General features: G+C 45.2%; 1 protein-coding gene across 5 annotated transcripts; it reads left to right on the top strand.

Moving 5' to 3' along the window:
- The first annotated feature begins 2597 nt into the window (after positions 1–2597).
- Positions 2598–112385, top strand: podxl2 (podocalyxin-like 2). Of its 5 annotated transcripts, XM_068052148.1 has the most exons (9): positions 2598–2785; positions 2923–3098; positions 57126–57407; positions 77916–78565; positions 84940–85017; positions 99114–99270; positions 102404–102465; positions 107106–107285; positions 108668–112385. In XM_068052148.1, the coding sequence occupies exons 2-9, from the start codon at positions 3065–3067 to the stop codon at positions 108872–108874; spliced, it is 1650 nt and encodes a 549-aa protein (XP_067908249.1). In that variant the 5' UTR covers positions 2598–2785; positions 2923–3064; the 3' UTR covers positions 108875–112385. The 5 variants fall into 5 exon arrangements, with proteins under 5 accessions (XP_067908249.1, XP_067908248.1, XP_067908251.1 ...); XM_068052147.1 differs by having other exon boundaries at positions 2598–3098; XM_068052150.1 differs by having other exon boundaries at positions 2598–3098; positions 84943–85017.
- The last annotated feature ends 4627 nt before the right edge of the window (positions 112386–117012 follow it).

Genomic DNA, 117012 nt, shown 5'->3' on the forward strand with positions numbered 1-117012 from the left:
TTTTTCACCCAGAGGGTGGTCGGAATCTGGAACAGTACATAAAGAGTTGGTAGAGGCAGGAACCCTCACAACATTTAAGAAGTATTTAGATGAGCACTTGAAACGCCATAGCATACAAGGCTACGGACCAAGTGCTGGAAAATGGGATTAGAGTAGCTAGGTGCTTGATGGCTGGCACAGGCACGATGGGCCGAAGGACTTGTGCTGTTTCTGTGATTCTAAATGTTACACCCTTGTTCAATAAAGGGTGTAAAGATAAGCCCAGCAACTACAGGTCAGTCAGTTTAACATCGGTGGTGAAGAATCTTCTGGAAACGATAATTCGGGACAAAATTAATCACTTGGGCAAATGTGGGTTAATTAGGGAAAGCCAGCATGGATTTGTGAAGGGCAGATTGTGTTTAACTTGCTGGAGTATTTTGATGAGGCAACAGAGAAGGTTGATCAGGGCCATGCTGTTGATGTGGTGTACATGGACTTCCTAAAGGCAAATGATTAAAGTGCCACACGATGGACTTGTGAACAGTTATAGCTCATGGAATAAAAGGGATAGTAGCAACAAGGATATGAAATTGACTTGACAGGAAACAGAGAGTAGTGGTTTATGGATGTTTTTCGGACTGGAGGAACATGGTACTAGAGTTCCCCAGGGGTCAGTGTTAGGTCCCTTGCTGTTCCTGATATATATTAATGACCTAGACCTTGGTGTACGGGCCACAATTTCAAAATTTGTGGATGCTACAAACATGGAAACATTGTGAACTGTGAGGAGGTTAGTGTAGAACTTCTAAAGGACATAGGTTGCTGGAATGGGTGGACAGGCAGATGAAATTTAATGCAGAGAAGTGTGAAGTGATACATTTTGGTAGGAAGAATGTCAAGAAATAAAGTGTGCAATTCTAAAGGGGGATGCAGGAGCAGAGGGACCTGGGTGTCTATGTGCCTAAATCATTGAAGGTGATAGGGCAGATTGAAAGGGTCGTTAATAAAGCATATCGCATCCTGGGCTTCATTAATAGGGGCATAGGGTACAAAAGCAAGGAAGTTATGTTAAACTTGTATAGAACACTGGTGTGGCCTCAACTGGAATATTGTGTCTAGTTCTGGGTGCCACACTTTAGGAAAGATGTGAAGGCATTAGAGAGAGTGCAGACAAGGTTCATGAGAATGGTTCCACAGATGAGGAACTTCAGTTATGTGGATAGATTGACGAAGGTGGGACTGTTTTCTTTTGGAGAAGAGAAGGTTGAGAGGAGATTTGATAGAGGTGTTCAAAATCATAAGAAGTCTGGACAGGGTAGATGGGGATAAAAAGCTTCCCATTGCTGGAGGGTTCAAGAACAAGAGGTCACGGAGTTAAGGTCATTGGCAAAAGAAGCAACAGTGATATGAGGAAAACCCTTTTCATGCAACAAGGGGTTAGGATCTGGAATGCACTGCCTGAGAGTGTGGTGGAGGCAGGTTCAATCAAGGCTTTCAAGAGAGAATTGGATTACTATCTGAAAAGGAAGAACGTGCAGGACTATAGGGAAGAGCACTAGGTAAATTGCTCTTTCGGAGAGCTGGCACAGCCATAATGGGCCAAAGGGCCTCCTTCTGTGCTGTAACAATTCTGTGTCACATCTGAAAGATGGAATCTCTGAGAGTGCAGCACTCCCTCAGTATTGCATTGGAATGTGAGCGTAGATTATGTGCTCAAGTCTCTGGAATGGGACTATGAATCCAAACCCTCCTGAATCAGAAGTGAGAGTGCTACCCACTGAGCCACAGGTGACACTGGAAGATGCACACGACATCAGTCCAAATGGTTGATTCCTATCAGTGGCTAATTGACACCAACTTCAGTTTGGACTTGATGCTTCAGGGTCGCACAGAGGAGAAGTGAATCACCATCAAAACAGGCTAAGACGAGATTTAATAGAAATGTTGAAAGTTATGAATGGTTTTGATAGAGGAGATAGGGAGAAACTGTTCTCCCGGCAGTAAACCAGAATCCACAGATCCAAAATAATTGCCAAAAAAACCAGTGGGAGGGGAGGTGAAGAACATTTTTTTTGCACAGAGTTGTTGTGATCTGGAATGCACTCAGTGAAAGGGTGTGGAGGCAGATTCAGTAGTAACTTTCAAAAGGGAATTAGATAAATATGTGAAAGGGAAAATTTTTCAGGGCTTTTGGGAGAAAGGCAGAGGAGTGGGACGAATTGGATAGTTCTTTCAAATAGGCAGCACAGGCAGGAGGGGCCGACTGACCTCGTTCTGTGCCTGTCCAAGTTGTGTGAGTGTTGTAGCCAAGGTTACTGATTTAGAATCTCTGAATTAAGTCAAATACTGTGTCTATTACATGGGGAGGATTTTGACTTTGGGACGTTCTATTAAATGCTGTTAAAGCTCCCCTATGTACGAATGAAACTTTTGTTTATGTCGGGGGTGGCGGGCGGGGAGGTGAAACGAGGCACAAATGAGACAACTTTGTAAAATTATTGCTTGGCACGAAGGCAGTCCTATCCCACATTTTGTTTATCACGGCCGTGGAAGGCGGAGCTTAGGACCCAGAAGCGAATAGAATTTGACCGTGGAGGACAGACACTGCGCAATCATCAGTGGAATTATTCCGCTTTTCTGTCTCCAAATCCCAGGGATCAGCAATTCTACAGAAGCCTGCAAACTCACCGTGGACGGGGGCAGAACAGGACAACTTATTTGCAATAGTTTTTTTTTTCAGTAGCAAACAGGGAGAGGAGAAGGGCAGGGAAGGGTGGAAGAGAAAAAAGATGCATTTGTGAATGTAATTACATCTAAGTTTCATTCATCTTGTCTGCAAGGGCTGCAGTTGCCCTGGAGATACCTGAAGGACTGCGTTTGTAATTGATTGAAATATATTTTCATGACCAGTAATTTTATGCATTTGATCTCCCGGGCAAGGGCGAGGGTACCAGACTGTCGGTGGCTGCTGTTTAACCCGTTGCCTAAATAGATCTTGGCATCAGGAAGCTTCCCAGAGAAATCCATTAAGCTGCAGGAAGGGAAAGCCAGAGGAAAAATTCATCCTCTCTCCATTACTACCATGAAGCTCACACAGTATCTCCTTTGTGCATTGGGTAAGTGAGTTTCTTTCTGGAAGGGAGGGAGATTGGAGTTTTATTTTTAAACAACAAAAAGTTCACAGGTCTGGTGGAAGAAAATTATTAGGGGTCTGTAAAATATTGCTAAGAATTATTTAATTAAAGATAATTTACCTGTTCCATGGTTAAAACCTCAGGAGATGGTGTATGGGATTAATTCGCTGATTTATGAATGAAAGGACTTGCATTTATATAGTGCCTTTTAACAACTTCAGGATGTCCCAAAGTGCTTCACAGCCAATGAAGTACTTTTTGAGGTGTAGCCACTTTTCTAATGTAAGAAATGCAGCAGTCTATTTGCACACAGCAAGCTCCCACAGACAGCAATGTGATAACTGTTTTAGTGATGTTGGTTGAGGGATAAATATTGGCCCAGGACACTAGAGAGTGGGAAGGACACCCCTGCTGTTCTTGAAAATAATGCTATGCGATCTTTTATGTCCATCTGAGAGAGCCGGGAGGGCCTCAGTTTAATGCTTAATCCACAAGACAGCACAGTTCTCCCTCAGTGCTGCACTAGTGTCAACTGAGATAATGCACGCAAGTATGATGGAGTGGGACTTAAACCCACAACCTTCTTACTCAAAGGCAAGAGTGCTACCTACTGAGCCACAGCTAACGGCTAAAAGGTGTTTCATTTTACAGAAAATTTTGAATTTATATGGTGAAATAAAGTTGTGGAGATAATCAGTAAGACATGTGAAATACTTTTTTTTTGTTATTTAATTTATTTGTGGAGCCCGGCCACTTTAATTGTGACAGGTTCAGTACGAACAGCTTTACTTGCTAAGTCTTGTCACGGGGTGCAGGTTGTTACCGCGATTTCCTAGATGGTGAACTGCCCATTTCAGTTGTGCTGCCGTGAGCCACAGCCACAGGCACAGGCAGGGTTAGAAATAAACCCACAGGGGATGTTAAACCTGTACGTCTTGTAGTCAAATAGAGAGCTGTCGCTGACATAGGGAATTGAGATAGAGTGAACCTTCCAAACACATTCTCTCACTGGAGAGCACGAGGAGAGGGAACAGCATTGAATGTCCAGCTGTCTCAATATCCTATACAGCCAGGCTGACCTTGGAGAAAAAGGAAGACTTGCATTTATAGAATGCCTTTCATGACCATTGGGCATCCAAAAGCGCTTTACTGCTACTAAAATACTTTTTGAAGTGTAGTCACTGTTGTAATGGAGACAGTGTGGCAGCCATTTTGCACATAGCAAGATCCCGCAAGCAGCAATTTAACCAGGTAGTCTATTTTTCAGTGATGGAGGGATAAATATTGGCCAGGACACCAGGGATAACTGCTCTTCCTCAAAATAGTGCCATGGGATCTTTCATGTCCATCTGAGAGATCAGTTTAACATTGCATTCAAAAGACAGCACCTCCTGCAGTGCAGCAGTCCCTCAGTACTGCAGTAGCATGTCAGCCTGGATTTTTGGTTATGTTCTGGAGTGAACCTGCAACCTTCTGATTCAGAGGCAAGAGTGCTACCCACTGAGCCATGGCTGACACAGCTAGGGATACTTGTAGGGAAGACTGAAGGTGAATGGTGTGGGCAGTCTGTCAAGGACGATGTTATACATAATAAATATTTTTTTATTTGCCATGTTATACATAGCAGTCTGTCAAATTATTGTGGGGTACCAGTTAACACTCTCACTAGTGAGTCAGAAGTCTACGGGTTCAAGTCCTACCCCAGAGACTTGAATATATAATCCAGCCTAACACTCCCAGTGTAACACTGAGTGAGTGCGCGCTATCTGGTACTGTCTTTGGATGAGACATTAAACTCTGCCCCATCTCCCGCTTTAGATGGATGCAAAAGATTCAGTTATTTGAAGAAGAGCATGGGATATTAATTGCATAACCTTGCCAGTTGAAATTTAATGCAGAGAAATGTCAAGTGATACATTTTCGTCGGAAGAATGAGGACGCAATATGAACTAAATGGTACAGTTTTAAAGGGGGTGCAGGGACAGAGAGTGTACATAGACAAATCTTTCAAGGTGGCGGGACAAGTTGAGAAGGCTGTTAAAAGGCATATGGGATCCTTGGATTTATTAATAGAGGAATAGAGTATAAAAGTAAGGAAGTTATGCTAAACCTTTTATAAAATACAGGTTAGGCCTCAGCTGGAGTAATGTGTCCAATTCTGGGCACCACACTTAAGGCCTTGAAGAGGGTATAGAAGAGATTTACCGGGATGATACCAGGGACGAGGGACTTCAGTTATGTGGAGAGATTGGAGAAGCTGGGGTTGTTCTCCTTACAGCAGGGAAGGTTAAGAGGAGATTTGATAGAGGTGTTCAAAATCGTGAATGGAGTAAATAAGGACAAACTGTTTCCAGTGGCAGAAGCATCAGTAATCAAAGGATACAGATTTAAGGTGATTGGCAAAAGTACCAGAGGTGACATGAGGAAACATACTTTTCCATAGTGAGTTGCGTTGGAATGTGCTACCTGAAAGGGCGGTAGAAGCAGATTCGATAGTAACTTGCGAACAAGAATTGGATAAATACTTTGTTACGACCGGGTGAGAAAGGTGTCTAGGGGTCTTTTACTGGTCTTATTGTAGCAGGGTTTAATTTTAAACATGCTGTGTTTTGAGTTCCCCCTTTGGTGAATCCTCTTTTTTTATCCGTTTGTGGGATGTGAGTGTTGCTGGTTAGGCCAGCATTTATTGCCCTTTTGTGGCTTGCTAGGCCATTTCAGATGGCATTTAAGAGTCAGCAACCACATGTAGGCGAGACCAGGTAAGGACAGCAAATTTCCTTCCCTAAAGGACATTAGTGAACCAGATGGGTTTTTACAACAATTGACTGGTTTCATGGTCACCATTAGATTAGCTTTTACTTCCAGATTTATTAATTGAATTCAAATTTCACCATCTGCCGTGGTGGGACTTGAATCCATGTCCCCAGTGCATTAGCCTGGGCTCTGGATTACCACTATGACCACTATGCCACCGCCTCCCCGATTTCCAGTTATAAGGTAAAGAACTGAGCATAAAACAGGCTTTCTTAGGTTTAAAGAAGAAAAGTGAAATTTATTAAATCTTAAACTTAAACTCTAATACGATGCGCCCACGTTAGCATGCACACATGATACACACATGCAGATAGGGACAGAAAAGAGCAAAGGAAAAATAAAATGGAGAGGTTTGAGGCAGTCTCTGAAGAGGGTTTTTTACTGTGCTCCGAGCTCGCTGTAGGGCCCTTGATTGTAGGTAGTCTTGCTTTTCTTTGGGGCTCAGTATTCTTCTTAAACCTTGTTCACTGTAAGAGACTTTTCTCTCTTGGGATTCATGTGTCTTCAGTGGTTTCCAAAGCTGGTGAGAGCGAGATGAGAGCAGACAGGAGAGAGGTGTTCAGTCCAGGAGAAAACAGTTTTCTGATTTCAAGTTCCTTGTTGGAAGTTCAAATTCAAAAAAAAACAGCCAACTAGTCATGTGACAAAACTGGTCTGACCACTTCTTCTGTGTATTGGGGAAGCAAGGACTGGGTCTCTTGTTCCAACACTCTATTACTATGCAAATGTCTTTCCAGTCAGGGGCTTGCAATTTTAAGTTTTAATGTTCATGTGGTGAAATAATGTGTGCCTCAGTCTTGGCAGGTGGGGGCCTGACACCTCCTCACCCAGGGGAATGAAATGCGATTTTAAAAAAAAATGGTGCATTTCATTACAGGGTTTGAGAGAAATATAAGATACAGAAAGAAAATCCATGCATTTCTCTCATTCATTTCCATTCATTCACCAATCTTAAAGCTATTTAAAATGGTCTTTTCTGGACGCCAGGGCTCTTTAATTTCCCCTTTTTTTCTCAGGAAAGTTAGTAATGGGCAGGTCTATCCTGAACACTCTGAGTCATGCAAAGACTTTTGATTTCAGGGGATGGGTGGTTCCCTTTTCCTCTAACTGTGGGGGAGGATTCTTTGTTAATCTCCCTTTGTTCTCTGGGACACTCCTACCTGCAGGTATTCATGCAGACTTGACTGCACACTCCTGTGACACTTCAACTAGGTGAGGCATCACCCTCACAGTTTCTGTGCCCCCTTGAGGTCTCTCTTTGTCTCTGCAGTTTCCTTTAAATGTTGTTAGCAACTCTGTTGGGGTGCTTCTCTGGTCTGCATTTACATAGGAAGATGTGGGGTCTATCTTTTCACATTTTTTGGGGTTGGTTGACTGGACAGTAGGGGTCTTCATCCAGGATTCTTCCCAGACTTCCTTTAACCTGCCCTCTTGGTCACTTTTTTCCCATCTCTTTCTAGACTTTTGTCAGCTGTGTGCCTGCTTGTTCCCTTTTGTTCTCGGCGGGGGTCCCTTACAGTTCACCAGCCGTCTGCTGCAGGGTCCTCCTAATAGGGGTGCAGGTTTCACTGTAGGTTAGGGTTTCCCCTCAACCTGGTCCATGTGGCAACTCCTGCAGTACTCCGCCACATCTTTCTGGAGTTTTGGCCAGTCAAACTGCTGTCTTATGTGGACTTTGGTCTTTCGTATGCCGGCATGTACAGCCACTGTAGTCTCGTGGGCCCTTCTGAATATTTCTCTCCGGTACCTCTGTGGCACCACTACTGTCCACTCCTTGCTCTCAGGTCTGTGAAGAGAACTGCATTTCCTCATCACTACCTCATTCTTTAAATAATAACAATCAGGGACTCCCTGTGCTTCACTTTCAGACTGGGCAGCCTGTGCTAACTCTGTCAATACTGGGTTGGCTCACTAAGCTTCACCTGGGGAAAATCCATTTAATTAATTCCCTGGGTCTCCTAACTTTCCAAAGAGAATCTCGGACAGGCAGACCTCATGGTCATTTGCCTGCAGTGCCAATGCAGTCTCCTCTGCGGGAGCTGGTTTGGTCATGGCCTGATCCACTACACATTCAGGGACTCTGCAGGGGACCGTCTCCTGCCACTGCCCTGTCACTCTGACCTCCTGCGGTCTTTCTTTCACTACTGAGGGGGGGCTGCCACCTTCACCCCGCCAGATCATTACCTAGGAGCAGGTCAACCCCGTCCAAAGGCAAACTAGGGACAATCCGTACAGTCGCCAGTCCCAAAACTAGGTCATACTCCAGGTACAGGTACAGGCATACGCTGCCCTCCAATACCATTCACCACCATTCTGGTGTTCACTGCACTCTCTGGGGGAAAGATCAGGCCTTTCCCAGTAAAAGGGATCTGGTGGCCCCTATGTCCCAGAGAATTACTATGGGCTTGCTTGCCCCACTCGAGGGGTATGGGGTTACTTTCCCTTCAGACACAAAGCCCTGATAACCTTCAGGAATCCTATTAATATTTCCTGCACTAGCCGTAGTAAGCTTCCTGGGTTGCACTCTTCCTGCAGTTAAAGCCACAGCTTGTTCTGTGCTTTCCATCAGGGTCCCATCTTCACTGAGAGGGTGTGTCCTGATTAACCCTACCAGTTTTCCCTTTAGTTTCCAGCAGTCAGCTTTTAAATGCCCTGCTTTATTACAATGGAAGCACACAGGTCTCTGGGTCTCACTCTTGCTCACAGCACCTTGCTTTTTGGCTGGAGGAGGGCCCCCTGTATCGCTTGCTTTCCTTTCTCTTCCAGGACTGCCTGGGCGGAGATCACCTCCCACCCTTTGTCCTTTTCGGATTTGTGGGGGTGATTAGGAAAGGTTCTTCCCTGGGAAACCAACATAAATTAAAGCAAACTCATCGGTCAAGCTCTCTGAACCTGCTGCTCCTCTACATGGGTCTTTATTGAGAATGGGAGAGAGTTTTTAAATTCCTTTAACAGGATTACTTCTCTGAGAGTCTTCTAGCTGAGCTTTATTTTAAGAGCCCTCAGCCACTGGTCAAAAGCTAGCTGTTTACTTCTTTCAAACTCCAGATAAGTTTGATTGGCTTGCTTTTTGAGGGTTCTAAACTTTTGGCAATAGGCTTCAGGTACTAATTCATATGCCCCGAGGATAGCATTTTTGGTCAGTTCATAATTTGGTGAACTCTCATCTGGCAACAAGGAATAAACCTCATGGGCTTTTCCGATTAGTTTGCTTTGCAATTAGAGAGACCAAGTCTCAGCTGACCATTTTAGCTGTCTTGCCAGTTTCTCAAAAGACACAAAAAATGCTTCCACATCTTCCTCATTGAATTTTGGAATTAATTCAGTGAGTTTTAGCAATCTTGTACCCAGCCCTGAATTATGCTCCTCCATATTAACCATGCCTTCACTGGGGTTACTCTGTCGCCCCCCAGTTAACTCAAGCCGCTTCAACTCTCTTTCTTCGCATTCTTTCCGGAATATTCTTTTTCTCTCTCTCTCTCTCTCCTCTCACTCGTTCCTTCTCCTGTCTTGCTTTCTCTGTCTCCTGCTTTTCATTTTCTTCACATACCTTTTAGAAGGCTCTCTCTTTCTCTTTCCTCAAATGCAAGTTTCCTTTGTTCCAGTTGTATCTTTGCTAACACTACCCTGTCGGATTTTGCTTCTAGCCCCGTTTCTGTTTCTTCAGATTCAAGGGAAAAATGGTTGGTCACTAGCCTTAGGAGTTCAGACATCCTCGCCTTGCCATGTACAGTGATCCCACACTACTCAACCATTTTCCTCAACTCCTCCATAGACACTGCTTTTAAACTTATCCCAAGTTACTTCACCCTGGCTTGCTGTGTGCAAAAGTGGCTTCCATGTTTCTTATATTACAACAGTGACTACACTTCCAAAGGTACTTCATTGGAAGTGCTTGAGGGTCTGACATCCCTGAAAGTGGATAAATCGCCAGGACTGAATGGATTGCATCCCAGGTTGTTAAAGGAAGCCAGGGAGGAAAAAGCGGATGCGCTGAGGATCATCTTCAAATCCTCACTAGTTACAGATGAGGTACCAGATAATTGGAGGTCTGCAAATGCTGTACCATTGTTTAAAAAGGGTGCGAGGGATAAGCCAGGTAATTATAGGCCAGTCAATCTGATCTTGGTGGTGGGTAAATTGTTAGAATCTATTCTGTGGGACAGGATAAATTGCCACTTAGAAAGGCATGAATTAATCAGGGATAGTCAGCATGGATTTGTTAGGGGAAGGTCATGTCTTACTAACTTGATTGAGTTTTTTGAGGAAGTGACAAGGAGGATTGATGAGGGTAGTGCAGTGGATGTGGTTTACATGGATTTTAATAAGGCATTTGACAAGGTCCCACATGGCAGACTGGTCAGTAAAATGAAAGCCCAAGGGATACAGGGGAATGTGGCAGGTTGGATCCAAAATTGGCTCAGTGACAGGAAACAAAAGGTAGTAGTTGATGGATGTTTTTGTGAATGGAAAGCTGTTTCCAGTGGTGTTCCACAGGGCTCAGTGTTGGGTCCCTTGCTGTTTGTGGTACATGTTAATGATTTGGACTTAAATGTGGGAGGCATGATTGGGAAATTTGCTGATGACACCAAAATTGGCCGTGTAGTTGATAGTGAAGAAGAAAACTGTAGACTCCAGAATGATATCAATGGTTTGGTTGAGTGGGCGGAAAAGTGGCAAATGGAATTCAATCCAGAGAAGTGTGAGGTATTGCATTTGGGGAAGGCAAATAAAGTGAGGGAATACACAATAAACGGGAGGATATTGAGAGGGGTAGAAGAAGTGAGAGACCTTGGAGTACATGTCCACAGGACCCTGAAAGTGGCAGGACAGGTGGATAGAATGGTGAAGAAGGCATATGGAATGTTTTCCTTTAATGGCCGAGGTTTAGTTTTAGTTTAGTTTAGAGATATAGCACTGAAACAGGCCCTTTGGCCCACCGAGTCTGTGCCGACCATCAACCACCCATTTATACTAGTCCTACACTAATTCCATACCCCTGCCACATCCCCACCTGTCCCTATACTTCCCTACCACCTACCTATACTAGGGGCAATTGCTAATGGCCAATTTACCTATCAACCTGCAAGTCTTTGGCATGTGGGAGGAAACCGGAGCACCCGGAGGAAACCCACACAGACACAGGGAGAACTTGCAAACTCCACACAGGCAGGACCCAGGATTGAACCCGGGTCGCTGGAGCTGTGAGGCTGCGGTGCTAACCACTGCGCCACAAAAGCAGGGATGTGGTGCTGGAACTGTATAAAACGCTGGTTAAGCCACAGCTGGAGTATTGCGTGCAGTTCTGGTCACCACATTACAGAAAGGACATAATTGCTCTGGAGAGAGTACAGAGGAGATTTACAAGAATGTTGCCAGGGCTTGAAGGTTGCAGCTATGAGAAAAGATTGGCTAGGATGGGTTGTTTTCCCTGGAACTGAGGAGGCTGAGGGGTGACTTGATTGAGGTGTACAAAATTATGAGGGGCCTTGATAGAGTGGACATGAAGGACCTGTTTCCCCGGCGGGGAGGTCAGCTACCGGGGACACAGATTTAAGGTGATTGGTAGAAGGATTAGAGGGGACATGAGGGGAAACATTTTCACCCAGAGGGTTGTGGGTTTCTAGAATTCACCGCCAGGAATGGTGGTGGAGGCAGAAACCCTCAATTCTTTTAAACGGTACCTGGACATGTACCTGAAGTGCTGTAACCTATGGGGCTATGGACCAGGTGCTGGAAGGTGGAATTAGTTTGGGTGGATAGTTTATTTGGCCAGCGCAGACATGATGGGCAGAATGGCCTCCTTTTGTGCTGTATTTTTTCTATGGTTCAATATGGGTTATCTGGGCAATTATCACATTGATGTGTTTGGAAGCTTGCTGTACGCAAAATTGGCTGCCATGTTTCTTATATTACAACAGTGACTACACTTGAGGGTCTGACATCCCTGAAAGTGGACAAATCGCCAGGAGCGGATGAATTGCTTCATTGGCTATAAGAAGCTTTGGGACCTACTGAGGTTGTGAAAGGGGCTACACAAATGCAAGCTCTTACTTTCCCTAGTTTCTCTGGATTTGAGAATAAGTACAGATAGAGGTGGTTAAATATTGTTGTGGAACTTGTTAAGCTTCTGGCAAATGTCATGTGGGAGGTGGCAAGTGGAATGTAAGATTGGAATGGTGTACTTGAGATTGGCTTTCAATTCCTAATTTTTTTTTAGTTACTTAATTGAATTTAAATTCCACTAGCTGGGATGGTAGGATTTGAACTTGTGTCCCTAGGACAATTAGCCCGGGCCTCTGGATTACTAGTGCAGTGACATTACCACTACATCACCATCTCCCCTTCTCTTGTCCAACATGCAGACTGAGTTTCAAATCTGGGACTTGTTAACATTTTATATACAATGCAAACAAAATATCATAGCAGAATCAAAATAATTGAAGACAATTATATCAGTTTAATGAACTTCACTTATTGTAGATAAATGTTAAACATGGATTCTTACAGTGAGTATAGGTAATAACTGGGTTTAGCAATTCCTGTTAAGCAAAATATCAAAGATAATTATAATCAAAGATAAAAATTATATGGATTGTGCTTGATACATCTAAATTAATATTAATTGGAGCCTTGCATCACCACAGCCCTTTATAATTCTGAGTACTGTCAACTTCATTTAAACTTGACTTAAGGTCTGAGGCTGCACTTGTACTGCAGGAGGTGCAGGTTTTCGGGTGGGGTGTTGAAATCCTGGAACTTATTTTACATCTCTTGCCTAAGTGCACCCGAATTTCACAGTACTGTTTACATAAGTGTCAAGGAGAATCTGTGTTTAATGCAGTGCAGTGTAATTGCAACAGAACTAACCATGGGGTCTAACTAACCATGAGGTGTAACTAATTGTGCAGTATAATGAACAGTGCAATAAGTTTACCATTCAGTTTAACAAGGTTTTTGCTATGACAGCAAAGCCATGCAGCGTAAATAAGCGTAAGATAAAACAAAACTTGTAGTATATCTGAAATATAAAAGGGAAATTGTGGAAATACTCAGCAGGTCTGGCAGCATCTATGGAGAGAGAAGGAGAGTTAATGTTTCAGGTCTGTGACCTTTCTTCAGAACTGGAAAAAGTTAGAGATATACCAGGTTTTAAGTAAGAAGCAGGGAAAGTGGGGAGGGGAAAAAAAACAAAAGAGAAAGTCTGTGATAGCATAGAAGGCAGGAGAGATTAAATAACAAAAGGGATGATGGTGCAAGGCGAAAGGAGATAGTAATTTAGATTTAGAGATACAACACTGAAACAGGCCCTTCGGCCCACCGAGTCTGTGCCGACCATCAACCACCCATTTATACTAATCCTACACTAATCCCATATTCCTACCCCATCTTCACCTGTCCCTATACTCCCCTACCACCTACCTATACTAGGGGCAATTTATAATGGCCAATTTACCTATCATCCTGCAAGTCTTTTGGCATGTGGGAGGAAACCGGAGGAAACCCACACAGACACAGGGAGAACGTGCAAACTCCACACAGGCAGTACCCAGAATTGAACCCGGGTCACTGGAGCTGTGAGGCTGCGGTGCTAACCACTGCGCCACTGTGCCACCCATACGCCACTGTGCCGCCCAAGTACAAGTAACAAAACAGAAGGTGGGTGCAGGGAGGTGTAAATGGCATGTTTAGTTATACGGTGCCATTAGTTATATCAAAACATTAGCAGAGAGGTCAATGACGAGGAGGCATAGATTTAAAGTGATTGGTAGAAAAATTAGAGGGGAAATGAGAAAAAATGTTTTCACCCAGAGGGTGGTGGGGCTCTGGAACTCACTACCTGAAAGGGTAGTTGAGGCAGAAGCCCTCAACTCATTCAACAGGAGTCTGGATATGCACCTCAAGTGCCGTAATCTGCAGGGCTACGGACCAAATGCTGGAAGGTGGGATTAGAATGGGTGGATTGTTTATCAGCCGACACAGACTCGATGAGCCAAGTGGAATCTTTCTGTAGTGGAATCTTTCTGTGCCTTAAACATTCTATGATTCTATGAAAAGCTCGCTATACCAAATACTATATGTTCAGTTATACTGCACAATATAATGGCATTAGCAGAACCATGTGTGGTGTAACAACAGAGCAATATAACTAAAAACAAGCAAAAAGAAAGAACTTGCATTTATATGGGAAGGGGGAAGAGGAGCAGAGCATTAGTCATTGGGGACTCCATAGTTAGGGGAACAGATAGGAGGTTCTGTGGGAACGAGAGAGACTCACGGTTGGTGTGTTGCCTCCCAGGTGCCAGGGTTCGTGATGTCTCGGATCGTGTTTTTGGGATCCTTAAGGGGGAGGGGGAGCAGCCCCAAGTCGAGGTCCACATAGGCACCAACGACATAGGTAGGAAGAGAGATGGGGATTTAAGACAGAAATTCAGGGAGCTAGGGTGGAAACTTAGCGCGAGAACAAACAGAGTTGTTATCTCTGGGTTGTTGCCCGTGCCACGTGATAGCGAAGCGAGGAATAGGGAGAGAGAGGAGTTGAACACGTGGCTGCAGGGATGGTGTAGGAGGGAGGGTTTTGGTTTCCTGGATAATTGGGGATCTTTCTGGGGTAGATGGGACCTCTACAAACAGGATGGTCTTCACCTGAACCGGAGGGGTACCAATATCCTGGGGGGGAGATTTGCTAGTACTCTTCGGGGGGGTTTAAACTAATTCAGCAGGGGAATGGGAACCTAAGTTGTAGTGCCAGTGTACAGGATGTTGAGAGTAGTGAGGTCAGGGATAAAGTTACAAGGACGCAAGAGGGCACTGGCAAGCAAGAACCTGGTTTAAAGTGTGTCTACTTCAACGCCAGGAGCATCCGGAATAAGGTGGGTGAGCTTGCAGCATGGGTTGGTACCTGGGATCTCGATGTAGTGGCCATTTCGGAGACATGGGTAGAGCAGGGGCAGGAATGGATGTTGCAGGTTCCGGGATTTAGATGTTTCAGTAAGAACAGAGAAGATGGTAAAAGAGGGGGGGGTGTGGCATTGTTAATCAAGGAGAGTATTACAGCGACAGAAAGGACATTTGAGGACTCGTCTACTGAGGTAGTATGGGCCGAGGTTAGAAACAGGAGAGGAGAGGTCACCCTGTTGGGAGTCTTTTATAGACCTCCGAATAGTTCCAGAGATGTAGAGGAAAGGATAGCGAAGATGATTCTCGACAGGGGCGAGAGTAACAGGGTAGTTGTTATGGGGGACTTTAACTTTCCAAATATTGACTGGAAATACTATAGTTCGAGTACTTTAGGTGGGTCAGTTTTTGTCCAGTGTGTGCAGGAGGGTTTTCTGACACAGTATGTAGACAGGCCAACCAGGGGCGATGCCACATTGGATTTGGTACTGGGTAATGAACCCGGCCAGGTGTTAGATTTAGATGTAGGTGAGCACTTTGGTGATAGTGATCACAATTCGATTAGGTTTACCTTAGCGATGGGCAGGGACAGGTATATACCGCAGGGCAAGAATTATAGCTGGGGGAAAGGTGATTTAGAGCTTTGGATCAGAAATTGGCTAGCTGAAAGAAGACAGAGGGTGGTGATTGATGGCAAATGTTCATCCTGGAGTTTAGTTACTAGTGGTGTGCCGCAAGGATCTGTTTTGGGGCCACTGCTGTTTGTCATTTTTATAAATGACCTGGAAGAGGGTGTAGAAGGGTGAGTTAGTAAATTTGCGGATGACACGAAGGTCGGTGGAGTTGTGGATAGTGCCGAAGGATGTTGTAGGGTACAGAGGGACATAGATAGGCTGCAGAGCTGGGCTGAGAGATGGCAAATGGAGTTTAATGCGGAAAAGTGTGAGGTGATTCACTTTGGAAGGAGTAACAGAAATGCAGAGTACTGGGCTAATGGGAAGATTCTTGGTAGTGTAGATGATCAGAGAGATCTTGGTGTCCAGGTACATAACCTGGGTAGCAACCTTCAGGGATTTAATAGGGCTGTTAAGAAGGCATATGATGTGTTAGCTTTTATTAGTAGGGGGATCGAGTTTCGGAGCCACGAGGTCATGCTGCAGCTGTACAAAACTCTGGTGAGACCGCACCTGGAGTATTGCGTGCAGTTCTGGTCACCGCATTATAGGAAGGATGTGGAAGCTTTGGAAAGGGTGCAGAGGAGATTTACTAGGATGTTGCCTGGTATGGAGGGAAGGTCTTACGAGGAAAGGCTGAGGGACTTGAGGTTGTTTTCGTTGGAGAGAAGGAGGAGGAGAGGTGACTTAATAGAGACATATAAGATAATCAGAGGGTTAGATAGGGTGGATAGTGAGAGTCTTTTTCTTCGGATGGTGATGGCAAACACAAGGGGACATAGCTTTAAGTTGAGGGGTGGTAGATATAGGACAGATGTTAGAGGTAGTTTCTTTACTCAGAGAGTAGTAGGGACGTGGAACGCCCTTCCTGCAGCAGTAGTAGACTCGCCAACTTTAAGGGCATTTAAGTGGTCATTGGATAGACAAATGGATGAAAATGGAATAGTGTAGGTCAGATGGTTTCACAGGTCGGCGCAACATCGAGGGCCGAAGGGCCTGTACTGCGCTGTAATATTCTAATTCTAAAATATAGCACCTTTCCCGACTTCAGCATATCCCAAAGAACTTTACAGCCAATTAAGTACTTTTTGAAGTTTAGTCGCTGTTGTAATGTAGGAAACACAGCAGCCAATTTTCACACAGCAAGATCCTTCAAGCAACAATGTGATAATGACCAGATCATCTGTTTTAGTGACATTGGTTGAGGGATAAATGCTGGCCTGGTCACCTGAGGGAACTCTCCTGCTCTTCTTGTAATTTACTTGATCGGCTACAACAACAACAAGTTATATTTATGTAATGCCTTTAATGTCATAAAACATCCCAAGGCGCTTAAATGTGATTTACTGATTGCTCCTTTCTGGACTGAGTGCTGTAGTAATGTTTTTTCACTGCCGGATTTCTTTCCTTTTCTCCCCTCCTGAAGGGCACAGTTTGCAGTCATTGATTTCTGTCTCTCTCTCTTTCTCTCTTTCTTTCTTACTCTTTCTCTTTGTCTCTCTCTCTCACTCACTCACTCACTCACACACACACACACTTCTATAGCCTTCTCTGTCATAACCCTTCTCTCATGGGATTTTTGGAGTTTCCTTTCATATTCCAACCAATCTCCTACATGCTTATCACCAACAGCTTACATGTAACTGTGCCTTTAACATAGAAAAACATTCCGAGTTGCTTCACAAAGGCTTAAGGAAAATGGACACCTGGTCAAGGAAAGAAAGTTTAGGAGGAGGGACCAAAAGTTTTCTCCAATCGGTGGATTTTATTGAGGGTGTAAAGGAGAGGCAGTAGGTGGAGGGGTAGAGAGGAAATTTAAAGAGTGGATCCTAATTGGCTAATGGTGGTGTGAGAATAGTGGGGGGATGCACAAGAGGCTGGAATCAGAGGAATAGAGAGTTTGGGTATGGGGACAGTGCTTGTAGGACTGGAGGTGGTTACAGAGGTAGGGAAGGAGGGATTTGAAGAGGTGGGAATTGGGAGCCATTGTAAGTCAATGTGATCTGGAGCGGTCGGCAAATGTGACTTGGTGTGGCAAAGCATGTGGGCAGTGGAGTTTTGGCTGAGCTGAAGTTTATGGAGGGAAGAGGATGGTCAAAAGAGCATTGGAGTAATTGAATCCAGATTGAGGAAGGCTTCAGCAGCAGGTGCGCTGTGGCGGGACGGACACTGATGATGTTGTAGGTGGTCTTTGTACTGGAGAGGTCAGAAGGTCAACCTGGCACCAAATAAGATGCCAAAGTTCAGAACAGTCTAGCTCAGCCTGAGAGAAAGTGAATGGAGTTGGTGGCAAGGCTATGGAATTTGTGTTGGGAGTTGAAGTTGATGTCTTTGGTCTTCCTAATGTTTAATTGGAGGAAGCCGAGGATTATCCAAGACTGGTTGTTCGACAAGAAGGCTGATATCTGCACTATGTTGAAATTGAGACCAGTCACAGAGTCATTCTTTCCCAAGGACCTTCAAACTATAAATATGCTTCACCCCCTTGGTTGTCCCATTCTCCTACAATCTACAGAATTTTAAAATCCAAGCTTTGTGTCACCTAATCCCCTTTACTCTTTACAAACTTGGTGGCATTCTGCGCCATGGGCCTTAGCCCTTCACCCAGATTTGTCAAAAATTAAGTTAATAGAAGCAAGAGCATTCAAATACTCACAGGGCACAGTGTGCAGCGCATTCCATTGCTCCTTCTACATGGAAGTAATGACCATTCTCAATACTAACTAGCAAATCTGTGCTAATAAGCTTGATATGGGATTGGCAGGATATTCCATAGCTGGAGGGAACTGGAAGGCAAAGGAACAGCGGGATCTGTCTCTGGAACTTACATCAAAGCCTGGCAAATGGGGATATCCATGCAACAGTGTAAATGTTTTGTCCCTATTTGAATTTTGATATTCCTTCACAAGACATTAGGACTTTGTGTCGACATTTTAAGCAGGCAGCAGCACTGAAAGTAAGAAGTAGACCTGTGCTGTCATCACATCTACTTTAGGCTCTGCATTATATTTTCTTCTGACCTCAACGCCTCTCCATTATATATCATTGCCATATTACCAGCATGGTACCAGGGATGAGGGACTTTTGTTATGCGGAGAGACTAGAGAAACTTGGACTGTTCTTGCAACAACAATTCCCCTTATAGAGTGCCATTAATGTAGTAAAACATCCCAAGGAGCTTCACAGAAGCATTACCAGACACCGAGCATTGGTCAAAGGGATAGGCAGAAATGTGTAGGGATGGAATTCCAGAGTTTAGGGCCTAGGCAGCTGAAGGTGTGACCACCAATGGTGAAACAATTAAAATTGGGGATGCTCAAGAGGTCAGAATTAGAGGAGCGCAGATATCTCGGCTGATTGTGGGGTTGGAGAAGATTACGGAGATAGAGAGGAGTGAGGCAATGGAAGGATTTAAAAACAAGGATAAGAATTTTAAACTCAAGGTGTCGCTTGACTGAGAGCCAATGCAGGTCAGCAAGCACAGGGGTGATAGGGGAACGGGACTTGGTGTGAGTAAGGACATGGGCAGAAGAGTTTTGGATGACCTCAATTTTACCAAGGGTGGAAGATGGGAGGCTGGTCAGGAGAGTGTTGGAATAGTCAAGTCTCGAGGTAACAAAGGAATAGTTGAGGGCTTCAGCAGCAGACAAGCTGAGGTAGTGCTGAAGATGGATGATGTTACGGAGGTGGAAGTAGATGGTCTTGGTGATGGTGCAGATATATGGTCAGAAGCTCATCTTGGGGTCACTAAGGTTGTCGGTGGCTAGAGGGCGGAGTTTGTGGCGCAGATCCAAGACAATGGCTTCGATCTCGCCAACCTTTAGTTGGAGGACATGTTGTTCTGCTCGCCCAGTACATAGATTTCGGACAAGCAGTCTGATAAATCAAAGATAATGGAAGGGTCGAGGGAGGTGATGGTGAGGTAGAGCTGGGTGTCATCATTCCACCCGCATCATCAGGATTGTGCTTTGAGGAGCAGCAGATAGATGAGAAATAGGAAGTTGAGGAGGCAGGGGTAGAAATACGTGAAAAGGAAACATTCGCCAATATTTATCTCTCAACCAGCACCAATTTAAAAAAAGATTATCTATTGCTTGTGGGAGCTTGCTGTGCGCAAATTGGCTGACGTGTTTCTTACATTACAACTGTAACTGCACGTCAGTGACTGTAAAGTTTTTTGAGATGCCTGTAGCTGTACAAGGCATTATATAAATTCAAATCTTTCTCTGTGGGTTTGAGGATAAGCACAGATAGGGCTGTTCAAATACAGTTGTGGAACATAAAGTTTGTTAAGGTCCTGGGATGCAGGGAATGTTTTGTGAAAGAAAGGTTAGAAGTGTATGGTGTAGAATGCAAAGTTGGATCGTAGTTCTTGATTTTTGAACAACATATTCCTACACTAGAACAGTGACCAGGGAGCATATTCTAAACATTAGAGTCAGGCCTTTCAAGTGAAAGGTGGTAGAAGTTTGGAACTCTCTCTTCTGCAAATGACAATTGATGCTAGATCAATTGTTAAATTTAAATCTGAGATTGATAGATTTTTGTTACCAAAGATATTAAGGGATATGGGGCAAAGGCAGGCATGTGGAGTTAGGTCGCTGATCAGCCATGATCTCATTGAATAGGGAACAGGCTTGAAAGGCTACTCCTGTTCTTGTATTCCTATGTTCCTACTGTAATTCAAAAAACTCCAACAGACTTTGGGACATTCCTAGTGCCATGAAAGGGGTTCAATAAATACAAGTCTTTTTTTAATAACTAAGAATCATAGAATCATGGATTGGTGCCGCACAGACAGAGGCCTTTCGGCCCATCACATCTGTACCAGCTCTTTCAAAAAGCAATCCAGTTTGTCCCACCCGCCCCTGCTCTTTCCTCTGCAATCTTTTCTCCTTCAAGTATTTATCCAATTCCCTTTTGAATCTGTACTCGCCACTCAGATCAGGCAGTGCTTTCAGATCTTAACCACTCATTGTTTTTGCCAATCGCCTTAAACCTGTGCCCTCTGGTTATCAGCCCTTCAGCTATTGGAAACAGTTTCTCTTTATTCACTCTGTCTAAACCCTTCATGATTTGAAACACAAATTTAAACACACTGGGCAGTGTGTTGTCTGGGAAGGTAGGGGAGTGTGGCGATGCCTACAGCTTCAGCAGTGTATTAACCAAAGAGGCTGGGTTTTACTGTAATGAAAACAGAAAGTGCTGGAAATACTCAGCAGGTTTTGCAGCATCTATGGAGAGAGAGGCAGAGTTTAACATTTCAGGTCAGTGACCCTTCTTCAGAACTGGCAGATATAAGAAATGTAAAAGATTTTAAGTAAATAAAGCGGGGGTGGGGCAAGAGATAACAAAAGAGAAGGTATTGATAGGACAAGGTCACAGAATAGCTGACCAGAATGTCATGGAGCAAGGGCAAACAGGGTTTTACTGTAATTGCTTCAGTAAAATTATCAGGACTCTGGTTATTAATTTAGTTCCTGTAGCAGTCAGGGTCGAGGCTAATTTGGAGACTCTTGTGTTGCAGCCAGATCCTCTGATGCTCTGCAGTGGAATCATTGATGAATTTTAAGTTGCATTACCTAGGAAACGGAATTTTTTGACAGTTTGATGTTTTGTCAACTGGTCAAAAGTGTTATCAGTAAAAGTGACCATGAAGCTGTCGGATTGTCATTAAAAACCCAGCTGGGTTCACTGCTTTCGTTACCCACTCTGGGCCTATATGTGACTCCAGCGACACACCGCAGTCATTGACTCTTAACTGCCCTTTGAAGTGGCCTAGTAAGCCCCTCAGTCGTACCAAGACCGCCACAAAGAATAACAAGAATATAACTGAATGGGTCACTTGGCTGCAACCTAGGCATCGAATTAGGACATAATGTTATCTGGCCATTATCTCATTGCTGTTGTGGGATGTTGCTGTGCGTGAACCATCTGCCACATTTCCTGACTTTGCAACAGTACTTCAAAAAGTACTTCGTTGGTGGTAAAGCATTTTGGGACGTCCTGAGGTTGTGAAAGGGATGATAAAAAATGCAAGTCTTTTTAGTCAGCATCAAGTGGTGCATTTACCCACTGAGTCATCGGGGAAGCAAAATATTATTATCTTCGCCCTCCTGAAAAATTAATTCAAATAGTAGATCATTTGTTTCTAATTTGAGTAATTTAACAGAAGTCCACTTTGCTGTGTAGCGTCTTGCTGCTTTCACCAAGAACCTTCCAGAAGAGCAGAGGAGAGGGGGTAGTGATGAGTGCCATCAATCCATTATGCACAGGCTGCAGGCTCAAATACTGCAGTCATTGATGTTTGTCATGCACTTAGCTGCCACTGGTTGTCAAGAAAACGTGTGACGGGTCAGATCGGAGCAGGAGAGCATTATTGGAAGCTGGAATGACTCCATTGACCGGCGCTTAATGACTGGTTTGCTGACAGGAGCAATATTGTGCCAAGGAGGTGGAATGTGATTACTCCGATCCAAAGTTACAATCGTCTGAGCAAAATAATAGGTCAAAAATTGAGTAGCTGCTTTTATCCTCTCCTCTCACCAGCTTTCTCTCCCCTTTCCTCCTGTTACTTCATAGGCTGTAAAGCACTTTGAGGCACACTGTGATTGTGAAAGATGCTATATAAATGCAAATTCTTTCTCTCTCTCACACTCCCTCTCCTTTTCTTTCTTTCCGTCTTTTCCTTTCTCTTTCTCTCCTGCTCACTTTCTTTTTCTCTCTCTCTCTCCTGCTCTTTCTTTCTCACTCTTTCTCTCTCTCTCACTCTCACTGTCACTTTTCCTTTCTCTTTCCCTTCTGCCCTCTCTTCTTACTTTCTCTTTCTGTCCCTCTCTCTCCGTCTCTCTTTGGACTCACTTTTTCTCTACGAAAGTCACTGATTCTAGCTGGGGTCTGGGTCCACGGGAACCCTGGTCAAGGGGCACTGAGGCTACCTGACCCCTCATTGAGCTCCGCTAGCTCTGCACGGAACGAAGAGCGAATCTGGGATGTTGCTGGTCCGTGTGCCTGAATTCTGCCCCGTTTGATGTAATTTCTTGAGACATCTGGGGAATGTGATAGCTTTTTAAAAATTTTAAAACCAGAATAAGTGACTAACGTCCAACAGATAGAAATGCAGTTTCCAGAAAAGCCGATTAAAAGCCGCCTGTTCTGCTGTTGAACACCGGAGTGCTTCGTAACTTTGAGCTTGCACTGATTCTGAGACACTTTCCCCAACAGGACAGGGAGACAGTGAGAAGTATAGACTGCATTGGGAACTTGTCACGGAGAAGAATGTGATGGTGCGTGAGAATATTTCAGTTCTTCTCCACCCCTTGTCAGAGAGGTTAGTGGGTGATCTCAAACTCACCCTTTGTGGCATTATCTCACCTCTCAACATAACCAGGAAACAGGGAAGAAGCAATGGATTGTGTCCCCCTTTGATGGGATAGAGAAAGATGAGGGTCCATCTGCCAGTGAACAATACACAGTCCTATCACATCAATGGGTTCCATTCAGAGAGTGAGTTGTGGCGAAGCTGAGAGATGGCAAAAGTGTTGCTCTCCACTGCTGCCATAGATGTGATGTTTCTAACACAATCTGGAACAAAAGAGGAAAACCCAAACTGGGATTCGGGAACTGTTTCTTTGGATTGGAAAATTGCACACATCACTCTGCTATTTAAAAAAGTTGAGAAAGGGAAACCAGGGAGTTATTGACCAGTCGGCCTAACATCTATTGTCGGGAAATTGCTAGTCCATAATTAAGGATCGGGTGGTCAAACATCTTGAACATTTTCAGCTGATCAGAGAGAGCCACTTGGATCTGTAAAAGGTAGGTCATAGCTGGTGAATCTACGAACAGCTTATCAGAAAAGCATAGCAATAATTATGGGGGATTTTAACCTACATTTAAACTGCAAAAATCAGAGGGACAGAGGTAACCTAGATGAGGAGTATATAGAAGGGTCCGAAGAAGGGTCACTGACCCGAAACGTTAACTCTGCTTCTCTTTCCACAGATGCTGCCAGACCTGCTGAGTGATTCCAGCATTTCTTGTTTTTGTTTCAGATTTCCAGCATCCGCAGTATTTTGCTTTTATTATATGAGGAGTACATAGAATGTTTTCGGGATCATTTCTTGGATCAAATATGTTTTGGAGCCAATCAGAGAGCAGGCTATACTAGACCTGGTATTGTGCAACGAGATAGGAATAATTAATGACCTCATAGTTAAGGCGCCCCTTGGTAGCAGCGATCATAATATGATTGAATTTTACATTCTGTTTGAGGAAGAGAAGAGTGGGTTCAAGACTAGTATTTTAAACTTAAATAAGTGCAATTATGAGGGCATGAAAGCAGAGCTAGCTAAAGTGAACTGGCGAATCAGGTTAAGGGATAGGTCAATAGAGATGCAGAAGCAGACATTTAAGGGGATATTTCAGAATACACAGAATAGATACATTTCAACGAGAAAGAAAAATTCCAAGGGTGGGACCCACCATCCGGGGTTAACTAAAACAGTTAAAAATAGTACCAAAAAACGATAATTGTGCAAAGATGGGAGGTAGGTCAGAAGATTGGACAGAATATAAAAAAACAGCAAAGAAGGACTAAAAAATTGTTAAGGAAGGTAAAATTAGAGTACGAGAGAAAGCTAGCTAGAAATATAAAGACAGATAGTAAGAGTTTCTATAGATATTTTAAAAAGAAGAGTTAACAAAGAGAGCGTTGGTCCTATAAAAAGTGAGTCTTGGGAATTAATAATGGACAATAAGGAGATGGCAAATGAATTGAACAGATATTTTGCATCAGTCTTCACTATTGAGGATACAAGTAACATCTCAGTATCAGCTGTAAGTCAGTGAATGGAAGGGAGAAAATTACAATCACCAGGGAAGTGGTACTGAACAAATTGTTGGAGCTGCGGCTGACAAGTCCCCGGGTCCTGATGGACTTCATCCTAGAGTGTTAAAAGAAGTGGCTAATGAGATAGTTGATGCGTTAGTTTTAATTTTCCAAAATTCACTAGATTCGAGGAAGGTTCCTTTAGATTGGAAAATAGTGAATGTAACTTCTTTATTCAAAAAGGGATGGAGACAGAAAGCAGGAAACTACAGGCCAGTTAGCTTAACATCTGTCTGAGGGAAAATGTGAGAAGCATTTAGAAAAATTCAAGGTAATCAGGCAGAGTCAACATGGTTTTGTGAAAAAGAAATCATGTTTATCCAATTTATTGGAGATCTTTGAGGGAGTTACACGTGCTTTGGATAAAGGGGAACCGGTGGATGTATTGTACTTAGATTTCCAGAAGGCATTTGATAAGGTGCCACATCAAAGGTTATTGCAGAAAATAAAAGCTCATGGTGTAGGGGGTAACATATTGGCATGGTTAGAAGATTGATTAGCTAACAGGAAACAGAGTAGTCATAAATGGGTCATTTTCTGGTTGGCAAGATGTAACGAGTGGTGTTCCAGAGGGATCTGTGCTGGGGCCTCAGCTTTTTACAATTTATATAAATGACTTAGATGAAGGGACCGAAGGTATGGTTGCTAAATTTGCTGATGACACAAAGATAGGTAGGAAAGTAACTTGTGAAGAGGACATAAGGAGGCTACAAAGCGATATAGATAGGTTAAGTGAGTGGGCAAAGATCTGGCAAATGGAGTATAATGTGGAAAAGCGTGAAATTGTCCACTTTGTCAGGTAGATTAAAAAAGAAGCACATTATCTAAATGGTGAGAGATTGCAGAGCTCTGAGATGCAGAGGGATCTGGTTGTCCTAGTGCATGAATCACAAAAGGTTAGTATGCAGGTACAGCACGTAATTAGAGAAGCTAATAGAATGTTATCGTTTATCGCGAGGGGAATTGAATATAAAAGTAGGGAGGTTATGCTTCAGCTATACAGGGCATTGGTGAGACCACATCTGGAGTACTGTGTACAGTAATGGTCTCCTTATTTAAAAAAGCATTTAAATGCTTTGGAGGCAGTACAGCGAAGTTTTATTAGACTACAACTGGAATGGGTGGGCTGTCTTACAAGGAAAGATTGGACAGTCTAGGCTTGTATCCACTGGAATTTAAAAGAGTAAGAGGTGACTTGATTGAAACATATAAGATCCTGAGAGGTCTTGACAGGGTGGATGTGGAAAGGATGTTTCCCCTTGTGGGAGAATCTAGAACTAGGGGTCACTGTTTAAAAATAAGGGGTTGCCCATTTAAGTCAGAGATGAGGAGAAATTTTTTCTCTCAGAGGGTCATGAGTCTTTAGAATTCTCTTCCTCAAAAGGCAGTGGAAGCAGAGTCTTTGAATATTTTTAAGGCAGAGGTAGATAGATTCTTGATAAACAGGGGGGTGGAAGGTTATCACAGTTAGGTGGAAATGTGGTTCAGTTCAGCCATGAACTTATTGAATGGCGGAGCAGGCTCGAGGGGTGGAGTGGCCTTCTCCTGCTCCTAATTCATATGTTCATATATTCATACGAACTGGAGCAGGCGTAGGCTATTTGGCCCCTCGAACCTGTTCTGCCATTCTACAAGATCATAGCTGATCTGTTTGTGGACCCCCAAAACCCTTTGACTGCCTTGTACATCAAGAATCTGTCTACCTCTGCCTTAAAAACATACAGTAACCCTGCCTCCTCTGCTCTCCAGGGAAGAGAGTTCCACAGACGCAGACCCACTGAGAGGAAAAACTTCTCCTCATCTCTGTCTTAAATGGGAGACGCCTTATTTTTAAACTGTGCCCCCTAGTTTTAGTCTCTCCCACAAGGGAAAACATCCTTTCCACATCCACCCTGTCAAGTCCCCTTAGGATCTTATTATGTTTCAATAAGATCATCCTTCCAAACTCCAATGAATACAGACCCAACCTATCCAACCTTTCCTCAGAAGATAACCAATCTGACTGAGCTTTTTGAAGCGGTCACTAAAGTAGTGTAGAGGGGAATGTCTGTGGATGTTATTTGTCTGGACCTGCAGAATGCATTTGATAAAGTCCCTCATAAAAGACTGTTAGCTAAAGTTGAAGCTCATGAAATTGAAGGTAAATTATTGACCTGGTTAGGAAATTGGCTGAGCAGAAGGAGACAGGAAGTGGAGATAATGGGCAGGTACTCTAATTGGCAGGATGTTACTGCCGAATTGTGTCCCACAAGGATCTGTGTTGGGGCCTTATTGTATTCATTAATGACTTAGATGATGGGATAGAAAGCCATATATCCAAATTTTCCACTGCCACAAAGATAGGCGGTATTGTAAGCATATATGAAGAGATTTTGATAAATTAAATGAATGGTCAAACTGTAGCAAATGGATTTCAATATAGGCAAATGTGAGGTCATGCACTTTGAACCTGAAAAGGATAAAACAGGTACTTTCAAAGTGGGGAAAAGCTAAAAATGCTGGAGGTCCAAAGAGACTTAGGAATCCAGGTACACAGATCATTAAAATTCCATGAACAGGTATAGAAAATAATCAAAGAGGCCAAACGAATGCTGGACTTTATATCTCAAGGACTAGAATACAAAGGGGTAGAAGCCATGCTTCAGCTACACAAAGCCCTGGTTGGACCACATCTGTAGTACTTTGAGAGGTTCTGGGCACCACACCTTAGGAAGGATATATTTGCCTTGGAGGGAGTGTAGCGTAGATATACTGGAATGATAAATGGACTCCAAGGGTTAAGTTACGAGGAGAGATTACACAAACTAGGGCTGTATTCCTTAGAATTTAGAAGGTTAGGTGGTAATTGGATCAAAATGTTCAAACTATTAAGGGGAACAGATGGAGATAATCTATTTCCACTAGTTGGGGAATCTACACAAATGACTACTGGCAACACCTGTGCAGTCATATTCAGCTGGCCTCCGACACCGGAAACATCAGAGGAATGTATAATGGCATTAAGAGAGCTTTTGGGTCAACCATCAAGAAGATCGCCCCCCTCAAATCTAAATCAGGGGACACAATCACTGACCAACACAAGCAAATGGACCGCTGGGTTGAGCACTACCTAGAACTGTACTCCAGGAAAAATGTTGTCACTGAGACTGCCCTCAATGCAGCCCAGTCTCTGCCAGTCATGGATGAGCTGGACGTACAGCCAACAAAATTGGAACTCAGTGATGCTATTGATTCTCTAGCCAGCGGAAAAGCCCCTGGGAAGGACAGCATTACCCCTGAAATAATCAAGAGTGCCAAGCCTGCTATACTTTCAGCACTCTACAAACTGCTTTGCCTGTGCTGGGGCGAGGGAGCAGTACCACAGGACATGCGCGATGTCAATATCATCACCCTCTATAAGAACAAGGGTGACCGCGGTGACTGCAACAACTACCGTGGAATCTCCCTGCTCAGCATAGAGGGGAAAGTCTTCGCTCGAGTCGCTTTAAACAGGCTCCAGAAGCTGGCTGAGCGTGTCTACCCTGAGGCACAGTGTGGCTTTCGAGCAGAGAGATCCACCATTGATATGCTGTTCTCCCTTCGCCAGCTACAGGAGAAATGCCGCAAACAACAGATGCCCCTCTACGTTGCTTTCATAGATCTCACCAAAGCTTTTGACCTCGTCAGCAGACGTGGTCTCTTCAGACTACTAGAAAAGATCGGATATCCACCAAAGCAACTAAGTATCATCACCTCATTCCATGACAATATGAAAGGCACAATTCAGCATAGCGGTGCCTCATCAGACCCCTTTCCTATCCTGAGTGGCGTGAAACAGGACTGTGTTCTCGCACCTACACTGTTTGGGATCATCTTCCTGCTGCTCTCACATGCATTCAGGTCTTCAGAAGAAGGAATTTTCCTCCACACAAGATCAGATGGCAGGTTGTTCAACCTTGCCCGTCTAAGAGCGAAGATCAAAGTACGGAAAGTCCTCATCAGGGAACTCCTCTTTGCTGACGATGCTGCATTAACATCTCACACAGAAGAGTGTCTGCAGAGACTTATTGACAGGATTGCGGCTGCCTGCAACGAATTTGGCCTAACCATCAGCCTCAAGAAAACGAACATCATGGGACAGGACGTCAGAAATGCGCCATCCATCAATATCGGCGACCACGCTCTGCAAGTGGTTCAAGAGTTCACCTACCTAGGCTCAACTATCACCAGTAACCTGTCTCTCAATGCAGAAATCAACAAGTGAATGGGAAAGGCTTCCACAGCTATGTCCAGACTGGCCAAGAGAGTGTGGGAAAATGGCGCACTGACACGAAACACAAAAGTCCGAGTGTATCAAGCCTGTGTCCTCAGGAACCTTGCTCTACGGCAGCGAGGCCTGGACAACGTATGTCAGCCAAGAGCGATGTCTCAATTCATTCCATCTTCGCTGCCTTGGCATCAGGTGGCAGGACCGTATCTCCAACACACATGTCCTCGAGGCGGCCAACATCCCCAGCATATACACCCTACTAAGCCAGCGGCACTTGAGATGGCTTGGCCATGTGAGCCGCATGGATGATGGCAGGATCCCCAAGGACACACTGTACAGCGAGCTCGTCACTGGTATCAGACCCACCGGCCGTCCATGTCTCCACTTTAAAGACGTCTACAAACGCGACATGAAGTCCTGTGACATTGATCACAAGTCGTGGGAGTCAGTTGCCAGTGATCACCAGAGCTGGCGGGCAGCCATAAAGGCGGGGCTAAAGTGTGGCGAGTCGCCGAGACTTAGCAGTTGGCAGGAAAAAAGACAGAAGCGCAAGGGGAGAGCCAACTGTGTAACAGCCCCGACAACCAATTTTATCTGCAGCACCTGTGGAAGAGTCTGTCACTCTGGAATTGGCCTTTAAAGCCACTCCAGGTGCTGCTTCACAAACCACTGACCACCTCCAGACGCTTACCCATTGTCTCTCGAGACAAGGAGGCCAAAGAAGTGGAGAAGAGTTGCGGTGTCTAGGACTAGGGGGCATAGACAAAAAATTAGAACCAGATTTTTTGGGAGTGCAATTAAGAAACACTTCTACACAAAAAAGGTGGTGGAAGTTTGGAACTCTTTCGCAAATGGCAATTGTTGATAGGTCAATAGTTAACTTTAAAACTGAGGTTGATAAATTTTTGTTAAGCAAATATATTCAGGTCTATGTGGAAATGTGGGTGTATGGAGCTAGGTCACAAACTAGAGGAGGGAAGGTGAGAGAAACACAAACTTTGGGGGCTGGGGGGGGAAAGAGTACATGTCAGCCTCTGATGTGCTCTGTTGTACAATGTGTTTTATTACAGGAGTCAGGCAGCTTTGATGCTTCTCCCTGAAGACTGAGTTTCACCTCCCTGAGGCTGGGCTTCAGCAGTGAGATGTGGGTGTCAAAGGATTGAATGAAGTTTGTTTTGGTTTTATTTATTGTCTGTTGCAAAAAGTCATAAAATTGTACATTGTGGTAATGCAGGAAAAGTGGCAACCAATTTGTGCACAGCAAGCTCCCACAAACAGCAATGATGTTGATTGAAGAGTAAATATTGGCCTTAGGACACCAGGAGAGAATTCTCCTGCTCTTCTTCAGAATAGTGGTCATGGATCCTTTTACATCCATCTGAGAGGGCAGACAGGGCCTCGGATTATTGCCTCATCTCAAAGACTGCACAGCTTGTATATTAGTTTGGTTTGGGAGCACCCAGCTACCCAAAAATGATATGTGAGGTAGGTAGACCCAAGTAAGGGAACAGGAAATAGTCCGTGAAATAAAAAAAATTAATGTGGTAGATCTGTTATTGCCTCTCCGCTTGGGAAAGTCACTGAGTGGTGACTAGTCACCCTTGTCCGAGGGAGGACATAAAAACATAAGAAATAGGAGTAGGCCATTCAGCCCCTCAAGCCTGCTCCACCATTCAATAAGATCATGGCTGATGAGCCCCAGAAGTCAACTCCTCTTTCGTGCCAGCTCTTCATAGCCCACAACTCCCAGATATTTCAAAAATCTATCTACCTCCTCTTTAAATACTTTCAGTGATCTAGCCTCCACAATTCTCTGGGGTAGAGAATTCCAGACATTCACTACCCTCTGAGAGAAGAAATTCCTTTGCATCTCAGTTTTAAATGAGTGTCCCCTTATTCTGTAACTATGTCCCCTAGTTCGAGATTCCCCCACTAGTGCAAACATCTTCTCAACATCTACCCTGTCAAGCCCCCTCAGAATCTTGTACATTTCAATAAGATCACCCCTCGTTCTTCCAAACTCTAATGAATAAAGGCCTAATCTGTTTAGCCATTCTTGATAGGTCAACCCCTTCATCCCAGGAATCAGCCTAGTGAATCTCTTTTGAACTGCCTCCAATGCCAGTATATTCTTTCTTAAATATGGGGACCAAAACTGTCACAGTACTCCAGGTGTGGCCTTACCAACACCCTGTACAGCTGTAACAAGACTTCCCTATTTTTAAACTCCAACCCCCTAGCAATAAAGGCCAAAATTCCATTTGCCGTCTTAATTTCTTGCTGCACCTGCATGCTAACTTTTTGTGTTTCATGCACAAGAACACCCAGATCCCTCTGTGCTGCACTTTTTGAAGTCTCTCTCCATTTAAATAATAGTCCGCCTTTTGATTCTTCCTACCAAAGTGCATGACCTCACACTTTCATACATTAAACTCCATCTGCCAAGTTTTTGCCCACTCACTCAACCTATCTATATCCCTTTGCAGATTCCTTATGTCCTCATCGCAACATCCCCTCCCACCTATTTTAGTATCGTCAGCAAATTTGGATATATTACACTTTGCCCCCTCCTGCAAATCATTAATATAGATAGTAAATAATTGAGGCCCTTGGACGGATCCTTGCGGCACTCCACTAGTTCCGTCTTTTCAACCTGAAAAAGACCCATTAATCCCGACTCTCAGTCTCCTGTGTGTTAACCGATCCTCAATCCATGCTAATACATTACCCCCAATACCGTGCAATAATCTTTTATGTGGCACCTTATTGAATGCCTTCTGGAAATCTAAATACACTACATCTACCGGTTCCCCTTTATCAACTCTGCTTGTTGTATCCTCAAAGAACTCTAGCAAATTTGTCAAACATAATTTCCCTTTCACAAACCATGTTGACTCTGTGTGATTGTGTTAAGCTTTTCTAAATGTCCTGCTATTTCTTCCTTAATAATGGACTCTAGCATTTTCCCAACCACTGATGTTAGGCTGACTGGCCTACAGTTTCTTGCTTTTTATCTCCCTCCCTTCTTGAACAGGGGCGTCACATTTGCAGCTTTCCAATCTGCTGGGACCCTCCCGGAATCCAGTAAGTTCTGGAATATTTTGACCAATGCCTCCACTATCTCTGCAGCCACTTCCTTTAAAACCCTTGGATGCAGGCCATCAGGTCCTGGCGACTTGCCTGATTTTAGTCCCATTAGTTTGTCAAATACTTTGTCTTTCATGATAGAGACTGTTAAAAGATCTTTCCTCCCATTATCTCCTTGCTTATCTGATATCTGTGGGATGTTTATAGTGTTCTCTACTGTGAAGACCGGTGCAAAATATTGGTTTAAATTATCTGCCATTTCCCTGTTCCCTGTTATCAATTCTCCAGTCGCATCCTCCAAGGGTCCTACTCTCACTTTAGCCACTCTCTTTTTTATATACCGTAGAAGCTCTTGCTGTTTGTTTTTATATTTCTTGCCAATTTAATTTCATAATCAGTTTTCTCCCTCTTTATTAGCTTTTTAGTCATCCGCTGCTGGTTTTAAAAAAAATTCGCAATCCTCTGGCCTGCCACTATTTTTCGCCACTTTGTATGCCTTAGTTTTTGATTGGATACTCTCCTTGACCGTCTTTGTTAACCACAGGTGGTTCATCCTTCTCATCGAGTCCTTCTTTTTGACTGGGATAAATTTTTGCTGAACTTTATGAAATATTTGCTTAACTGTTTGCCACTGCTCATCCACTGACCTTCCCCTTAGTCTATTTTCCCAGCCCACTTTAGACAACTCTTTCTTCGTACCTCTGTAATTGCCCTTGTTTAAATTGAGGACACTGGTTTGAGACCCGAGTTGCTCGCCCTCAAACTGAATTTGAAATTCTACCAAGTGATCGCCACCCCCTAGAGGATCCTTCACGACGATATCTCTTATTAATCCTACTTCATCATACATTACTAGATCTAAACTAGCCTGTTCCCGGTAGGTTCTGCAACATATTGCTCTAAGTAACAATCCCTGATGCACTCTACAAATTCGTCTTCTATGTTACCTCTGCCAATCTGATTTGTTCAGTCAGTATGCAGATTAAAATCACCCACGACAATTGTAGCGCCCTTCTTACATGCCTCAGTTATTTCCTGATTTATACTTTGTCCTACAGTGAGAATATTGCGTGCAATTCTGGTCGCCACACTACCAGAAGGACGTGGAGGCTTTGGGGAGGGTACAAAAGAGGTTTACCAGGATGTTGCCTGGTCTGGAGGGCATTAGCTATGAGGAGAGGTTGGATAAACTCGGATTGTTTTCACTGGAACGACGGAGGTGGAGGGGTGACATGATAGAGGTTTACAAAATTATGAGCGGCATGGATAGAGTGGATAGTCAGAAGCTTTTTCCCAGGGTGGAAGAGTCAGTTACTAGGGGACATAGGTTTAAGGTGAGAGGGGCAAAGTTTAGAGGGGATGTGCGAGGCAAGTTCTTTACACAGAGGGTGGTGAGTGCCTGGAACTTGCTGCCAGGGGAGGTGGTGGAAGCAGGTACGATAGCAACGTTTAAGAGGCATCTTGACAAATACGTGACTAGGATGGGAATAGAGGGATACGGTCCCCGGAAGTGCAGAAGGTGTTAGTTTAGGCAGGCATCAAGATCGGCGCAGGCTTGGAGGGCCGAATGGCCTGTTCCTGTGCTGTACTGTTCTTTGTTTGTTCTTTGTGAGGCAACTCTTCGGGGGCCGAGAGACGACTCTCACCCGTGACTTCTTCCCCTTGCTATTCCTTATTTCCACCCAAACTTATTCCACATCACGATCTATTGCATCTATATCACTACTCACCACTGCGCTGATACCTTTCTTTATTAACAAAGCTACCCCACCTCCTTTTCCTTTTGGCCTATTTTTCCAGAACGTCGAATACCTTTGAATATTGAGTTCCCAATCTTGGTCACCCTGCAACCACGTCTCTGTAATAGCTATCAAGTCATACTCGTTAATTTTTATTTGTGCTGTCAACTCATCTATCTTGTTACACATGCTGCGTGCATTCAGATAAAGAGCCTTAAGCTTTGACTTTTTACCATTATTACTCATTCTGGTTCTAATTTCTGCTGCACTCTTCTGCTTATATTTTCTGCCCCTTCCGAACTTTGATTAACGTTAGCCTCTTCACTACCCTGCACCTCTGCTCTCTCGTTTCTTTTTGATTTTTTAAACTTCCCTTCAATTGAACCCTCCCCCCCCCCACAATCACCACTAATTAGTGTAAAGTCCTATCTACAACCCTAGTTATACGATTCGCCAGGACACTGGTCCCAACACGGTTCAAAGGGAAGAGGAATTTGGCTCGCAAGTTCAGAGGAGTTAGCTCATGCAGTGGCTTGCTACCTGGCCACACCTCCCCTCACCTGTCTACTTGGTCTAAAAGTAAAGAATAAAAAATAAGCAGCCAAAATAAATATAAATCATAAAAAAAGATTGAACAGCCTGGGACTCCTTTCTCTTGACAAGAGAAGACTGAGGGGTGACCTGATAGTGGTCTTGAAGGGGTTTGATATGGTAGATGTAGTGAAAATGTTTCCACATGTGTGGGTGAAGCTAGATTCCATAAGTATAAGATAGTCACTAATAAATCCAATAGGGAATTCAGGAGAAACTTTACCAAGAGAGCGGTGAGAATGTGGAACTCGCTACTACAGGGAATAGTTGAGACATATAGCATAGATACATAAAAGGGGAAGATAGATAAGCAATGAGGGAGAAAGGAATAGAAAAATATATTAGTGGGGGTGAAATGAAGAAGGTGGGAGGAGGTTCCTGTGGAGCATAAACATCAGCATAGACGTTTTAGGCCAAATGGCCTATTTCTATGCTGTAAATACTAAGTCACTGAAAGCTAACATGCAGGTGCAGCAAGCAATTAAGAAGGCTAATGGTATGTTAGCCTTTATCGCAAGAGGATTTTAATACAGGAGTAGTGAAGTCTTGCTTCAATTGTGTACAACCTTGGTGAGATCGTACCTGGAGTACTGTGTGCAGTTTTGGCCCCCTTACCTTAGGAAGGATATTATTGCCATAGAGGAAGTGCAACGAAGGTTCACCAGACTTGATGGCAGGACTGTCCTATGAAGGGAGATTGAGGAAACTGGGCCTGTATTCTCTAGAGTTTTGAAGAATGAGAGGTGATCTCATTGAAACCTACAAAATACTTATAGGGATAGACAGGTAAGATGTTTTTTTTTTAGAACATTACAGCGCAGTGCAGGCCCTTCGGCCCTCGATGTTGCGCCGATCTGTGAAACCATCTGACCTACACTATTCCATTTTCATCCATATGTCTATCCAATGACCACTTAAATGCCCTTAAAGTTGGCGAGTCTACTACTGTTGCAGGCAGGGCGTTCCACGCCCCTACTACTCTCTGAGTAAAGAAACTACCTCTGACATCTGTCCTATATCTATCACCCCTCAACTTAAAGCTATGTCCCCTCGTGTTTGCCATCACCATCCGAGGAAAAAGACTCTCACTATCCACCCTATCTAACCCTCTGATTATCTTATATGTCTCTATTAAGTCACCTCTCCTCCTCCTTCTCTCCAACGAAAACAACCTCAAGTCCCTCAGCCTTTCCTCGTAAGACCTTCTCTCCATACCAGGCAACATCCTAGTAAATCTCCTCTGCACCCTTTCCAAACCTTCCACATCCTTCCTATAATGCGGACCAGAACTGCACGCAATACTCCAGGTGCGGTCTCACCAGAGTTTTGTACAGCTGCAGCATGACCTCGTGGCTCCGAAACCCGATCCCCCTACTAATAAAAGCTAACACACCATATGCCTTCTTAACAGCCCTATTAACCTGGGTAGCAACCTTCAGGGATTTATGCACCTGGACACCAAGATCTCTCTGTTCATCTACACTACCAAGAATCTTCCCATTAGCCCAGTATTCTGCATTCCTGTTACTCCTTCCAAAGTGAATCACCTCGCACTTTTCCGCATTAAATTCCATTTGCCATCTCTCAGCCCAGCTCTGCAGCCTATCTATGTCCCTCTGTACCCTACAACATCCTTCGGCACTATCCACAACTCCACCGACCTTAGTGTCATCCGCAAATTTACAAACCCACCCTTCTACACCCTCTTCCAGGTCATTTATAAAAATGACAAACAACAGTGGCCCCAAAACAGATCCTTGCGGTACACCACTAGTAACTAAACTCCAGGATGAACATTTGCCATCAACCACCACCCTCTGTCTTCTTTCAGCTAGCCAATTTCTGATCCAAAGCTCTAAATCACCTTCAACCCCATACTTCCGTATTTTCTGCAATAGCCTACCGTGGGGATCCTTATCAAACGCCTTACTGAAATCCATATACACCACATCCACTGCTTTACCCTCATCCACCTGTTTGGTCACCTTCTCGAAAAACTCAATAAGGTTTGTGAGGCACGACCTACCCGTCACAAAACCGTGCTGACTATCGCTAATGTTTCCCCTAGTTGGGGAGTCTGGAACCAGGGGGCACAATTTCAAAATAAGGGGGAAGCTACTTAGGACAGAGATGAGGAGAAATTTCTTTACTCAGACGGTTGTGAACCTTAGGAATTCTCTACCCCAGAGGGCTGTGGAAGCTCAGTTATTAAGTATGTTTAAAGTGGAGATTGACAGATTTCTAAATGCCAATGAAATAAAGCGGTATGGGAATAGTGTGGGAAAAAGGCATTGAAGTGAATGATCATCCATGATCATATTGAATGGCAGAGCAGCCTCGATGGGCTGAATGGCCTACTCCTGTTCCTATGTTCCAATGTAATACCTTGTAAAGCTAGAGATGGAAACTGAATTACACATTTCTCCTTCACATCCATAGTTTGGATTCAAATCCAACCCAGATTGATAGAATGAAAATCTCTCTTTGCTGGCGCTGAGGATCCTGAGGAGACAGTTGTGTAGTGGTAATGTCACTGAACTAGTAATCCAGGGGTCCAGGCTAATGATCTGGGGACATGGGTTCAAATCTCACCACAAAGGCTGGCGGAGTTTAAATTCAATTATTTAATAAATTAAAAATGTGGAATTGAAAGCTAGTCTCAGTAAAGGTGTCAAGAAACTATCAATTGTTGTAAAAACTAATGTCCTTTATCGAAGGAAATCTGCCAACCTTACCTGGTCTGGCCTACATGTGACTGCAGATCCACAGCAATGCGATTGACTCTTAACTGCCCCCCTCAAATGGCTTCACAAGCCAATCAGTTGTCAAGGGCAATTAGGAATGGACACTAAATGCTGGCCTTGCCAGTGATGTCCACATCCCATGAAAGAATTGAAAAAATGAAATGCAGATTAGTCAGTCTTAACCCGGTTCCAGGTGAGCATGGACTAATGAATAAAACTGACCTCCCTGCCCTTCCCTATCCAGCACTGAGTTCAACACTCAGTAGCACTTGGATAAGTCACAGGATGATGGTGTGGGAAGTGGATCAATGTCGTTCTGGTGTAATATTCTAGTGGTTGGAGCTGAGGCACTTTGTGCATGGTGGCAGGACAGTAGAATGGAGGGAGCCTTGCTCTGCATCTAACCTGGGAGTTGGTAATTGTTCAGCCCCATTCATCACTCCGATGAGTACAAAAGTGCATGGACCAAATTGTCCATTCTCCTGGCTGGCCTTACAAACTTCCACTCTCCATAAAATTGAGCTCATCCAAAACTCAACCCACATCCAAATTTGCACCAAGTTCTGTTCACCCATCACCTCTGTGCTCACTGACATACATTGGCTTCCTGTCCAGCAATGCCTCAATTTTAAAATTCTCATCCTGGTCTTCAAATCCCTCCATGGCCTCATCCCTCCTATCTTTGTAATGTTCTCCACTCTTACAATCCTCCAAGATCCATGTTCTCCTCCAATGCTGTCCTTTTGCGCATTCCTCATTTTAATCACTCTACCAGTGGCAGCCTTGTTTTCAACTCTGGGCCCTGAGCTCGAGAATTCTCTTCTTAAACCTCTGTCTCTCTACCTCTCTCTTCTCCTTTAAGACCCTCCTTAAAACCTCCCTCTTTGACCAAGCTTTTGATCATCTGCCCTCATACCCCCTACATGGCTCAGTGTCAAATTCTGTTTGATAACACTCCTGTGAAGCACCTTGAGATGTTTTACTATATTAAAGGTGTTGTCTAAATGCTGTTGTTAAAGGGTTAAACCTGCGACACTGAAGGAGGATGACAGGACATTCATGAGAGAGACAACGGAATAATTTCGGTAGATCCACTAAAGGAAAATGTTGAGTATGGTGTGATTCTGCTTTTTTTTCGATCCTTCTCAAATGCTAAGTGACTTAGGGGAGAGGAAAAAAAAGCCTGTATCAACCACAAAGAGGCCAGTCTTTCACTGTTTGGCCCAACAAAACAGCACTTCAGTGCTGCCAGATCCAGGGAACTGTGATGCCAGGGATTACGATGAGATTCTCAGCCTGGTTTAAGAAAAGATTTAATCCACAGGCCACGATTGCTGCTGTGGTAAACTATTGACAGCCCATCACTCGTGAACTCCAGTAACCTTTCATTTGAGTGGCAGCTGGGGATTTTTCATGGAAACATAGAAAACATTGCAATGGGAGGAGGCCATTCAGCCCCACGAGCTTGTTCTGCCATTACCCTTTCTGTGTTAGAAGTATTTTCTAATTTCACTCCTGAAAGGTCTGGCTCTTATTTTTAGACTATGTTCCCACGTCTTAGACTCCCCAACCAGCGGAAATAGTTTCTCTCGATCCACTCTATTTGTTCCCGTTGATATCTTGAAAACTTCGATCAAATCACCCCTTCACCTTCTAAATTCCATGGAATACCACCCTAGTTTGTGTAAAGTCTTCTCAAAATTTAACCTTTGGAGTCCAGATATCATTCTGGTAAATCTACACTGCATTCCATCGAAGGCCAATATATCCTTCCTAAGGTGTGGTGCCCCAGAACTGCTCATAGTAACTCCAGGTGTGGTCTAACCAGGGCTTTGTACAGCTGAAGCCTGACTTCTACCCCCTTGTATCCTATTCTTCCAGATATAAAGACCACCCGGCATCAACCTAGGCACCGGAAGCGACAATGGCAAACCTGCCCTGTCAACCCTGCAGAGTCCTCCTTACTAACATCTGGGGGCTTGTGCCAAAGTTGGGAGAGCTGTCCCACAGACTAGTCAAGCAATAGCCTGACATGGTCATACTTACCGAATCATACCTTACAGACAATGCCCCAGACACTGTCTTCACTATCCCTGGGTATGTCCTGTCCCACCAGCAGGACAGACCCAGCAGAGGTGGTGGCACAGTGGTATACAGTTGGGAGGGAATTGCCCTGGGAGTCCTCAACATTGACTCTGGACCCCATGAAGTCTCATGGCATCAGGTCAAACATGGGCAAGGAAACTTCCTGCCAATTGCCACCTACTGCCCTCCCTCAGCTAATGAATCAGTACTCCTCCATGTTGAACACCACTTGGAGGAAGCACTGAGGGTGACAAGGGTGCAGAATGTACTCTGGGTGGAGGACTTCAATGTCCATCACCAAGAGTAGTTCAGTAGCACCACTCCTGACCGAGCTGGCCGAGTCCTAAAGGACATAGTTGCTTGACTGGGTATGCGGCAGGTGGTGAGGGAGAAACAAACTTGACCTCATCCTCACCAATCTGCCTGCCGCAGATGCATCTGTCCATGACAATATTGGTAGGAGTGACTGCACAGTCCTTGTGGAGCCGAAGTCCTGCCTTCACATTGAAGATACCCTCCATCATGTTGTGTGGCGCTACGACTGTGCTAAATGGGATAGATTTCGAACAGATCTAGCAATGCAAAACTGGGCTTCCATGAGACGCTGTGGGCCCACCAGCAGCAGCAGAATTGCACTCAACCACAATCTGTAACCTCATGGCCTGGCATATCCCCCACGCTACCATTACCATCAAACCAGGAGACCAACCCTGGTTCAAGGAAGAGTGCAGGAGGGCATGCCAGGAGCAGCACCAGGCATGCCTCAAAATGAGGTGTCAATCTGGTGAATCTACAACACAGGACTACTTGCATGCCAAACATTGTAAGCAGCATGCGATAGACAGAACTCAGTGATCCCAGAACCAATGGATCAGATCTAAGCTCTGCAGTCCTGCCACATCCAGCCGTGAATGGTGGTGGACAATTAAACAACTAACTGGAGGAGGTGGCTCCACAAATATCCCCATCCTCAATGATGGGGGAACCCAGCACAGCAGTGCAAAGGATAAGGCTGAAGCATTTGCTACAATCTTCAGCCAGAAGTGCCGAGTGGATGATCCATCTCGGCCTCCTCCTGAAGTCCCCAGCATCGCAGATGCTAGACTTAAGCCAATTTGATTCACTCAGCGTGATATCAAGAAACGACTGAAGGTACTGGACACCGCAAAGGCTACGGGTCATGACAATATTCCGGCAATAGTACTGAAGACCTGTGCTCCAGAACTTGCTGCACCCTTAGCCAAGCTGTTCCAGTACAGCTACAACACTGGCATCTAGCCAGCAATGTGGAAAATTGCCCAGGTATGTCCTGTACACAAAAAGCAGGACAAGTCCAACCCGGCCAATTACCACCCCATCAGTCTACTCTCAATCATCGAAGGCATCATCGACAGTGCTATCAAACGGCACTTGCTGAGCAATAACCTGCTCAGTGACACTCAGTTTAGGTTCCGCCAGGGCCACTCGGCTCCTGACCTCATTACAGCCTTGGTTCAAACATGGACAAAAGAACTGAACTCAAGAGGTGAGGTGAGAGTGACTGCCCTGGACATCAAGGCAGCATTTAACCGTGTATGGCATCAAGGAGCCCTAGCAAAACTGGAGTCAATGGGAATTGGGGGAAAACTCTCCACTGGTTGTAGTCATACCTAGCGCAAAGGAAGATGGTTGTAGTTGTTGGAGGTCAATCACCTCAGCTCCAGGATGTCACTGCACGAGTTCCTCAGGGTAGTGTCCTAGGCCCAACCATCTGCAGCTGCTTCATCAATGACCTCCTTTCAACCATAAATTCAGAAGTGGGGATGTTTGCTAATGATTGCACAATGTTCAGCACCACTCGCGACTCCTCAGATACTGAAGCAGTCTGTGTAGAAATGCAGCAAGACCTAGACAATATCCAGGCTTGGGCTGATAAGTGGCAAGTAATATTCACCACACAAGGTACTGACAACTCCAAAAAGAGAGGATCTGACCATCTGCCCTTGATATTCGATGGCATTACGATCGCTGAATTCTCCCACTATCAACATCCTAGGGGTTACCATTGACCAGAAACTGAACTGGAGTAGTCCTATAAATACAGTGGCTACAAGAGCAGGTCAGAGGCTAGGAATCCTGCGGTGAGTAACTCACTTCCTGACTCCCCAAAGCCTGTCCACCATCTACAAGGCACAAGTCAGGAGTGTGATGGAATACACTCCACTTACCTGGATGGTCGCAGCTCCAACAACGCTCAAGAAGCTCGACACCACTTGGCTGGGTGTGTGCTACAGGCACCCAAACAGTGAGGGAGAGATAGAGGTGCAGATATGTAGGCAAATCTCAGAGAGGTGTAAAAATAATAGGGTAATAATAGTAGGGGATTTCAACTAACCCTAACCCTAACCCAGTATTAACTTGTATTGTCTGAGTGCAAAAAGCTTAAAGGGGACAGAATTCTTAAGTGCTTACAGGAGAGCTTTTTGAGCCAGCACGTAGAAAGTCCTACAAGAGAAGGGGTGGTACTGGACCTAATCCTAGGGAATGAAGCCGGACAAATGTTAGAAGTGTCAGTGGGGGTGCATTTCAGGGATAGTGACCATAACTCTGTAAGATTTAAGGTAGTTATGGAAAAGGACAAAGATAGACCTGAAATAAAGGTACTGAATTGGGGGAAGGCCGATTTCAATGTGATAAAACAGGATCCGGCCAAAGTGGACTGGGAGCAGCTACTTGTAGGAAATGCTACATCAGACCAGTGGGACTCATTCAAAGAGGAAATAGTGAGAGTTCGGAGCCAACATGTTCCTGTAAAAGTGAAGGGTAGGGCCAATACGTTCAGGGAACCCTGGATGTCAAGGGATATGAAGGATTGGATCAGGAAAAAAAAAAAGGCTTATGGCAGATTCAGAGCGCTGAAAACAGTGGAGGCACCAGAGGAGTATAGAAAGTGTAGGGGGGTACTTAAAAAAAGTAATTATTAGAGCGAAGAGGGGGCATGAAAAAACACTGGCGAGCAAGAGAAAGGAAAATCTCAAGGCATTTTAAATGTATATTAAGGGCAAGAGGATACCAGGGAAAGGGTAGGGCCCAGTAGGGACCAAAGTGACAATCTGTGTGTGGAGCCGGAGGATGTAGGTGAGGTTTTGAATGATTACATTTCATCTGTGTTCATTATGGAGAAGGATGATGTGGGTGCAGAGATCAGGGAGGGGCATTGTGATATACTTGAACAAATTAGCATTGAAAGGGAGGAGGTATTAGCAGTTTTAGCGGGCTTAAAAGTGGATAAGTCCCCAGGCCCAGATGAGATGTATCCCAGGCTGTTATGTGAGGCAAGGGAGGAGATAGCAGGGGCTCTGACACAAATTTTCAAATCCTCTCTGGCCACATGAGAGGTGCCAGAGGACTGGAGGACAGCAAATGTGGTACCATTATTCAAGAAGGGTATCCGGGATAAAAACAAGGAAATTACAGGCCAGTGAGTCTAACATCAGTGGTAGGGAAACTATTGGAAAAAAGTCTGAGGGACAGGATTAATCTCCACTTGGAGAGGCAGGGATTAATCAAGGATAGTCATCATGGCTTTGTCAGGGGGAGATCATGTCTAACAAACTTGATTGAATTTTTCGAGGAGGTGACTAGATGTGTAGATGAGGGTAAAGCAGTTGATGTAGTCTACATGGACTTCAGTAAGGCTTTTGATAAGGTCCCACATGGGAGATTGGTTAAGAAGGTATGAGCCCATGGGATCCAGGGCAATTTGGCAAATTGGATCCAAAATTGGCTTAGTGGCAGGAAGCAGAAGATGATGGTCGAGGGTTGTTTTTGCGTTTGGAAACCTGTGACCAGTGGTGTACCACAGGGATCGGTGCTGGGACCCTTGCTGTTTGTAGTGTACATTAATGATTTAGACGTGAATATAGGAGGTATGATCAGTAAGTTTGCAGATGACACGAAAATTGGTGGTGTCGTAAATAGTGAGGAGGAAAGCCTTAGATTACAGGATGTTATAGATGGACTGGTAAGATGGGCAGAGCAGCGGCAATGGAATTTAATCCTGAAAAGTGTGAGGTGATGCATTTTGGGAGGACTAACAAGGCAAGGGAGTATGCAATGGATGGTAGGACCCTAGGAAGTACAGAGGGTCAGAGGGACCTTGGTGTACTTGTCCATAGATCACTGAAGGCAGCAGCACAGGTAGATAAGGTGGTTCGGAAGGCATATGGGATACTTGCCTTTCTTAGCCAAGGCATAGAATATAAGAGCAGGGAGGTTATGATGGAGCTGTATGAAACGCTAGTTAGGCCACAGCTAGAATACTGTGTACAGTTCTGGTCGCCACACTGTAGGAAGGATGTGATTGCACTGGAGAGGGTGCAGAGGAGATTCACCAGGATGTTGCCTGGGCTGGAGCATTTCAGCCTTGAAGAGAGACTGGATAGGCTAGGCTTGTTTTCCTTAGAGCAGAGAAGGCTGAGGGGGACCTGATTGAGTTATACAAAATTATGAGGGGCATTGATAGGATAGATAGGAAGAAACATTTTCCCTTAACGGAGGGATCAATAACCAGGGGGCATAGATTTAAGGTACGGGGCAGGAGGTTTAGAGGGGATTTGAGGAAAATCTGCCTGAAGGGGTGGTAGAAGCAGGAACCCTCGCAACATTTAAGAAGTATTTAGATGAGCCATAGCATACAAGGCTACGGGCCAAGTGCTGGAAAATGGGATTAGAATAGATAGGTGCTTGATGGCCAGTACGGACACGATGGGCCAAAGGAACTGTTTCTGTGCTGTATAACTCTGACTCTATGACCATCCAGGACAAAACAGCCTGCTTGATTGGCACTCCATTCACAAATATTCACTCCCTTCACCACCGACGCACAGTGGCAGCAGTGTGCACCATCTACAAGATGCACTGCAGCAATGCACCAAGGTTCCCTAGACAGCACCTTCCAAACCCGCGACCTCTACCAACTAGAAGGACAAGGGCAGCAAATACTTGGGAACACCACCACCTGCAAGTTCCCCTCCAACTGACACACCATCCTGACTTGGAACTATATCGCCGTTCCTTCACTGTCACTGGGTCAAAATCCTGGAACTTTCTTCCTAACAGCACTGTGGGTGTACCTACCTCACATAATCTGCAGTGGTTCAAGAAGGCAGCTCACCACCACCTTCTGATGGGCAATTAGGGATGGGCAATAAATGCCAGCGATGGCCACATCCCATGAATAAATTTAAAAAAGATTCCATTAGCCTTTCTGATTATTTTCTGTACCTGTTCATGATATTTTAATGATCTGTGTACCTGGACCCCCAAATCTCTTTGAACTTCTGCTGTTTCTAGCTGTTCACTGTTTAGAATTTTCCTTGTTCTATCATTTTTAGGTCTAAAATGGATGACCTCACGTTTGTCTAATTTGAAATCCATTTGTCACAGTTTTGCCCATTCACTTAATCCATTAATATCTTTGTAATTTTATGCTTCAATCTACACTGCTTACAATACCGCCTATCTTTGTGTCATCGGCAAATTTGGAAATGTGGCTTTCTATCCCATCATCTAATTTGTTATTAAATATCGTGAATAGTTGAGGCCCCAACACAGATCCTAGCAGGACACAGGAAATCTCGGTAAAAGACAATATTTTGTGAACATCACTGAAGGTGAAAAGATTATGAGGGTAGAACAGCTAACCCGGGGGTATAATCACATGATGCTATCCTCCATGTTCTTCTGCCAGCTCCCTGTATTCTCAATGCATCAAAATCAAGACCCAGTGAAGATTATGGTAATTTTGACTTTGAAGTCAATGGAAATTTGGATTTTGATGTCAATGAATGTGAAAACGGAAACGATATATAACAGGGAGCTGAATCAATATCACCCAAAGGCAATGTTATCCCCAATACATCCTAGATTGCCCTGTCACAATGAAATGTTCCACCTCAGATTTGGATTACACATGAAAAATACTTACACTGCTTGGTTTAACGCCATTGGAAATGTAACCCTGCTACCCTCAACTCAACTGATTTAACTTAAGGGTTGTGAACCTTTGGAATTCTCTACCTCGGAGATGTGGATGCTCAGTTGTTGTGTATATTCAAGACAGAAGTTGGTAGATCTTTGGGTACAAAGGGAATTGGGAATATGGGAACAGTGCGAGAGAGGTGAAGTTGAGGTAGAAGATCAGCCATGATCTTGTTGGTTGGCAGAGCAGGCTAGAAGGGCCAAATGGTCTACTACAGTTCCTATTTCTTATAATCTTATGTTCTTAATGACGCTGTGCTGTTTACCCATGAGATTGTGAGACACTAGCTTTGCTGGCAGTTAGTCTGTGGCTGAGCACACCTATACTCTTGAGGGCGGCACAGTGGTGCAGTGGTTAGCACCGCAGCCTCACAGCTCCAGGGACCCGGGTTCGATTCTGGGTACTGCCTGTGTGGAGTTTGCAAGTTCTCCCTGTGACCGCGTGGGTTTTCGCCGGGTACTCCGGTTTCCTCCCACAGCCAAAGACTTGCAGGTGATAGGTAAATTGGCTGTTGTAAATTGCCCCTAGTGTAGGTAGGTGGTAGGGAATATGGGATTACAGTAGGGTTGGTATAAATGGGTGGTTGTTGGTCGGCACATACTCGGTGGGCCGAAGGGCCTGTTTCAGTGCTGTATCTCTAAATAAAAAAATATATATACTGTTTACCTGCAACAATGGCCTATTCCATTGAGGACACTGTTTAGCTACTCCCTATCAGGTCAATTAGAGGCTATTTGTTGTAAATTTCTCTCGATAGGAACATAGGACTTTGGAGCAGCAGTAGACCATTCAGCCCTTCGAGCCTGCTTCGCCATTCGATAAGATTATGGCTGATCTGGTTGTGGTCTCAACTCCACTTTCCTGTCTGCCGCCCCCTGTCTATCAAAAGTCTGTCTCACTCAGTCTTGAATACATTCGATGACCCAGCCTCCACTGCTTTCTGGGGAAGAGAATTCCACAGACTAATGACCATCTGAGAGAAAAAATTTCTCTGCATCCCCTTCTTAAAAGGGAGACCTCTTATTCTTAAACTATGTCACTTAGTTCTAGTCTCCCCCAGAAGAGGAAACATCCATTCAGAGCCCCACTGGCTCTAGTTAATGGCATTTGGGCAATTAAGTCCCTTTAAAGACAGAGATCCCGCCTCCAAAAGCTGCTGGCCACTGAGAGGGCCGGCAGCTCAGTAGTATCAGCAGCGCCACTGGGAGTGGTGGCCATGTGCCGATACTACAGGAGGCTTTGGAACCAGACCCTGCGCTGGAGCCCTGGAATGAAATGTAAGTGAAGCAGGGTCACCGCGGCCAGTCCGGCAGGCCCCGGTGATGGGGGGAGCAGGCATGGATGTTGAGTGCAGGGGGATGGTAGTTTGGGGAGGTGGGTTGTTTTCTGGTGGGGCCTTCTGTGGGCCACAGATTGCCCACAGAGGAGGGGCCCCAACCCCCCCCCCCCCCCCCCACCCAAGCCCACAGGAGGTCACCTTGCTTCACTGGGCAATCGCCTAGTGTCATGGAGGACCCCCCACCCCCCCCACCCACCCCAACTGGCTTAATGCCAGCGGTGGTGGGAAGAGGCCTCTTAAGGGCCTCAATTGGCCTCTGGGTGGGTAGGCCATCGTCAGCCTATCCCGCCCCCAAGTTAATTGCGGTGCGGCGGGAAGACAATGAGCCCTCCGACCCCCTCACCTCCTGTCACAATTCTATGGGGCCCTCCTGCCCCCTAACCCGTCTCCGGGGGTCCCCATTAAATCCCGCCTTTACTGTACCATGTGACTCAGGGCAGTAACACTTTACCATGTGACTAACTGTAGAACTGTACCAAGTGTCTCACACTGTACTCTGTGGTATCTCTGTGTGTCTCCTGCCCTTGCTATGCCAAGATATTCTCCAGGTTGTCGGAAGTTCAGAAAAAAAAATTGGCGGAGATAACTAGTTTATTTCCCTTTCTTGTATTTGTTGTGGCCTAGTTGATGTTTTGTACAAATTGTAACGTGCCAACTCTGACACCAGCAATGTGATGGATACATGCAAGATATTCACTTAAGTGTTACAATATTTTAGAGGGGGTGGGCGGGCAGAGTATATTTTAAAGTAACTGAGCTTCGAAAACACATCACATACCTCTCACTATAACGCACTTCAGTTCATCCCAATTAAAGAAAGAGAACTAGCCCCCACAAGCACCATATCCCCACTGTATACTGCCACCTTACAGCTCACTCTGTTTTCCTGTTCCTCGCAGTTCCCTGTGTCCCCCAAATTTGGTATTATCCGCCAAGTCTGATTTCATTTTCCTACATCCAAATTGCTTATATAAAAGGAATCTTGTCGACTGCACAGACCTGGGATCGAGGCTCTAAATGTCTCATCTGTAAGGCTGTACCACTTGGAAACCTAATCAAGTCATAACTCGGGTGACAAGAAATTGTGAGCTCGCCATCAGAAAATCTATACGTGTCAGACGCAAAAATCTATTTTCAGACTCATTGTGCTGCAAATCCATTCAGCTATTCAATCCACACGCAAAAAAAAACATATTTGACACACAAGTAATTAGATCTGTGAAACATTCAGTGATCTCGAGGAAGAGGTTGTCAATCGATCAGCTGTTATATTCTGTACTGAATATTAAAAGGGATGTTGTTGCCGTGGTAATGTGTCTCACAAATTTAGCATTACGGAGTCATCGAGCAAAGACGGAGGCCATTTGACCCAATGTGCCCGTGCTAGCTCTTTGAAAGAACTGTCCAATGAATCCTATGGCCCTGTTCTTAGAACATATAAATAAGAGCAGGAGCAGGCCATGCAACACCTTGAGCCTGCTCCACCATTCAATAAGATCATGACTCATCGTAGAGTCATTGGCTGGAATCTTATGTTGGGGAGAAGGCCCCGCCCACCGGCCAAAATGTTGGGGGTATGCCCGCCTCTTCTGGGTCTGGAAGCCACTCCGTAATTTTATGTGGCCTCAATGGCTTTGATGGGGCCATTAATTGGCCCTGGGCGGGACTTCTGCCCCTCTGAGGCAGGAAGTCCCCCCTCTTAGAGCAGCTGGCCAATCAGTGGGCCGGCAGCTCCTCAGTCCCAGCGGCACCATCGGGAGTGTGACCACTGCTGAGACTGCACCCAGCTGGAAGAGGACTGCGGACATCGGCCTCCATAAAGGTGAGTGCGGCTTCGGGCCACGCCAGGAACAATCGGCTGGGCCCTGGCGAGGGGGTGGGGGTCATTCAGGAGGGCAGGGGATGTGTCCCAGCAGGGGTGGCTTGTGCTGCTGGGGGACCCTCTGTGGGACACAGGGTGCCCGATCAGGAGGGCCCCCCTCCTCACCCCCGGCCCCAGAAGGGGGCCGACAGGTTTTACCGGGCAGCCTCCACAGGTGATGACATTAATTGGCCACTTAAGGGCCTCAATTGGCCTGGGGTGGGTGGGCCGTTTGTCACCTCCCCCACCGCTCATAAGGTTGCAGCCTGGGCGGAAAGGCGACGGGAATGGCACCCCCTGCCTCCCGCATGATTTTACACGCACCCCTGCCCCCACCTCCAGCCCGCTTCTGCGGGTACGTAAAATTCCGGCCATTGAGTCATTTAGGGCACAGAAGGAGACCATTCAGCCCATTGAGAACACGTCAACTCCACTTTCCAGCCCTATCCTCATACCCCTCTATTCCCTCACTGTCTGAACATCCACAGTCCCTGGGGTAGACAATTCCAAATTTCTCCTCATCACAGTCCTAAATGGTCAACCCCTTATCCTGAGACTATGACCTCTAGTTATAGACACTCCAGCCGGGGAAATAGCCTCTCACCATCTCCCCTGTCCAGCGTTCTATGAATTTTATACATTTCAATGAGATCACCTCTCATTCCTCTCAACTCCAGAGACTACAGATCCATAGCCAAACAATTTCTTTCTTTTTCAAGTATTTATCCCATTCCCTTTAGAAAGTTGCAACTGAGTTTGCTTCCACTGCCCTGTCAGTGCATTCCAGATCACAACAATTCGCTATATAAAAAACACATGCTCCTCATCTCCCATCTAGCTCTATAGCCAGTTATCCTAAATCTGTGTCCTCTGGTTATCGAACAATAATTAGCCCCAAGAAAAGTTGCACTGCCCCTTTAATTAACCCTGATAAATTCAAAATGTACATTTTAATATCTATATATTTAAAATGCTTGCATTTTGAAACACAGCAGAGGGATCTTGAGCCCATAGCTCAATCTGTTGCTCAATGCCTGACTTGGCAAGAGTGCTTAGCTGTTTCTGATTCTGACAATCCAAGAAAGGAGCCCAACGACCATGTGAAGTGTGGCACTGCCCCTTTAATTACCTGTGAGAAGTTATTTTTTATTCTTTCAGGGATGTGTGGGTCTCTGGTAAGGCCAGCATTTATTGCCCATTCTTCATTGCTTTTCAGAGGTGTTGCCTTCTTGAATTGTGCTGTTAGGATGGGAGTTCCAGGATTTTGACCCAGCGACAGTGAAGGAATGGTGATATAGCTCCAAGTTTTTTTTAAATTCATTCATGGGATGTGGGAGTCGCTGGCCAAGCCAGCATTTATTGCCCATCCTTAATTACCCTTGAGAAGGTGGTGGTGAGCTGCCTTTTTAAACTGCTGCAGTCCATTTGGGGTAGGTATACCCACAGTGCTGATAGGAAGGGAGTTCCAGGATTTTGACCCAGAGACAGTGAAGGAATGGCGATATAGTTCCAAGTCAGGATGGTGTGTGACTTGGAGGGGAACTTGCAGGTGGTGGTGTTCCCATGCATTTGCTGCTCTTGTTCTTCTAGTTGGTAGAGGTCGCGGGTTTGGAAGGTGCTGTCGAAGGAGCCTTGGTGCTTTGCTGCAGTGCGTCTTGTAGATGGTACACACTGCTGCCACTGTGCGTCGGTGGTGGAGGGAGTGAATGTTTGTAGATGGGGTGCCAATCAAGCGGGCTGCTTTGTCCTGGATGGTATCGAGCTTCTTGAGTGTTGTTGGATCTGCACCCATCCAGGCAAGTGGAGAGTATTCCATCACACTCCTGACTTGTGCCTTGTAGATGGTGGACAGGCTTTGGGGAGTCAGGAGGTGATGATCAGGGTGGTGTGTGGCTTGGAGGGGAACTTGCAGATGGTGGTGTTCCCATGCGTCCGCTGCCCTTGATATTCTAGTTGGTGGAGGTCGTGGGTTTGGAAGGTGCTATCTAAGGAGTCTTGATGAGTTGCTGCAGTGCATCATGTAGATGGTACACACTGCTACCACTGTGTGTCGATGGTGGAGGGAGTAAATGTTGAAGATGGTGGAAGGGGTGACAATCAAGCGGGCTGCTTTGTCCTGGATGGTGTTGAGCTTCTTGAGTGTGTTGGAGCTGCACTCATCCAGGCAAGTGGAGAGTATTCCATCACACTCCTGACTTGTGCCTTGTCAATGGTGGACAGGCACTGGGGAGACAGAAGGTGAGTTACTCACTGCAGGATTCCCAGCCTCTCATCTGCTCTTGTAGCCACAGTATTTATATGGCCTGTCTAGTTACGTTTCTGGTCAATGCTAAGCCCCAGGATGTTGCCCCTTTAATTACTCCTGAGAAGTTTTGCACTGCCCCTTTAATTACTTCAAGCACGGAGGCAAATCAGGGTGTGACTGAAAAGACTCTTTTACAGTCTTTTTGTTTGATGCTTTGAATCTTCAAGTTTGTCACATTTTTATTCAAGCTATGCTTTTGTTGATTAAAGTTGGCTGTTTGAGGATTGATTTAAGGAAGCAATCACGTTGAAGGCTCCTCCCAAGAGCTGCTTTATTGTGGAGATGCTCAGTGGCATTACACCCTGTGCCCTCTCTGTGTGATTCTCAAACACCCACAGTGTTACTCATGTGCAGGCAAACAAAACAGGCTTTAATATTGAGTTGACCTTTCAGCTTGCTCACATCATAGGATTCTACCCACACAGTGCAGTTCCACAACCTATCAATGCATCTTAGAAAAGATGATGTTTTTCTTTAGATTTTTCTGTTGACAGTTTGATATCAGATCAATGGGTAGCACTCTCACCTCTGAGTCAGAGGATTGTGGGTTCACATCCCACTCCAAAGGGTTGAGCACAAAAATCTAGTCCGATGCTCCCAGCATAGTACTGAGGGAGTGCTGTGCTGTCAGAGGTGCCATTAAAGGCCTGCTACCCAACCCGAACCCGACGGGACCCGACGACATGTGTCGGATTCGGGCTTGGATCCGGCTTTCGGGCTCGGGTCGGTTCGGGCCGGACACACACGGTAAGTGCTCTGCCAGTAAGTATTGAAAGTAAAAAAACTTAAATAAAAACAAGAAATGCTGGAAATACTCAACAGGTCTGGCAGCATCTGTGGAGAGAGAAGCAGAGTTAACGTTTCAGGTCAGTGACCCTTCATCAGAACTTAGCAGATATTAGAAATGTAAAAGATTATAAGCAAGTAAAGTGGGGGTGAAGTAAAAAAACTTACCTGAGCTGGGAGTCTGGGATGTCAACCAGGGAGACTGAGTCTGCGCAGTAAGCGAGTGATGTCTCTATTACGTCATCACGCACACACTGCAGCTTCCTGGAGGTTCCGAGTCGGAAGGTAAGTAAAGGGGGGGTCGGGTCGGGCGCGGGGCAAAATTGGAGGGACTCGGGCTGGTTCGTGTTGTGGTTCAGACGGGTTCGGTTCGGGTTCATTTTCCAGACCTGAGCAGGCCTTTAGGTGCCATCTTTCAAATAAATGGTTTTGCTATGGGTACCCGCATGTCTTTTTGTGGGGTATGTCAAACATTCATTGTTCCAGTCCTACTCAGGCCCCGTTCCCCAACTCTTTTTCCGGTACATTGATGACTGTATCGGTGCCGTTTCACCCTGAACTGGAAAACTTTATATCAACTTTGCTTCCAATTTCCACCCTTCTTACCTTTACATGGTCCATCTCTGACACTTCCCTTCCCTTCCTCGACTTCTCTGTCTCCATCTCTGGGGATAGGCTGTCTACTAATATTCATTAGAAGTCTATTGACTCCCATGGCTATCTTGACTACACTTCTTCACACCCTACTTCCTGGAAGGACTCCATTCCATTCTCCCAGTTTCTGCATCTCCGACGCATCTTTTCTGATGATGCTACCTTTCACAACAGCGCCTCTGATATGTCTTCATTTTTCCTCAACTGAGGATTCCCCCCCACTGTTGTTGACAGGGCCCTCAACCGTGTCCGGCCCATTTCCCTCACCTCTACCCTCACCCCTTCCCCTCCCTCCCAGAACCTCATCAGGGTTCCCCTTTGTCCTCACTTTCCATCCAACCAGCCTCCACATCCAAAGAATCATCTTCTGCCATTTCCGCCACCTCCAGAGCGATGCCACTACCAAACGCATCTTCCCCTGTCAGCATTCCGAAGACATTGTTCCCTCCGCGACACCCTGGTCCACTCCTTCATTACCTCCGACACCTTGTCCCCTTCCCACGGCACCTTCCCCTGCAATCGCAGGAGGTGTAATACCTGCCCATTTACCTCCTCCCTCCTCACCATCCAAGGCCCCAAACATTCCTTCCAGGTGAAGCAGTGATTTACTTGTACTTCTTTAAATTTAGTATACTGTATTCGCTGCTCACAGTGTGGTCTCCTCTAAATTGGGGAGACCAAACGCAGATTACATGACAGCTTAGTGGAACACCTCCGCTCAGTCCGAAAGCATGACCCCGAGCTTCCAGTTGCTTGCCATTTCAACACTCCCCCCTGCTCTCATGCCCACACCTCTGTCCTGGGCTTGCTGCAGTGTTCCAGTGAACATCAATGCAAGCTCAAGGAACAGCATCTCATTTACCGATTAGGCGTACAACAGCCTGCCGGACTGAACATTGAGTTCAATAATTTCAGAGCATGGCTTGCCTTTTTTATTATTATTGCATTTTATTTTTTAACCATGTGCCTGCCTTAAACTTGGCTTTTCATGTTTGTGCTTTTGGGCATTATTCTGTCATTATCATTCTCACTGGACTAATGCTTTGTCTTTCACCACACCATTAGCACTCCCTTTGCCTTTGTCCGTGACATCTTCGTCATTTAATCTCTCCTGCCCTCTGCCCTATCACACACCTTCCCTTTTGTTCTCTTCGCCCCTCCATCCCCCGACCCCGCCACTACCCCCTCTTCACTTGCTTAAAACCTATTACATTTCTAACCTTTGCCAGTTTTGGTGAAAGGGCACAGGCCAGAAACGTTAACTCTGCTTCTCTCTCCACAGATGCTGCCAGACCTGCTGAGTATCTGTTATAGTCATGTTGGTTGCGGGATAAATATTGGCCAAGTCACCAGGCAGAACTCCTGTGCTCTTCTTCGTAATAGTGTCCAAAATGTAATCTTCAATCAATATGACCAAGAGCAGATTAATTGTTCATTCATCTCATTGGTGTGAGATCTCAATGTGCAAAAGTTTGATGCTGTCATTGCCAACAATGACTGTTCATTGGCTGAGAAGCACTAAGTGCTTGAATGTTTTTCAAAATGAATGGGGAAAGAGCAAGGATAATTGGAAAGCTCTTCCAGGGAGCTAGCACAGGCATGAAGGGGTGAATGGTCTCCATCTGTGCTGTAAAATGGCCCCAATAAACTCACGGGTATCACAGTTTGGCATAAGTGCCTAGATTCATCTACCCTGTACCTCCACCGCTGACCTCAAACCAAAGTTCATGGGGCAGCTTCAGTAGGCTGCTGGGGGAGGGGGCGGGGGAAGGGGAAGTATTTATCTATGGGATAGAATCTCAGGTCAAAGAGAGTGTGAGGTCCCCTGGGAAGAATAACCTGTTACCCCCCCCCACAGTCACTATACAAAGATGTAGACATTAAAACATTACTTTCCTAATCTTTCTTGGGGAGGTGTGGATGGTCCAGGTCATAGAGTCATAGAGTTTTACAGCACAGAAACGGGCCCTTCGGCCCAATGTGCCTGCACTGACCATCAAGCACCCATCCTAACTAATCCCAATTCCCCGCACTTGGCCCATAGCCTTGTATGCTTTATGACAATAGACTTAAATGAGAAGGGATGGGAGGAGGCGCGAGTGGAGCATAAACGTTGGGCCAAATGGCTTGCTTCTGTGCCATATTTCCACTGTAATCCTATGTAAGTGGAAACATTTTTTGATCCCAGCAACACCCTGTGATGCCCAGGAATTACATCTGTTGCTCCCCTCTTCTATCTGGTGGGATCTGACAAAATGACCTGAAGGTGATAATCGGTAAACAAAGAACATGGTAGAAGTGGGTCACAGACCTGAAATGTTAACTCTGTTTCTCTCTCCACAGATGCTGCCAGACCTGCTGAGTATTTCCAGCATTTTTTGTTTTTATTTCAGATTTCCAGCATTTGCAGTGTTTTGCTTTTATTATGGTAGAAATGGGTTCCGGTTCGTGGGGCACTGGCACCAGTATTGGTGAAAGTGGGGGCTGTACTATTGGAACGGTCTACCCCTGAACCACGCTGGGACCAGTGCTCCAGCAAGCTGCATAACTAGGGAAGTAGAGAGGGTTTTAAACTAAATAGTGGGGGTAAGGAATCAAATTTGGGTAGACGTGGTAAATCAAAGAATAGAGACGAGGCAAGAGAGAAAGGTATTAATATGAGAAATGATAAACAGACTGCGACAGGAAGGGACAGAGAGTACGAATCTAAGAGTAAATAAGCAGATAAGGCCAGAGGGTATAAAAATAATAAAAGGACAAAACTAAAGGCTGCGTATCTGAATGCACGTAGCATTCGAATGATGAACTAATAATGCAAATTGAAATAAATAAGGATGATCTGATAGCCATTACAGAGACAAAGCTGCAGGATGACATAGATTGGGACCTGAATATTGAAGGATACATGACATTTAGGAAGGACAGGAATCTAGGAAAAGATGGTGGGTGGCTCTGTTAATTAATGATGGTATCAGCACAATTCAAAGGGATGACCTAAGTTCAGAAAACCAGGATGTAGAAGCGGTTTGGGTCGAGATGAGAAATGATCAAGGCAAGAAGTCACTTGTGGGAGTGGTGTACGGGCCCCCTAACAGTAACCACATAGTAGGCTAGGGTATAAAGGAAGAAATAATGGGAGCTTGTCAGAAAGGTACTGTGACAATCATGGGGGATTTTATATAGACTGGAAAAATCATAGAGTCAAAGAGTCATAGAGTTATACTGCACAGAAAAAGGCCCTTAGGCCCATCGTTTCTGTGCCAGCCATCAAGCACCTAACTATTCTAATCCCATTTTCCAGCACTTGGCCCATAGCCTTGTATGCTATGGCGTTTCAAGTGCTCATCTAAATACTTCTTAAATGTTGTGAGGGTTCCTGCTTCTACCACCTCTTCCGGCAGTACGTTCCAGATTCCAACCACCCTCCGGGTGAAAAAATTCTTCCTCAACTCCCCTCTTAACCTCCTGCCCATTACCTTAAATCTATGCCCCCTGGTTATTGTCCCCTCCGCTAAGGAAAAATGTTTCTTCCTATCTATCCTATCAATGCCCCTCATAATTTTGTATATCTCAAACAGGTTCCCCCTCAGCTTTCTCCGCTCCAAGGAAAACAACCCTAGCCTAGCCAGTCTGTCTTCATAACTGAAATGCTCCAGCCGTGGGGATCACTAATGTCACTTGGTCAGCCTGGGTGTACCACATGCTGGGTACCTTTAGTAGGCATGGGGCACAAGAGCACTGGCATTTGGAATCCCCCTCTCCCCATCCTCCACTCCCCATGGTGTTGTAAAGGATGGTCAGAGGTTCTGTCCTTTGCAAGGCTGAGCAGGAATTTCCTGTGCATGTCTAGGACCCATTTTAACAGGACGGATTATCCTACTAGTCCACCAGAACGACTGTAGATTTTCAGCCCCTGACATTGTAAACATTTTCAGCAATCTTGTCCAAGAGTGAGAAATGGGAGCTTGAAGAGACTTTCTCGGTCTAAAGTGACTTAGCTCAGATCGCTTCAACTTGCTTTTCATTTTACTAACATAAATTTGACCTATTTTTGTTGGCCTGGCTTGCCTTAAAATGGTATTCTGGGTTTACCTTAGCTACGCCATTCAATATTTAATGTACTTCAGTACAGTGCCATACCTTTTTAACACTCTTGGGCTTGTCTTGGCTGCTATGTAACCTTACTGATATATATTTATGTTAAGGTAAAGAAGATGTTTCCACCTCTTGGGGGGAGTAAAAAACTGAGGACCATAATTATAAGACAGTCACTAATAAATCCAATAGGAAATTCAGGAGAAACTTCTTTACCCAGAGAGTGGTGAGAATGTGGATCTCGCTACCACAGGAGGTGTTTGAGGTGATTAGTATGGACACATTTAAGGGAAAACTAGATAAGCATATGAGAGAGAAAGGAATAGCAGGATATGTTGATGGGGTTGGATGAAGTCGGGTGGGAGGAGGCTCATCTGCAGTATAAACACCAGTTGGGCCGAATGGCCCGTTTCTGAGTAAATTTTATGTAAGTCTTTGTAAAGTGGATTGAGTGTTGGTGTAGTCAATTCTTTCTGCCTATAGAAGTCTTCTGTGTGCTTTGTAAATGCAGCATTTATTGTATACCTGTTAGGGACATCTACTGGTAGAGCAGTAAATCATACTGTATCAGCCTTCAACAATTAACAAACTAACCCATTTGGACTCTTCTAACTTTGGGAGAACATTTGAATTGTGAAGCGAGATCTGCAGAACTGAACTTGTTTACATTTGAAGAAAGAAGATAGGGTGAGAGATTTGGGAGTTAAATGGGTTTAGCTTAAACTGATTAAAATGCCTTGCAGAGGGGTTTGAAACTAATGGGTACGATGGGATAGTTTCCAGATAGTAATATAACCTCCGTCCAGCTCTCAGTCCTGCTTTGGTCTCACCTGTGCACTTTATCTCCTGAAGCCCTTGGACAGTTTTTCTTTGAATGTTGCATAGAATGTGATAATCTCTGGGTTACTGAGACTGAGCAAGTATTATGCCCAGGAAGGGAAGTGATACAGGGTGTAATGTAAGGTTGGAGCGCCATTCTGGAGATTTGCCTGATTAATGTTAGTAGAAGATGGTGGACAGGTAAGATCTTTGCAGAACCATTCCACATATGACTCAATGGATTAGATAGAGTCCATTCTTCATAGATTGTACATTGGTCTGTAGAAGGAGGTCATAGGTTGCATATGGTCGGTTGTTATTCTCAAACCACTGCTGATTTTTTTCAATTTTTCCCAGTTTTTTGTTTAGGTTCATTACGCTTTTCTCTTGCCATGGCTGAAGAGACAGACGCAAGTGTTTTCATGGCTGCTCCAGGGAAGGATCTCACCACAGTGTCTTATTTGGACCTCACATCAGCAGATGCATTAGGGACAGATGAAGAAATTGCGGGTAGATCAGCGGTTGAACTGTCACTGGTGGCTGAAGGTTTCCGGGAAGAATTGAACAACTCACAATCACAGCCATCCTGGAATGCTGGAGTTCGTGAAGAGCCAGGACTTACCTCAGGTTTGTCTGCCAGTAAGCATCAGTATTACAGAGGGTGGTCTGCCTTCACATTCACCATGAGAATGGGTAGGTGGCTGACTGACTGTCTTACAGGGCATTGGCCAATGCTACTCCTTCACCCATCACATGGAAGCCTCAGCAAGGAGTCTTGGAAGCTTTCTGGTCTTATTATGTTGTATTGGTCATGCAACTTGCATTGATGTAGTAATTTTAATATAGAAAATGCCCCCAAGGCACTTTACAAAGGTTGATGGAAAGTGGAAGTACATAATTAGAAAGAAAGAGTGTGCAGTCATGGGAAAGAGATTAAGGAGGGGTGACTGAAAGTTTGGTGAAAGACATGGACTTTCAGAAAGCTTATAAAGTTGAAGAGAAGTGGAGAGGGGAAGGGGTTTAGTAACGGAGGTCCAGAGAGTGAGGCCAAAGTGTCTGGAAGCTCTGCCACCACTGGTGGGGCAATGGGATATTTGGGGAGGGTTGCGGGTCAACAAAAGACAGAAGATCAAATAGTGCTGAAAAGATCATGAGGTGGCTTGAGATGAGGAAGGTTCTTTCTCACCTAATCTCATCCTTCCAGATTACTAGCCCTACTGTTTCCCCGTTACAGCACCTGTTTCTGAAATAGGGGAAAAAAGGCTGTTCAATTGGCAAACAAAAGTCATCCAATCTGGTAAAGAATAATCTGTTCACTTTTCAAACAGACTTTTTAAAATTCATTCATGGGATGTAGGCCAAATTGCCCTTGAGAAAGTGGTGGTGAGCTGCCTTCTTGAACCGCTGCAGTCCATGTGGTGTAGGTATACCCACAGTGCTGTTAGGGAGGGAGTTCCAGGATTTTGACCCAGCGACAGTGAAGGAACAGCGATAACGGCGATATAGTTCCAAGTCAGGATGATGTATGACTTGGATGTGCAGGGGGTGGTGTTCCCATGCGTTCTGCTGCCCTTGTTCATCTAGGCAATAGAGGTCGTGGGTTTGGAAGGTGCTGTTAAAGGAGCCTTGGCGAGTTGCTGCACCTTGTGTATGCTACACACTGCTACCACTGTGTGCCAGTGGTGGAGGGAGTGAATGTTTAAATGGTGAATGGGGTGCCAATCAAGAAAGTCCTGGATGGTGTCAAGCTTCTTGAGTGTTGTTGGAGCTACACTCATCCAGGCAAATGGAGAGTATTCCATCACACTCCTGACTTGCGCCTTATAAATGTTGGACAGGCTTTGTGGAGTCAGGAGATGAGTCACTCACTGCAGAATTCACAGCCTCTGAGTTGCTGTTGTAGCCACAGTTTTTATGTGGCTGCTGCAGTTATGCTTTCGGTCATTGGTGACTCCCAGGATATTGATCATGGGTGATTTGATGATCATAATGCCATTTAATGTCAAGGGGAGATAGTTAGACACTTCCTTGTTGGAGATCATCATTGCCTGACTCTTTGTGTGGTGCAAACTTCAGTTGCCACTTATCAGCCCACGCCTGAATGTTGTCCAGGTCCAGCTTCATTGCTGCTTCATCATTGGAGGAGTTGCAAATGGAACCAAACACCATGCAATCATCAGTGACCATATGATGGAGGGAAGGTCATTGGTGAAGCAGCTGAAGATGGTTGGATCTAAGACACTCCCTGGGGAACTCCTGCAGTGATGTCCTAGGGCTGAGATGATTGGTCTCCAACAATCACAGCCATCGTCCTTTGAACTAGGTTTGACTCCAGCCAGTGCAGACTTTTTCTCCTGATTCCCAGTGACCAATTTTACTAAGGCTCCTCGATATCACACTTGGTCAAATGCTGCATTAATGTCAAGGGCAGTCACTCTCGCCTCACCTCTGCAATTTAGCTCTTTTGTCCATGTTCGGACCAAGACTGTAACGAGGTCTGGAACTGAGTGGTGGAACCCAAACTGAGCATCAGTGAGCAGGATGTTGGTGAGTCGGTGCTGCTTGATAGCACGGTCAATGATACCTTCCAATACTTTGCTGATGAATGAGAGTAGACTGATGGGGCGGTAATTAGCCAAATTGACATGAAATACCTGGGAAATTTTCCATTTTGTCGAATAGGTGCCAGTGTTGTAACTCTGCTGGAACAGCTTGGCTAGAGGCATAGCTAGTTCTGGAGCATAATACTTTAGTGCTACAGCCAGGATGTTGTTGGGGCCCATGGCTGCTGCTGTATGTAGTACATTTCACCATTTCTTGGTATCATGTGTTGTGAATCAAATTGTGAGAAGACTGACATCTGTGATGCTAGGGAGCTCAGGAGAAGGCCGAGATGGATCATTCACTCGCCACATCTGGCTGAAGATGGTAGCAAATGCTTTAGCCTTGTATTTTGCACTGACGTGCTGTGTCCCCCATCATTGAGGATGGGGATGTTTTTGGAGTCTCCTCCTCCTGTTAGTTGTTTAATTGTCCACCACCATTCACGACTGGATGTGGCAGGACTGCAGAGCCATGATCTGATTCGTTGGCTGTGGGATTGCTTAGCTCTGTCTATTGCATGCTGCTTCTACTGTTTAGCATGCCTGTAGTTCTGTGCTACAGCTTCACCAGGTTGGCACTTCATTTTTAGGCCTGCCTGGTGCTGCTGCTGGCATTCTGTGCTCCACTCCTCATTGAACCAGAGTTGGTCCTGTGATTTGATGGTAGAGTGAGGGATATGCTGGGCCATGAGGTTACAGATTGTGGTGGAATACAATTTTGCTGCTGCTGATGGCCCACAGAAAGGGAATGGAATGGGAAGGCTGTGAGGATTGGACGACCAATTGCAGAAGAGTTGGGAGACGGAACGGTGAGAGGTGAGAGGTCAAGTTATGAAACCTCCAGGCATGTGTCCAACCAGAGTTGGCAACCATACTGCAGCCTCCAGAAAGGGGGAAAGTGAGAGGCTGTGTGGCGAGGTGTCGGAAATACCGAGTTTGTGTCTTAAATGAGTCCAGTGTCCTGGCTTCAACCAATATCCTTGCTAACTCACTCTAAGTGTTAAACAACCTCCCACCTCCTGTGCAAAGTAGTATTTCCTGGTTCTTGTCCTAAACTTGTCATTCAGGATCCTGTACCTTGTGTCTGCCTTGAATGATGTGAAAGTATTGTTTCAGCTTTACTTTCTCTGGGCCCTCTTGAGATATATGTCTTTGAGGCTGAAGATCCCTTAGCTTATCAAATTGTTCCTTTTTTTTATTTGTTCATGGGATGTGGGTGTCACTGGCCAGGCCAGCATTTATTGCCCATCCCTAATTGCCCTTGAGAAGGTGGTGGTGAGCTGCCTTTTTGAACCGCTGCAGTCCATGTGGGGTAGGTACACCCACAGTGCTGTTAGGAAGGAAATTCCAGTATTTTGACCCAGCGGCAGTGAAGGAACGGTGATATAGTTCCAAGTCAGGATGGTGTGTGGCTTGGAGGGGAACTTGCAGGTGGTGGTGTTCCCAAGCATGTTCCTGGGAGCTTATTATGCTAACAATTGAGGACAGCCTCTTAGCTTTACTCTGGCTTCTCGTTTCTGTGCAACGCTCAGATAAGCTACTTAAAAAAAAATCACAGCCGGCATCTAATCTTTACCTGAGCTTTGTGTTTAGTGCAATAAATAGATGCAGTAATCAAAGGAAAGCATTGAATTGCCCAGTCACAACTCATAACAACTGACCTACATTTATATACTGGGACCTCTGTGTGACCACTTGCAGCTTGAGAACTTGATTTTCATGATCTTAAGAGAGCACCTCTTAATTAAATGTTTTTTGTAGATAGGTCAAGAGGTGAAGATCTTATCTGAATGAAACCAGAAAATCATAGTTAATTTAAACAAATGATATAACAGTTCCAACCAAGGGTTGCCAACTCTCCAGGATTGTCCGGAGTCTCCAGGAATTAAAGACTAACCTCCTCAACACTGCTGCGAGCAAAAAGCCCAGGAGGAAAATCATAAGGTGTTAAAAAAAATAGCATTGTGTGTTATTTTCATTTTCTTTGACCGCTTTCATTTATTAGTTATAAAAAATTTGGAGATGGCGCGGGGAACGACTGCTTGATTGGATGACTCTTGACTGTCAATTAGGTAACCAACTGTCTGTTCACTTTCCAATTAGCTTAGGAAGGCAGTGTGGCATGAAGATTGACATGTCAGGTGACCAATGATGGCAGTGTAGTTTGTGGGGAGGCGGGTGGGGGGGTCATGACAGTGGGTTAGAGGCAAGAGGTCATGTCATTGAAACCTCCAGGAATGTGTCCAACCAGAATTGGCAATGCTGTTCCAGCCTCTGGGAAGGGGGTGGGGGCTGGTGTTCAGGCAGCGGTTGTGGTGGGCGGTGTCGGAGTTTGATGGGTTGAGCATGGAACCAACTGGGTCTCCGCCTCAGCTAAGTTACCCACAAATTACAACACAGAATTGGGGGTTGCCATCTTCTGCCTTCCTCACTTTACATAAAATTACAGCACAGAAACAGGCCACTCGGTCCAACTAGTCTGTGCTGGTGTTTATATGGCACACAAGTCTTCTCCCATTCCATCTACCTCATCTCACCCTTGAATATTTTTCTGTTCCTTTTTTCTATCACGCACTTGTTTTGTTTCCTTTTGAAAGTATCTAATCTATTTGCCTCATCCACATCCTGTGGTGGCAGGTTCTCACACAAAGATTCAATATAAACAGTACTGGCAATGCACAACAACAGAATATATACAATTCCGTAACAGCCCTGGGATTGTGCCAAATATAGCCTCTAAATGTCTACTCACTGGTCACCCGAGGACTCACCCTTTGACATCACATGACAGATAACCTTCATTCGCTGATGCCACTTGTCATGGAACGCATGTCATACAACTGAGCAAGTTGTGATTCTTTCCATTAACTGAGGTGTGACACCAACTATAACACACAATGAAACACACCAAGTGAGGTCAGGGCAGAGACGAATTCCACATCCTAACCACTCTCTGAGTACAGAACCTTTTCCTTATTTCTCTCTTGGATTTATTAATAACTGTCTTGTACCTATGGCTTTGGATTCTCCAGCAAGTGTTGATGACACCGATATGAAGGGGATAGTCAATACTGAGGAGGGCACTAATGGACTTGCAAAATGGGCAAATAATTGGCAAATGAAGTTCAACACATAAAGTGAGGAGGTACATTTTTGTAGGAAGAATAGGGAAGTTGCCTATTACATAGAGGGGCGAGTCTAAGTGGGGTAGAGGAACAAAGGGATCTCGGAGTACAAATACACCAATCAGTAAAAGTTACACCACCGTTAACAAGGCCATAAAATAGCAAACTAGGGTTTATTTCTAGAGGGATAGAATTGAAAAGTACAGAAGATATTCTAAATCTGTATCGAGCTTTGGTTAGACAACATTTAGAGTATTGGGTGCAGTTCTGGTCGCCACATTATAAAAGGGATTATAGAGGCAGGGTATAGAGAAGATTTACAAGGATGATGCCAGAATTGCCTGAGTATACATATCAGGAGAGGATGAACAGGCTGGGTCTCTTTTGAAAAAAGAAGGCTGAGGGGTGACCTAGTAGAGGTCTTTAAAATTATGAAAGTTTTTGATAGAGTGGATACAGTGAGAATGTTTCTACTTGTGGGGAGGAGCAAAACTGGAGGCCATTAATATAAGATCGTCACCAAGAAATCCAATAGGGAATTCAGAAGAAACTTCTTTACCCAGGGAGTGGTGAGAATGTGGAACTCACTACCACAGGGAGTGGTTGAAGTGAATAGTATAGATGCATTTAAGGGGAAGCTAGACAAGCATATAAGGGGACAGGAATAGAGAGTTACGATGATAGACTTAAATGAGAAGGGATGGGAGGAGGCTCGAGTGGAGCATAAACGTTGGGCCAAATGGCTTGCTTCTGTGCCATATTTCCACTGTAATCCTATGTAAGTGGAAACATTTTTTGATCCCAGCAACACCTTGTGATGCCCAGGAATTACATCTGTTGCTCCCCTCTTCTATCTGGTGGGATCTGACAAAATGACCTGAAGGTGATAATCTGTAAACAAAGAACATGGTAGAAGTGGGTCACAGATCTGAAATGTTAACTCTGTTACTCTCTCCACAGATGCTGCCAGACCTGCTGAGTATTTCCAGCATTTTTTGTTTTTATTTCAGATTTCCAGCATTTGCAGTGTTTTGCTTTTATTATGGTAGAAATGGGTTCCGGTTCGTGGGGCACTGGCACCAGTATTGGTGAAAGTGGGGGCTGTACTATTGGAACGGTCTACCCCTGAACCACGCTGGGACCAGTGCTCCAGCAAGCTGCATAACTAGGGAAGTAGAGAGGGTTTTAAACTAAATAGTGGGGGTAAGGAATCAAATTTGGGTAGACGTGGTAAATCAAAGAATAGAGACGAGGCAAGAGAGAAAGGTATTAATATGAGAAATGATAAACAGACTGCGACAGGAAGGGACAGAGAGTACGAATCTGAGTAAATAAGCAGATAAGGCCAGAGGGTATAAAAATAATAAAAGGACAAAACTAAAGGCTGCGTATCTGAATGCACGTAGCATTCGAATGATGAACTAATAATGCAAATTGAAATAAATAAGTGTGATCTGATAGCCATTACAGAGACAAAGCTGCAGGATGACATAGATTGGGACCTGAATATTGAAGGATACATGACATTTAGGAAGGACAGGAATCTAGGAAAAGATGGTGGGTGGCTCTGTTAATTAATGATGGTATCAGCACAATTCAAAGGGATGACCTAAGTTCAGAAAACCAGGATGTAGAAGCGGTTTGGGTCGAGATGAGAAATGATCAAGGCAAGAAGTCACTTGTGGGAGTGGTGTACGGGCCCCCTAACAGTAACCACATAGTAGGCTAGGGTATAAAGGAAGAAATAATGGGAGCCTGTCAGAAAGGTACTGCGACAATCATGGGGGATTTTATATAGACTGGAAAAATCATAGAGTCAAAGAGTCATAGAGTGATACAGCACAGCAAAAGGCCCTTAGGCCCATCGTTTCTGTGCCAGCCATCAAGCACCTAACTATTCTAATCCCATTTTCCAGCACTTGGCCCATAGCCTTGTATGCTATGGCGTTTCAAGTGCTCATCTAAATACTTCTTAAATGTTGTGAGGGTTCCTGCCTCCACCACCTTTGCAGGCAGTGCGTTCCAGATTCCAACCACCCTCTGGGTGAAAATTTGTTTCCTCAACTCCCCTCTTAACCTCCTGCACCTTACCTTAAATCTATACCCCCTGTTTATTGACCCCTCCGCTAAGGGAAAAAGTTTCTTCCTATCTAACCTATCAATGCCCCTCATAATTTTGTACAGCTCAATCATATCTCCCCTCGGCCTTTTCTGCTCTAAGGAAAACAACCCCAGCCTTTTCAGTCTCTCTTCCTAGCTGAAATGCTCCAGCCCAGGCAACATCCTGGCGAATATTCTCTGCACCCTCTCCAGTGCAATCACATCCTTCCTATACTATGGTGACCAGAACTGTACACAGTGCTCCAGCTGTGGCCTAACTAGCGTTTTATACAGCTCCATCATAACCTCCCTGCTCTTATATTCTATGCCTTGGCTAAGAAAGGCAAGTATCCCTTATGCCTTCCTAACCACCTTATCTACCTGTGCTGCTGCCTTCAGTGATCTATGGACAAGTACACCAAGGTCCCTCTGACCCTCTGTACTTCCGAGGGTCCTACCATCCATTGTATATTCCCTTGCCTTGTTAGTCCTCCCAAAATGCATCACCTCACACTTCTCAGGATTAAGTTCCATTTGCCACTGCTCTGCCCATCTTACCAGCCCATCTATATCGTCCTGTAATCTAAGGCTTTCCTCCTCACTATTTACGATACCACCAATTTTCATGTCATCCGCAAACTTACTGATCATACCTCCTATTTTCACGTCTAAATCATTAATGTACACGACAAACAGCAAGGGTCCCAGCACCGATCCCTGTGGTACCCCACTGGTCACAGGCTTCCACTCGCAAAAACAACCCTCGACCATTACCCTCTGCCTCCTGCCACTAAGCCAATTTTGGATCCAATTTGCCAAATTGCCCTGGATCCCATGGTCTCTTACCTTCTTAACCAATCTCCCATGCGGGACCTTATCAAAAGCCTTACTGAAGTCCATATAGTAGATGGGAAAAGGTAGCCCAGCTGAGGAGTTCATCGCATGGTTTCGGGATAGTTTCTTAGAACAGCACGTTCTGGAGCCAACTAAAGAGCAGGCTATACTAGACCTGGTATTGTGCAACGCGATAGGATTAATTAATGACCTCATAGTGAAGGCGCCTTGAGGCAGCAGTGATCATAATATGATTGAATTTTACATTCAGCTTGAGGGAGAGAAGAGTGGGTCTAAGACTAGTATTTTAACCTTAAATAAGGGCAATTATGAAGGCATGAGAGCAGAGCTAGCTAAAGTGAACTCCCAAATTAGGATAGGGGATTGGTCAATAGAGTTGGAGTGGCAGACATTTAAGGGGATATTTCATATGAAAAAGCATATAATTGTGTTAAGATTGGTGGCAGGTCAGAAGATTGGACAGAATATAAAAAACAGCAAAGAATGACTAGAAGATTAATAAGGAGGGGAAAATTAGATTACGAGAGAAAGCTGGCTAGAAATATAAAAACGGATAGTCAGAGTTTCTATCTATCTTTAAAAAAGGAAAGAGTTAACAAAGTGAGCATTGGTCCTATAGAAAGGAGTCTGGGGAATTAATTATGGAAAATAAGGAGATGGCAAATGAATTGAACTGATATTTTGCATCGGTCTTCACTATAGAGGATACAAGTAACATCCCAGAAATAGCTGTAAATCAGGAAATGGAAAGGAGGGAGGAACTCAAGAAAATTACAATCATCAGGGAAGTGGTACTGAGCAAATTGTTGGAGCTGCGGGCTGTCCCCGTCCCCGGGTCCTGATGGACTTCATCCTCAGGTCTTAAAAGAAATGGCTAGTGAGATAATTGATGCATTGGTTTTAATTTTCCAAAATTCCCTAGATTCAGGGAAGGTTCCACGAGATTGGAAAATGGCAAATGTAATGCCTTTCTTCAAAAAGAGAGGGAGACAGAAAGCAGGAAACTACAGGCCAGTTAGCTTAACATCTGTCATAGGGAAAATGTTAGCAATTGTTATTAAAGACGTTACAGCAGGGCACTTAGAAAAGTTCAAGGTAATCAGGCAGAGTTAACATGGTTTTGTGAAAGGAAATCATGTTTAATCAATTTATTGGAGTTCTTTGAAGAATTAACATGTGTTGTGGATAAAGGGGAACCAGTGGATGTACTGTACTTAGATTTCTAGAAGGCATTTGATAAGTTTGTTACGACTGACCTCTCCAGTCAAAGCCCCCAATCAAAATATACGATTCTGATTGTGGTGGGAGAAACACACTGCTAATTCAATACCATCCCTCCACAGACGACCTAACATATCATTTTAAACTTTCCAAACTAAAGAAAGACCCAGCCAAATTGTACCATTTATTAATCCCTGAATGAGGCTAACCAAACTATGTGTCTTTAAATCAACAAATTAACTGTTTAATTAAAAAAAACGACATTCTTAACACTATAAAGATAAACAACATTTAAAATAGAAAAAATTAGAGTCCTTGCAAATTTACAGTCCAATGTTGCTTGAAGTCCTCACAGCCGTCTGATGGGGAAAAAAGGTTCTTCAACAGTAGAGCAGTCCGTAGTCTAATTCCACCAGTAAGTGATGCTTTCCTTCTCTAGCGAATTTCAACAATTAATGACTTGCAATCACTTTTTAATTAAATCAATTTGGCTTTAGAATTTTTGAGGGATAAAAGATTGTCACAGTCTAACTTCCCTTCCTTCAGTTTAAATTATCAGAGATCTCTGTTTTGGCTTGACGTTTTTAGAATTTTGAGAGAATAATAATTAAACTAAACTAGACTAAATTCTCTTCCTTCAGTTTAAATGGCTGAGAGCTCTTCTTTCAGGTGCTAACACCAGCTGTCTGTGTTCTGTTGGAACAGACTGTCTTCAACTAAAAAGCCAATTCAAAATTGAATTGTAACAAATATATCGCTTGATGCTCAAGTGGCTGATTCCAAGGTAATGAGAATGCACCCTTTGAATTGCAGTCTGCAAATGGCTGAATCCAACGGCAACCAAAAATGCACTTTCTCCAAATCCTGAGGCTTGCTGGTTCTTAAAGCAGTACTGATCCTTTGCAAGCCTTAAAGGCACACCGCATATTTTCGGAAAAGAAACCTACAGGATCATAACAAGGTGCCACATCAAAGGTTATTGTGGAAATTAAAAGCTTGTGGTGTAGGGGGTAACATATTGGCATGGATACAAGATTGGCTAGCTTTCAGGAAACAGAGAGTAGGCATAAATGGGGCATTTTCTGGTTGGCAAGATGTAACGAGTGGTGTGTCGCAGGGTTCACTGCTGGGGCCTTAAATTTTTACAATTTATAGCAATGACTTAGGTGAAGGGATCGAAGGTGTGGTTGCTAAATTTGCAGATAAAGATAGGTAGGAAAGTAAGTTGTGAAGAGGACATAAGGCAGCTAAAAATGGATATAGACAGGTTAAGTAAGTGAGCAAAGATCTGGCAAATGTAGTACAATGTGGGAAAATATGAAATTGTCCATTTTGGCAAGAAGAATAAAAAAGAAGCATATTATCTAAATGGTGAGAGATTGCAAAGCTCTGAGATGCAGAGGGATCTGTGTATTCTAGTGCATTAATTGCAAAAAATTGGTATGCAGTTACAGCAAGTAATTAGGAAAGCTAATAGAATGTTATTGTTTATTGCAAGGGGAATTGAATACAAAAGTAGGGAGGTTATGCTTCAGCTATACAGGGCATAGGTGAGACCACATCTGGAGTACTGTGTACAGTATTGGTCTCCTTATTTAAGGAAGCATGTAAATGTGTTGGAAGCAGTTCAGAGAAGTTTTAGGAGACTAATGCCTGGAATGGGCGGGTTGTCTTTTGAGGAAAGATTGGACAGGCTAGGCTTGTATCCGCTGGTGTTTAGAAGAGTAAGAGGCAACTTGACTGAAACATATAAGATCCTGAGGGGCCTTGACAGGGTGGATGTGAAAAGGATGTTTCCCTTTGTGGGAGAATCTCGAACTAGGGGTCACTGTTTAAAAATAAGGGGTCGTCCATTTGAGTCAGAGCTGAGGAGAAATTTTTTCTCTCAGAGGGTCGTGGGTCTTTGGAATTCTCTTCCTCAAAAGGCAGTGGAAGCAGAGTCTTTGAATATTTTTAAGGTAGAGGTAGATAGATTCTTGATAAGCAAGGGGGTGAAAGCTTATTGGGGGTAGGCGGGAATGTGGAGCTGAGGTTACAATTAGAACAACCATCATCGTGTTGAATGGTGGAGCAGGCTTGAGGGGCCAAGTGGCCTACTCCTGCTCTTAATTCGTATGTTCATATGTAAATTAATCAAAGCAGGATTAGGCCATATGTCCCCTCGTGCCTGCTTCGCCATTCATTCAGATCATGACTGATTTACATCAACTTCACATTCCCATCCTATCCCCATACCTTTTGATTCTCTCAGTGCCCAAGAATCTATTGGTCTCAGTCATGAACATACTCAACAACTGAGCATCCACAGCTGGGGTAGAGAATTCCAAAGATTCACAACCCTCTGAGTGAAGAAACTTCTCTTCATCTGAGTCATATTGCTGACCCCTTATCCTGAGATGGACCCTACTTCTGGACTCACTAGCCAGGGGGCAACAGCCTCTCAGCATCTACCATGTGAAGCCCTCTAAGAATTTCATATGTTTCCATTCATATGTTTAATAGGCCCATTCTACACAATCTTTTCTCATAGGACAGCCCAGCCATCCCAGGAATCAATCTAGCGAAACCTTGTTGCATCCCCTTGAAGGAAAGAATTTGCATTTCTATCGTGCCTTTCAAAACCTCTGGACATTCCAAAGCACTTTACAGACATGTAATACTTATTTTGAAGTGTAGTCACTATTGCAGTGTCAGAAATGTGTGGCCAATTTATGCACAGCAAGCTCCCACAAATATAATAATGGCCAGGTAATTCTTTTTTAGTGAAGTTGTTTGAGGAATAAATATTGGCGAGGACACTGGGGAGAACTCCCCCTGCTCTTCTTTGAAATAGTGCTGTGGGCTCTTTTACATCTGCTCGAGTTTAATGTTTCATCCGAAAAACGACAGCTTTGACTGTGAAGCACTCACGTAGCAGTGTTCTGGAATGTCAGCCTAGATTTTATGCACAAGTCCTGGGAGCGGGACTTGAACATACAGCCTTCTGACTGAGAGACAGAAGTGCTATGCACGGAACCACAGCTGGCACCTAAAATGGTAGCTGATCCCCGAGAGATCCCAATAAGATCGAGTCCCTTCAGCCTGCCAGCCTAATTTCACTGTGCTGGGGGAGAATGGAACCTTTCTGACTTGGTCTTCAGTCTGCAAAGGGCTTTAGGCTTCACCACCCCATCCTGCTCCCTGCCCCCGACCCACCCTCGCCCTTGCACTGGTGGGGGACACTCCAAGGTGACAGCAATACAGCGGGAATGGGCACCTCTATTGGTGGTGAGCCCATCCTTGCGATTAGAAACAGGGTTTTGGTTATGCCTAAGCAGGGGACAGATATCTTTCCTTACTGCAATTTGCAGCCACCACACCCCCACACACCGCTCCTTAAGAGAGAGGCCATCTCCTGTGTTACTATTCAAAGAACAGGGAGCCAATATCGCCAAATAATAGATTTACCAATCATTCATCTCATTGCAGTTTGGTGAACCTTCTTGTATGCTGCTTTTTTATTATTCATTCACAGGACATGGGCATCACTGGCAAGGCCAGTATTTGTTGCCCATCCCTAATTGCCCTTCAGAAGGCGGTGGTGAGCTGCTTTCTTTAACTACTGTAGTCCGTGTGATGTAGGTACACCCACAGTGCTGTTAGGAAGGGAGTTCCAGGATTTTGATCCAGTGACGATGAAGGAATGGCCAATATATTTCCAAGTCAGGATGATGTGTGACTTGAAGGGGAAGTTAGAGGTGACGGTGTTCCCATGTGACTGCTGCCCTTGTCCTAGATGGTGGAGGTCTCAGGTCTGGGCTACTGAAGAGACCTTGATGAGTTACTGCAGTGGTTACATAACTTCTGAGTAACTCATTCTAAGTGACGAGTTATTTCTGGTGATAAGATGAGGCAAGTTACCTTTACAACAAATAGGATGGCAAATGACAAATAATGTCACTACACAGAAGTGATATTTTCTTTCTTGATGTTTAAATGATTCTGATTGCCTCAGAGCATTTTGACCGATTAGCTTTGCTTCTTATGTTAGATGTCAGCTTGAGCTCACAAACAACATCAACAAGATAGGAGCAGCTAAATTATGCTATTTATAAAAAAGAAACTGGATCGCCGGCTTAAGAATTATGAGTTAACTGACAATAATACTGATAGAGTTGGCTAGATTCAACTGTGCTATAAGCTGGAATGCAAAATCAATCAGTCTAAATTCGAGAGACTGATTTAGTTGGCAGCCAGTCAGTACTTGATTCTATTCAGTTTGAAAACACAAGGGAACATGACTGGCCTCAAGGCAGAATACGTGCTGGACGGTCTATCTGAATAATTGAACTCTACAGAACCAACGATCATGTGTGATAGTCTGAGGCCTGAGCTGCGGAACATTCTGGAAGACCAGTTTGCAGGGCTATGGGAAAAGTGTGGATATGGGGCTGGGGCAATGGGAGTGGGAGTAATTGGATCACTTTGAAAAAAGCTGGCAGAGGCATGATGGGACGAACGGCCTCCTTCTGTGCAGTAAGACTGTATGATTCTAAGCCTATTGCAAATACAGCAAGCTCTCGTTTGGAGAAAGGGCTGTCGACTGTCTCCAGGGAGTGTGTCACTTGCTTTGTTCTTGTGCACAGTTAGTTTGAAGGCTGTTCTGATGGCCTCTGAGAGGTTGCAAGTAGCAACTTGATTTGTAAGGAAATTATTTATAAAGAGCTGTAGGATGGATGGGAACCTCTTTTGGTACTGCTCCAAATATTGGACATTTCCTACCACCCTTATCCAAACAAATGTCAGCTTGACTGTTCCACTCACAATTGACAATGTATTTAGTTAATAAATTTAACTGGTAAATTCACACCAAACATCAGTAGTGAATCTGATTCAAGTGTGCACTGGTTCAGAAGACGTTCCTCCTCTCCCGTCCCAATGGTCGTGACTCATAATGGGGCTATGATTCATTTGATGCTTGACAACTTAAGGTACCTTGTCTCTTGCTTGCAAGTTCGAAGATTGTTGGTTCAAAGCCAACTTGAGCTCATATTCTAAGGTGACAGGTCAGTGTTGGAGAAACTGTCTTATGTTATGAGCCATCATCTGAGGCCCTGTCTAACCTCTCAGCTGGACATTAAATAAAGATCCCAAAGCACTGTCTTAAAGAGTATGGGAGTTTCCCTGGTGTCCTGCTCGATATTTATTCCTCAACTAAAAAAAAACAGATTGGATACCAGTGGTTGTGGTTTAACTCTAATGGGAAGGTCAACTCGGAACCACTTTGCGATGTCAAAGCCTGCAGAATGTGCTTTCTATCTAAATGCAGGTTCTTCCTTTCTGCTTGAAGAACAGTGGAGAAGTTTTTTTATTTTTTATTGTTACTTAATCATTCACAGGATTTATTGCCCATCCCTAATTGCCCTTGAGAAGGCAGTGGTGCGCCACTTTCTTGAGTGGCTTTCAGGGCCACTTCTGAGAGCAATTAAGAGTCAACCACATTGTTGTGGATTTGGAGTTGCATATAGGCCAGACCAGTTAAGGACAGCAGATTTCCTTCCGTAAAGGGTATTAGTGAATCAGATGGGTTTTTACAATAATCTGGTAGATTTATAGTCACCATTACTGATACTAGCTTTTCATTCTAGATTTATTTAAATTTCCCAGCTGCCATGGTGGGATTTGAACTCATGTCTCCAGACCATTAGTCCAAGCCACCAGATTACTAGTATAGTAAAATAATCACTATGATACCGTACCACATTCTCCCGGAGTCCTGGTCAACACAGCTCCCAAACAAATACCACTAAAATACAGATAAGTTCATCTCATTGCCGTTTGTGGGAGCTTGCTGTGTGCAAATTGGCTGCGTGTATGCCTAAATAGTAACAGTGCTTCAAAGTAATTCATTGTACATGGTAAGACAATGTGTAAATTCAAACCATCAGTGGTGAGAATGTAGCACTTGCTATTACAAGGAGTAAAAGCAAAATACTGTGGATGCTGGAAATATGAAATAAAAACAGAAAGAGCTGGAAATGGCAGATCTGGCAGCATCTGTGGAGAGAGAAACAGAGTTAACGTTTCAGGTTTGTGATCTTTCATCAGAAGCAGAGGCTTGTCTGGAACATAAACTCTGGCACAGACCTGTTGGCCCGAATAGCTTGTTTCCGTGCTAAAAACGTTTTGTAACTACATAAGCCTCTTCTTCTTTAATATGTGGCTTGACGTACAATTGGGAATGAATAGTAATGTTGTGCCCTTCGTGCCTATGAATAAAAGATTCTGTCGTCTGCAACAATCACTTCAAAGTAAGTCATTGTGTGAACAGCATGGAAACAGTTCACCATAAGAAAGCTATGTATAAGTATCAGTTGTGGCTCTGTGGGTAGCACTCTCACCTCTGGGTTAGCAGACTGTAGGTTCGAGACCTCATCTGCTGACTTGATCCCAAAACCTAGGCTGACAGTTCGACATTCCAGGTTGTAGTGTTTTCAGATGGAATAGAGAGAAGGATTTTTAAAAATTGGGAGGTGGTTGTGGTATTGGTTAAAAACATATTGGGCGGCACAGTGGTTAGCACCGCAGCCTCACAGCTCCAGGGACCCGGGTTCGATTCTGGATACTGCCTGTGCGGAGTTTGCAAGTTCTCCCTGTGACTGTGTGGGTTTTCGCCGGGTGCTTCGGTTTCCTCCCACATCCAAAAGACTTGCAGGTGATAGATAAATTGGCCGTTATAAATTGCTCCTAGTATAGGTAGGTGGTAGGGAATATGGGATTACTGTAGGGTTAGTATAAATGGGTGGTTGTTAGTCAGCACAGACTCGGTGGGCTGAAGGGCCTGTTTCAGTGCTGTATCTCTAAATAAAATAAACAATCACAGATGGGAGGAGGAATGAAATGCTAGAAGGATCATCAAACAAGGTTTTTTTTTAGATCTTAATTAGTTTTATTGTAAATCTGTACTCCAAAATGCAAAGACTGCAACTTAGAACTGGATGACTTGGCCCTTCCTCTTCTTGTCTCCTCCCAGCTCAAAGTGCTTGTACCTCTTGATGGCCAGCATTCTCTTTGATCGACAGTTGGGGTCTACACACTCCAGTCTCAGCACAATCTTCTTAGTAGACTTGGCCTTTTTTCGAAATATAGGCTGCAGAACAAAAATGGGGCAGTCACATTGCAGGGTGTAACTCGAGACCTGCAAACAGTCAGAAGGTGCTAGAAAGACAAGTGCCAAAACAATAGGGCAGTGAAAGTAGGAGGTTTCAACTATCCTAATACTAACTGGCATAAAATCAGTGTAAAAGGTATAGTGGGTGCAGAATTATTCTTAAAATGCATTCAGGAGAAGAGGCAGTTCTGAACTTGATTTTAGGAATGAAGCTGGGCAGGTGGAAGGGATATCAGTAGGAGAGCATTTTAGTGGTAGTGATCACAATTCATTTAGATTTACTGTAGTTATGGAAAGGGATAAAGATAGACCAAGAGTAAAAGTTTTAAATTGGAGAAAGGCTAAATTTACTAAGCTGACATGCGATTTGGAAAAGTAGACTGGAAATAGCTACTTGAAGGTAAATCAGTGTCAGAGCAGTGGGAGGCATTCAAAGAGGAGATAGTGAGGGCTCAGAACAAATACATTCCCATAAAGAAAAAGGGTGGGACTCCCAAATCAAGACCCCCCATTTCCACCCCCCCCCCCCCCCCACCCCATGGATGTCAAAGAGCATACAGCGTTGGATAAGACGAAAAAGGGGAGCTTTTGTCAGATGCCAAGGGCTCAATACTGCAGAAAGCCTAGAGGAGTATAGCAAGTGCAAAAGTGAAATTATAAAAGGAAATTAGGAAAGCAAAGAGAGGGCATGAAAAATATAGGCAGGTAAAATCAAGGAAAACCCAAAGGTGTTTTATAAATGCATAAAGAGCAAAATGATATCTAAGTAAAGAGTAGGGCCTATTAGATTCCAAAAAGGTAACTTGTATGTGGAGGCGGAAAACGTCGGCATGGTTCTTAATGAATACTTTGCATCTGTTATCACAAAAGAGGAGAGAGCAGACATTATAGTTAAGGAGGAGTGTGAAATATTGAATGGGATAAACATTGTGAAGGAAATATTAAGGTGTTCTTGAAAGTGGATAAATCACTAGGCCTGGATTAAATGTATCACAGGAGGCTAAAAGAGGCAAGAGAATAAATAGCAGCAACTCTGATCATCATTTTCCAATCTGCAACAAGAGTGGTGTCAGAGTACTGGAGGACTGCTAACGTTGAACCGATGTTTAAATACAGAAACAACGCCTTGAGACGATATAAAATAAAGGGTACAATTCTAAATGGGGTGCAGGAGCAGAGGGACCTAGGTATATATGTGCATAAGTCATTGAAGGTGGCAGGAAAAATTGAGAGAGCGGTTACTAAAGCATACAGTGTCCTAAGCTTTATCAATAGGGACATAGAGTACAAAAGCAAGGAAGGTATGTTAAACTTGTATAAACCACTGATTCAGCCTCAACTGGAGTATTGTATCCAGTTCTGGGCACCCACTTCATGAATGAAGGATGTGAATGTTTTAGAGAGGGTGCAGAAAAGATTCATAAGAATGGTTCCAGGAACTTCAGTTACGTAGATAGATTGGAGAAGTTAGGACTGTTTTCATTGGAGAAGATTGTGGGCGGCACAGTGGCGCAGTGGTTAGCACTGCAGCCTCACAGCTCCAGGGATCCGGGTTCGATTCTGGGTACTGCCTGTGTGGAGTTTGCAAGTTCTTCCTGTGTCTGCGTGGGTTTTCTCCGGGTGCTCCGGTTTCCTCCCACAAGCCAAAAGACTTGCAGGTTGATCGGTAAATTGGCCATTATAAATTGTCACTAGTATAGGTAGGTGGTAGGGCAATATAGGGACAGGTGGGGATGTTTGGTAGGAATATGGGATTAGTGTAGGATTAGTATAAATGGGTGGTTGATGGTCGGCACAGACTCGGTGGGCCGAAGGGCCTGTTTCAGTGCTGTATCTCTAATCTAATCTAATCTAATCTAAGAGAAGGCTGAGAGGAGATTTGATAGAGGTACTCAAAATCATGAGGGGTCTGGACAGAGTAGGTAAGGAAAAACTGTTCCCATTGGTGGAAAGATCAAGAACCAGAGGGTACACATTTAAAGTAATTGGCAAAAGAAGCAATGGAGACAGGAGGAAAATCATTTTCATGCATTGGGTGGTTTGCACTGGAATGCACTGGAATGCACTGCCTGAGAGTGTGATGGACGCAGTTTCAACCAAGGCATTCAAGAGGGAATTGGATTATTATCTGAAAAGGAAGAATGTGCAGGGCTACGGGGAGAAGGCAGGGAAGTAGCACTAGGTGAATTGCTCCTTCAGAGAGAAGTACAGACATGATGGGCCGAATGGCTTCCTTCTGTGCTGTAACCATTCTATGATTTTAAAAAGGGAGGAAGAGATAAACTGAATAATTACAGGCCAGTCAGCCTAACCTCAGTGGTAGGCAAATTATTGAAAACAATTCTGAGGGACAGTATCAATCGTCATTTAGAAAGGCATGGATTAATCAAAGATAGTCAGCATGGATTTGTTAAGGGAGGGTCATGTTTGTCGAACTTGATTGAATTTTTTGATGAGGTAACATGGAGGGTCAATGAGGGAATGCATTTATTGTAGTGTACATGGAATTGAATAAGGTTTTGACAAGGTTCCACATGGCAGTCAGGTCAAAAAATTAAAAGTTCATGGGATCCAAGGGAAAGTGGCAAGTTGGATTCAAAATTGGCTCAGTGGTAGGAAGCAAAGGGTAATGGTAGACGTCTGTTTCCAGTGCGGTCCCGCTGGGCTCAGTACTGGGTCCCTTGCTATTCTTTGTAGATATCAATGATTTAGACTTAAACGTAGGGGGCCTGATTAAGAAGTTTGCAGATGATAAGAAATTGGGCCGTGTGGTTGGTAGTGAGGAAGAAAGCTGTAGGCTGCAGGAAGATATCAATGAACTGATCAGCTGGGTAGAGAAATAACAAATGGAATTCAATTCACTGAGAAGTGTAGAGGAACAGAGAGACCTTTGAGTGCCTGTCCACAGATCCCTGAAGGTAGCAGGACAGGTAGGTAAGGTGGTGAAGAAGGCATTTGGGATACTTTCCTTTTTAGCAAAGGGATAGAATTTAAAAGCAGAGAGGTTATATTTGAATGGTATAAAACACTAGTTAGATTGCAGTTAGAGTACTGCATACATTTCTGATCACATTGCCAGAAGGATGTGATAACACTAGAGAGGGTACAGAGGGGATTTATGAGGATGTTGCCAGGAATAGAGAATTTTAGCTAAGAGGAAAGTTTGGAAAGGCTGGCGTTGCTTTTTTTGGAACAGAGGAAGCTGAGGGGAGATTTAATTGCGGTGTATAAAATTATAAGAGGCCTAGATAGAGTGGATAGGAAGGACCTATTTCCCTTAGCAGAGAGGGGGAATAGCTTTAATGTAATTTGCAGAAGGATTAGAGGTGAGCTGAGAAATGTTTTCACCCAGAGGGTGGTGGGGATCTGAAACTCACTGCCTGAAAGGGTGGTAGAGGCAGAAACCCTCATTGCATTTAAAAAATAGTTGCATATGTAGTTGAAGTGCCATAATCTGCAGGGCTACGGACCAAGAGCTGGAAAGTGGGGTAACTCTTTTGGCTGGCACAGACATGATGCGCCGAATGGCCACTGTAAATGCTGTAAATTTTCTATGTTAATGCACTGTCCATGGAACTATTTCAAAGAAGAGAGAGGGGAGGTTGTCCCAATATTTATCCCTCAGCCAACACAGACATATGGCCTGGTCATTGCTGTTTTTTTCAGCTTGTGGTGCACAAATTGGCTGCTGTGTTTCCTACATTACAACAGTGACCACACTTCAATGTATTTAATTGGCTGTAAAGTGTTTTGGGACATGCTGAGCTTGTGAAAGATGCTTTATAAATTATTGCAGATTTTATATCTATGTGAAATGAGGAGAAATTATTTCACACAGAGTTGTTAAGATCTGGCACGTGCTATGTGACAGGATGGTGGAGTCAGATTCATAGCAAGTTCCAAAAGGACATGCATTTGAAGAAGACTAATTTGTAGCGTCATGGGGAAATTCCTGGGCTGTGGGACTAATTGGATAGCTCTTTCAAAGAGCTGGTATAGACATGATGGGCCGAATGGCCCCTTCTGTTCTGTGAGAGTCTATGTAACTGTTGTCTTTACCACCAGGAAAGTCATGTCTAATCTCTTGTTTCAGATGCCAATTCCTCTTCTTCTCTGCTGCCCTCATCCCTGTTGCCCATACCAGTAACTGGTGAAGCAAACACAATAGATTCGTTCACTTCCTCGCCACAGGCATGGGTTTCTCCAGCTACCGAATCCAGGCTATCAGGCCGTGTGGAAGAACAGGCAGTGCCAGCCACATCGCCAACTAGTGCCGTGTTCATGAGACCCAGCTTGGTTCCAGTCAGCCCACACGGGGACACCGTAGGCGGTTTAGATGACCTCTCCCCGACAACGGCGTCCGACTCAGGCAATCGAAGGGACGGACTGAACTCTCCATCGCCCGGGATAAGCGCAGCAGACGTGCCGGCCGGTGCCTTAGATTCCCCTACAATCATTCCTGCCTCCTACTCCTCGCTGTCACCACCCCAGCTCTTCCCTGACAACACGGGGCTCGCCAGAGCAGTTGCGCCTCTTGCTACAGCCACCGCAGGCAACAACGCCGTCTCATCTCAAGGCCCATCAATCACTGGCAGGAACGGGGAGGATTTCACCCTGCTGGATCCAGACCACACGACTTTGCTGGAAGCGACATCAAAGATGGAGGAGCAAAGGTTCATTCCTGATGACTCCAGTGGTACCAAACCCACCACAGCCAGAGAAGAACTTCAGGAGACCACACAGGTAATGAATGTTAATGCATTTCATAGAATCATAGAATCTTAGATCACAGAAAGAGGCCGTTTGGCCCATTGTACCTGTGCCAGCTCTTTGAAAGAGCTGTCCAATTAGTCCAAACCCCCTACTCTTTCCCAAGAGCCCTGCACTTTTTTTCCTTTTCAAGTATTTATCCAATTCCCTTTTGAAAGTTACCATTGAATCTGCTTTCACCGCCCTTTCAGGCAGCGCATTCAGTGCTGTGTAAAAAAAAATTGCTCCTCATCTTCCGCCTCTGGTTCTTTTACTGATTATCTTAAATCTGTGTCCTCTGGTTACCGACCCTCCTGCCACTGGAAACAGTTTCTCCTTATTCACTCTACCAAAACTATTCATGATGTTGAACACCTCTATCAAATCTCCCCTTAACCTCCTCTGCCCTAAGGGGAACTATTCCAGTTTTTCCAGTCTCTCTGCATAACTGAAGTGCCTCATCCCTGGAGCCATTTTTAGTAAATCTCCCTTAATCCTCTCTGCCCTAAAGATGATTTTTGACTGTCAGTCAGTCTTTTTATCCCCAATTTCCAGTCATTTTTAAAGTTAATGAATGTTCAAAGAAAATTTAGCAAAATCACTTTTTTTTAAATGCACCCCTTCCCCAGATATTTCTCTTGGGTTTTTGCATCGTAGCTTTGCCCTGGAGATTAATCTTTAAATCCTGGAGACTCCAGGACCAATCCTGGAGGGTTGGCAACTCTAGGTTACATCTTCATCTGACTCGCGTTAATGAATAGGGCTGTTGCTTCTTGAAAGATCTATTTATGACTGGACCGCAAATGTCATCTTGAGCCGACAGCATTTGCTTTTGTGGGTTTTTTCCTGTGTTGCAGGCTGTCACAATAATCAAAGTCAGCTGCTGTAGAGCCTCAGCACAGCTGGGAATCAGGTCTTTAAAAAATGGCCAATTTTCCAAGCCTGATTCCCCTCTTTTATCGGGGAGAGGCTAGCATGATTTCGATTTACTTCTGTCGTGTTTCGGTCCTGCTCGTGCGTTTCTGTTCTATCATTTAATTACGCTTTTTGTCCCACCTCATTTACATCCCTAACTGCTGCCACCTGCTGCAGTACTTCCACCAGGGCAGTGTAGGCCGAGGCCGTCTCCATGGTTACCATCATCAGTTCTGCTGTATTGACGGGGTGGTTCATTTTGTCGTAGTTTTTAAACCTGACAGCCTCTTGACGTCGGTTAGCGTTGCACTCGCAACTGTCTGTCCACTGGATTGAATCATAGAATTGCACAGCACAGAAGGAGGCCTTTCGGCCCATCGTGTCTGTGCTGGCTCTTTGGTAGAGCTATCCAATTAGGCACACTTCCTCCTTCTCACTTTCCCAGTATCCCTGCAAATTTCTCCTCTTCAAGTATGTCATGGGGTGGGGGAAATTTAAGCCCTTGTACCTCACAAACGTGGCAGAAGATGTCCTGGGGTGGGGAAGTGAAGTTAAAACCTAGTGAGTGACTTAGTCGCTGCTACCCCTGATTCTGACAGCTGCAATTTTAACCCCAGGCCTGTGTCGAGGAGGTCCTCGTGGCTTCCATACCAGGTCAAGCCTGCTGGGAACGGGAAGCCGGGCAAGAAGATGCCCCACATAGTTTTAAGTTTTGGGCTGGGAGAAGTGGAAGTGCTTCTCTGCACCCAACAAGGGTCCTCCCTGGCCCAGGCCCTCCTTCCCATCTGGCTCACCCCCCCCCCCCTCCCCACTTAGCTTAGTGCTGGGGTACATTCAGTCAAGTCCTCCTGCACCAGGACTCTTGCTTCCACCCATCAACTTTATAGCTCAGGTGGGAGACTGACTCTGATCATATAGTTGTTTCATTTTGGAGGGCAGGGCATCTCCCCTCTGCTCCTACTCCACTTAGTCTTAAAACTTCCCCCATAGAATTGTGCTGAATTGGAGGAGGCCATTCAGCCCATTGCCTCTCTGAAAAGGATCTCCATTTAGTCACAACCCTCCCAACTCTTTTATCGTTTTTAATTCCACTGCTGTTTTGGTTACGGCATGCATTCCGCTCCAAACAACCACCTCTTTAAAGTTCTCCCTATCCCATCCAATGTGGGAGGGAAACTCATTGTTAAACAAGCATAAACACAGCACAGAATGAGGCCATTTGGCCCATTGTGCCTGTGCTGGCTCTTTGGGAGAGCTATCCATTTAGTCCCACTTCCCTCTCTTTCCCCATAGTCCTGCAGTTTGTTTCCTCTCTTGTCTTTATCCAATTCCCTTTTGAAAGTTACTATTAAATCTGCTTCCACTGCCCTTTAAGGCAGAGCATTCCAGCTCACAGCAACCCACTGTATTAAATAAACGTTTCCTCATGTCACCTCTGGTTCTTCTGCCAAATCACCTTAAATCTGTGTCCTCTGGTTATCTACCCTTCTGTCACTAGAAATAGTTTCTCCTTATTTACTCTATCAGAACAATTCATGGTTTTGAACACCTCTGTTAAATCTCTCCTTAACCTCTCTGCTCTAAGGAGAACAACCCCAGCTTCTCCAATCTCTCCACACAACTGAAGTCCCTCATCCCTGGTATTGTTGTAGTACAGGGTTGTCCAACATACGGCCCGAGGGCTAAGATCCAGCCCACCACAGGTTTCCATCTGACCTGCGGATGTAAACAGTATCAGGCTATTCCTCATCCTTGCTAGGGGTCCGTGCCTGGTAATTTCAGAGATGAGAAATTTCCCATTGGCTTCTTCTTTCAGACAGGCTTTTTAAAAAAATCACACTGTCAGTTTCACAGCTGACAGGTGCTGGGAGCAGGAACAGCCATTTCCCAACTTTGGACAGATTCGTGGTTTTCTGGCGGGCTTTTAAAAAAAAGTCGGAAGCCACCAGAAAATCCCAAATCTGTCCCCTGTCTCTGTCTCCCTTCTCTCGCTCTCTCAATTTCTCTCTGTTTCCCCTTTCTCTCTGTCTCTGTCCCCCTCTCTCTCTCTCGGTCCCTCCTCGCACTTTCTGTCCCCTCGTTCTCTCTCTCTCTCCCCCTCTCTCTCTGCCCCCTTCTCTCTCTCTTTGTCCCTCCTCTCTCTCTGTCCTCTCTCTCTCTGCCCCCTCTCTGTCCCCCCCACCCCTGCTCCGCTCTCTCATCCCCTCTCTCTCTGCCCCCACCTGTCTCTCTCTGCCCCCACCTGTCTCTCTCTGCCCCCACCTGTCTCTCTCTGCCCCCACCTGTCTCTCTCTGCCCCCACCTGTCTCTCTCTGCCCCCACCTGTCTCTCTCTGCCCCCCTGTCCTCTCTCTCTCTCCCCGTTCTCTCTCTCTCTCTGCCCCCTCTCTCTTTCTGTCCCCTCTCTCTCTCTCTGTCCCCACTCTCTCTCTCTCTCTGGCCCCTCCTCTCTCTCTCTGGCCCCTCCTCTCTCTCTCTGTCCCCCCTCTCTCTCTGTCCTCTCTCTCTCTGCCTCTTGCTGTCTCTGCCATTCTCTCTCTCTGTCCCCTCTCTCTCTGCCCCTCTCTTTGTCTGCCTCCCTCTCTCTCTTTGCCCCTCTCTCTCTCTGCCCCTCTCTCTCTGTCTCCCTCCCCTGCTCCCTCTCTCTCTGCCCCCCCCTCTCTCTCTGCCCCCCCCTCTCTCTCTGCCCCCCCCTCTCTCTCTGCCCCCCCCTCTCTCTCTGCCCCCCCCTCTCTCTCTGCCCCCCCCTCTCTCTCTGCCCCCCCCTCTCTCTCTGCCCCCCCCCTCTCTCTGCCCCCTCTCTCTCTGCCCCCTCTCTCTCTGCCCCCTCTCTCTCTGTCCTCCTCCCTCTCCCTCTCTCTGTCTCCCTCTCTCTGTCCCCTCACTCTCTGCCCCTCTCTATCTCTCTTTGCCCCTCTCTATCTCTCTTTGCCCCTCTCTATCTCTCTTTGCCCCTCTCTCTCTTTCTGCCCCTCTCTCTCTTTCTGCCCCCTCTCTCTCTGTCCCTCTCTCCCTGCCCCCTCTCTCTCGCTCGGTGCACGCTCTCTCTCTTTGCCCCCCCCCCCTTCTCTGTTGCCCCCCCTCTCTGTCTGTCTCTCCCTGTCCCCTCTCTCTCTCTTCCCTCTCTCTCTGCCCCCATCTCTTTGTCGCCCCCTCTCTCTCTCTGTCCCTCTCTCTCTCTGCCCCCCGTCCTCTCTCTCTCTCGCTGTCTTCCCATTCTCGCTCTCTCTGCCCCCCCTTTCTGTCCCCCCTCTCTCTCTCTCTCTGTCCCTCCAACTATCTCTCTCTGTCCCTCCTCCTCTCTCTCTCTCTCTGTCCCCTCCTCTCACTCTCTGTCCCCCCCTCTCTCTCTGCCCTCTCTCTGCTCTCCATGCTGTCTCTGCCCCCTCTCCCTCTGTCCCCTCTCCCTCTGTCCCCTCTCCCTCTGTCCCCTCTCCCTCTGTCCCCTCTCTCTCTGCCCCCTTCTCTCTTTGCCTCTCTTTCTATCTGCCCCTCTGTCCCCCTCTCTCTCTGTCCCCCTATCTCTCCCTCTCTCTGTCCCCCCCCCTCTCTCTCTGTCCTCTTTCTCGCTCTGTCCTCTCTTTCTTGCTCGCTGCCCCCATACTGTCTCTGCCACACTCTCTGTCCCCTCACTCTCTGCCCCGCTCTATCTCTCTCTGCTCCCTCTCTCTGCTCCCTCTCTCTGCTCCCTCTCTCTGCTCCCTCTCTCTGCCCCCTCTCTCTGCTCCCTCTCTCTGCCCCTTCTCTCTGCCCCCTCTCTCTCTGCCCTCTCTCTCTGTCCCCCTCTCTCTCCCTCTCTCTGTCCCCCCCTTTCTCTCTGTCCTCTTTCTCGCTCTGCCCTCTCTTTCTTGCTCTCTGCCCCCATACTGTCTGCCACTCTCTCTGTCCCCTCACTCTCTGCCCCACTCTATCTGTCTCTGCCCCCTCTCTCTGCCCCCTCTCTCTGCCCCCTCTCTCTGCCCCCTCTCTCTGCCCCCTCTCTCTGCCCCCTCTCTCTGTCCCCCTCTCTCCCCCTCTCTCTGTCCCCCTCTCTCTCCCTCTCTCTGCCCCCCCTCTCTCTCCCTCTCTCTGCCCCCCCTCTCTCTCATTCTCTGACCTCTCTCTCTGCCCTCTCTCTGTCCTCTCTCTCTGTCCCCTCTCTTTCTCTGCCCCCATCTCTCTCTGTCCCCTCTCTCCGCCCATCTCTCTTTCTGCCCCCTCTCTCTCTGCCCCGCTCTCTCCCTGCCACCCTGTCTCTCTTTGCCACTCCTCCTCTCTCTGCCCTCTGTCTCTGCTCCGTCTCTCTCTCTCTCCCCTCTCTAACTCTGCAGTCTCTCATTCTCTCCCTGTCCCCTCTCTCTTTCTCTGCATTCCTCTCTCTCTCTGCCCGCACCCCCCCCCACCCCCCCCTCTCTCTTTCTCTCTGCCCTCCCACTCTTTCTGTCTGACTTTGACTTTCTGAACTTTGCAGTTTCCAAACTTTGGTCAGATTCAGGGTTTTCCAGTGGGTTCTGATTTTTTTTCAAAAGCCCGCCGGGAAACCCCAAAGCTGTGCGAAGTTCAGAAAGCACTGCTCCTGTGGTCAGCATCTGTCAGCTGTGCATATGGAAAAGAGTGTTAATGAACATTAGATAAAGATCTGAGCTTAGAAATTCCAAATCAGCTGTGAAACTGACAGCTGCTTTTTTTTTTAAAAAACAGTCTGGTCGAAAAGACCAGTGGGAAATTTCTTATCTCTGAAATTACCAGTCATGGACCTCAAATTTTTTTATCACAGACACTGTTGCCTGTGTACGGACATGTTGCCGACCACCGGTTGTGTCCTTCAGTGCAGTGATGATAAAACGGTAACAGGGATTACCTTCCAGCTGACACCTTCTCACTCTTCCCTCCTTCCTCATCAACCTCTCCGCAACTGAACCATTATCATAAGCACTGCTCCCATTTACCAGACAGCAGCTGTTGCTTAAGGGTCTGCTGTCGACATTTACAACTTCTTTAGATCCATCTTTTGTTTCTTTACTTGTCCCATTACCATCCTCTTTTACCCTGCACCGTCATCCTTTTTTTATTTAATCTCTCCTGCCTTCCACCCTATCACAGACCTTCCCTTTTGTTCCTGTCCCCCTCCCCCTTTCTCTATACTTGCTCAAAACATGTTGCATCTCTAACGTCTTCCAGCTTTGATGAAAGGTCACATACCTGAAACGTTAACTCTGCTTCTCTCTCCACAGATGCTACCAGACCTGCTGAGTATTTCCAGCATGTTCTGTTTTATCCTCGCAGGCTGGAGCCGTTCCTGATCTGACCTTAATTGCTTTTAAAGATTTCCTAAAGCTGTGCTGCTTTGCCTTGGTCATTCTGACCTTTTATACAATTTTCTGTAGCTGTGCCCCTGTTGCGAATGCAGAGTTCTCGAATATTGCCCCTCTCTCACTCTCTTACAACTGACATGGTTCTTGTGCTTGGCTTTAGCAGGTTGTCTGCAGAGACTGGAGCAAACTAGCCGGAAAGAGTTATGTTATCCTAAACTTGACTGAAAACACTGAATGTGTGAGTATTAAACATCTAACACCATCTCCCTCTCCATTCATTTAATGCTCAAGTTCCTGTCTAATTACTCCTCAGCTTCCTCTCTATTGCAGTTTCTTGGTTTAAATATATTAGTGCATCTCCTGTGGTGTTACTCAGAGTAATGTGTCAGCTGTGACTCAATGGGTAGCACTCTCCTCATTGAGTCAGAAAGCTTTGGGTTCAAGGCCCCCACTCCAGAAACTTGAATATAAAATCTAGACTTGACGCTGAGGGAGTGCTGCACTGTCAGAGGTGCTGTCTTTCAGCTGAGATGTCTGTTTGCTCTCTCAGGTGGATGTAATTGGTCTTATGGTCACTATTTTGAAGAAAAGCAGGTGAGTTCTCCCTAATTTCTTTTTATTCTTTCATGGGATGTGGGCATCACTGGCAAGGGCAGCATTTGTTGCCCATCCCTAATTGCCCTTGATAACTGAGTTGCTTGCTAGGTCGTTTTAGAGTGCAGTTAAGAGTGAACCACGTTGCTGTGAGTTTGGAGTCACATAGGTCAGACCAGGTGGGATGTCAGATTACCTTCCCTAAAGGACATTCGTGAATTAGATGTGTTTTTCAAACAATTGATGATAATTCCATGGCACCATCGCTGAGACTAGCTTCCAATTCCAGATTTTTAATGAATTAATTGAATTTAAATTCCACCAGCTGCCATGGTGGGATTTGAACCTGTGTCCCCAGTGTATTAGCCTGGGCGTCTGGATTACAAGTTCAGTGACATTACCACTACACCACCATCTCCCACTATATCCTGGCTAACATTTATTCCTCAATGCATATCACTAAAACTGATTATTTATTTTTTTTATTTCCAAAATATACTTTATTCATAAAAATCTGTAAAAATTACATTGCCAAACAGTTTCCAAACAGCACCAAAAAATACAAACATTGCAAGGGAGATCAGTTTCCTTCAATACTCTCATGAGTTTCTTCCCAACCCTTCCGTTTCACAATTGTCATGTCAATTACAGTTTTACATTTACAGCAATTGAGAATATTAACGATACAGTTCGAGGGGTTTCCCAGTGATCCAGCCCCTCAGTCCAGCTTGGTGGGGAACCTTACGCTGTGGTCTTTCCCCATTGAGCCTTTGCTGCGGCTGCCCCAAGCTTTAGTGCGTCCCTCAGCACGTAGTCCTGGACCTTGGAATGTGCCAGTCTGCAACATTCGGTGGTGGACAACTCTTTGCGCTGGAAGACCAGCAAGTTTCGGGCAGACCAAAGGGCGTCTTTCACCGAATTGATAGTCCTCCAGCAGCAGTTGATGTTTGTCTCGGTGTGCGTCCCTGGGAACAGCCCGTAGAGCACAGACTCCTGTGTTACAGAGCTGCTTGGGATGAACCTTGACAAAAACCACTGCATCTCTTTCCACACCTGCTTTGCAAAGGCACATTCCAGGAGGAGGTGGGCGACCGTCTCTTCCCCACCACAGCCAACGCGGGGGCACTGTGCGGAGGGGGCGAGACTTCGGGTGTGCATGAAGGATCTGACGGGGAGGGCCCTTCTCACCACCAGCCAAGCTACGTCTTGGTGCTTGTTTGAAAGTTCTGGTGATGAGGCATTCCGCCAAATGACTTTGACGGTCTGCTCGGGGAACCATCCGACAGGATCCACCGTTTCCTTTTCCCGTAGGGCCTTGAGGACATTCCGTGCAGACCACTGCCTGATGGACCGGTGGTCGAAGGTGTTTTCCCGCAGAAACTGCTCCACGAAGGATAGGTGGTACGGCACCGCCCAACTGCACGGAGCGTTCCGCGGCAATGTGACCAGGCCCATCCTTCGCAACACCGGGGACAGATAGAACCTCAGCACGTAGTGACACTTGGAGTTTGCGTACTGGGGATCTACACACAGCTTGATGCAGCCGCACACGAAGGTGGTCATCAGGATGAGGACCGCGTTGGGTACATTTTTCCCGCCCTTGTCCAGAGATTTGTACATCGTGTCCCTCCGGACCCGGTCCATTTTAGATCCCCAGACGAAGCGGAAAATGGCTCGGGTGACTGCCACGGCGCAGGAGTGGGGTATGGGCCAGACCTGCGCCACGTAGAGCAACAACGTGAGCGCCTCGCACCTGATGACCAGGTTCTTACCCACAATGGAGAGAGATCGCTGCCCCCACATGCCCAACTTTTGTCGTACCTTGGCTACTCGCTCCTCCCATGTTTTGGTGCACGCCCCGGCCCTTCCGAACCATATCCCCAGCACCTTCAGGTAATCTGACCTGACGGTGAAGGGGACAAAGGATCGGTCAGCCCAGTTGCCAAAGAACATGGCCTCGCTCTTGCCGTGGTTAACTTTGGCTCCCGAGGCCAGTTCGAACTGGTCGCAGATGCTCATCAGTCTGCGCACGGACAGCGGATCCGAGCAGAAAACGGCGACGTCATCCATGTACAGGGAGGTTTTGACCTGAGTGCCTCCGCTGCCTGGGATTGTCACCCCTCTTATGCTTGCATCCTTCCTAATAGACTCAGCAAAGGGTTCAATACAGCAAACAAACAAGACCGGGGACAGAGGACAGCCCTGTCTGACTCCAGATTTGATCGGGAAACTTTCCGATTCCCACCCGTTGATTGAGACTGCGCTACTGATGTTTGTGTAGAGCAGTTGGATCCAATTGCAGATTCCCTCCCCAAACCCCATTTTGGGAAGCACGTCCATCATGTAGGTGTGCGATATCCTGTCAAAAGCCTTCTCCTGGTCCAGGCTGATGAGGCAGGTGTCCACCCTCCTGTCCCGTACGTAGGCGATCGTATCCCTGAGTAGCGCGAGACTATCAGAGATCTTCCTGCCGGGTACAGTACAGGTCTGATCGGGGTAAAACTGATTATCTGGTCATTATCTCTTTGCCATCTAGCTGCTATGTTTCCTACACCCTACATCCCAAAAGTACTTCATTGGCTGTGAACCACTTTATACGTCCTGCGGTCGTGAAAGGTGCGATATGTCTTTAAGTGATGTTGGTTGAGGGATAAACATTGAGCCAGGAAAAGTCGAGGTGTGCTGTGTGGGGGAAGGGACCATCAAAGAAAATGGTTTGGGGAGGTTTTTCAAAGTCGTTCATTGAATCTCACCAGGTATCCAATCCAGCTACCTGACGACTCATGGTTGTCATGGTAACTGGTGGACATACTGAAGGAGCATTCCTCGGCCCTTTACTTGCAGCAGCTCAAAGCAATGCTCACTTTTCACAGTTACCACATTTGAATTCAGATTCTCTGAATTCTTTTACCAATTATACCATAATTATCAGGTTCAGTGTGTTGGCCTTCTCCTATTTTTCATCTATATGTTGCCCCTCGGCTACATCATCTGAAAGCACAGCATTAGCTTTCACATGTACGCTGATGACACCCAACTCCACCTCACCTCCACCTCTCTCGACTCCTCCACTGTTGCTAAATATCAGACTGCTGATCAGGCATCCAGCATTGGATGAGCAGAAATTTCCTGCAATTAAATATTGAGAAGACTGAAGTCATTGTTTTCGGTCCAAACTCCGTTCCCTAGCTACCAACTCCATCCCTCTGCCTGGCAACAGTCTGAGTCGAAACCAGTCTGTTCACAATCTTGGTGTCATATCTGACTCCGAGATGAGTTTCTGACCATATATTTGCGTCATCACTAAGACCACCTATTTCCACCTCCGTATCATCGTCCAACTCCACCCCTGTCTCAGCTCATCTGCTGCTGAAACCCTCATTCATGCCTTTGTTACCTCTCGACTTGACTATTCCAATGCACTCCTGACTGGTCTCTCACATTCTACCCTCTGTAAACTTGAGGTCATTTAAAATGCTGCTGCCCGTGCAGGGATAGGCACTAACATGTTTGACAAAATTATTGACTCCGCCACAGACTTGGGGCAATTAATCTGTATATAAGATATAACCCAACCTAATGCCATCAAAACAGAGTCCGATTTAAAACACATTTCTATCTATAAATAAAATTGCTAAGCTTACAAACATCAATGCAGAGCAGCACAACTGCATTAGCTAGCTAGCAAAAAAACAGTGTGCAATGCCAATGTAAATTACTTTTGTTGACAGAATAGAGCTAGCTACACCTTGTGCTAATGTTGCATTAGCATATAGCCAGCCAGCTAAACCATTACGCGATAAAAATACTATGTGAAGCATGACAAATAATTTGCTGCTGGGAATATAGATGACTAGCTTGTGGAAGACATATTGGTACGATGCATTAAAATGTTGGATTCACACTCAATTACCCTTGGAAACTGGAAAGAAATTCCAGAAGAAAATTCAAAAGCAACTGCTATGTTGTCTGGCTATGCTTTTCTTGCAAATCTGGCTATCTTTTATGTGTATTTTTTGGTTGGCATCCTTCGATCTATGATGGTGGACACGTAACAAACAATCCATTTAGCTGGGGTGTCTTCTCTTGGTGCACCTTTGCTGATGGCTGTGAAGGTCAGTCTTTGAGAGACAGGTTCTGCCACAAGTGCTGCACGTAAAGCTGCCAAATGATGCTGTGAGTTGTTGTTTTTGACCTTGGCGCCTGTTGCTAATCTGCTGTAGCCACTGCTCATCGTGGTAGTGCACACCAGACCACAGGATGTGTCGTCATTTCCCTCTTTCGCCAGCTCGTGACTACCAGGTATGATAGTCGACATTGACGGCCTTCATGTCACGCTTGCAAACATCCTTGGACTGGAGCTTTGGGCACCCCACTGGTTGTCTGGTCCCGGCTACCTCACCGTACAGAAGATCCTTGGGAATACGACCATCTTCTATCCTGCGGACGTGTCCGATCCACCGAAGCCACCTCTGTTTGATTAGTGCCAACGCACTTGGGAGCTCTGCCTTTGAGAGGATTGCTGCATTTGTGGTTTTGTCCTGCCAGGATATACCCATAATGCACCGCAGACAGTGAAGATGGAAATTATTGAGTTTCTTTTCTTTTGCAAGTCACCCATGTTTCACAGCCATATAGCAAGGTGCTGAGAACACAGGCCTTATAAACGATCAGCTTGGTCCTAAGGGTCAGCTTGGTGTTATCTCATGTGCATTTTGCAAGTCAGCCAAAGGTGGTAGCTGCTTTCCCTATCCGTGTATCAAACTCTGTATCGAGGGACAGATTGTCTGTCACCATGGATCCAAGGTAGCAGAATTTGCTAACCACTTCCAGTGGGGTGTTATTTAGTGTGATCAGGGGTAGAGATGTAACACCTTGTGCCATGATCATGGTTTTGTTGATGCTTATAGTCAAGGAGAACAAGTTACAGGCACAGGAGAGACAGTCCATAAGTCTTTGTAGCTGAGTTTCAGTGTGTGACTAGCACAGCATAATCAGTGTAGAGGAGTTCTCGGACCAGGACAGGGTTTGTTTTTGTCTTTGCTTTCAGCCTTGATTGATTGTAGAGCTTACCATCTGACCTCGTGTTCAAGTAGACTCTTTCCATATCTACAGGGAAGGCGAAGGTCAGGAACATGGAGAATCTCCAAAACTGTTGGAAGTGGAGCCAACAAACTGTACAATGCAATACATGTTGTCATGGAAGGAGCAGATGAAACTGAGGAGTTGCAGTGGAAAGCCAATTTTTCCCAAAATCTTGTAGAGCCCTGCTCTGCTGACAGGGTCAAATGCCTTAGTGAGATCTACGAAAGTAAGAGGAAGGGGTATACTCTGTTCCCTACACTTCTTGTAGCTGGCGTCAGGAGAAGATCATATCCACAGTAGATCTGCCGGCAGGGAAACTGCACTGCACTTCCAGGTACACTTGGTCTGCAAGTAAGTGGAGTCGTTTAAGTTGACTCTAGCAAAGGCCTTCCCTGTGACGCTATGGAGTAAGATGCCCCTGTAGTTGTTGCAGTCTCCTCTGTCAGTTTGTTTTTGTATAGTGTGATGATTTTGGCATCACACATCTCCTGTGGAACAGAGCCAACCTTCCAGCAGAGGAGGAGAAAGTCATAAAGGTGTGGCAATAGATGGGGCTTTCTGTGCTTGAGCAGTTCGACTGGGATTCCGTCCATGCTGGGTGCACTTCTGTTTGCTGGGCAGTCTATGACCTTCTTGAGCTCCAGTGATGAGGGTTCTTCGTCTAACTCATCCATGACAGGAAGTTGCGGGAGAGCATTGAGTGCAGACTGGGAGATGTCCGACTCACAGGACTACAGCTCATAGTAGTGTTCAGCCCAGCGAGACATCTGTTTACTTCTGTCGGTGAGTACTTCACCATCTGCCGACTTCAGGGGAGTAACTTTGGTGATGGCAGTGCCAAGCGTCCTCTTGATCTCTTCGTACATAGCTTGTAGATTTCCTTTGTCACGTGCAGTTTGGATTTCTTGACATAAGCTGATCCAGTGTTTGTTTGTGCAGTGCCTCCCTCTCCTTTGCATGACTGTCTTGGCTAATTTCAGGTCATGCAGTGTCTTAGCTGATGGGTTTATGTTGTGCATCATGTAGGCTTTGTTTTTTTCATCAATGACAGATATCATCTCAGCTGAGTAGGTCTCAAACCAGCCCTTGTTGCGGGTTCTGCCTTTACCAAATGATACTTCTGATGCTTCACAGATGATTGAGCACGTGTTGGGACAGACAGAGATTCATGGCCAACGTGCCTCGGTCATCATGGGGTGGGCAAGATCAATGATAACGGACAACGCTTTCTTGAGCTTTGTGCCCTGAATAAACTCTGCATCGCCAACACCTTCTTCCAGGGCAGACATCCACAAGGTATCATGGCGTCACCCAAGGTCTAGTCATTGGCACCAACTAGACCTAGTCATCATGAGGAGGCGTGATCTGACCAGAGTTCTTCACACCCGCACCTATCAAAAAGCAGATTGCGATAGACCACTCTGTTAGCAGCAGCAGAGTGAAGGTACACCCCGTAAGTTCCACAGCTCCAAACACAACAGTCCACCACACATCAACATCGCTTGCATAAGCGATGATGCCAAATACCAGCACTTTGCACTGTCGCCAGAGTGCTTCCTACCACCAAAGCCTTAACAGGAAGCACCGATGCTGGCATCGATGAAGCTATGTGTATATAAGACCAGGACAAATTAGTAATTGAAAGTGGCAAGAGTTGAAGAGTGAATGGCAACTTGTCAAATATGCAGGAGAGCCTGGCTCTCATAGCAACCTTAACATTCAGCACAATCACCAGAACAGAAACACTGAAACTACACAGTCAGGTCCATCAACAGCTGCAAAGAGAACAGATTCAATGCTCCTCCTTCAGAAACAAAAAACATTAATGGTGCCCAAGCTATTTAAAAAGCATCAGACCTTGAAATGTAAAATTATTCTAATGTTGTGTGCCCAAAGTACAAATAACAATTGTCAAGGTAAAGGTCTGCAAAGGAAACCTGACCCGAGCCCAAATGCCGGACCCGGAAGTCCGACCCAACCCAAACCCGACACATGTCATCGGGTCCCATCGGGTTGGGTTGGGTAGCAGGCCTTTACCCATGTACTGATGTAACGGCCTGCTACCCGACCCAATCCTGACGGGATCTGATGACACGCGTTGGTTTCGGGTCGGACTTCCGGGTCCAGCATTTGGGCTCAGGTCGGGGTTCCTTTGCAGACCTTTATGTCAAGGTACCAGCTCCACCCCAGCAATAGCCCAGATGATGAGAAATTCATGGAGCTGTTTGAGTTCTCCCAGACCAGCCGCCTCTTTAATGTTGATTGAAGCTGGTTTCAGGCCAGCGGCCCCTTTATTGAACCCGGACCCACTTCCATTAACCAGCGGCCCCTTTATGGAACCCGGACCCACTTCCATTAACCAGTGGCCCCTTTATGGGCACCAGACCCAGAATCCCTTCTATTAACCAGCGATTCTGCAATTTTCTCTGTTTCTCACCACCTTCAAAACGACATCCTGCAAACTCATCTGGGCTCTTGTCGCTGCGGACAGGTGAAAGGTCAGCCAAGAATTCTAGCCCGTCTGTGCAAGCACAGCATGTGGAATTCACAGCTGCCAGCAGTCACATGTCCATGCATGCTTCTTCACCAGTGCTCTGCCTGATCCTTTCTATTTACTTTAACTCCTGGTAATTTTAAATGTTGCAATGTTATTTTAAAAAACAAGTTTAAAGGTTTGGAGCAAGACATTTAAAATTACCACGGACCTCAAACTTTTACCATGGACACTGGTGTCCGTGTACGGACACATTGCCGACACCTGTGCCCGTGTCTTACATACGAGCATATGAATGTACGAACTAGGTGCAGGAGTAGGCCACTCGGCCCCACGAGCCTGCTCTGCCATTCAATAAGATCATGGCTGCTCTGATTGTAACCTCAACGCCACATTTCCACCTGCCTTAAAAATATTTAAAGATTCTGCTTCCACCGACTTTTGAAAAAGAGTTCCAAAGAGTCATGACCCTCTGAAAGAAAAAATTTCTCCCCACCTCTGTCTTAAAGTGACCCCTCCTTTCCACATCCACCATGTCAAGACCCCTCAGGATCTTTTTTTTTTATTCATTCACGGGATGTGGGTGTCACTGGCCAGGCCAGCATTTATTGCCCATCCCTAATTGCCCTTGAGAAGGTGGTGGTGAGCTGCCTTCTTGAACCACTGCAGTCCATGTGGGGTGCCCTCGCAATAAACAGTAACATTCTATTAGCATTCCTAATTATGTTCTGTACCTGCATACTAACATTTTGTGATTCATGCACTAGGACACCCAGATCCCTCTGTATCTTAGAGCTCTGCAATCTCTCACCATTTAGATAATATGCTTATTTTTTATTCTTCCTACCAAAATGGACAATTTCACATTTCCCACATTATACTCCATTTGCCAGATCTTCTTTGCCCATTCATTTAACCGGTTTATATCCCTTTGTAGCCTCCTTATGTCGTCTTCACAACTTACTTTCCTACCTCTCTTTGAGTCAATAGCAAATTCAGCAACATACCTTTGGTCCCTTCATCTAAGTCATTTATATAAACTGTAAAAAGTTGAGGCTCCAGCACTGATCCCTGAGGCACACCACACGTTACATCTTGCCAACCAGAAAATGAACCATTTATGCCTACTCTCTGTTTCCTGTTAACTAGCCAATCTTCTATCCATATCTTAACTCGTACCAAGTGCTGTTCACCTGTCACCCCTGTGCTTGCTGACTTATATTGGCGCCAGGTCAAGAAACATCTCGATTTTAAAGTTCTCATCCTTGTTTTCAAATCTTTCCATGACCTCGCCCCTCCCTGTCTCTTTAGTCTCCTCCAGCCCCACAACCCTCCCAGATCTCTGTGCTCCTCTAATTCTGGCCTCTTGAGCATTCCCAATTTTAATCACTCCACCATTGGTGGCCGTGCCTTCAGCTGCCTGGACCCCAATCTCTGGAATACCCTCCCTACACCTCTCTTCCATTCCACCTCACTTTCCTCCTTTAAGCCCCTGCTTAAAACCTACCTCTTTGACCAAGCATTTAGTCATCTGACCTAATATCTCCTTATGTGTCTCAGCGTCATATTTTGTTTTGCAATGCTCCTATGAATCACCATGGGATGTCTTATTATGCTAAAGGTGCTATACCAATATAAGTTGTTGTTGTTAAGGTTATGACTATCAGCTGCAGTCCTTTTGACCACCCACAGGGTTGCCATTGGCAATAGCAGCCACGCTGATGTGCAGTGCCACCAGCAGGGCTTTAACAATACTGAAACCGGGTTACAACTTGTGTTTATATAGTGCCTTTAACAAAATAAGACATCTCAAGTACTTCACAGGAATGTTACAGATCAAAATTCGACACCATGCTATATAAGAACAGATGGCCAAAGGTTTGGTTATAGAGGTAGGTTTTAAGGAGCGTCTTAAAGGAGGAATGAGGCAGAGAGATTTAGGGAGGGAATTCCAGAGCATGAGGCCCAGGCAGCTGTAGGCACGGCCGCCAATGGTAGAATGATTAAAATCGGGGATGCTCAAGAGGCCAGTATTAAATAAGTGCAGCGTTGTGAGGCTGGAGGAGACGGGGCAAGGCCATGGAGGGATTTGAAAACGAAGATGAGAATTTTAAAATTGTGGTGTTGCTTGACCAGGAGCCAGTATACCTCAGCGAGCACAGGGATGACCGGTGAACAGGACTTGATATCAGTAAAGACACAGGCAGCAGAGTTTTGGATGACCTCAAGTTTACAAAGGGTAGAATGTGGGAGGCCGGCCAGGAGTGCACTGGAATAGTCAAGTCATAATCACAAACCACACTGCTCAACAGGTCTGAAAACAAACATTTCTGCTGTGCAGCAAAACATTTTTTTTTCCAACTTCCTTTCATGAAGTTAGTGTCCTCTGCTGGAGTAAGGATGCACAGATACTAAAGCAGCCACTTGTCATGTATAAATATGAAGTCCACCACAGTTAAACCAGATCCTAATCTCACACAGTTAGCGGTCACTGAGCAGTGAGCAGGAATGTACCTACCAAACTACTCATTATTATGACGGTGCTTCTATATTTTTGTTAAGTTTTTTTTGAGGACTCATGTATTTTAGAATTATGGACATTGTTCTATTTGGGAAAACTAAAAAGGATTCCATGGATTTTTTTTCACTGGGGTCATTGAAAGGACACTGAGAGCTCTTGTTTGCAAACAACATTTACTGGAAGTCACCCGTCTTCAGATAAATACTGAGCAGGAGCTTTTTGACTTGGGGGAGATATTTACAGAGAAGTGACAGGTCAAGATTTATAGGGGTCAGGAGGCTTGACTCTTGAGGTATTGTTTTTGGTTGCGCTTTGGATAGTGTGTTGGGATGTAAACTGTTTTGAAGGCAGTTGGAGAAAACCAGCCAAGAGAGCCGTCACCATCAGCTCACCCTCGTCCATCTCTTTGAGAACTTTCTGAGAATCAGGTGTAAGAAATAGAGAAATTGATGCTGCATTTCTCCTGGAAAGCCTGCCAAACCGATCCTCAACATCACTTGGAAAGAACTGCTCTAGAAAGATCCCAGTGGCAGGCGTCTATGTGTACTTGGGACGCCAAACCAAAAAGGGACAACTGACATCTTTCCATATCTTCTCTTTTTTCTTCACGAATTAGCAAGTATTTGGCCAAAGTATTCTTTTTTGTCTTTTTTTGTAACAGAGCTCTAAAGAGAAAATCTCTTTTTTTCTGTTTTGTGTGTGTGTGTGTGTGTCGCTAAGATAAAAGGGAACTTTCATATTTCAATCTGTGTGTTAATCATAGAGTCAAAGAGTTTTTCAGCACAGAAAGAGGCTCTTCGGCCCATCCTGTCTGTGCCGGCCATCAAGCACCTATCTATTCTAATCCCATTTTCCAGCAGTTGACCCGTTGCCTTGTATGCTATGGTGTTTCAAGTGCTCATCTAAATATTTCTTAAATGTTGTGAGGGTTCCTGCCGCTACCACCCCTTCAGGCAGTGCGTTCCAGATTCCAACCACCCTCTGGGTGAAAAACATTTTTCTCGAATCCCCTCTAAACCTCCTTCCCCATACCCTAAATCTATGCCCCCTGGTTATTGACCCCTCCGCTAAGCGAAAAAGTTTCTTCCTATCTACCCTCCTATGCCCCTCCTAATTTTGTATACCTCAATCAGGTCCCTCCTCAGCTTTCTCTGCTCTAAGGAAAACAACCCTAGCCTATCCAGTCTCCCTTCATAACTGAAATGCTCCAGCCCAGGCAACATCCTGGTGAATCTCCTCTGCACCCTCTCCAGTGCAATCACACCCTTCCTATAGTGTGGCGACCAGAACTGTACACAGCATTCCAGCTGTGGCCTAACTAGCGTTTTATACAGCTCCATCATAACCTTCCTGCTCTTATATTCTGTGCCTCAGCTAATAAAGGCAAGTATCCCATATGCCTTCCTGACCACCTTATCTACCTGTGCTGCTGCCTTCAGTGATCTATGGACAAGTACACCAAGGTCCCTCTGACCCTCTGTACTTCCTAGGGTCCTACCATCCATTGTATATTCCCTTGCCTTGTTAGTCCTCCCAAAATGCATCACCTCACACTTCTCAGGATTAAGTTCCATTTGCCACTGCTCTGCCCATTTTACCAGCCCATCTATATTGTCCTGTAATCTGGCTTTCCTCCTCACTATTTACGACACCACCAATTTTCGTGTCATCTGCGAACTTACTGATCTGACCTCCTATATTCACGTCTAAATCATTAATGTACACTACAAACAGCAAGGGGCCCAGCACCGATCCCTGTGGTACACCACTGGACACAGGCTTCCATTTGCAAAAACAACCCTCGACCATCAGCCTCTGTCTCCTGCCACTAAGCCAATTTTGGATCCAATTTGCCAAATTGCCCTGGATCCCATGGGCTCTTACCTTCTTAACCAATCTCCCATGCGGGACCTTATCAAAAGCCTTACTGAAGTCCATGTAGACGACATCAACTGCTTTACCCTCATCTGCACATCTAGTCACCTCCTCGCAAAAATTCAATCAAATTTGTTAGACATGATCTCCCCCTGACAAAGCCATACTGACTATCCCTGATTAATCCCTGCCTCTCCAAGTGGAGATTAATCCTGTCCCTCAGAATTTTTTCCGATAATTTCCCTACCACTGATGTTGACTTACTGGCCTGTAATTACCTGGTTTATCCCTGCTACCTTTCTTGAATAATGGTACCACATTCGCTGTCCTCCAGTCCTCTGGTACCTCTCCTGTGGCCAGAGAGGATTTGAAAATTTGTGTCAGAGCCCCTGCTGTCTCCTCCCTTGCCTCACATAGCATTGATGCTTTGCTTTGTTACTGGTTATGTCTTGTTTATAATAAATTGAGAATTTTGTTGTTTATTAAAGAAACCTGGTTGGTGTATTTTATTCTGGGAATAAAAGCAGAGTCTATGATTGATTGTATCAGTAACTGGATAAACATTTAAATATATGTTGTGACCTGTGGAGAAGTGGAACTGGAAAAGACAGCACACTCCTCCTGCCCCGGTCGTAACATCATGTATCTCAATCTGAAAAACAAACACTACACTGTTATATTTAATCTGTAATCAGTCCAAGAAACAAGAGCAATTTGCATTTAAAAAGCATTTTTAAGGCAATAAAATGTACCAAGGTGCTTCACAGGAGTTTCATCACCACCCAGCCACAGAAGGAGACATTAGGACAGGTGACCAAAAGTTTGGTCAAAGAGGTAGTTTTTGGAGGACAGGTTGAGGGAAGGAATTCCAGAGTTTAGGGCCTAGATTGCTGAAGGCGCAGCTGTCAGTGGTAGGGCAGAGGAAGTCGGGGATACGCAAGAGGCCAGAATTGGAGGAGTGCAGAGATCTCAAAGGCTTGTAGAACTGGAGGAGGTTACAGAGATAGGGAAGGGATGAGGCCGTGGAGTGAGTTGAAAATAAGGATGAGAATTTAAAATTTGAGACATTGATGGCCCAAGAACCAATGTAAATCAGTGAGCACGGGGGTGATGAGTGAACAGACCTTGGTGTGAGTTAAGATACAGCTCAAGTTTACGGAAATCTTAGATCATTTTGTTCACAAATCTCACAGCCAATGGTTCTCTGATCTTGACAGCAATACATGAGTCTTAGTTTATCTTTGTTGTTTCCATTTCCAAGTCCATACCCACACTATCATTCACTACCGTACATTGCCTCTTGATCCTCCAACACCTTCCATTTAAAAGTCTTATCCTTGCATTTAAGTTCGACTGTGGCCTCTCCCCTTCCTATTGTTGTAACCTCCTCCAGTCCTACACACCCTCAACTCGCACAAACTCTCAGTGGCTCTGACTCTAGCCTCTTGTGCATCCCCCTCACACCCCTCCATTGGTGACTGTTCCTTCAGGCATCTAGACCCCAACTCATGAATTCCCAAAACCCCTCCATCTCTCCAGCTTCCTCTTCTTTTTTAACATTCACCTCTTTGATCCAGATTTTGGCCACCCGTTCTATTCTCTTCCTTACATTGGTCTCCATTCTCCCAAGGCTCCGTGAGGCGCCATTGGATGTTTTGCTGTGTTTAAAGGCACTATATAAATGCAACTTCTTGTCGTCCGCTCTGTCCAAGGGGACTTGAGATCAATAATGATTTATTTTAGTTTTTAAAATTTGTTTTTTCAGGAAGCGTTTCGATTTCACAAAGGATTGAGACTGCTGAAGATAGTGGCAGAGTCCTTCTCCAGGAAATTGAGCCCTCCTGCTGATTCATGGCTGATATCACTGAGTAAACCCAGTGAGGACGATAAACATCTCCTAATGATGCTGGCAAGTGATCGAGGTGATTGTTCAGTGACATTGCCAACACTATTGATTGAGAGGGCACTAGAACCATAGAATAGTACAGCTCAGAAGGAGGCCATTCAGCGTATCAGATCTGTGCTGGCTATTTCGAAGAGCAATCCAGTTAGTCCCACCACCCTGCTCTTTCACCATATCCTTGCAAATTTTTTTCTCCTTCAGGTATTTATCCAGTTCCCTTTTGAAGGCTACAATTGTCTGTATCCACCGCCCTATCAGACAGTGCATTTCAAATCGTAATTACTCGATGCAGAAAAAGTTTCTCCTCAGGTCATCCCTAATACTTTTGCCAATCACCTTAAGTCGGTGTCCTCTGGTTATTAACCCTTTGGCTATTGGAAACAGTTTCTCTTCATGATTTTGAACACCTCTATCAAATCTCCTCTTAAGCCTTCTTTGCTGTATGGAGAACAACCCCAGCTCCTCCAGTCTTTCCACGTAACTCTAATCCCTCCGCCCTGGAAGCACGAGGTTCCCACAGGGTTGCAAACCCTCTAGGATTGCCCTACAATCTTGAGGAGTTGAAGACTGATGTCCAGGACACTGCTGCTGTGAGCAAAAACCCAGGAGGAAAATCAGGGATATGAAAAGAAACTATGTTTTGAAAATAATTTCTTTGAAACTTTTGCTTAATTATTTATGGAAAAAACATTGGAGATAGGAACTGGGACAGTTTGAAGATGAAAAATGATCCAGCCAGATAATGAAGAGTCAGTTCCTTTCTCAAGTGGCTTGGAGAGGCGGTGGGATGTGTCTGTTGATCAATGGTGGGGGATGGAGCGGTTGGAGGTGGGAGGTCATGTGCTGAAACCCCAAGGAATAAGTCCAACCAGGGTTGGCAACATCTAGATTCTCAACTTCCGCCTCTTGTCCCCTCTCCCACCGAGATTCCCAATGTGCTGATGCTACCAGACCTGCCTATGGGGTAGGGCCAATGTAGAGCAGTAGTCAGGTGCTTCCCTGCAGGAGGTGAGGAGCAATCAAGAGGCTGACATTCCGCCCTCTTCACCCTCCCCCTCCATCCTCCCACAGGCCATCTTCAGGCAAGTGGCAGCATTGCTACCCCATCTGAATGCGGACACTTTTTTGAGAAAGACATCCAGAATAGAAAAGGAAAGGCCAATCCTTCCACTTCTATTGCCCCTTGATACCTAAAACTCTAGCGCCATCTTGGTGCCATGCCAAACAGCCCTGCAGTGACCACGTGAACGCCTGTGATGATGAAATTACTCTGGAGTACAGTCATCCCCCGAGAAATGCAAGTGAGTTAGAAGTTGCGGGGATAATCCTTTCTTTTAAATTACCGAATTACTGAAACTGGATGATGCTTAACAAACCACATTGGCGCCTTGTTGCATTGAGAAGGTGGTGGTGGTGGTGGTGGTGGTGGGCCTTCCCCATGCACTCCAATGATTTTTTAATACAATTGAATGGTTTGTTAGGCCACTTAGGGGCAGTGAAACTCAACAACATAATGTGGCACTAGAGTCATATGCAGCACCACCCTGCTTTAAGACGCACTGGCTGCCTTCCCTTGAATGATGCAGTTGGGGTTTTACAATGGCAGGACTCCTGGTCAATTTTCTTCCCTGGTGACAGCAAACAAGTTACCAGATTTACTAAATTCAACTTTGCTTAACTGGCTTAGGGTCCAGGAGTGTAGCAGTTATGCTACTGGACTAGTAATCCTAGTAGGCTTGGGCTAATAACCCAAAAAAACAAGAATTCAAATCCCACCATGGCAATTTTAGAACTGAACTTTTTGGTATCAGTAAAAGTGACTGTGAAGCTATAGAATTTTATCAAAAAAAAACAACTGGATCATCAAGGAAGGAAACCTGCAGTCCTAACAAAGTGGTCCATATGTGACTCCAGTCCGTAGTGGGTTGATTCTGAGGTGGCATAGCAAGTCACTCAGGGCAACAAATGCCAGCGACACCCACTTCCAAGATATGATATGATTTAAAGTCCCAATCTCTGGATTATGACTTAAGCACTACACCACTATACCCACTCTTGCTGACAGTGCTGTGGCGTGTGACTGACTGCTACAAATTGGAAACTTAAAACAACCATGAAATTCTCTGAAGTGTCTTTTTAAAAAAAGAGGGACCTGAAATATTTGGGTCGCGGAGTTGGCTTAAGTTAGCAAGTTTACCAGAGTCCGGGAGCCTGTTTACTTCATAGGCGAAGGGTCGTAGAAGTTTACAGCACAAAAGGAAGTTGTTGGGCTCATCATATATATTCTGGTTCTTTGCGAGAACACTCAGAAACTAATCTTGCTGCCGCGCTCTCTCCCCATTGCCCTGTGTCTTCGTCTGCTTCAAATACGTATCAAATTTTCCCTTAAACAGTGCAGTGGTCTCTGCCTCAACCACTCCATGCTTCAGTAATGCTGTGTACAGCCTCAACGTCATCCTCACCCTCTCCGTGATAGTTTAAAATTGATCCCCTCATTACTCAAAGAGGAGACGTGTAGAGGAAGAAAATACAAAATGCTCTGTCAATAATGTCTCCACTTGGAGTAGTGTGCACCGTTATGGTCTCCATATTCAAGAGGTACTCGAGTAAATGCCAAAAAGATTTACAAGGCAGTCATCAGAACCAAGAGGTTATAGTTTTCAGGAAAGGCTGAACAGGCTGGAGCTCTTTTCTCTAGAAAAGAGAAGACTGAGAGGAAACCTGATAGAGGTCTTTAAAATTATAAAGTGGTTTGATAGGGTAAACATGGAGAAAATGTTTTCACATGTGGGAGAGTCCAAAACCAGGGGCCATAAATATAAAATAGTCACTAATAAATCCAATGAGGAACTGAGGAGAAACCTCCTGACCCAGAGAATGGTGAGAATGTGGATCTCACTATCACATGGAGTGGTTGAGGCTAATAACATAGATGCATTTAAGGGGAAATGAGATAAACACATGAAGAAGAAAGGAATAGAAGATTATGTTGATGAGGTTAGAGGAACAAAGGTGGGAGGAGGCTCTTGTGGAGCATAAACACCAGCACAGACCCACTGGGCCGAATAGCCTGTTTCTGTACTGTAAAATTCAATGTAATTCTATGTTGTTGTTCATGTCCTAAATAATGCATCTTTATTTTGGTAATCCAGGTACAATACCAGCAAAGGAGGTCCTCGCGATGCTGGGAGACATGAAGGAAAACTTGAAAGAGGTGAGACTTCCCATACTGATCTACCTCCAAAAGTGAGGTGAGAAGAAATTTTACTCAAGAATGTGGTTAAAATGTGGAACTCACTACCATGGGAAGGTGTTGAGGCAAATAGGCTAGATGCTTTCAAGAGGAAAATCAGACATGTATATGAGAGAAAAAGGAATAGAAAGATATGCTGAGAGGCTGAGATGAGGTAGATGGATGGGAGGAGACCTGTATGGATTATAAACTAGCACAAAATAATTGGGCTGAATGGCCTGTTTCTGTGCTTTATACTCTGTGTACTTCTACTTTTTTGTGACATGTCTGTTCCCTGCCAGTTCTTTAAAGTTATTTGGGCCTCCTACACTACACACATTCCTCACCTGTCAGGTAACCGGACTCCTCCTAGTGCAGCCCTGGAGCCAGAAAAAGCACCAGCACAACACCCATGTGACACCGCATCAGTTTCAGTTCGTCTGCTGCTAGGGTGGCCACTGACAGACCTCAGGAATACCAGACACCCCTGCCAACCCCTGCACGCTTTTTTAAAATGAAAATAAAATACCACACGTAATGAACCCAGCGTCTTACAATGAGCTAAACTTGGGGACCTTATACATTTCCAGCTAATAATGAACCTTGGAGGAGCTAAAGCAGGTTAAAAAAAATTCGAGTGATGCTTTTACTCCGTTTTTACCAGGCTGCTGTTGTGTCTCTCACACTGTCTCCTCAGACCTCATGGCAGCTACTCAGTCGAGAGTAGTGTGCTGTATGCATCAGTGTGCCTCTATGACGTAGCAGTGTAGCGTGAGGGTATCATAAAGGACGCGCACGCAGCCAATTCCCGAACTCCCTCTGAATGCAGCCGGGTACCCCCCTCCCCCATTGCTTGCCTGGATAGGTCTGAGGATCATTGTGAGGTCGGTACGGTGGCCCACAGGCAATAATTTCGACTTTAAATGTTTCGCTAGAGGCTGGGGTGATTGGCGCTTTAAAAAATACCAGACAATAAGATGTCTGGTTTAAATCTGGTACCGGATAGGGAACAGTCCACCTAAAAACTGCACTTCTTCTTTTCTTCTTTGGCCTCCTTGTCTCGAGAGACAATGGGTAAGCGCCTGGAGGTGGTCAGTGGTTTGTGAAGCAGCGCCTGGAGTGGGTTTAAAGGCCAATACTAGAGTGACAGACTCTTCCACAGGTGCTGCAGATAAAATTGGTTGTCGGGGCTGTTACACAGTTGGCTCTCTCCTTGCCCTTCTGTCTTTTTTTCTTGCCAACAGCAAAGTCTCTTCGACTCGCCACTTTTTAGCCCCGCCTTTATGGCTGCCCGCCAGCTCTGGCGATCACTGGCAACTGACTCTCCCGACTTGTGATCAATGTCACAGGACTTCATGTCGCGTTTGCAGACGTCTTTAAAGTGGAGACATGGACGGCCGGTGGGTCTGATACCAGTGACGAGCTCGCTGTACAGTGTGTCCTTGGGGATCCTGCCATCTTCCATGCGGCTCACATGACCAAGCCATCGCAAGTGCCGCTGGCTCAGTAGGGTGTATATGCCGGGGATGTTGGCCGCCTCGAGGACTTCTGTGTTGGAGATATGGTATACTGGAGTGTCTGTTATAAAACTGGGCAAATGGCCACCAAGTTTCCTCCCCCCCCCCACCCCCAAGACTGGAATTCACAGGGCTCACTGGTGAAATCCTTCTTAAAAGCCTTTGTGATGAATGTTAGGGCTCATCAAGGTGAGCGATGGGAGCGATGTTCAGGTCCAAGTGAAATTCTCTCCATTCTTGCCTCAGTCGCATGCTTGAGTCCTAGTCTCAGAGAACCCCAGTGTGACATTTTCCAATTACCACACCAAACCATTCAAGGGTCTCTCTGCGGCAGATTGGAAATTGGCACCATGTTTTTTTCGGGGGTGAGGCGGGTGAGATGGGTTGGACACTTTCCCACTTGGTACTGGAATGAGACAACCCAAAACCAGTTAACCTGGTTAACTAGGGTGGCAAAACTCCCAACGGAAGAGTGCTGAACAAAATGTAGGTGCCTTCCCCATACGGGACTGCACTGAAGGAAAATAGGCAGGAGAATCAGCAAATCAGCATCTCTTGGAGGTCAGCTAGAGGGTGCAATGGCATTGCCAGATGTGAAGGGCAGTAACATTAAGGAGGGCCAAAGAATAGATGGATTACCAATCTACTAAAGACTTTGGTAAGAATGAACAAGAACTTCCCTACAGGTAAGTTGCCTAATTGAGCAGTAGGCCTCACCAACCAGAAGATCACAGTTTCAATTCCTGATCTATTCTCAGTTAGCTAATCTCCATCAGGGCAGCAGTCTTTAAAGTTATTGTAGGATTTGATAGTCAATAGTGGGAAACTATTTCCTCTGGTACAGGAAGTCCGGAAAGACATCACTTTAAAATTAGAGCTAGGCTGTTCAGGGGTGATGTCAGGAAGCACGTCTTCACACAATGGGTAGTGGAAAGCTGGAACTCTCTCCCACAGAAAACTGTTGAGGCTGGGAGATAAACTGAAAGTGTTAAAACTATGATCGACAGATTTGTGTTAGGCAAGTGTATTAAGGGTTGTGAAACCAGGGCGTGTAGATGGAGTTAATATACAGATCAGTCATGGCCCAATTGAATTGCGGAACAGGCTGGAATGGCTGAATGGCCTCCTCCTCTGACTATGTTCCTGGCTCTTGGGGCACAACAGTAGCCCTCCATGCCCTGATCTTGGAAGAGCAGGATTCCTGCTCCTGATCGTTATCAAGTGATGCTGCAGCTTATGTGGGCGTTGGGCGAGGCCATAATTGGGCATCGCTCTGGTGCTCTCTGTGCTGGAAAATAGAGGCCTGCTATCTGACCTGAACCTGACGGGACCCGACGACATGTGTTGGGTTCAGGTCGGGTCGGGCCCATCTTCAGGGTACTGCTTTCAGGCTCGGGTCGGGTCGCGTTGGGTCAGGCTCGGGGCAAAATCGGAGGGACTTGGGCCAGGTCGGGGTCGGGTCCACAGTGGTTGGGTCGGGTTCAGGTCGGGTTCCTTTTTCCCGACCTGAGCAGGCATCTACTGGAAAAGTCTCCTGATGCTCACATGCAATACTCAACATGTGGTGAATGGACAGAGAGAAAGTGATTCCCAGCCACAGCTATTGGACCCACATTGGTTTTGATGATGCTGTAAAAAGAACATTAGTATCAACAGTGAAAAACTAGTCCAAAGACACTTGGGAGTCTGTGTACAAAGATGAACAAAATGTCATGAACAGGTACAGCAAATAACCAAAAAGGTGAATGGAAAGTTGTCCCTTATATCTAGAGGACTAGAATAGAAGTGGGTAGAAGCCATGTTACAGCTGGTCAAAGCCCTGGTTAGACCACATCTGGAGCAGTTCTGGGCACCGCATTTTAGGAAAGATATATTGACCTTGGAGGGAGTGTAGCAGAATGATATTGGAATTCCAAGAGTTAAATTACAAGGCGAGATTACACACACACTAGGGTTGTATTCCCTGGAATTTAGACAGTTAAGGGGTGATTTGATCCATGTTTTCAAGATATTAAGGGGATGAGGATAAGGTGGTTAAAGAGAAACTATTTCTGCTGGTCGGGGAGTCTAGGATTGGTGGCATACTTTAAAAATTAGTGCCAGGTCTTTCAGGAGTGAAGTTAGGAAATACTTCTACACACAAAGGGTTGAATCTTCCGATGTCACAGTGGGTGAAGAGAACGGTGGGCCGCAAGTCACAGAGCTGCCGCAGTCTTCCGTGCGGCGTCTTATTTAAATAGCTGGGGCGGTTCGCACCCCCCCCCCCCCCCCCATGGATCACCCCCCACAGGGTCACATGGAGGGGATGGGCTGTCCATCCCTGGCAATGGCTTTGAGCCCTACCAGTAAATTTAAATATTTAGAGCTGAAGTAAATAGAAATAAATAAAGACATTTCTTCTGCCCCTTTCTCACCCCCATAAGAATTTAATTAATTATTTGCCCTTTTTCCCCCCCCCCAAACACTTAGCTTGTCCACCTGACATTCCCCTCTGCAAAACCGCATAAACTTTAAACTATAACCCTTCCCGCCATCCCCTACAACAGTGATGTTACTTTGACCCTGTTTCCCCCCCACCTCAGCACCCCCTGCACTGATAAACCTACCTCCTCCTCCCATCCCCTCCAGCGTGGCGTCTCGTTTCCCCGGATGGGGATCTGAAGGCGCGGGAGTGCCGGCCACCGGGCCGAAGATTAATTTATTTCAATATTCAAATAAGGGTCCCGTTGCTGAGGCTCGCTGCCACCGGTAATATCAACTGGGCCCTCCTGGCGTTGGGGTGCGTGGTGGCCCACTCCTGGAGGCATCGTCAGGCTCCCCCGCCACAGACCCCAACGCCTGGGAGAGAACAAAATCCAGCCCAAGGGGTGGTACAAGTTTGGAACTCTCTTCCACAAACAGCAATTGATGCTAGATCAATTGTTAATTTTAAATCTGAGATTAATAGAGTTTTGTTAACCAGAGGTGTTAAGGGATATGGGGCAAAAGCGGATACATGGAGTTAGGTCACAGATTAACCATGAACTCACCGGGGCCATAAATATAAGATAGTCATCAATATGGCTGGTTTCTGTTCCTGTGTTCCTAATGATGGTCTCTTTGCAGATTGGTATCCACAACGTCACATCTGCTACAGGTTGCCAAGGGAGACCCAGCCAGCCTCGTGGAGATTACGGAAAACTCTTCATCGTGCTTGTTATCATCGGCTCAATCTGCGCAGTGATCATTGTCTCAGGCCTCGTCTATATCTGTTGGCAGCGACGGCTCCCAAAGTTAAAGAACATGGTCAGTGCTGTGCCAGAACCTCATGGTAGTAAATGGTAGCAGATATTATGAAGCCAAGTTCTGAGGAAAGGCTAGGGGGGAAATAGAGCTTTCTCTTGCTTGGGGAAAGGAGACTTTAAGGTGACCAGTTCAAAAAAAGTTCTTCAAGTTTTTAAATCCCAAGCTTGATGATGCTCAGAAGGTAGCATATTGGTTATGTTCCTGGACTAGCAATGTGGAGGTAGGGACCAATGATCTGGAGATATGAGTTCAAATCCCACCACAGTAATTGAGGAATTTAAATTCAGTTAATTAAATAAATCTGGAATAAAAAGCTAGTCTCAATAATGGTGACCATGAAACTACCAGGTTGTTGTAAAAACCCATCTGATTCACTCTCCCCTTTTAGGGAAGGAAACTTGCCGTCCTTACCCAGTCTGGCCTACATGTGACTCCAGACCTAAAACAATGTGGTTAACTTGTAACTGCCCTTTGAAATGGCCTAGCAAGACATTCAGTTAAGGGCAACTAGGGATGGACAATAAATGATAGACTTGCCAGTGGTGACCACTTCTTGTGAATGAATAAAAAAAATAAAAGTTTCTCGGTTTGAGCCCCACTCCAGAGACCTGAGTACATAATCTAGGCTGACACTCCCAGGTAGATGTAGAACATCCCATGGTACTATTCAAAGAAGAGCCAGGGAGTTTTCCTGGTGTCCTGGCAATATTTATCCTCCAACCAATAACTAAAAACAGATGGTCTGACCATTTATTTCATTGCTGTTTGTGGGGGCTTCCTGTGCACAATTTGACTGCCATGTTTCTTACATTACAACAGTGACTACACATCAAAAGTATTTAATTGGCTGTAAAGTGATTGGGGATACCCTAAGGTGGTGAAAGATGCTATATCAAGGCAAGGTCTTTCTTTCACAATCACTGCTACTCAGTTTCCCTCGCCTTTTCAGCTGCCTTTTTAACCTTGGCCATGTCCTAAAATATGGGTGAAAGACTGAATAGCAGGAATTGCAGTTAAAATGAGGTGTTAGTAATGTCACAAACATGTTACTAAATCATGACAAAAGGGTGTGACAAAGTCTGAAAGTACATATCCAACAAAACAACTACTTGGATTTATGTAGCAGCTTTAACATAAATGGCATGCTGACATTCACTGTCTTGGCTCACTGGTGAAGAGCAGTCATTTGGGTTGTGATGGCAGCCAGTGCAGGTAAAACTCTCTCCCAGTGTGACTAGAACCTTCATGAATGGAGGACATGAAAGGATAAGGAGAGAAGAGAATAAAAAGACAGAAAATATATTTTAGAAATTTTCATTATTAATTTTGAATGCCTCAACTTTTATTCTTACTATATCAATTATTTAAATTCTTCCCACCAGTCTCATGGCGAGGAACTCCACTTTGTTGAGAACGGTTGCCACGACAACCCGACATTGGACATAACGATAGACAGCACGTCGGAGATGCAGGAGAAGAAACCCAGCGTGAACGGTGACGCAATGGAACGTTCTGGAGGCTGGAACGCGCTCATCACCAAAGGGTCAAAAGACGAGCCAGACAATTTTGAAGAAGACACCCACCTTTAAGAGCCTTCGCCAGTTTTGATTTAGTATAGAGGATATATTTTTTGATGGACCCCTGTACTTTGCACAGAGGCATCGTTGCTTCATAAGGAATGATCTAATTCTGCATTCTAAAGCTACAATATCCCTTCGCTTTGTGGCACCATCAATCTTCGGTTCAACAAAACAAAAAATGTGCCAAATACACACTAAAAATGGGCCAGTGGAATTTGTTTGGTACATATCTTGATTAGAACCATCTGAAAATAAAGGCAGGTGATTCACCTAGTGACTGCTCATTTTCCTTGCACTATATGGGGATGAGCTGGCACAGTAGATCATAGACATCATCCCTTCATTTCTGCGACCCAGCTTTGAGTCCAATCCATTAATGAGAATCAAGGCTGCTAAGCATAACATTATGGGCAATTCTTTCCTAGTGCACAGTGCAGAACTGCTGGTTGCATATCACTGGTCTATACAAAGGCTATCACGATAGCTGGGACTGGTAAAATTGATGAAGCAATGGCAGGGGTTCAAACACATTAGCCTGGGTTTACCCAATTATATTATCCAATGATAATTGGAATGACAATTGGGCTTAGGTCATTGTTGAGCAATGTTCAGAGAGGTTTATTCTGCTTCTTCATGCAGTACCTGACCATGGGAGAGTTTGCAGCTGACAGTGGGTTCTTAAAATGGGGCGGCGCAGTGGTTAGCACCGCAGCCTCACAGCTCCAGGGACCCGGGTTCGATTCTGGGTACTGCCTGTGCGGAGTTTGCAAGTTCTCCCTGTGTCTGCGTGGGTTTCCTCCGGGTGCTCCGGTTTCCTCCCACATGCCAAAGACTTGCAGGTTGATAGGTTAATTGGCCATTATAAATTGCCCCTAGTATAGGTAGGTGGTAGGGAAATATATAGGGACAGGTGGGGATGTGGTAGGAATATGGGCTTAGTGTAGGATTAGTATAAATGGGTGGTTGATGGTCGGCACAGACTCAGTGGGCCGAAGGGCCTGTTTCAGTGCTGTATCTCTAAACTAAACTAAAATGGGGAATTACCACATTTTCCATCCCTCTCCTGGGCAAACACAATACTCACCACAAAGCAACGAAAAGGAAACTGTAAAGTCATAGTAGCAACTTCCTCGGGAACCATGTGTGATAATGAAGTGCATACGTTAGTGAGTGGGATTCAAGGCCCCTTTTTGCCTTCTAGCAGAGTTAGTGTAACTGGGAGATTTAAAACAATGATGGGATAGCATACATATGAAAGCCAGTAAGCAGCTCCCTCTAATAAGAATGCACCATAGTTTGTGAGGTTCATTAAAGTTCAGCTTTTATGGTGTAAATGGCTGCCTTATGTGGTCTGAAATCTGAATCTGGCTGATTCAGCCTTAAACTTAAATGTTGGGATGGATGGAGCAGCATCGTGTGGCGGTATAGACTGCTTGGACATGGGTTTACATATGCTTGCTCACCCCAGTCTTAGCCATACCACTCTTGGGAAAATATAGAGCCGAGGCTAGATATTCTCCAGGGTGGATTAGGCCTGCTCTAGTGCGCCTCCTGGTGATTGAGTGCATACTAGCAAAGGCAGATGAATGGGACCAGGTTGCTGCCGAACCTCTTAGCTACAGGCCGTGCACAAGGTGGGGTGAGATGCAATCCTATTGGGGGAAAGATGGGGAAAACAGCATTAAAAAGTAGCAGCATTACCCTTTCCAAAAAAGTGATATTGAAAAATTGCATATCACAGTTAATCAATTGTCTACTATGCACAGTCCTACTGCTTGCTAAATGGGTTTTGATTTATGAAACTGTGCATGTTTGCTTAATCCATTAAGGGTAGTAATTTGTAATCAAAGTATTGTATTGAGAGCATAGACTGATTTTCTTAATGGAGTTGAGACTCGAAGGTCTACATCATTGGGTTTCTTGGGACTAGTTATCAATTGTTCATTTGGATTGTTTTCCAGTGACTTTGCTGTTAGATTTTCTCTGTGTCTGTGTAATTCACATTTATTGGATTCTTGAAGATCTGCTGAACCGAGAATGAATAATTATGGTCTATGGAAGCTCACGAACAATATTGGATTTGGCCAATTGTCAAATTGGATCATTGATGTTCAAATAGAGATGAGCAAAAGTTCACCAAAGCTCTCCATCCTGGGGTTGTCCTTGTGTCATGCCTGGGTCTGTTGTAGACTAATTGGGCCTGATTTTAACCCATTCAAAACCCACCCACTTGACCATAATTAAAATCAGGCCCATTGAGAGAGATTGATTGCTATGATTAGTCAACAAATCCATTATCTTGAGTACTGCTGAAAATAGAGACATTTTGTTGAAGCTTTTTCTCTTGTACTCATCAGGACAACTCGCAAGAATACCAATGTAAGGGAAACAACAAATTTATACTGTATGAGAAGAGAATGCTGATTGGTTAGCAAGTGGACTCTGATTGGTAGAGGTGTTGCCATGGAGAATGCACCAGTCACAAATGCCTCTATTTTCAGCAATACTCAAGTTCTGTACTCCCAAATGACTATTTGTAAATCTATTATCATTGTATCATGCAACTACAGGAATGTTAGAGGGTTAACTAGCTACCAAGGGTAGCATCCAGTGTGGCACATAGATGGGTATAAATGGAAGCGCTCAAATACCTTTCTTGTCCTTACATATCAACATAGAAAACAGGAGCAGGAGTAGGCCATTCGGCCCTTCGAGCCTGCTCCGCCATTCATTATGACCATGGCTGATCATCCAACTCAGTAGCCTGTTCTCATTTTCGCCCCATACCCTTTGATCCCTTTAGACCCAAGAGCTGTATCTAACTCCTTCTTGAAAACATACAATGTTTTGGCCTCAACTGCTTTCTGTGAATTTAGTGAATTCCACAGGCTCACCACTCTCTGGGTGAATAAATTTCTCCTCATCTCAGTCCTGAAAGGTTTACCCCGTATCCTTAGACTATGATCCCTGGTTCTGGACTCCCCCACCATCGGGAACATCCTTCCTGCATCTACCCTGTCAAGTCCTGTTAGAATTTTAACCTACTCAATCTCTCCTCATACGTCAGTTCCGCCATCCCAGGAACCAGTCTGGTAAACCTTCGCTGCACTCCTTCTATAGCAAGAACGTCCTTCCTCAGATAAGGAGACCAAAACTGCACACAATATTCCAGGTGTGGCCTCACCAAGGCCCTGTATAATTGCAGCAAGACATCCCTGCTGCTGTATTCAAATCCTCTCGCTATGAAGGCCAACATACCATTTTCCTTTTTTACCGCCTGTTGGACCTGCATGCTTACCTTCAGTGACTGGTGTACGAGAACACCCAGGTCTCGCTGCATATTCCCCTCCCTCAGTTTATAGCTGTTCAGATAATAATCTGCCTTCCTCTTTTTGCTGCCAAAGTGGATAACCTCACATTTATCCACATTATACTGCATCTGCCCTCCTTTTGCCCACTCACTCAACTTGTCCAAATCACCCTGAAGCCTCTCTGCATTCTCCTCACAACTCACCCTCCCACCCAGTTTTGTGTCATCTGCAAATTTGGAGATATTACATTTAGTTCCCTCATCTAAATCATTAATATATATTGTGAATAGCTGGGGTTCTAGCACCGATCCCTGCGGTACTCCACTAGTCACTGCCTGCCATTCGGAAAAAGACCCATTTATCCCTACTCTTTGCAAGGGATTTGTTTTCAGCAGTTAATAGCGAGACGGAGGAACAAAATAGCAATTGTGTTGATGACACTGCCGAGCATGTGCAATTGCCTTGTACTCTTGTTAAAAAGATTTAGTGATCAGATATAGATTGTTGTATTAGTGGAACAGATGACCATCGTTCCAGAAGAGATGTTACTGGGGTTTTAAGACACAGTTACTTTTCCTCTAGGTGAAAAATTAGTCCAGTTCCAAAAGGGATGAGCACTATAAACAAGAATAAGCATTTGGGTCATTGGCCGAAGTGAAAGCCAAAGGCAATTCTCATTATAAATGTGAACATAGGAATCTATATTGGAAATATAAAAATACAACAATAACAACTTGCATTTTAGTGCCTTCAATGTAGCTTTTAAGGAATGTTTAAAGGAGGAAAGAGAGGTAGAGAGGTTTAGGGAGGGAATTCCAGGACTTAGGGCCCAGACAACTGAAGACACGACCGCCAATGGTGGAGCGATGAAAATCGAGGATGCTCAAGAAGCCAGAATTGGAGGAGTGTAGAGATCTCAGAGGGACTGGAGGAGATTAGAGAGAGATGGAAAGGGCAAGGTTATGGAGCGAATTGAAAATAAAGATGAAAAAGAACAAGGAACAGAATGTATGTCTTGGAAATGGGAAGTAAATTATGTCTGGACACCCTGGTCCAGTTACCAGTGGTCTTCTAACCCCACTTCATCCAAAGACTATATGTGTTATTGACTCTGTGAGTAATTTGAACCTTTGGGGATGGTGTAAAATGCACGATATCAGATTGGTCAAATGTTATACCCTTTCCTAATATTTTTTCCCATTGACTTCAATGAAGTACTTTTGAAGTGTAGTCACTGTTGTAGAGGTGTGAAGTGATACATATTGTTAGGAAGAATGAGGAGACAATATTAAGGGTACAATTCTAAAGATGGTGCAGGAACAGAGAGATCTGGGTCTATATGTGCACAAATAGTTGAAGGTGGCAGAGAAGGTTGAGAAAGTGGTTAAAAAGGCTTAGGGTCCCTGGGATTTATAAATAGACGCATTGCGTACAAAAGCAAGGAGGGTATGATAAACCTTTATAAAGTTGGTTAGACCTCAACCAGAATTTTGTGCCCAATTCTGGGCACCACGCTTTAGGAACTGTGGGAAGGCTTTAGAGAGGTTGCTGAAAACATTTCTGAGAATGGTTCCAGGGATGAGGGACTTCAGTTATGTGGATAGATTGGAGAAACTGGGGTTGTTCTCTTTAGAGAAGATTGAGAGATTTGATAGAGGTGTTCAGAATCGTGAGGGATCTAGACTGAGTAGATAAGGAGAAATTGTTCCCATTGACAGAAGGGTCAAGATCTAGACGACGTAGATTTATGGTGATTGTCAAAAGAACTAAAGGCGACATGGGGAAAATCTTGTTTACATAGCGACTGGTTAGGATCTGGAATGCAGTGCCTGAGATTGTGGTGGAGGCAGATTCAATCAGGGCTTGCAAAAGGAAATTGGATAAATACCAGAAGGGAAAGATTTTTTAGGGCTACGGAGAAAGGGCGGGGTAGTGGGACTAGCTGAATCACTCTTGCAGAGAGCTGGCATGGTCTCATACGAACATATGAATTAGGAGCAGGAGTAGGCCACTCGGCCCTTCGAGCCTGCTCCGCCATTCAATAAGTTCCAGCTGAACTGATTACTCCACATTTCCACCTACCCCCGATAACCTTCCACCCCCTTGCTTATCAAGAATCTATCTACCTCTGCCTTAAAAATATTTAAAGACTCTGCTTCCATTGCCTTTTGAGGAAGAGAATTCCAAAGACTCACGACCCTCTGAGAGAAAAAATTTCTCATCTCTGTCTTGAATGGGCGACCCCTTATTTTTAAACAGTGACCCCTAGTTCTTGATTCTCCCACAAGGGGAAACATTCTTTCCACATCCACCTTGTCAAGACCCCTCAGGATCTTATATGTTTCAATCAAGTCGCCTCTTACTCTTCTAAATTCCAGTGGATACAAGCTTAGCCTGTCCAATCTTTCCTCGTAAGACAGCCCGTCTATTCCAGGTGTTAGTCTAGTAAACCTTCTCTGTACTGCCTCCAATGGGTCAACAGGCCGAATGGCCTCATTCTACGCTGTAACCATTGTATGATTCTGGGAAACACAGCAGTAAATTTGTGCACAGCAAACTCCCACAAACAGCAATGAGATAATGTCCAGATAACCTGTTTTAGCGATGTTGTTCCGTTTGATAATATTGGCAAAAGTTATAATGACTCTCACTATGTGCAATACCCCAAATATTGACCGTAAAATAAAATGTTAATATTTGCTGCCCATAAGCTACGAAATGTACAAAATTTATAAGAAATTAGAATTAATTCTGCTTCATGGGTTCAATCTGTTTTAATATTACAGTGGCGCCTCTCAGTACAATTGTGTCCAGCTGTAGTAGTTTCCCTGAAACCGCTATATGTTTGGCTTCGTGCATTTATGTAAATCCCAATGTCACTTCTTGCTGAATATGTGATACACAAACAGGTGCCTGCTATCGGTAATTGTCCATCCATGAAATCCTCGCCAGCAACACGAAAGGAAAACATTAGGTTAAAAACCCAAGAAAGGCAAATCACTTTCATGTTCGTCAGCTGCAGCTCTGCGCTCACATTCCTACCTGTAAGCCAGAAAGTTGTAAGTTCAAATTCTACTCCAGAGATTCAACCACAAAATCTAGGCTGACACTCCCAGTTCAGTACTGAGGGAGTGTTGCACTGTCAGAGATGCTGTCTTTCAAATAAGATATTAAACTGAAGCAAAAACAAAAAATGCTGGAAATACTCAGCAGGTCTGGCAGCATCTGTGGAGAGAGAAGCAGAGTTAACGTTTTAGATCAGTGACCTTTCATCAGAACTGGCAAAGGTTAGAAATGTAAAATGTTTTAAGCAAATAAAGTGGGGGTCGGGCAAAAGGTAACACAAAGGGAGGGGTTGATAGGACAGAGAGTCACTGAGAATAACTGACTAGAAGGTCATGGGGCAAAGGCAAAGGGTGTGTTAATGGTGTGCTGAAAGACAAAGCGTTATTGCAGAGAGGGTGTTAAATGACTGGCCAAAAGCACAAACATGAAAAAAAGCAGTGGGCAGGCACATGGTAAAAAAATGAATGATGAAACAAACTAAGCTAAAATAAAAACAGAAAAATAAAACTAAAAATAAAAGGGGTGGGCCAGTCATGTTCTGAAATGATTGAACTCAATGTTCAGTCGGGTAGGCTGTAGCGTGCCTAATCGGTAAATGAGGTGCTGTTCCTCAAGCTTGCGTTGATGTTCACTGGAACAAGCCCAGGACAGAGATGTGAGCATGACAGCTGGGGTGTGTGTTGAACTGGCAAGCGACAGGAAGCTCGGGGTCATGTTTTCAGACTGAGCGCAAAGCGCTCACCCAACCTGCGTTTGGTCTCCCCAATGTAAAGGAGACCGCATTGTGAGTAGTGAATACAGTATACTAAATTGAAAGAAGTACAAGTAAACTGCTGCTTCACCTGAAAGGAGTGTTTGGGGCCTTGGATGGTGAGGAGAGAGGAGGTAAAGGGGCAGGTATTACACCTCCTGCGATTGCATGGGAAGGTGCCGTGGGAAGGGGACGAGGTGTGGGGGGTAATGGAGGAGTGGACCAGGGTGTTGCGGAGGGAATGATCCCTTTGGAATGCTGACAGGGGAGGGGAGGGGAAGATGCGTTTGGTAGTGGCATCATGCTGGATGTGGCGAAAATGGCAGAGGATGATCCTTTGGATGTGGAGGCTGATGGGATGGAAAGTGAGGACAAGGGGAACCCTGTCACGGTGCTGAGAGCAAAGGTGCAGGAAATGGGCCGGACAAGGTTGAGGGCCCTGTCAACCACAGTGGGGGGGAAGGCGGGGGGAATCCTCGGTTGAGGAAAAAGGAAGACATATCAGAAGCGCTGTCATGGAAGACAGCATCATCAGAGCAGATGCGTCGGAGACCGAGAAACTGGGAGAATGGAATGGAGTCCTTACAGGAGGCAGGGTGTGAAGAAGTGTAGTCGAGGTAGCTTTGGGAGTCGGTGGGCTTATAATGAATATTAGTAGACAGCCTATCCCCAGAGATGGAAACAGGGAAGTCGAGGAAGAGAAGGGAAATGTTGGAGATGGACCATGTGAAGGTGAGAGAAGGGTGGAAATTAGAAGCAAAGTTGATAAAGTTTTCCAATTCGGAGCGGGAGCAGGAAACAGCACTAATACTGTCATCAAAGAGTTGGGGGAGGGGGCATGAGTCGGACTGAAACAAGGAATGTTCGACATATCCCACAAAAAGACTGGCATAACTAGGACCCATGCAGGTACCCATAGCAACACCTTTTACTTGAAGGAAGTGAGTGGAGTTGAAGGAGAAGTTGTTCAATGTGAGAACAAGTTCAGCCAGGCGGAGGAGAGTGGTGTTGGATGGGGA

Source organism: Heterodontus francisci, chromosome 19, assembly GCF_036365525.1.
Source record: "Heterodontus francisci isolate sHetFra1 chromosome 19, sHetFra1.hap1, whole genome shotgun sequence".
Classification (NCBI taxonomy): Eukaryota; Metazoa; Chordata; class Chondrichthyes; order Heterodontiformes; family Heterodontidae; genus Heterodontus; species Heterodontus francisci.

What these genes read in the sequence shown, in the direction of transcription:
- podxl2 (XM_068052147.1), top strand. Translation starts at nt 3,065, where the DNA reads ATGAAGCTCACACAGTATCTCCTTTGTGCATTGG. An exon ending in GTATCTCCTTTGTGCATTGG is followed by an intron (nt 3,099 to 57,125) that starts GTAAGTGAGTTT and finishes AATTTTTCCCAG; the next exon opens with TTTTTTGTTTAGGTTCATTA. An exon ending in TCCCAAAGTTAAAGAACATG is followed by an intron (nt 107,286 to 108,667) that starts GTCAGTGCTGTG and finishes TCTTCCCACCAG; the next exon opens with TCTCATGGCGAGGAACTCCA.